The sequence below is a fragment of the Athene noctua genome, chromosome 5 (genome assembly GCF_965140245.1).
Source record: "Athene noctua chromosome 5, bAthNoc1.hap1.1, whole genome shotgun sequence".
In the NCBI taxonomy this organism is placed as follows: Eukaryota; Metazoa; Chordata; class Aves; order Strigiformes; family Strigidae; genus Athene; species Athene noctua.
Genome location: NC_134041.1, coordinates 62,113,736 through 62,235,631, shown reverse-complemented (window position 1 = coordinate 62,235,631; position 121,896 = coordinate 62,113,736). Strand labels below are relative to the sequence as shown.

General features: G+C 38.4%; 2 protein-coding genes across 20 annotated transcripts; both read left to right on the top strand.

The window, feature by feature from the left end:
* The first annotated feature begins 1,672 nt into the window (after positions 1-1,672).
* On the top strand, positions 1,673-12,203 carry NSMCE4A (NSE4A component of SMC5/6 complex). Of its 2 annotated transcripts, XM_074908478.1 has the most exons (11): positions 1,673-2,073; positions 3,213-3,293; positions 3,888-4,018; positions 5,174-5,325; positions 7,253-7,352; positions 8,670-8,760; positions 9,251-9,345; positions 10,108-10,156; positions 10,853-10,941; positions 11,500-11,591; positions 12,117-12,203. In XM_074908478.1, exons 1-10 carry the CDS (start codon positions 1,791-1,793, stop codon positions 11,581-11,583), a joined length of 1,155 nt encoding a protein of 384 aa, XP_074764579.1. In that variant the 5' UTR covers positions 1,673-1,790; the 3' UTR covers positions 11,584-11,591; positions 12,117-12,203. The 2 variants fall into 2 exon arrangements, 1 of the variants encoding a protein (XP_074764579.1); XR_012633772.1 differs by lacking the exon at positions 10,108-10,156.
* Positions 12,204-12,949: 746 nt separating this feature from the next.
* ATE1 (arginyltransferase 1) lies at positions 12,950-98,641 on the top strand. 18 transcript variants are annotated; one of them, XM_074907871.1, is made up of 13 exons: positions 12,950-13,071; positions 14,533-14,596; positions 15,478-15,540; positions 16,338-16,441; positions 17,240-17,512; positions 23,230-23,462; positions 25,159-25,287; positions 26,315-26,443; positions 37,157-37,189; positions 43,118-43,299; positions 47,955-48,054; positions 74,977-75,097; positions 95,477-98,641. In XM_074907871.1, exons 1-13 carry the CDS (start codon positions 12,954-12,956, stop codon positions 95,653-95,655), a joined length of 1,728 nt encoding a protein of 575 aa, XP_074763972.1. In that variant the 5' UTR covers positions 12,950-12,953; the 3' UTR covers positions 95,656-98,641. The 18 variants fall into 18 exon arrangements, with proteins under 18 accessions (XP_074763972.1, XP_074763979.1, XP_074763977.1 ...); XM_074907872.1 differs by lacking the exon at positions 12,950-13,071 and adding an exon at positions 13,268-13,450; XM_074907878.1 differs by lacking the exon at positions 25,159-25,287.
* Positions 98,642-121,896: the final 23,255 nt, after the last annotated feature.

Genomic DNA, 121,896 nt, shown 5'->3' with positions numbered 1-121,896 from the left:
GCTGGTTTAAAACTCAGTGAAGCTAATCATATAGAGACAGTTTTAACAAAGGATGATTAATTGACTAAACACAGCTGTTTTGCTAGATTTAGAGAATTTAGGATATAGAAACTGCTTGCTCTACCTAAGCTTTTACTAGAGCATCTTGAAGTTTCTCTTGGAATTGTGCGAGATGAAAACTGGTGGAAGAAAGATGAAGAAGATGATGAAGACCCGAAAGATGACCCTGAAACTAAAACTAGGATTGGAACCACAAGAGAATTTGTCTGAGACAGGGGATTGTAGTGAACTTTAATAAATGATGAGAATCAAGAACTAAAAGGTTGAGTGGAAACTTACAAAGACTTTGGATTTAAATAATAGATTTAGAAATAGTATATAAACTATGCGAGTCCTTTGGACATTTACCCCTCACCGTGGTGTTGGCCCAACTCTGAGTTGTTAATAAAGCAAACCTAGAGATACCCACATCTGGTCATTCTGTTTCTTCCTTGAACATAACATAAACCAAGAGTTTACTTCAAGCGACTCTTAAATTAGGATCATCAGGACGTCAGAAATAATCATTCAGCATAATTTCTAAATTACTGATATTTTTACAACAATTCTACTATTTATGAACTATGAGACAATAAGGGCAATGAGGGACATTACTTGGCCCACTGCTCCAAATTAGAGGCCAGATCCATCATTACACTAAACCCAACACTAATGATACTGGCACTGGGAAAGGAATAGAGAGGAGAAACTGTTCATTAATTTTTCTGTAATATAAAACGCTCATCATGAAATGACAATTTGAATGTTGCTGAATTTTCCAGATTTGTAAGGCTTGGTTGTGGATAATTTCAAAATACTGAAGATGTATTTCTTCCTAGTAAATTAACAATATGTATTCTTACATTTAACACAGCTTTGGTGCTTTTTGTAGAACACCACTGGTCACGATTAACTAATTTGGGAGTCTATTCCGCTTCGAAGTATACATCTGTCACTTCATTTGCCAGAGCAGATCCCTCAGTGATCAATCTTTTATATGGAAATAGAGGTATTAGAGATACTCAGGCAAGTACAGCATCCCTTTGCCTCCAGTTTTCACCTCCCCCACTCCTCTCATGTTAGAGAAGCTTAAAAAGTAGATGGAAGATTTGTTACCATCAGGTTTATCCGTACATTTCCACTCCTTAATAAAAGTGAACGTTCTAGGACTTTTCTGCTCAACTTTTCAAAAGCAGAAAACCTGCTTAATCCGAGTGGCGGTGAGTCACGTCTTCGCCTTGCGTGAGCGGACTTTGCGGGGTTACTCGCAAGGATTTACAGAGGCGCGACGGGTTTTGGAGCGAGCCAAGGAAAACCAACGCGGGGGGTGCGGGCGGCGGGAGGCCCGGCTGCCGCGGGGCCGCCGTTACCTCAGAGAGCGGCCGCCGATCCCCGCCGGCGGGTGTGCCCTCAGGGAGTGACCCCGCCCGTGGGACCGGGACCGGGACCGGGATCGGGATCGGGATCGGGATCGGGATCGGGATCGGGATCGGGATCGGGCATTGCGGGTCCCCGCCTCGGCAGCGACCTCCCCGGGTAGCGAAGATGGCGGCGCCCGCGCCGGAGCCGCTTGCGGCGCTCCTAGCCCCGCCCCCGCCCCCCCGCTGGTTTGGCCCTTCCGGGCCGCCGTCGCGACCGGTAACGGCGTCGCCGCGCCCCCGGCGCCTCCTGCGGGGCTGTGGCTGCCCGGGGCGGCGGCTTCCCGCGCCTTTTCCGCGGCGGCTCCTGAAGGCCCGGGGCGCCCAGCAGCCATGGCGGAGACGAGCAGAAGCAATGATTTCTCCTCCTCATGGAACGCGGGCGCGGAGCGCGGCCGCCTCTCGCTGCCGTCCACCTCGGAAGACGGCGCCGTGCTCCAGCACAAGCAGCGGGCGCCGAGGCGCCGCCGCCCGCCGGACTCCCGGGAGGAGGGAGAGGAACCGGAGGCGGCGGACGAGCAGGCCAGGCGGTCGGAGAGCGGGGCGAGCGCCGGCGATGAGCGCAGCAGGAGGATGATCCGGAACCAGTACCGGGAGCTCATCTACAACGTGCAGCGTAAGCCCGGGGTGCGGCTCCCCTCAGGAGCGGGCCAGCCCGCGGCGGGGAGTGGGGGGGGGCTGCCGGCCTGTGCCCGGCCCCGGGGCTTTCCGCCGGAGGGGATGCCTCTTTGGCCCCGGGAGATGGGGGCTGCGAGTGGGTCCCGGGGCAGTCGTTTAGGAACCAGGTTGGTAGCTTGATCTTCTTTTTTTTCTTCTGGAGGGACGCTTCAAGCTTTTGTTGGAACTGCAAGTTCCTTGGGCTGCCGAATTTTTTGGGCCTGTAGTTAGAGCGAAATTTGCATCCCTGGAAGCATTTGCAAGGCTATGAGGGATGTGTGTGGCTGCATTGCTGCAGGGGAACGATCAGTTTTAGACCCGGAGGTGTACTGGAAGCCTTTAATTTTGCGTTCATGGTGTTCGAGCTTTAATTTGTAACCGCAGGTACCATTATCTGCCAGGACCGGACAGTAGACTAGCAATAGTTGTTTGGGTAAGCACTGCCACATTTAGTAACATGTGGTGTTGGTCCTGTTCTGCATACTTGTTAAATTTGTAGAGTTAGTTATAATGCAGTTTAGGGATGATCCAGCCTGTGTTTATGGAGAAAAACAACAGTGGTATGTCAGTGCATTGAGTAGGGTGTGTGTCCTTAGAAGCCGTGCTGTGAGTAACTGTTCAGAATTGGACATCTGAAAGCTTTATTACATCATATGTAGACTGTTAAATATAACTGTGTTTGACGTGACGATCTTTGGAAATCACCAAGCATGTATTTTTGGTGGTTGGTTGACTTCATGAAAATCCTTAAGGGTAAGGCAAATCACATACAGACAACTATGGTAGCTGCTTCAACACAAATAGAGGTATTTTACTGGAACCAAGAGGAATCTGGCATCTGCTACCATAATTTCAACCATATAAATCTTTTTCCATTGAAGTAAATGGAAAATTTCTTATTCAAACTGACTTAATGCATAAGCATTAATAAAATGGAGCCTACATAATCTTGCAGTTGAGGTGCTATAAGTATATTCTGTATTTTTGTGTAGATGATGGGCTGTGAACCAGCCAGATTTGATTAAGGTCTAAGTATGTGTTTCTCGATGCTTCTGTATGTAAGTAATTTAGGATTTCATTTGTGTCCCTTCCCCCCAGAAAATCGTGAGGATATGCTGAGTTCAAAAAGCAACAGACTGACAGAAGCTTTAGAAGAAGCCAACAAACTGTTCAGTGGAGGTAAAACAAATTTTGTTGTCCTTATTAGAGGTGTTTGCTTGACAGCTGGCCAAATGTGAGGCAATGATGCCTTATAAACAAAAAAGGGCAAGAGAATGAAGTTGACATCCAAGTACTTTATCAGAATTATTAAAGTATAGCTTGAAACAGATATGTTTAGTTGAAGAGGAATTGTTTGAATAAGTTGATATGAGAAAATAAATATCGCTACTTTAGTGTTTATTTGCACTTAGAAACACTCCTTGCTGTTTCTTGACTCTGTACAACAATGCACTTAAGTAGTATATCTAAAAGGTATTAGTGTAAAGGGGGTTATTTCACTTGGAAAGATGGAAAACATGTCAATGAAAAATGCATCTTATTCTTTAAGATGTGTTATTCTTCCATGCTTGCCTTTGTCAGCATCATCTCCTTGTCTCTGCTTTTTTTAAAATGCAAATATTACTATAAGGATGATGGATGTAAGTGTGTTAGAGTAAAATGTGCAGTAAAATGATTTACAAAGCTTTACATCCAGAATAGTCTGTATGCTAGATTTTATTATTATATTTTTGACAATTTCATATTATTTTCATTAAAACTTTTCTGTAACAGTTTCCTGTGCACGAGAGGCTGCGTTGGATGCCCAGTTTCTTGTCTTAGCATCAAATCTAGGGAAGGAGAAGGCCAATGAGTTGCACTCTGAGATGGCAGCATTTGATTCACTAGTATTTGCAGAAGACTTGGTAAGTCTCAGACTTGGAATTTGCCGACATTTTTACTAGAGGTTTGTCCTATTTGTTACAGAATTTTAAAATAAAAGCCTCAGGTTGTCAGGCAATACATGACAGTTCTGATGGAATTTAACACTCTTCCTATGAATTTCTTTAATTAACTTTCTGGTTAGTGTTGTTTAATTATTTTAAACTGTGTATTAAGCATTTCCAATATGCACAGGGGGAAGTCTAACATCAAATGCAGGCATCCTCCCTTCATTGCTTTATCACAGCTCAGTCTGTGCTCTTAGGTCAGTATTGTGCACTTTTTTTTTATACCCACTGTGTTGTAGTTTCCCAGTAGCCAAGTAGCTTCTTTATCCTGTCCACTGCTTCATGTGTTTTTGGATGGAGTTCTCAAGGCCCTGCATCACTGACATGAAATGGGACTTTGGATTATTTGAATGCTTTTAGATTTGACGTGTTTGTCTCTTTGTACTCTGACTGAGTGGAAGAGTCAGTTCAGAATAGCTCTGAAGCAGGCTTCCTCCCCCCCCCCCCCCCCCCCCCCCCCCCCCCGCCCCGAAATTTCCTCTTATGTTACAGCCCCCCCCCCCCCCGCCCCGAAATTTCCTCTTATGTTACAGCCCCCCCCCCCCCCGCCCCGAAATTTCCTCTTATGTTACAGCAGATTAATAAGGAGTCTGAGTTTTTGGTCAAGTCTAGAGCTCTGCAATGTAAAACCCATCAAATTCATTTGTTTTATTGAAATTTTTTCTGGTGAAGTCTGAATTGGTGGATGCAGGGTTGGGCCAAATAAGTTGCTTTATGGTGTTTGAGGAGCTGAGCTTCCTGGAAGTGTGTGGTGCTCAGAAACTGTGAGACATCTTAGCTTTATAGTGCAATTTAAGTAATGCTTTGCTACTTCATACATCACTGAAATTCTGTTGGATTATAGGCAATTTTATTTTCCTATAGCTCTTTTTTTCATTGCTTGCTGAACACAAGTCTGTATGTTTTTCTGTTTTCACAGTATCTTCGGGAAAGTCAAGGCTGTTATGCAGCGATATTAAATATTGATCTAGCAGGACAAACACCATAATACAGTATTTCACCAGTATTGTATCTACCGATCTTTCTCTAAATGAATTTTCATTGCGGCTTTTCTTTTTTTTTCTTTTGTAGCTAACCTTCATGGGTATAAATCGCATAGAAGTAGAAGAAAATAACAATGATTCTGAGGGCATTTCAGCTGGATATTTACCTAGTAATGCCTGGCATAAACTGGGAGAAGAAACAGAAAAGTACTTCAGAAGAGCACCTTCTTTTCACTATATGTAAGTTTATTTAAGGAAATAGTATATACTGCAGCATAGGCTAATGGCCTTAATTGTTTCTTGTCTTTAATGCCCTGGGGTTGAGTAGAGTTTAATCTCAGGTCACAGAGTGTCAACAAGAACTTCTGCGTGGTCTCTGTTCATATGGTACAGTAAACTCCTTGTCTCCAAAATATTTTGTAATATTTCTCCCTCTGATTTTGATTTGGCTTGGCTAGAAAGTAATATCAGTTGTATCTAGTAGAGATTGCAGGGTATTCTTGATTTACCTGTTTCAGACCAAAACCAGTAGAAGTGATCCTCTTTCCTTTAGAAGCTGACTCTTCCCTCATCTTACTCCCTCTGTACAAGCTGTAGCCAGAATCATGAATAGAGGAATTTTTTTTCTTCTTAATCATTCCTGGACAGTTATGGGAAGTCAGGGTCTCTGTCTTTTACCTGATGGTTGTATTATCACGAAGAGGCCAGCAGTTCTTCTTGTACGTCTGTGTCAATGGGTTGTCTTTTAGAATCTTGCTTTCTAGCTCTGCCTTTAGAAGAAATCACCTGATTACTGGCAAATGGCTTTATGTAGAATCAGTGTCATCTCTCCTTATGGGTAGGCAACCCATTTAGTAGGAGCCTTTTAGCTGCTGTCAAATGACCCTTAATCACCTGGCTTGTAGCAAAGCTCTGATTTAAACCTCTCATAAAATCAGCCTACAATAGCTGGATCTAGTTCAATTGAATTATCAACGACAGAACTGATAAAATAATATTCAGTTGTCTATGATTTTGCACATGTTCCACCCCTCTAAATATCACTGTCATTGTAACAAAGTCGCTGAATATACTAATTTGATCCTACAATACCTGATACTTAATGTTGGATAGCTAATTGAGATATTTCAAACTTGTGTTTGCACTTTCAAGCTGTAAACTTGAAACAATAAGTTTATTTTTCCAGTCATTTTTATGATCTTAAGACGAAGCTGACTGCCAGAAAGATTATTTTTTTTTTCCTATTAGTTGCATTTTGACACCTTAGGTAATGATGGGCTTTTGATGGGAAATGTGTGAATATTCACAAAGTGTTAACTTTAAATAATAAAGTGTAGTTCTCAGTTTAGGAAAACAACTACTTATTTCTGACTCCATCTATTCTTATCTGAGGCCTGAGGGGGTTTTTAGTTTGTTTTTTTTTTTTTTTTCCATGTTTGGTCTGTGACTTCTGAAATTGAGCAGTTGGAGGTCACTAACTTGATTTGAGTCTCAATTCACACTCTCCTCTTTAGGCATCTTAACTTGGTGGAGACTCAAGGCAACCAAAGTTAGGAGCCTAAGTTCCTTATATAGTCAATGGAGAGAGGTAAGCACTTCAAGAAAGTGCCTAAATCTAGTACGTATATTACACTCACATTGCTTAATGAGAAACTTTTCTTAGTGTACTGAATGTTCTATTGATTGACTATATCTTAAAAATTTGTGGCTTTCTTTTATTTAAAAAACCCCACCTTGTTGCAAACCTGAACTTACAGAAACTCAACTATACGTGAAAAAGAGATAAATATTGTGTGGAGATTTTTCAGGCAGAAAAGTTTGTAATAAATTCAAACTGAGATATTGGAGGATATGAAGCATATACGCTGTTTCATTTCTTAGCTAGTTTTAAGAAAAATAGATTAAAACTTTTTGTTTTTTAAAAAAAGAAAGTTGGAATAATTGCATCAGATTTTGTACATCTGTTGATTAATTCTGGTTTGAGGCTGTCAATGTATATTGGGAGCAATTTTTGGGGATGGTTGTTTACAGAAATCTCTGAAGCTTTGTTTTTAGATATCAGTCATTACTTTACACTTTTATTGGGAGATCAACTCTCAGTACATAGGTTTCTTAGCATATAATGTAAAACATATTTCCATATATATGTTCTTTTTATTTTGGTTAGGTTGGGATCTTTCAAGTCTGATCCTCCTGTACCAAAGCAACGGATTGAGAGGCAGAAAAAGATGACAGGAGAAGAAGGAATACGAGCAATGCCTGCTCAGGTTTGTGAAGTGTTTTTTTTAAACAATTTTAACTTTATTAACAATTTGTTATGGCATAGTTACTGCACGTGACTTTAAAACCTCTCTAAAGGTTTCAGAGTTTGTTATTAGGCTTCTTAATTTGTTTTGTGTGGGCTGCAGTATTTCACTCAGTGGAAGGGAGTAAGATTTATTTTTTTCAAGTTCAGGTTAGTTTATTTGCTCTGATGCTTGCTGCTTTGAAAGGAAACAAATAAGAGACTTCTTTCCATTAGCATGTTTTCAATTTTTATTTAAAAGTGTCTAACTGCATTACATTTGCACTAAACAACAGCAAATTGATTAGCTGACTTAACCACTATTTTCTCTGCTTTCTGCTTCCCAATTTTTTCTGCCTTGCTCTGGCAGAAAGGCAAAACTGTGAGAATACTTAGGCTTACTTTTGAAACTTTAACAAAACAAACCATGTTGTTGCAGGGAACCTCCGGCTGATAATACCAGTACATAGAGGCAAAATGTTGAGTATGTCTTTTTAAATACAGCCTACTTCATAATATTCTAAATAGTGATATAAATTATTCTGATAGTTTGTACTGGGAAGAAGAGGAGCTGGGGTTTGGAAACAGTTGATTCCAGGAGTGCATGACTGCTCTTTGTGGTTTGCTTGGGTAAACACTGATCAGCATACATGTTAATCTGTGTTAGATACATGTTATGTGTGAAAGTTTCTGTAGCCTGTTTTATTGCAAGGTGATCAAAGGCAAAGTGTTCGCTAACAGGAACAGCAAACAAGTTACTGAAGACTGTACTTGGAAAATTAATTTGGTACTTTGCTGGTTACAGAACCTGAAGGACAGTTTGGAGCAACCTCCTTTACAGATAATGAACAAATTTGTAAAATCACAGTAATTGTGTCTTTTGACCATGTCAGACTTCATGCCATGATGTTTCTTACACATTATCTTAGGTGCCTTTTCTGAGGAAAAAGATCTTAATGAACTGCCCTTCTGCGCTTATAAATAAACTTCTTCAGTAACCTCACAGGCTGTGTACCACTAGGGCTAACCCGGTTCCACAGAACTATTGGAAAGTAAGCAAAGACCTGTAGATAGGCTCAAAACATACAAACTGTGGCCTTTAATCTTGATATTGTAAGATGGGAATTAGTTCATAAAGCACTTTGCAAGCTGTCTCATGTTTGCATAAGCGTGTCTGTAACCGTGCATGTGTGGTATAGAGAGAAAAATTTATCTTTTATGTTATGTGTTCATAAAAGGCCCTTTTCGTATTCTTGTCTTATAACAGTGGTTGGTTGAGGTGTAACTTTCTTTTTTCCAGTTAAAAAAAATGGAGGAGTCTCATCAGGAAGCTACAGAAAAAGAAGTAGAGAGGATTTTGGGATTATTGCAAACTCATTTTAAAAATGATCGTAAGTATGATTTGATTAAGCTTTTAAAGCATTTAATTCGAGAAAATGAACACTTTTAATCTGCTACAGTTAGAAGTGGTTAAATTATAGAAGCAAAATTAGGTGGAGTTTGCAAGTAGAAGTCTTTGTTGAAGGATATATACTGGCTGTTTTTATGTACGCTAATCAGTTGCTGTTTGATTGTAAAGTAACTTTAAATCCTACCCTCTCCCCCTTACAAGAGCATGCCATTTTTTGGAAGGCAGACAGATAGTCACTGTGTATGTATATGCATGTGGCAAAAGATGGAAGAAAATAATATTCTCTAGAAAACTTGTTACTTTTTGCAGTGGACTGAGAAATCAGCATTGTAACTAAATGACATAAACATTCATGAGCTTTTAAAAGGAGTACTGACATTCTGAAGTTTGTGTTTACATGTATTTGCTCGGTGTATACCATGTGTTTTGTGGTGGGTTTTTTTTTAACAAACTCATTTTTTCATCTCTAGCTGAAACACCTATTTCCTTTTTTGATCTTGTGATTGATCCAAACTCTTTTGCACGCACTGTGGAAAACATCTTTCATGTCTCCTTCATTATAAAGGTAAGGCATGGCACATTCTTGAAATCTTACTTTAAATATTGGAATTATCTGGAAATACCGATTTTTATTGTTTTTATGGCTTCAATATTGACAGATCAGGATTTAAATATTAGGAATCCTAATCCTAAAACAGTCTGTGGTATTTTGGTAACTGAATAAAAAAGAAAACAGTAGATAGACTTTTTTTGTTAATTAGATTTTTTTCTACAGTCAATTTACCAACAAAACACTAGTGAAATTTTTTGCTGTCAGTACACTTTTCAAAAAGGGATTCTAGCTCACATCACTTTAGATTATAGAACAGTAGCTGTAGCGTATAGAGGAGTTATTGAGGTTGTAGGAAAGTATGTCAGTGCAGTGTTTCACGTTCTTTTCAAATCTGTAGATTTACAATTCAAACTAGTTTGTTTAATAAATAAAATTAATTTGGGAAAAGAGAGAAACTTACAAATATATATTGACTAGGTTTATAGTGAATAGTGATGTGATTATGAAGGGTTAAAACAAGTATATTTAATGAATAATAATTTTTAAATAAACCAGATTTTTTAATAATCCAGCAGTTACCAACTGCCCTATATCAGCCACATTCTTTATGAATAAGTGCTATATTTAAATATTTTTTTCTTCTTTGGTATGCCAATTAAGATTCTTTATCAGTACATGTACCTGTTCATGTAATACATTAATTAAAAATGAAATCTTAGTGCATTATCCTAATTAGCTCTAATTTCTGAAACTTTAAATCCTACTGTCTTTTAGGATGGTCTTGCAAGATTAAAGCTGGATGACGATAAATTGCCAATAATAGGTAAAATCTAGCTTTAAAAGACTATAATTGGGTTTTGTACAGCATTGAAAAGTAGCTACATCTTATGTCTTCACAAAGTTTTAGGTGTGTTTTTAGTTGCAAGAGTAGAGATCTGGGGATATACAGTGAATTGAAGGAATAAAGAGATTTGAGAGGAACTGAAAGGAGTCTCTTCAAATATCAAAATATGGAAAACGGCCATTATGCTAATCTATAAAAATTAATTCTTTTAATAGAAATAAAAAGTTATTACCTTTTAAGTGGTATCTTTGCTAGTAAGTATATGAACATTGTTACGCTTTGCTGAGAAAAGATATTTTTGTGTGCAAGAAGTCTCCTTTGTCTATCTGAGTTGGGAAGTGATGTAACTTCAAAACAGTTGGAAAGGAAATGCCACCCTGTGTATGAAGTCTTTGGCTTTCTTCCCCACTGGATATCAACAGGATTAAGACTTTGGTGGGATTTCATAGAGGATTAAATACTTAGGTCCTTCTGGGACCCTGAGAAATACTAGCTCCTAAATTTTTAGGAGGTAAGACTATAGAAATCTGTTGAGAAGTATATGGTACAGGCTATTGATAGAGGTGAGCTTAGTGGAGCATGTGTAATTGATTCGCTTTTGGTGAAGATTTTGTGTTCCTGGAGGAAACTGACTTTACACTTGTGAAGTCTATGAAAATACTGTGTTTTGAACAGAGCCTTCAAAAGACGAAAGCAGGGAGGATGACCATGGTGCTGGAATACGGAACCAAGCTGTCATTTCTCTGTCCCATCAAGAATGGAAGGTATAATATATAGCACTTGATACTTTTGATTTTTTTTTTTCTTAAATGTAAGAATGCATCTGAGAGCTGTGCTGTTGGGTACTCTGCTGAGCATGGGTATTACTCTATTATATTATCAGTACATTTAATTTTATGGATTCCAGAACAATCAGAAATCTAACAAATGCTTTTTAAATGCAAGAAAACTGAGAATTGGGATAGCAGTTTCATCTTTGATTCTTGAAGCCTGGTCAGTTTAAGTGCTTTTAAGTTGTGCAGTGACTTGTCTTTTACTGTTTTATACGAGGGCTGCATAAGTATGCAATTTGTTTCTTCCCTTATATATGATACTTGCTTCTAGAGGGGAAGCTTTCTGTACAATTTCCTCACTGTTTGTAATAAATCTTATTCAGAAAGTAGTTTTTAGCATACAACTCTTGTCTGAATGTGCAGAAGAAACTTAGTAATTTCAAATAGTGCTTTAGTGTGAGAAATTTTATTACTTACCTGGGGGTAACTGCAATTAACTTGAAATGGGTCAGTTCTTGTAACTTACATGCTCTTGTCATCTCTAACTAGGAGATTGTAGAAACGTATGAAATAACAGAACCCATGATTAGCCATCCTTCTCACAGAAATGAAGATCAAATGGAGATAGCTTAATTCTTCACGTAAGTTCTTTTAATAAATCACAGCTAAATAAGGATACAGTGCATGAGTTCCTCATGCATGTGGAAGAACTGCAGGAAAACTACTTATTATTTAGCCTGCTTATAGTTCTTCTACATTTGTAACTGTATAACATCTGGGACACTTCTATATTCTTGATCTCTTTGTGGAAAAAAAATATGTAATCTAGTTTTCTATATGGTAATTAACTGAAAAAAAACATTTATTTTTACATTTGATGGGTCAGTTAAGTGCTATACTTGAGTTAATTTTTGGAACTCTATACTTGTACTTGGAATGCAATGCTATGAAGAATCATAGTTTATTTTTTCTACTATTTTAACCTACTGACAGCTTATGTTGTTAATAGTCTGAAGAAAGACTTAGGGAAGCAGGAAGGGAAGACAGTCTCATTCCCTCTAAAATCCGTTAAACGATAGGATTGAACTCTTTAATTGTTACAGTTGTTTGGTAAGTTGCAAATCTTAATATTGTCATTGTCTTTTTTTTTTTTTCTTTCCTCCTAGGTGCCTTAAAGAAAATATTTTTAAATGTTTCCTTCAGATAATATTTTATATGTATATATTGTAAAATTAAATTTATTTTTATCGGAACATCATGAAAGCTGCCTTGTTTATACTTGTCACAGGGTTATTACCATATACTTGTTATTTATTGTGGCTTAGTTTACTACTTTATGTAAGGTTTACTGCCACTTAAAAGCTTTCACAAAAAGGAAATGCTATCCCCCTTCTTTTATCCCTTGCCTCTCCTGAATAGCAACCTGCAAGTGGCATGGTTAACCATCTCTGCTGTGATAATCTTGTTATCTAGATGATCTTGGCTGCTGGAGGAGAAATTGATAGTCTTTCAGTTTTTACTCTTCTGGAAATCAAGGTCTGAATTTGGAAATTTGGTCTTAATTACAGATAAAAACATATCCTTTCTGTCTTTTCCCCTACACCCCAAAGTCCCTCATGTGTATTTGGTGTTGTAAGTTGAGCAGGACCCCTGTTTTAGGCCATGGTGTTATTTTCTTCAGAATAATTAAAGTCTAGCTGTATTTCCAGAAGATGCTCTTTGGAGGACCATTGGTTTTTTAGGGTTTTTAGGGTTTCTCCCTTCCTTTTATCGTGAGGCAGGGTTTCTGATCCAGCACCCGAGTAGCTCCCAGGCCAGCATGTTTCTGGGGGGGTTGATGAAGTGTGATCCGGCGCTGAGGGTATGCCAAAACATCGTTTGATCATCTTTGGTCATTACACACCGCCACTGCGGGCGGAGAGGCCCGGCCGGGGCCCAGCACTGCCCCTCCGGAGGCGGCAGCCTCCACCCCGCTTCGTCCGGGCGGGGCGCTGCGGGCGGCGATGCTGCAGCGAGCGGGGCGGCCGGGCGCCATGCCTGCCGCCGTGGTGGAGTACAAGGGCTGGAAGGAGGGCTACCGCTGCGGCTACTGCGCCTCGGAGCGGGGCAAGGTCTCCGCCGGTAAGCGGGAGGAGGAAGGCCGGGCCGGGGCTGCTGTGGCGCCCGGGGGCGGGGGGAGCGCGGCCGCCCTCACTAAAGATGGGGGCAGCCCGCCGGGGGCGTGTGGGGAAGCCGCGGCCGCCCGTGCTAAACATGGCGGGAGCGGCGTTTCCTGTGCGCGCTGCCCGCACTCTGCCCGTAGCAAAGATGGCGGCGGCGGCGGCCGTTTCCGGGCGTGCCGGGGTGCGGTGCGGGGCGGCGGGCAGGGAGCTGTCCTGAGCCCGGTCACCGGCGGACATGGCGGCGGCCGGCAGCTCCCCGAGCATCGTCGAGTACTTCGGCGGAGAGGATGGCTACCGCTGCGGCTACTGCAAAAACGAGACCGGCAACCTCTCCCATGGTGCGGCCCGGGGGCAGGGCGGGCTCGGAGGGCAACCGCGGGCGGGCCGGGCCGCGCCGCGCCGGGGCTGCCGGAGAAGGGGGCGGCTGGAGGCTGCGGCGCTGAGGGAGGCCTGCGAGCGGCGGGGGAAGGCGGCGGTTTGGCAGCCGCGGCTGGCCTGCCCTCCGGAGAGTGCCCCGAACCCCTGGGCACTTTGCTCGGGGCTTGCAGCGGGGCGAGCCGGGGCCGGTGCGGGGCGAGCCGGGGCCGCTGGAGGCCGCGGTCTCACCGGAAAACCTCCCCCATGGTCTAGTTTTACAGGAGTGCTTTAAGGGCAAACCATCAAAAATAACGGGAAAGCTTTGTAAAAGATGTTTTAATTGACCCTAACTAAGGGTTTAGTTAAGATCTCGCCCAAAGCGTTGTGCGGGAACAGCGTTACTTCTGAGGTGCAGCTGCCCTGCCTGACCCTCCAGCGACAGCTCGGCTTAACCCCTCCATAAGAGTGTGTCTGCCTGGCGAGGCTCGATGGCTCTAAAGCTGTGGTTAGACAAGTTTTCCTTAGGCCAGTCTAACGGGAAGCGGACTGTATTCTTTTGCCCGGTGAAGAGGTGACAGTCCCCGAGCTCCGCTCAGCTCGGCGGCCACCCGGGCAGCTGCTCTCTGAGGAGTCCCCGGGAATGGTCTGTGTCAGCTTCAGCGCTGCTTGGAAAACATCTTCTGGCCCAGTGCTTCCGACTGACTTTAACAAAATTAAGGAGCAATTTTTCGTTATTTTGTTGGTGTATTTTTGGGAAAAATAGCACATGGAGAGGTAAACTTTTAACGTGTACCGTCAGAGTGATGCAGTTGATTGCATCCCAAGAATTATGCTGGTTTGGGATTTTTTACACTTAATGTGCATGTTGAAATTGGTGATTTATGAATATGCCAAATCCTTGAAAGACATCTATTTGAAAGTTCCTGTTAGTTCCTCAGATTTACAGTAATATTTCTGTAGAACTTGTATTTTAAAGCATAACTGTGGTCAGTTTTCTGTAGAACTTTGTGTTTTAAAGCATAATTGTGGTCAGTTAAGTGTGTTACTGTATTGCTTATTCCAGGTATGTGGGCACATTCAATGACAGTTCAAGATTACCAGGATCTGATAGACAGAGGATGGCGAAGGTAAATTTAAAAAGAAAATACAAAGCTGTGTTGCCAGTTTAGATACAATTTAGAATCCAGATTTTAAATTTAGGTCTGTGAAAACAGCGGAGATGGAGTTAATTTCCCCCACAGCAGCCCCCGTAGTGCTGTGCTGTGTCTTGGTGGCTACAAAGGTGTTGGTAAGGCACCGCACTGGTGTGTTGGCTGCTCCTGAGCAGTGCTGGCACAGCACCAGGGCTCTCTCCAGCATCCCCCCCACCAGTAGGCTGGGGGGTGGGCAAGATCTGGGGAGGGGACAGAGCCAGGACAGCTGACCCCGACTGACCAAAGGGATAGTCCATAGCAGCAATAAGAGCTGAGAGAAAGCAGGAGAAAGTGGGGGGGGATTTGTTATTTACCTTTATCTTCTGGAGCAACTGCTACGCTTTCTGAAGCCCTGCTTCCTGGGAAGAGGCTGGACATCGCCTGCTGATGGGAAGTAGAGAATAAAATCTTCTGTTTTCCTTTGCTTTTGCTTTGTTAAGCTGTCCTTACCTTGACCCATGAGCCTTTCCTTATATTCTCTCTCCCCTGTCCAGCTGAGGAGCGGGACTGATAGACTGATAGTGGGCACCTGGCATCCAGCCAAGGTCAACCCACCACAACAGTTAACAAGTTTCTGTCAGTAATTGAAATAGAACTATTTATCCAATGCTCTGCAACTTTTTGTAACGCTGTGGACCAGGAAAGTAATAAGTTGTTTTAGAAGGATAGTAGTTTAGTATAGCAGCAAGAAGCTGAAGAACTTGCTCGGTTTTTGTTACTCATCATGTAATATTTTGGTGTTTTAAAGATTGGTTTTCCATTTATTTTGTAGTATAAGCAACAAAAAATCAATACATATCTATTATTATTTTTAGAAGTGGAAAATGTGTCTACAAGCCTATCATGAATCAGACATGTTGTCCTCAGTACACAATAAGGTAAGAAACTCAAAATCTACTACGGTGAATTATTTGACAGTAACACATTTGCGTTTAGTGCTTTAAATACATAACACTTGAAAAGTTTATCTGCTTTTAATGATGCTTTGAATGCTAAATGTACGCTGTTGGATTTGTGCATAGGCACGTCAGCAACTCTGTGACTTTCTCCTGTAAGCAATCTAAGTGTATACCCCTGCCTTTTGCCTCTGGGTTGCAATCCAAAGCAAGACTCCTATGATTGCTCTCTTGCTCACTGCTTGCAGGTGACCCAGTATGTCTGTATGCCACAAACACTGCTTTAGTAGCCTAAATAAGAGAGGCTGTCAGTTGATTAGGTGTGAATAATTCTAGATACACTTTTCCAGCATTAGTAGTAAGTATCAGTGCTGTATTTATAAGATGGATAAGTGAAAAATTCTAGTGTATCAACCTCCTAGGGAAGCTTTTTTATGCAGTGCTTGAGGTCACCATGGTGTATTTTAGTGATTACAGTGATATACATGCAAAACATGCCATAAAGTATGATATTATGCAGTACAAGGCAACATAATTTAATTTACAGAATCATCTAGGTTGGAAAAGACCTTGAAGATCACCTAGTCCAACCATTAACCTAACATTGATAATTCTCAACTACACCATAAAGTGTTGATAAAATATTTGACCACTTAATACAGAGAAACTTAACTGATTAGTAAGTACATATAGAGTGTAATGTTTTTAAGTGGTTCCTTAACGTTTTTTGCTGAAATAATCTCTCACAAAAGAAGTGGTCATAATTTTTTCTTTTTAAGGTGCCAGGCTTTGCGCTTCCAGCCTTCCAAATCTCACAAGAAAGTTCTGAAGAAAATGTTGAAATTTATTTCCAAAGGAGATGTTTCAAAAGCAGCGAGCGAAGGTAAGGAATTCTTAGTCTTTGTAAAGCAGGGCTGGTGTTTGAAAGGAGGATCAGGTACCTGTTTGAGTGATCAAATGGCTAATATGCTTTTGATTTTTGTATATAGACCCCTTTATAAAGGTGTGGGTAGGTTGTGTCTTTCCAGAGTGTTTTGAATCAAGGTGTAGCCCAGACACCGAATTGTGCAGCTGAGTTGCTTTGCTGAAGAATATGTTTCCTTACTTTTTGCACAGACCAGCTTATTTTCTTTTTCATCTCTGGGCATGTACTTACTTTCTAGCTGAGTGCCATAGAGAATTAGACCGTGTTTTACCTCTGTCATAAAAGTGATAATCTGGAGAGGACTAAGAGAAGAGGAAGAGCAAACAGGGAAAGGAGGGTTTTTCTTCAGGTGACTGAGCCGTCACACCCCGTTTATCCAGCACCAAAACCAGCTGTTCTCAGTCATGGTAGAATTTGTGTCGGTTTTGAATCGTTATAATTTTCCTGTTGTGTGTGTCTGTGTTAAGTTTTTTGGATCTTTTTTGTTGTTACTGTTTGTTTGAAGTTATGGCATGAGATGAGTTGGCTGCCCCGTTTTAGTGGAGAAAATAAAACTGTTCTCATAGGTGAGTTGGTGCCAGTAGTTCCGTGTCATAAAGCAAGCTTTCTGGTTCCAGACTATTGCAAACAGTCACTCGGTCTGTGGGAAAACAGTCATTGGAAATGAGTTCATGTAATATTAATGTTAATAGTGCAGGGTATGAGCTGTGGTTATACAGAGACAAATTAATTCGTGCAGTTTTTAATTACTGACAGATGAGCCTATGGATTCCCACATAGAGGATGCGGTCGCCTGCGATTTTGCATACAAAGGTGAATCTCACATCAGTCAGTCTGAACTGACTCCTCTGAGCGAGGATCACACAGAGAGGGTGGAGAGTGAAGAGAAGAACACAGGAGAAACAAAAGAAGAGGTGAATGTGCAGAAGGTGGAATCGGGTTGTCCTCAGATATGTACAGATAAAGACACACCAGTCCCTGGAGAACCGTCGCGTTCAACTAAAATTGTTCATGCGCCACCAAAACCAGGTAGTCAAATTTTTGGTAGTAATTGGAATATACTGTCATGATTTCGCCTGTTGAAGTTTTTCTTTTTATCTTGCCTAGTAAATCAATAATTGTTTCTTTTTATTTCCTATACTCATTTTATGAAATTATAGTGTATAAATTGAGAGGTGCTGCATGTTACTTGTTTTCTTAGTTTTTCCTGAAAAGTTTTAGTTTTCCTGAAAGTTGCATTGATTTTTGTTACTATTTTTTTTTTTTTTTTTTTTTTTTTTTTTTAGATATTGAAAATATGTATCAACAGCTGATAGTTTTCTGTAAGCTATTTAGATTAGTCAGATAGATCAAGGTGACTGAATCTCATCAGACACAGGGACCAGTTTCCATCTGGGATACTTTTGTGTGCAGAATAAGGTGTACACCCAGCCCTCCCTTTCTTCTGTAGGATGTGGTGACTCACACTTTATCTACCTTCAGGTTCATAGAATACCTCAAGTTGAAAGGGACCCATAAGGAGTTGGACTCCCTGGTTGTGCAAGGCTAAGAGCTGGGTACAGCTCTGGGTGGTGCTGCAGGACTGCTAGTTACTGAGTTAGGTTAAGGCTTAACCTGTTTTATGCAGCAGTGGGAAACTGGTTTAAGACCCAAGAAAAACACCTGAGTTACTGTTTTTACATTTCTTCCTTTCTGCAGGTCATTTTGTTGTAGTACAAATTGTGTTGTTTACACCCTGTGAATACAGACCTACGAATAACTGGTTTAAGGCTAAATTTCTTACACTCATAGACTGTTTGCCACAGATCTAACTGGCATTGGAAATACTTTCAGTATACCGTTGTGTTGTTATTTTGTAGGCTTAAAGAAAGCTGTATAGTTTTCTGCTGATTTAAAAAAAAAAAGTAGAGATTCTTCTGGTCCTCTATAAAGAATGACATTTTCTAGGTGAGCTTTTTAATCTGTTTGGGAGCTTTTCCTTGTTTTAGATTTTTGACTACCTTTAGCTTAGAAAAGCAGTGTCACGAGAGGATGTGAAATGATGTAGTAATTTCTCATTTTTGTCTTGCTGTGAACTCAATTTTACATTTCTCTAAGGAAGTGCAGTAAGTATGTACAAGAAGTAAGGCAATCTCCCTCATTTTAGTTCTGATGCATTTATACAATGCTATACCTTTTATGTGCCAAAAATTGAAGGTAAATGCTTATACATTTCTACAGTTTTGTGTGAAAGTACATGGAATATGGGTGGCATTTTTAATATAATATATTTTTAAGTATAATACCAATTTTAATAGTATGGTCACTCTTTTCGATATGGAAGTTATCCCTCAGTCAAGCTTTTGTATCATAATTGTAAAGATTTCTGAAATGCTGCCTTTGAGTTGCATTTGAATATGAAATCTTTACACTAAAAAGGATGATCTCATTGTCAGTCATCTGACTGTAATCTTTTTCGTGTGATAGCTGATATGGTACCCCTTGGTGTGGCACGAGAGCCTGGAATTTCCCATCTGCTTGCAGGGGTGGTAAGCTTTTCACGTAGCTTGTTGTGAGAGGGGAGATTGTGTGTCACAGCTGGTAGGTGAGCCTCTGCGGGGTGTGATCATGCAGAGGAGGCCTCGAGGGTCCCCGAGGGGAAAAAGAAATGTTGGAAAACTCTGCTACCAGGATGTGCCTGCAGAGTGCTGCTCTTACAGCTTATCTTGTGTCCTGGCTGCGTTCTTGTGGGACGTGGGTGTTTTCTGGGAGGAGGATGGTAAGGGGAGGATGGATTATTGCCAGAATAATTCATTTAACCTGCAGCCTGCACTGGCAAAGGTAGAATTGCTGACAGGCCTTTGTGGCCCAGAGGTTGCAGGTGGGGCAGCCTTGTCTTACAGATCATGTTTCCAGTTTTGCATAACCTCTACAATGGCCTGTTCAGAAAAATAAAGGGTATTTTGTGAATTGCAGGTAGCCAATACATGGTGGGTAATGTTAGTTAAAATCCTAGTGGAGACCAGATGCTTTAGAACTTCTGTGTGTGTTGGGATGTCATACTAATTCCTAATTTCCCTCGCTTGTTACATGTTGTGCCAGTATTTATGAGAATTCAAAGTACTTTTTCCTTCACAAAGATTTTTGTCTCCTTCTGTAGGCTAGCTAATTTCAAGTAAAATGATTTTTTTCCTTTAAGGAACACTCATTCCAATTGGGTTAGGTTTTTCACCAGCTTAACAAGCAATTTGCATCTAAACAAAAAGGAAAGTTTTCAGAAAAAAAGTAGTGCTGCATAGAAACAGTACTATTACATGTTCCTGGAAAACTATTCCAGAATTGTTAACACTGTATTTTAGATTTTGATTTTATAAAATGCAGTCAAAACTTTTATAGTCCTTATATAGTTTATATAACTTTTTTTGTTGTGCAAACTTTCAAAAACCTCATGTTTATTTTTGTTAAGATATTTATTTGTTAAGATCTTGTTTTGAAGATAATTGATGACAAACTTTGGGTTACGTAAACTTCATTTTGGAAACAAACTAAGTGGATATTGACAGCAGATGGCAGACTTGGGTAAATTATTAGTGTGAACATGCCATTGTTTTGAAAAAGGTAAGATACTTTTGAAAAAGGTCTTTGGTTATGTTAAAAATAACATTGGGTAAAACTTTGAAACTGTGGAAATGCAGATAAAGTCTGAAACATTGTATTTTATTTCAGTAAATGGGGATTTACTTTTATAGAGGAGAAATATGCATTACTGTGATTCTTTCTTTCTGGAGGCTTTAAATCAAATAGAAAATTGAATAATAAATGCATCAGAAAGCTTATTTAATAAGTCCTTAATTTTTTTTTTTTTTAAGGGTAGGTGGTGTCACAGGTCAAATTCAGTTTAAAACTTTCCAGATAGAAAGATGTTTAGTTTTCATCTTGGAAAATGTAGACGTATTCCATAATAAGATTGTTTAATTGCATTTTTAGTCCTTTATAAACAAAACAGGTCATTGTCCTATAGGAATAATGGGCTGTTTCTGCACAGTTTCAGATAGAAAAGAAGGTTTGCTTATGTCTGTATGCACATTCATTGTTTTAAGAAGTTTTTCTTGCTAACTTACAGCTTATAGAAGATAGGAGACGTGAAACAGATCCTGATACAGATGAAACAGTCATTCTTCACATGTATCATGAGTCTTTTAAATAAACTCTTCCTCTGACTTGTTTGCCCATGAACAGCTCACATGGTATCTGTAATTTTCTCATAGTATTATACTTGTCCTTTTCTGGTGAATAATTTTTGCTGTGTGAATGAAACAAATACTCAGAAACCTTAGCTGAGAGGTAAGAACACTTGATCATAACATCTGCTATAGGGCAACTGTAGGATGTCTGAAGAGTGCCAAAGTGGTATTAGCTCCTTTTCTAAGTCCCTGAGATTCTCTCAACATTTCAGTTGACATGGAGTCTATGTGGAGAAACCAGACTGGGACTTTTCAGGGTGAGCCATGAAGAGCTCGCTGCTAACTTGCCCCGGGAGTGCACTTACAAACTCTGTAAATTCTGTACGGTATGCACATTAAAAAGGATAGTTTACAGCTTTACTGATCCTTAAAAGTTTATCCCTATATAACATATTTTGCCAATTTCTATGATGTATCTATTGGTAAAGAAAGATGCAGGCAGCAAGTCTGAGAACTGCAATTCTTTGCAGGTGAAGTGAGTCTAAATGCATCACTGAGCTTTTAAAATACCAGTGCTCTCACCATTTCCAGTTTGCAGAAGGATACCACTGCTCTCATTGTCCATGGGAAGGTTTGAAGCGGGTGGAGGACAAGAAAGATGTTAGTTTTAGCTAATAAGTTATTGGTAAGGAGGAGGAAAGAAAGCTCTAACTGTGTTTTCATAGGAGTTCTGGAAAAAAACAATTTCCATATCATTTTCAGGCCTTCAAGAGAGTAAAATGGGATAAGCTGTAGTTAGTCTGGGGTTGGATTCTTCTTTACTTCTTATAAATAGAATCGGAAATGTGCCTTCTTCCTAATGCTGCAAAAAAAGCACCCCACTGTTCAGGGTATTTTCTCTTTTGAAAAAGTAAGTCTTTCAGAAGTTGCCCGTGTCTCTTGTAAATACATGGATTTCTGGAGAAAGCTAATGGTGTAAAAGACTTTTTCAGCAATTTGGCATAATATTTGTTACAGTCTTGGTTCTGTGCAAGATATATGACTACATTGGAGTAGTTTTTTCCACTCTTCATCTCTTCTTGAAACTTGTAGTATTATGACTTCTTTTTTTTTGTCTTCAACTCACCACTACACTAAAAAGTAATAAAAGATGCAGAATTATTTTATATCACATTAGTTGGCCACTGATGCAGTTTTGAGTGCAACTTTCCCTCTGTGTGGAACTTGCAACAGCAGTTGCTGAGACAGGTATTTCTTGAAAATTGATTATTTCTTCCACCACTGTTTCCAGCGGTGCAGGCAGATTCGTACAGCTTTTACACAGCTTCTGGAGCAAGGTATGGTGTTCAGTTCCTTGTGGGCACTACATGGAATAGCCAACAATCATGCACAAGTTCCAGGCAGAACTGAGAGTGTTAGGAAAACGTTTCTTGCTTTCTGTAAGTTTCACAAATTTGAATTTATGGATTTACAATCAATATCTATTAAAATCATACTGTCTAGGGAAATTGCTGCTTGGAAGTAGATTATTTGCTTGGTAACCGTACTTTTAGTGCATTTAGTGGGTAGCATGGGGACCAGCCCTCTTTTTTTTTTTTTTTTTTTTAAATTGGAGAAAATGCTGTATTAATTTTTGTACTACTGGCAATCTTTTATCTTGACTTTTTATCTTACATTAGTGTCCTAAGTATAAAATTAATCTGGCCCCTTCGTTGAGGGCTTTGGACCACGTGAATATTTATTTGTGCATGTTGTTGGTTGTGTTGCTTTAAAGCTAAGTTCTTGAAGTACAATGTACTATTTTCCATGCTGATCCATTTGTTTTCTAGGTTCGTCTTTCTCTTTTAAGTAAATAACATTTCACAAATTGAACGTTATAAATGGTTGATCTGTTAAAGATGGAGGTAAATTGGTAAAAGTGAAACAATTAGTAAAACCAGACAATCTGAATGTAATTTTAAACAAAGATGGAAGTTTATGTGGCCTTTTCCTCTTCTTCTACGTAACATTAGTAGCATTTGCACTAATGCTGCTGGCATTGGCAGCATTTCTATATAGTGTATAAGGATTCAGGTGACAAAAAATAAATGCTGCTTTTTTTGGTGTGTGTCTTCTACAGGATTCTGTTGTGTAGCTACCTGTTTTTTTTTAATGTGGTTGAACAATTCTCTGTGAATCTGGCTGCAATATTTTGTGGTTGTGCTTTTTTCCTTTTAGTATTTCAAGCTGATGCTGTAGCTGGTTGGATGTGGTACACCGTCATACCATACATTGAACAGGAGCTTCTCTTTGTTTCTGAGAGGCAGATGTGACAAAATGTTTTAAGGAAAATCTTAGCAGGAAGTCTTTTCATTTTAGTTTTTAAATATATCCTTGACTTTGGGGTGTAATAGAGGTCAAGGTGTTTCCATATTAAGGTGCTGCATTAAATAGCTGTAGAGGAGGAATTGCAACTTAGCTTGTTACATTCAGATCACAGTCTGCAATTAATGGTGGTTTTAACCATTTCTTTTCAGTCATTATGTAAGAACTACTTGTTTATTGCAAAATGTGGTGTTTAATTCTTTGTCTGTGCCCTTGTAGGGAAAGGGGCTGATCTGAGCAAGCCACCGTGTCGAAAAGCAAAGGACATACGGAAAGAAAGAAAACTGCAGAAACTCCTTCAGAACCAGATGTGCACACTGGGAGGCTCTCAACTTCAAACAGATGATCAAGTTTTCCTCTTGCAAAACTCTAAATCTAAGACAAACCAACCTAAAACCATTGAAGACTTTGTTTTTGTTTCTTTACCTGATGATGCACAACACAAATTAGAGGTAATGTCTTGTTCACTCCTGTTGGGAGACAAATTAAGGAAAAGTCTAGTTAAGGAGTTTTTGAAATGCTTAGATGGTTAGTATTTGTGACTTTATGGAATGGTTGTAGTTTAAATCCAGAAATATATGTGATACTGCATATAAAAATATATATATATATGGTGCAGCTGAGCTCTGTGTAACCACAAGAGGGTACTCTTGCACTTGCAGTGAATTGTAGCAGAGCCCAGGTACAATTACCAAAATAACTTTCGAATTGATTTCATACAGTGTGACTTGAAAATGAAAGACTTTGAATTAACTTGAGTGTTGAATGATGGGAGAGATTCAATATTTAGTTCTGCAGTATATAAATACTTAAACAATCTATGCTAATGAATCTTGACAAGAAAGCAGTAACTGTTCATAAAATTAGATAAGATAGCTGCTCTTTATAAATGTCATTGATGTGTGTTGATGTCTTTGGAAGCTGTAAAAGTGATGGTAGAAAATTTTGCTTAATATACTGGTTGCTGTTAAATCTTTTAGTAATATGGAGGCAGTTATCTGGGAGACTTTCAGACTTTTGTTAACATTTTTTAATCCTCAAACCATTTTTTTTTTTTCCTTTTTTCGGAAGCTGGAAAATCATTTGAATAGAAGTATTTACCTGTAGTTACTGATTATCAATGATGGTATTGGAAATTCATATTCTTTTGGTAGTTATTCAGAGGTAGTGATGATGACTTGACAGATTCACCCTGAATAACTGACAAGAAGCCATGAAATTGATCCCTCTCACTAACTCCTCCAGGTTGTCTGAGTTGTAAAACAGAAGTATGCTGGCTTTGTCTGAACATCTTTGTTTAGAAGATGCAGGGAGAATTAAAAGGAGGATGGTTCCAGCCCTGTTTTCCCAGATTGTCTTTGTGCTTCTTACTATGGCTGTCAAGTGTGGATTTTGGGTTTCTTTTAATAGATCAGTACCAGTGAATTTGTGAAAACAGAACCATACGGAAAATTAATGTTTTCCTGGGAATGAAACTGTCATTAAATATGCTTGAAAAGAAATGCACTGTTGCTCATGTGATACCATTCTTTTGGTTAGGAAGCAATCATTTTACTAAGAACATTTTTTACTATATATATTTTTATTTTTTTTAAATACTTCTATTTTTGTGTGTGTTAATGTTGGTGGAGAAGACGGGTAACTTCCTATTATAATTAACTTGTAATCGAATAGGGAAATACTGTTTTCTCTTCCGTTTTCAATTTGAAACATACCTAGAAATCCCCTTGGGATTACTGCAATAAAGACATAGTCTTTATCTAAAGAGCACAAATACCAGTTTTCCAAATGCGTGGGTCCTTCAAGTATTTTACAGTGTAGTGTGAAACTGCAAAATAAGATTTTAAAAAGAAAATATTTTTAAAAGTTGATCTGCATACCATTTGTTGGTATTATTTCCTGAAAACTCTTTGTGTAGATCTTCTATAAGCATTTTAGTTATTTTAACTTGTAGTTTGAAGACCTTTTATGTTATTCAGTGCAAATATAAAAGACTTCAGTAGCCTGAATTGAGCTGAGTCTAATATTAATTGTTAGGGCCCTTGTTCAGGAAGTCACAATTTCTCTCTCTTCTGATATTTGTGTATGTATAAACGTATAGTTATTGCATGATATTGTAATAACAAATGTGTTTAACTTCTTCTGAAGGTGAGGGTGGTGAGATCATCTCCACCAAGTTCACAGTTCAAAGCCACATTTCAGGAGTCTTACCAGGTCTATAAACGTTACCAGATGGTTATTCACAAGGACCCACCTGATAAACCAACTATAAATCAGGTCAGAAGGCCAAATGAATTTTATGCAAAGCTCAGCACATTTCATGTGTCTTGTTTCTAGGAGAAACAAATGTGGATTTTATATCCATTGTATATTCAGGAGCATGTAAAATACCATATCAAATAAAATCAACATCCTGAAAGTGCAAACTTACTTGATATCTCTTTCTGAGTGTCACAAATATTAAGTCTTAACTGCGGACAGGAAAGTTAAGGAAGTTACATGGGTATGCAGTTGGGTAAGAGATGGAGAGGATGAGGCTTTCGGATATAGATATTTTGGGCCTTATAAACACAATTATCATAAGAACTAAAACCAGCTGGACACTTACCCTGATAACTAGTCGCACTGGCTTTGGTTTGAATGTTTCCATAGGAGGAACTAGCATGATCAGGGCCAACATGTGAGTAAAAATTTATCACACATACAAATTGTTGGTTTAAGGACAGAAGTGGTATAAACCTTTTTGCTTTCAATTTAAGCCCCTCAGGAAGTAATGTGTGCACTCCATCTAAATTACACATCAGTACTGCTTCTTGTAATGACCAGTGTGTAATAGTTAGCTGTCATACATATTATCTCTCTAATACTGCGAAGAAAAAAAAAATTAGTAGTTTGGAGAAAAAGTATATGTAGCAAGAATATGCAATTGTTGAACTGGGAGAATGACTGATGTGCCATTAATAGTAATGTATTTTAAAAGTCCTTGAGACTGCACAGTGAAAATTTGTGGTTGATTTGTGAAATAATCTGGTCAAAAAATACACTGACTAAACTAGTGTTTTGGAGTGTCCTAGTGTTATGCAATTTTTATCTCGTAATGAAAGTGTCAACAGTCAGTTTAAGCTTAGTGTTGTCAGACTTCCCCTGTAGGGGGATTTTCTTGTTGCTACGTTTAAAGTAGAAAACTGTTTTCAGAGGCTTTGAAGTGGCTAGGAGGAGATCTTTCACTAGCCTTACCTTCAGAAGCATATTATCTGACTATATGCACTCAAAATAGCATGCTTGTATTTTCCTTGCTCTGAAGGTGAGGTTAGTACCTGTCTCCTTTGAGGATCCCCAGTTCAAATCATCCTTCAACCAATCAGCCGCTTTATTTGCCAAGTATCAGATGGCTATACACAAGGATACACCTTCTGACTGTGGCGAAAATGAGGTACAGTTCACTGCATGCACCTTTTATGAAAACATTTTTTTCAATACACAGTTAAATGATGAGAATTGTGTCTCTTTGAGTGATTCTAAATGTTAAAATATTGGAGTTTCTGTTTGGGAGAGTTTTCACTGTGGGTTTTTTTTAGCAAGCTTCTGTTGCAGGCTTCAGCCCAGGGAAAACTGAGGTGAAGAGAGAGGGATTATGGACCATCATAACTAAAAAACTAGTGTTAGTAATGAGTTAGGTACAGGTGCTGTTTCTACATGGTTTGTAAAGAGATCTGGGACTGAGATTTCCACTGGAAGTGGGATAATGGTATGGAAGTGCGTTTTTGATGGCAAAAGCATCTTCTGCTTTAAAGCTGTTTGGTACCTTTTCCACATTTCTCCTTTTTTTTTTTTTTTTTTTTTTGTGGTTTCATTTAATTTAACAGGTGAAGGTTTTAAAAATCTCAGTTTTAGCAATGAAATGTGGATAAGCATACCTCTCAATTAGAATTCACCTTTGCAGTAGAAATAGTGCAAAAATATTCCCACCAGCTGATTGTCTGAGATTCAATATTTGAGTCCATTGCATAAGAATAAAGCCTGCTTTTAAAATGGTGTTTAGAGAATGCTAATCCTCACCTAATAATTAGTGGAAGAAAAAAGTACTCATGGGGTTCTAAACAAGCAGCAATTCTCCATTTCTCTGGCAGGTGGCACAACATCTTCATTAGCAGAACTGATAAAACTGCTACCTCAGATCTGTCATTTCTAGCTACTGCAAATGTACGACTCCAATATCGATCAACTATCTAGTCAGACTTTTCTGTTCTAGAAAGCAATACTTCAGTACTTGCAGGAGTGATGCCTAGCAAGCTGTGGCTGTTTTCCAGGTAGAATAACAGAACCACATAATAATTTCTGGCTTTAGTTCAAAAGAGTGTAAGGAGAGCTTTTTTGTGAGATCTCTGTAATGCTACTGTGGAAAGCCATAAAATTTACTTCACTTTGTTTTGCAAAATAATAGGACTCATAACAATAAGTATTAGTCTCTGCCCTTTTTATTGTTGCTGACATAGATTTGGTTAATTATAATAATGTAAAAATTGGAAACATGCCAAGAAATATTGAGCTATTTACTAGATTTGTACCAGGAATTACCTGGCCTGATTAGGGACTTGATTTGTCTGTTATGATGAATGTGTATCAGCCCTAATGCTTAGATATAACATACATTTGCTCTGAAAATCTTGTTGCTGCAGAGAGGGTAATAAGAACTTCATATACTTTTTGTTTAAAATGATGGATTTTTTTCTTTTAATACATCATGAAGAATTGAGAGCAAAATCACGATGGCTGCTTGCAGTTCAGTTCTGAATAGCAGTTACCTCTCAATTAATTTAAACTCTGTTTGGGTCAGAGTACATGGTTTGGTGTAGACTTGGATTTGATGGCCTTAATCAGCCATGGAACTTTGTTTTTTAGCTGAAGGAGGAGTCTAGGAAAGAACAGATGTATTAAGAACAGTTCAGGTTTCCACCACCTTAAAGGTGTAAAGTCTGTCGTGGGAATTGCCCTTGAATAGGAAGGAGAAGGATTTCTGTTCATACTGTGAATAGTTTAATGGATTTTTATCCTCTTCTTTTTCCTTATTACTTGCCATAGGTATTTCCCTGCTCTGTCTTTTATCTTTTCTCTCTGGCATCATTTTTGTGCAGGCTTAGTATAATATTCCAGGGGAGACATAAGGCCTTCTCAGAAGTTTCTAGTAGATGTAAAAAGTCAGCCTGATGGCTTTAATGGGTTTTAATTTAGGTCCTTCTTTAGCACTAGTAAATTATCTTGTTTATGTGACTCTGGCTAAGAAAGTCTTTCTATTCACAGTTATTAGGTAGTAAAGCTCAGATACTTCAATCAAAAGCATTTTGTATTTGATCCATGCAGGACCTAAACTGAAGAACACTTTACACAAAATGTATTTTGATGTAGATTAGAAGCCTTTTTTCTTTCCTTTTTTTTTTTTTTTTTTAAATACTGAATCTGTGTGGGAGGAGAATCATCTGAGTCACTTTTAAGAACAGATACCAAGTAGGGTAAAGCTGATCCAAGTTATTTAGAGGAATATTGGAAAATGCTCTTTAAAAGACCTCAAACTTTTTCTTCTTCCTCTTTTTCAGACTTTTTAATATATCATACAGACATTATGGAGCCAAGCAGTTCTTTAAGTAAAGGTAGAATGAAATTCTGTTCTATACACAGGGCTTTTTATCAGGGTAGTAACAAGTCTGCTTTGGGCTTTAAACTGGCAAACATCCAGGAATTTTTTTGCATCTAAAAATTAAATTTAGCTTTTAGTCTGTGCAAGCTAATGTATCTGTGTATGGTGGATGAACCACCTTTTCAGGGAGTCCTGCACACTTTTGTGTTTGGAAAGTTTCTAGTTTAGGAAAAGTATTTAATTTTATATTTGGCTGAATACTTCATATTCAGAAACCTGCCTATATTTAAATTCAGAATCCAACAAAAACTGTTATGGGACATATTAACAACTTCTTTTTGGAATATATTCTTAGATTGTTGGCATTACGATATACTGTCTGCCTGTATTAGCTGCTAGAGTAGTTTAATATTAACCTTATTACATTAAAAGGCCATTTTAGGAAAAGATTTAGAATTTTGGTAATTATTTGAAAAATACCACTAATGTGGAAAGTTATAAAACAGTTCACAATATTAACAAAAGATATGCGAACCATGAAGCTGATTATTGCTCAAACAGTGTGAAAGAAGGCCCTCTTTTTGCATCTATGTAATGTATATACATCTTTTCATCAAGATTTTATATAAGAAGAGGGAATAGATGATTTCCAGGGCAGGGAATCTAGGGAATACTTGACAGCAAAAATTACTCTGAACTTCTAGGCACTGTCTGGTTAGTGCCACTTTGAGACCAGTGTTAACTGGTGTTTCAGTGCACTTCAAGACAGTCAGTCTTTCTTGTTTTTGCCTTTTCCTCTTTGCTTTCGCCTCTCCTTCTTCTGCATTTCTGATGGAGACTGCAATAGCATTAATGATAGTGTGTGTTCATTAAAAAGAATTTAGTCTGAGAATTTGCTTGGGAGTCCTGCAATGCATTTTGGTGATGCAGTACTGTTTCCTGATTGAGACAGTGACTTCTGTTTGTTCTAATAAAAAGCAAGGTAGAAATTTCATAGTGGAATAAATTTTTTTCAAGTCTTAGAGTTGGTGTTACCTTGTGGTGATGAAACTTGCAATTTTTGATGGAAGCATTATCAGTCTTCAGTGCCGCTCTCATTGACAAGTAGATGATTTGGTAAGGTGGTATATTTGCTATCTTCCAGATAAGTTAATATACTGGGAACAGTTTTGAGTATCTCCTTGTTCCTGGAATTAAAACCAGTTTAGTTTGCATGTGAAAATTTTTTAAATCTATTTTCATCTTGACGTAAAAGCTGCAATTATTTTCTGCATAGACTTTTAAGCTATTGCTTATCCCATTTTCTCTTAGTTTGGTATAAACTGAACTTCCCTTAGAAATCTTCTCAACACTCTCAAAAAGCTTTGGTTGGTAGCTACAGGAGTTCAGCTTTAAAAACTGACCCGGTTGTCTGTTATTCGGAGCACAGTCAAGTCCTGATGTTATTCTTTGGTGCCAACAGCTTTGCATATTTATGTCAGCATGTTTTTATTGAATTGAATTGGTGTCCTCAGGAAAAACATAGCAAATGATTTTCTAATTAAAGGTTGCTTCATAATGCTTACCCTTAAATAGTCTTGTGGAAGAATTGATTTTTCAGTTTTTCTCTGTGGGAACACAAAACCTTATTAAGGTGCTATGTAAGTGAATAGTCATCCACTGTTTTAGTGATAGATGTACTCTTATCTTAAAAAGAGCTGTTGGAAAAATATCAGAAGAATTAGGGAGAACCTCAACAGATTATTAAGTGGTAAAGTATATAGAGCTCCTGAATGAGGTGAGATACAATGATGGAGAATAGGTGTGTCGCTGCCTCTTGGAGAAGTTTATCCAAGGCTACTCTTGAATTAGCCAAGTCCCTGAACTGTTCGTTTTTGGAAGCTGTGAAAATGTGCAAGGGAAGAACCTGTTTGAGTGTTTGTCACATTCTATGCATTTCTTCTGGCCCTTTATGGAAGAATGGTATGTGGACCTTTATCTCAGGTTCAAGACTATAGTTGTCATGTACCGTTCCCAATATAATAGAGCTATAATTCACTAGCTTTTTGTTTGTTTTTTTTTTTTTTCTCTCCCGAAAGTAGTGGAAGACTGTAATCATGTTTAGTATGAGGCTTTGTGTCTGTAACATACGAAAAGCCACTAATTTAATCAAGTGCAAGGATTTATTTAACATGTTAACAAGTTACTTGTTCAGGTTTTTTTCTGCTTGGGTGGTGGCTATTTATTTTACAAAACCAGCCAAGCTATAATGAAAAAATTGAAATCATGGAAGCTTAGAAAAACTAAAAAAGGGAGACTTCTATAATGAACAGAGAGGAGGTAGTAGGCTGGGCATCCTTTCATTGAACAGGTGATGTTTCCCTATACTACCATTGAAAGATCAGTGGGAGCATGAATTATAGCGCTGATCAGCAGATCAAGAGTACCATAATTATGCAAACAAATTGTATGAATGGAGGTTTGTCCACCTTTTTTTCTTCATTTGTCCCAAGAAATATAATAAATAATAATATAGCTTTGTTGTAATAATTGATGCACAGAGGAATGGATAAACATGGGTTTGGAACCTGTATTTTTTTTGTTTTTTAATTGAGTAACTTTTAATAGCATTTAGTTATATTTCTGCGAGAAAAATGTGTAGATTAATGTATAGAAGGATGATCTGTGAATAAGACAGAAGAATGAACTTTCTATTTCTTGTGTAATCCCACGAGGCAGAAATACTTTGATAATTGAATCCAGTGCTGGTGCTAGCCACTGCAAGTGGAGGGAGCTTTCTCTTACAGATGTACTGCTGTCTGTTATTCTGGTTTTACTTCAAGAAACAGACAACTATTAATGTGACCAGGTAGTATTTTATGCTTTAGCTTTGTAGAATTACAGTACAAAAATCTGAAAACAAGGTAGAAACAGCAAGTAGGTCTGAGGGTATAGTCTGGCTCTTCATATGAGAACACTGGATTTAAGGAAGCTTAGTACTAGATCTGGCTCATCTTCTGCTTTGCTAAGAGCAATCCATATCTGCAAATGTTTTAACTCTTGCTCAACAGCAAAAATACCTGTGTTTCTGTGTAAGAAATGCAGGGAGGGCTTTGCAGAATACAAATCACCTGGAAGATGCTATGAGCCAACTCTACCCCAGCTTCAGGATGATTAACAAAGTATGTGGAAATACATACTTAAATGTTTCAGAACATTTTGACACCTGCATGTCTCTTGTGTTTTATATGAAGTGTCAGAGTGTATTTCTTGGTATTTAAATGATAGATACAGATGGGGAACTGTGTAGCTCTGGAAGCAAAGAATTTTAAATGAAATGAATACAGTGAAAACATTTCTTCTTGGCCTTTTCCTCCCAAGAAAGAGATTTTTTTGATCCCAGTGATATAATCAATGGCTAATTTTTAGGGAATAGGGGATATCTAGCAGTTCTTCTTAATGAAGTATCGTCTCACCAGAAGCATTTAATTTCTGACCTGATGTTGTCTTTTTTTAAAAATGCTTCTTGAAGTCAATTACAGAAGCTGTCAGCGTATTGTAGACACACACATACATATCCAACAGCTTTCAGTTTGTTTAGCGATACTCAGTTCTTCTGTGAAAAAAAATTAGTGCCCATCATTCTAAACTGAGTTTTACATAAAACATATTGTCATGCAGAAGTTTGAAATTAAGCATTTTTTTCTTCCTGCCTCTTCTCTAGAGAAGTTAATGATTGATTAGTGGTTTAAAACACCGAAACAATACATCTAGTCCATTAATGTGATTTTTAGGCTTTGTCTTTTTACAGTAGTCTTTGTCTTTAAGAAAGACAGCTGAAGTGTAACTGAAACAAGCTATGTGGCAGCTACACAAGTTAGAAAACATTTCCATAAAAGATCATAAAAATTCTACGGTAGTTTCCAGAAAGAGCAAGAGTGAACATTTTATTGCTGTTTAAACCTTCTGAAGCAAATGTTTTATTTAACTTTTCGTAAGTGTTTTATAATGACAAACTTGCAGAAAAATACTGTGTGTGTCTGTTCCTTCTGCAAAGCTAGCTGGACACTCTCTTTGCTTTGTGCTTAACTAAATATTTGTCTTGGAAGAAAAGAATTTCAAAACACACAAAAGATACACTGTTTGAAAAGGTGCAAAAAATTACTGAAATAGGTATAGTGGGTTTTTTCTTCCCCAGTTTTTTTTAATTGCCTCCCAGAAATCCACTTGAACTAATAGAGCAAACTGGGTGAGAGTAGTCTGGGAAATGCCAAGGAGCATGTCCTGATCAATTCGAAAGCTGATACCAGCAGCCAGTTAAAAACTTTTACGTCCCTCTAGCCTAGTTTCCTCTTTCTTTTTCTTTCATTTTATTTTTTAGTCACAGAGCGCTTAAAAAAATCAATGGCTTCTGTGGTTATTTTTAACCTTCTGTAGGTTGCCTCAGCAGCTGTATGTTTTTATAATGCTCTTGAATTAGTTCTTTTATCATTTCAGTTGATGGCAGTGCTAATCTGATTGGCTCTTCGTGGTCGGCTACTGCCGTGGCAGAACATCTCACTGCAGTGAGCTCATGTTTTGCATCTCTGATATTGTGAACTTAAAGACTTACAGCTAGTACTCTTCTATCAGCCTGATTCCTTCTGCTTCCTCGTGTGGCCCTTGTGACTGTAGTGCCATGGATTCATGGATTTTAGTCTTGACATGCCTATATGAGCCAAAGAATTTAGGCAACCAGGCAATTAAGTACCTTGTCCACAGTCATATCGTTTCAGTTCAGATTCTTTTTGCATCCCAGTTTACATTGTTCTTCCCGATTTTGACACCAAGTTTTCCATGTAAATCCAAAATTAAAAAAACTTTACTGTAAGACTGACAAATCTCCGTTGTTTTGAGAGTAAGTTTCTTAGCAGACAAAGCCACAGTGACTTTTTTTTCACTCCGTAAGGGAACTGAAATTTTGAAATGTTCCTTCTTTTCATGGCTTGTTTCTGTTAGTGGGTACACTAAGATTTGTCTGGCCACTTCTAGTTCCCAAGATGGGGAAGCATTCGTTATGTTGGCCTTGAAAACGGGGGAGGGAAAACAGAATAAATTTGCTTGATACACATGAAGGTGTTACACTGGAACTGTAGGTTGTATGACTTGTCTTCTGTACGGAAAGTCGTAACATTATTTCTTATTATGAGCCTGGCACCTTTATGAAAAACAAAGCCCAAAAGCAACCGACACCCTTGGTTTGTTTTAATTCTATTCAGGGATTGGATTTAAAAAAAAAAACAGGGCCCAAATCCCATATTCCTTGCTCACACCTTCTTTACTGAAAGGAAAAGGGCAAATACTCAGTTTTGCTTGACAGTGAATTGCAAATATGAGTGGAGTTGAGTCCTGTCAAAAGGAAAATTATAAATGAATGCCTTTATGTGATATCTTCGAACTGAAAATCTCAGATAATTTTACAAGTACTGATGTAAGAGCTTAAAGCTGTGTTTTCCTGAGAGACTTTGATGTCATTGTGTGACCTGGCTAGCCCCTGCTTTCAGAAAGTTACTGAGCCTACCGGGTGGAACCCATTTTGGTTTAGCATCCAAAGCATCTGAATATCTTCCTCCACCTATAAAAAGAAGCAGGTGTTAACACTCTAGTTTTATTACAGCTTTTTAAAGCTGTGCATGTGCTTTTACTTGAGCAAGTACCTTTGGGTTGAACCAAACCTTCCTTTTATTTCTTTGCCTTTCCCCTCCCTTTGATTTAATTCTCAGTGATGTGTTCCTCTCTTAGTTTTATTAATTATGTTTAAACTTCTTTCCTGTTGTTCTGTTGGTTCTTTCTGGCAGTTGTAAATAGTTTGTACCAAAGTAAAAATGTTGTGGATTTCATATACATTATATAGTTTTTAAAAGACTAAGGTTTATGTGATTCAGTTTGAACTTAAAATTAGAAAAGCGTGACTTTGTGAAACAAATTTGAATTTTGCTTGTGTGACAGATTGCATTATTGTACATGCAACACCAGCATTTGACTGTATTTCTTTCATGGTTTATTGGAACATTTCTGAATTGTGTTCATAATAATCTTGCAATATTAGGTGAGTTTGTTAATTTAGAAACTGAATCTTAAATTTACTTCTGTTTTTAAATAAATGTATTAGCTGTTATATAATAAATGTGTATTCCTAGGTTATGATGAAAGTGCTGTGGATTTAGGGGTGGGAGGGAAGAGTAAGTGTTGAGATGATAACAACAGAGGTTGGTGGATCTAAAATATTTATTAAATTTTCCAGCTCTATGTGTCAATTAAATTCTCCCTTAAAAAAAAAACCAACAAACCCATAACAAAAAAATTATTGGGCTTTTGGGAAATTGTTTCTTAATTGACTTCTAGAGAAGGTTCAGTCTTCTCAAGTTTTCTAGGACTTTATTAATTATCTAACCTGAGATCTTTAACAAGTATCAACAGGTGAAATAATATGTAACAAGACATGCAATGTTTTTTCCCCCATAAGTTTGTGATACAAATTGAAGTGCAGTTAAGATTTATTTTTTTTTTTTTTCCTAGCCAGTGGTACAGATATTTGTAACAGTATATACTGCCTAGCAAGCAGCAGTTATGCTCAGGTACACTTAAAAATTCCCCCCTCACTCCCAAAGCCAAGGGATTGTACAGCAGAGCCTGGAGAAGGGATAAAACTATTTGAAAAGTGTTGTTGGCTCAGTTTTCTCACCCATAGGGTTTAACTTGCACTATAAAGCTAAAGTTACAGATTAAGAACTATTGGGGGTCTTCTGACATAAAAATTAATAACACATGTTTTATTTTTTCTAAAGCCTGCACATACTAAAATCACTGGCTGTAAGGACTGATGCACTCGCAGTGTAGGAATTTGTAACTCACTGTTCTTTTTTTATGGGAACATAAGTCAACAATTCAAATTTTGAATGACTTTTTTTTCTCTTTAAGGTACTATCTGGGTTTTTTCCCCCCTCCTCTTGTTCTCTCCCTATCTGCCAAATAAAAAAAAATAAATTCTGGAATCTAATTAAAGGATCAGTCATTTGTTTTTCCAAATTTTGAGTAATTTAGAGCGGTAGTGACTAGATCTGAAATGGCTAATTGTAGGAAATGCATAATTCCCTGTCTTCGCCAGCACCTCATACAAATTCAGTGTGCGTTCATAAAGTCTGTGTCCAGAAGTTTACCACTCACCCATAGATCAGCTACTGCTACGCGTTTTGGGGCGAGAAGTCTGAAATACAACTTCTGCCAAAGTCCCGATTCTTTTAACGTCAACAGACGCACTTAGGGACACAACCTTAGAGAAGGTTAAGGTTGTGTTCACTCTGAGCTACAATGAGAATGGTCCAGTTAATGTTTGCAGATTGATCTATATCTACCAGATATTGCTAAAATCTGCTTCATAGCACCTTCTGAAGAGAGTTTTAATTACTTAACCTGTATATGGAACTCTGTCCTAGGTCAGTGATTCACTTCTTATTGTTGCCTGCCTTCTCCTCTCTTTCCCTGGGAAAAATGGGGAAACCGACAAGTTGTCAACCCATTTTTTGTATCCCCCTTTAAACAGAGTAATCTTTAATGTCAGAAATTCATAGAATTCTTGACAACGGTCAGGTTTTTATAGGAGGCCATGTATATTCTTTTTATCAAACTTTCAATTAAAAGTTCTTGTTTACTCTTAGTTTGCAGTTTGGGAACTGCTGACTTATTAAATCACCCAGCTATTAAAAGAGGGGATATTAAACCATGTATCACATACTTGGTTTTTAAGAAAGGAATGTTTTAGGGGTTAAATACATACCAGAACTTTGTAACATGTTTAATGTGGAATCTACCAATAAGGAAGTATTTGCATCAAATAAATGAATGATGGTAAATAAATAACTGTTACATTTTTATTACTCTCAGAATCTTGAACAAGTTCCAGCTCATTAAAACCTTGCCTTTTTGATTGATTATCTGCATCACATCATTTTGTATTGAGTAAAGAACTGCGTTTTGAAAATGCTTGCACTTTCAGGAAGTTGATTTTTTTTTTTTCTTCCTCCTTTTTAGACTTAAAACAGGCTTGCTTATGATTTTGCATGTAAATAGACTTAAATTATATTAAGAGATATGAGGCCCCTAACCCCCTTGCTTTAGTGATGGGGCAGGTAACAGTATAATGGTGGGAAAAGGCTCCCTCTTGCAGGCAGTCACACAGAAGGGTAATGTGTAATTTAAAATAAAGGACACCAGAAACAAATCTGTATTAGAAGATGATAATTCTTTTGCATCACATTTAAAATCTTCTATACAAGGGAAGTACTTTGGATAGTTAACAACGTAGACTGTGGGAATTTATGGAAACTTTATCATAAGTCTTAAAATCTAATGGTGTCTTTCAAAGATACGCTTTTGAAAGAGTGTATTTGACCCATTGTATCCTGAAGTACTGCTAATATTTTTCTTTTTCTGCTTTGCATATTTGGCCTGTCGTCTTGGGCACATATTTCTGATGAATCTATCTCAATGCAGTTCACACGATTCCTCTGTGATTCTCCTCTGGAGGTATGTATTCGTTCTAGATACAAGTTTTGAAATGAATGTATTCTTTCCTCTCTGCTTTCTGTAGGCAGCAAACCATTGTGGCATAGGTGGTATAGATGGGTGTCACAGTATTTGTATCATCACCCACTGGTAAGGAAGTTAGCACTGTGTTTTCAAAAGAGTCTGAGGACAATAAACTGGATAATAAGCTACCACTGAATTTCATATCCCTGTATTAAGAGACAGTAGCAGAAAGCGCTGTGTCTTTTTGGTTCTTGATTTATTTCTATGAAAGAAAATAATGTATTATTAAACTTGATCAACTTGTATTTGACTACAGTCCAAGTTAAAAGTTTAGGAGAGGCTGTCACTTCGTTTCAAGTAAGCAAACTGCTATGGATTTCTTCCACTGTCTCTCTTGTTAGTCTTAGAGTTAAGTACCACATGACTGTAATGAAATTGTCAGGTTATAGTAATTATGCTAGTAATTTGATATGTGGCAGTTTGAATGAATCCATGTGTGGAGAGTTTGTTGCTTTTCTCTGCTGAGTCCACTGGCCTTTACATTCCTGAAAGCTAAAGAGTAATAGAGCTCATTAGACTTTATAGGAAAAGGGCTTTTATCACCTCGTCAACTCAGGCAGCAGACTGCCATTATATTCTTAATTTTGTATGGCTACGTAGATGTTGATGCACACTTCCCTGCCAGGTTTATACCAGTATTGTTTCTTACAGACACTTTTTATTGACATTTCAGAGCTTGAATTAAATTTTGTGTGGCACCACTACAGATGTCTTCAATTAGATGAAGTTAAATAAAAGGGGTTGTATATCAGAGGCCAAGGGATTCTTGAAATTCTTTATTCTGAAACAGTTGCCACAAGCAAATCTAGTAGTGTGTAGTCTGTTTACTCTTTTGAACAAAAATAATTTCAAATAAAATCTAAACATTACATGATTTCAATTTGTTATTTTTTGAATTTTTAATGTTGTTATTAGCTGCAAATAGAATGAACACCCAAACTCTTCCTGTCTTTTTTTATTTCCTCCTTTTATTATTCTGTTTAGTTTCTGTTTTGACTATGGGCTCTGGCACAAAAAATAAATAGTTTTAAAAAAAAAAATGATACAGTATGTAGTAGCAGAAACCTAGGCAGTTTTCTAGCCATAAACAGGATAATGTGGAGAGAACTGTTTGGGGGGATTTCATTAATCTTTTTGTCTTAGAAGCTACATTTAAACATTTGCCATTTTGCCACTTAACATGGGGAAACTTGACCTTGTTTGGAGAGGTGCAGTTCAATACTGGAGAATGACTTAGCCAAAACCCTGGTACCATGGCCTGGTACCATGTTGTTGCCAAGATGAGAGTGTTTATGGCAGAGGGGCACAGGGAAAATCTGGACTCCTCAGGGTGATTCCTACCTCAGTTTGATGCAACAATTTTTGGTCTTAAGTGATTCACCTACCAGTGTCGGGAACAGAACAGATCCAGCACAATGGAACGTGAGCTGTTTTCCATTATGTAAATGATCATTTTCTCTTACTTTTTCCTCTCATCCATATTTGAGATGCTTTTGAATTCTAAAGAACTAAAAGATGTTTGCGAATCTAGATTTTTGCTCTTTGAAAAAGCATATCAGCTTCTGCTCTGCATGATTTTGTTTATGGATATGTGTTATTTTTTAGGAAATCTTGTAACAAATGATACCGTTAACAGGTCTGTAATTCCCAGGATCACCTTCTGTAGAATGTCATACTTTAGTCACATTCGATGCACTGCTCAGGACTAAATCAAAGCTCATTTCATTTAGAGATCTTGGCGCGTTGCTTTTTTTTTTTTTTTTTTTCTTATAGTAGTGTACACATCACCATGGTGTCTACATGGTGCTACTCAAAGTCTCTTGCTACTGAATTCCCTTCTATCTTCTCAGCTTCACTAATCTTTTTAGCATTTTAGGCTTACTATCACTGTCCTGATTAGATAGTTGAGAGGATAGCTCAAATACTATGCTTATCCACCAAGGTACAGCAGTTAGCTCTGTAGAGAGTGTCTTACATTTTGATGCAATGAGTTGATTTATTTTGTTTTGATATGGAATCACAAAATTGTTCAGGTTGGAAGGGACCTCTTCAGATCACCTAGTCCAACTGGTCAGCTAGAAGAGACTGTCCAGGACCATGGGTTTTGGATATCTCCAAGGCTCTCTGGCCAGCCTGTGCCGTTCTTTGACCACCACCTCAGTTGAATCCTGTTTCCTTCAGATTGAATTCCATCTGTTTTAAGTTGCATGCATTGCCTCTTGTCCTGTCACTGGTAACTACTGAGAAGAATCTGGTTCCCTTATCTTCATTCCCTCTCATCGGGTTGATAAATATTGATAAAACCTCCCCACGTCATCTGTTCTTGAGGCTGAAGCATCTGAGATCTCTCAAGCTCATCTTACACAGCAGATGCTCGAGCCCCTTGATTGTCTTTATGGCCATTACGGACTTGCCTCAGTAAGTCTGTGTTTCTCTTGTACTGGGGAGCCCAGCGCTGGACCTAGCACTGCTGATGCAGTCTCACCAGGTCTGAGCAGAGAGGAAAGCTCACCTCCCTCGACCTGCTGGCAGTGCTCTGCCTGGTACAGCCCAGGGTGCTTGTTGGCCTTTTTTTTTAATTTGAGAGTGCATTGCTGGCTTTTTTGTCATGAAAACATGCAGTGCTACCTCTCTGCTGACACAACCTATATTTGTAGGCTGCTTTCACAGCATCTCCGCTATTCCCTAATGAAAGGAGGACTTAGTACTGAAAAGGAAATATGTTGCTAACCATGAGATAGAAATCTCCTATATGGTATGTTGTGTGTGTGCCTTTGGGAAAGGAACTGCTGGAATTAATCACTTCGCTTATTCGGCAAATAATTTCCATTGGTGTATAGAAGTCAAGGGTTTCCTGGCTTTTTTTTCCTTTGTGTAAGGGATAGCATGGATTTCATATCTTCCTCCTCCCTCCATCCACAGCAGAGGGTAAAATGGAAAAGTTCAAAATAGGAAATTTCATGGAACCTTCCAGAGAAAAACAGTCATGCAGTTGGTAAGCTCAGGACCCATTTTTGGTAAGTGAGTGTACAGTGCTGTCTGCAGTTGCACACTGGTCTGGCACATGAGTTAACAAGAGCAATTTCCATAATAATAATAACAAAGTGGTGAAACAGCTCTTAAAAGAACAGAGAAAGACCAATGTGCTTTGAAGAAAATCAAGTGCTTTCACCATCAGTGAAGTTCAGTTATAAGCGGTTATTACATTGAGGTGTACTAATTAGGGCAAAATGTAATACCAGTTGTTATTAAATATTTAAATTCTAATAATGCGTTATGAAATATGAACAATCAGATGTGTTCATAGAATCATTAGCTAGCAGAATAGGAAGGCAGAATTAACATGTGATGGAATATATGGTATTTTGCTCTGCATTATAGTGTAAACATTGGAGAGGAAATTATTCATTTTAATTTTTGTCCTGGATTTAGTTCTTATTTTTTGATTGTTTCAATATCGTCAGGTTGTATTAATTAATTGTATTGGAGTTTGAGTATAAATTGTTCATTTTAAATAAATTGGTCCCTCTGGATTGGTTCCAGGGCTAAGGTATGATTTCAGATAGATAATGTAAGCCCTTTCTGGTGGGGCTTACTTGCCTGATGTCACTGGTATATTTTACATCACCTTTGGCAAACACGGTCCCGGGTGGACATGTCAGTAGTGTGAAATGGTATAACCTGCTTCAGGGAAATGTTTCATATTCTAGACCTGCTTCGTGTCAAATTGTCTGGATGGTGCATGAGAAATCAAGTTAAAGGAGCCAAGTATTCATTGAGAAATTGGAGAAAACAATACTTACAAGCATTACAAAGGATTACATTGTATGAAAACTTTTAAAGGAGGAGGAGAATGTTACTCTTTTAAAAAATGTTAGTTGCTTAATGTAGTGGAGATGCCTGAATACTTTGCCTGAGATCAGTGCCGTGCTTATTTTAGCTCTTTTATGTTCATGACATTTCATTGTAATTGCATTAGTTGAAAGAACTGTAGTTTATACTTTACTAGAAGTTCTTAACTGATGCTCTTACTTCAGTTTGCAGAGGTCTGGTGACCGAACCCGTGCAATGCTGTTTGGAGGTTTTGGGTCACACGTAGACATAGCATTCATTTAACTTCAGAAGACTTTGCTTTGAGTGAAAATCTTTTCCGTGTTGGCTTAGACTATCTTTTTTAACATTCATTAAATACTATATGATGAGTTATTGATAAAGAAAGAAAATCTGTTTTAACTGAAACTTATTTAAGCAAGTCTGTGTTATATTACCAATCACATTTCCCCTTGACTTGCAGGAGATGTTTCATTTTCTCTGTCACTGGCTGCACCCTGGTAGCTGAGAAGAGAACTTAACCTGTGCTGAGAAATCCTTAGAGGATTGTATGAAACCATAACTGTTGAATAAGTAGGCTTAACCAGAATGAGAAGAAACCCAGTTTAATAAATTAATATCCGAGCCTAATATCCTTGTATACTGCAGATTAAGCTCTCAAATGTTTGACTCTTTCACTTTTACAGTATCTGCAGCTCCATATCTAGTTTTATGCTATATAACTGTATAAAAATGCAAACAATTTACTATATGGCCTTTATTTTAGGACTTACTGGCTGGGTAAGTCAGTTGAAATGATTTTTTGTTCACGTGATTGATTTCTTTTGACACATGTGGTACCAATTAGAATAACTTCTACTGCCCATCATCTCTTCAGTCTGCGCTACTGTATCAAAATACTTGATTAAACTCACCTTCTGTTGTTGTAATGCAAACCAGTTGGTAATAGTAGGCAATATTGTCAGATTTATTGAGTGAGAAGCAGCTTTCTGAAGATCTGGCAATGCAGTGAAAAACATGACTAGATGGATAATTAAGTTGAGCACAGTGGAATTCAGGATTAAAGTAAGCTTGACGTGGGAGAAAATGGCATGCCAAAGTTGGTTGTGTAATACAGTTTAAATTAGGAGATCATTTTCTTTATTTGAAGCATCAGTTTCTGGCTCTAGGTGCTTTAGCCCATCCGGAGACATACTTCACTGCACATCCAAAACCACAGTGCACAACAATAGCGAGTTCCTCAGTGTTTTTGCAGAAGATGCTCTGATGTGGGCTGACAAAGAAATTCCATGGGTTTTGTTGCAACACAGAGTTCCAGGTTCTTAGATAAAAGATGTTTAGTTGGTCATAAAGAGTAAGCCTCACGTAAAGAGTAAACCTCACATAAAGAGTACGTTGTTCAGTTCGTCTTGTAAATGCTCTTCTCAAGCAACTTTAATGGCTGCTCTGAGAAACTGAATTTCTGTGGCCAGAGTGCTTCCGGTACTTGGGGGCATGGGGGAGAGAAACAGGAGGGTCCTCGCTGTGACAGAAAGTGTTGGAGGAACTGGGCAGTGGCAGCTTGCTTTGGGAAGCACCAGCGTAGTGAAACGTCTGCGTTTCACCCGTCTGCCTTTGGGCTTCGTCTCTTGTTGAAGAGTAAATAGGTCGGATTAAAAGAGTATCTGCAGAATTTGTCTGCATGTAATACGGCATTAACAACTTGATGAATCATGTTGTTTTGTCATGTCAGTACTATAAATGCTAGATGGCAGAGGCTTTTTGCAGATTTGTGTTTGGGATGCTTGATATGTAAAGCTTATCGATCTCGAGTACAGCAAAGGTCACAAATGATACAGTGAACTGACATTGTTTTCCCTGCTTCTCAAATTCTTTTTTTTTTTTTTCTTTTTCAAAACATGAATAACAGGAGTAATTTCTCACGGTATTTACTTTTTTGTTAAAATTATTTCTAAAACTGTTTCTACACCAGAAGTTTTCCTATCAGACAATTACATCCCTCTTTTTTTTTTTTTTTTTTTTTTTTTTGGTTAGGCAGAGAATGCACCAAATGGACCAGAATGTGGCTATGGCTCTTTTCACCAGCAGTATTGGCTGGATGGGAAGATAATTGCTGTTGGTGTAATTGATATCCTGCCCTACTGCGTGTCCTCTGTCTATCTGTACTATGATCCAGACTATTCTTTTTTATCTTTGGGAGTCTACTCTGCATTACGGTAAGAGGACATTTTCGTTATCTGGTTAGACGTAATAGTAAGAATTGATACTTGTTGCTAAACTCAATCTTTTATTTCCAGTCTAAACATATACTGGTAAAATTATCACTCGCAAAAGGGTTGTTTTTTTTTTTTTTTAAAATTCTCTAGGGTTGGTTGCATTCCAAATAAAGTTTTAATTGTCATCCTTGAATAGGGGTGTATCTTTTTAGTTAGCTAAAATCTTTTAAAGATTAAAAAAACACTCAGAAATGAAATACCTAGCTTTTATTGCCCCTGAAAATAATTTAGTCTTGCTTGATTTCAGCAGGAAAGGCCCCTTTTTGTTTGAATAGAAATAATTTTTCCTTTGACCTTTTTCTTAACTCAGTCACTAAATGAAATTAATCACTTTTATAGTTTTTATGCACATTGAGATCATAAATAATAGAATACCTAAAAACAGTTGTCTTCTGAATTAGTAGTCTCCTGGTGTACTAGCACCAAGTATATTTTTCAGGCATGTTAATCTCATTATCTTTTTCTTTAGAAAGCCTGATGGAGCAAGTAATCCTATGAATTCTAAAGCCTTATATTAACTATCAACCTAGTCTTGTAAGACATTAGGAATAGTGAGTAATGCTTTACTGTGAACAAGACTTGTATGCTAAATTACAAGTTACTGTTTTTCTTCCATAATCAGTTTTATGATTCCATTATTACTATAAGGAAAAAACCCCGAAACAAGTGGAAATATTTGTGCATCTCACTTTTTTCTTAATTTATTTTCTTCTCTGTTTACATGAATTAAACTGGTCACAGACATGTGGTGTTCCTAGGTTCTCGTGAAGCAACTGGGTTTGAACCTCGTGCCAGACATGTCTATTTTCAAGTTTCCCTGGGTCTGAGAAGTTCTAGTAAAAGTCTTTACCTGTTGAGATTTGTGATACGCTCTTTCAGGCGTGAAAGAAGCACCAGAACTGAGAGATCCAGCTTCTTTCTCCGAGACATCATCTCTATAGGTGGAGCTTCTTAGCTATTGTTTGGTGTTACCCACCAGGATGGGTAAAAGGATGGGACTTTTGAAATACGTAAAGCACAAACATTATTTTTAGGAAAACTCTTCTTACCACAGTTACTTCATATACTTTTGTGATAACTAATAAGATGTGCAATTTAATCCCTTGGAAGCCTAATCACTCATAATTTGTTTAGATCTTGATTAGGATCTTTTGATTTCCTAAGAATCTTTTTTTTTAATTCCCCTTTTGGGTGTATTCTTTGTAATGGTGAATTTTGTGATTTCTGAATAATCTTTACATGAGTTGTTCCAATGTGTATGTCAAATGGGTTTTCCCACAAGATTCACTGTTAAGTTTCTGACATCAGTCTAATGGTTTATTGCTGCTGAAATGAGGTGCTGCAATCACTCCATCTTTGCTCTATGCTGGGCTTCTAGCAACCATATATTTAGCCAGTTTAATTTACTGAGCAGAAGACTGTTTGCTTTAGCAACCTGGTTAGTGAGCTGAGTTGGCTCAGTGAAGAACCTGTTAACAGCAGAGCTGGTGCAAGAGTTGTGATGGAGCCACAGTGTGTAGCTCAGGGTGGCTGAGGAAGGAGAGAGCGGGAGCTCCCCTCACTCTCTGGTAAGATCTTAGGTCAGTTGAGTCCTAAAGTGCAATTTCTCTGAGTATGTCACCTTTAATAAGAGCTGATAACATTGCTTTTCTGTTGGCTCTCCCCACCTTGTTCTAGAATGGTCCTTTACGAAGGAGAAACTAGAATCATAGAAGAGTTTAGTCAGAAGGGACCTCTGGAAGTCATTTGGTCTAGTTCCAGTGCAAATCAGGGCTAACTTCAAAGTCATTCTGAGCATTAATGATGCTGTTGCTGTAGCATCTCCAATGGTCTATGTCTAAAAATGTGAATTGTCATTTTTGAGGCATTCGGTGGCACTGGTGATTTTTATAAAATTAATCAGAACTAACAAATATAGAATAAAATTTTGAATTCCTATGATTTAGAATTTATTTTTTTCCCTGTCTGTTAGTGGTCTAGATTTTTAGAAGTATTATATATGCTACGTACTTGAAATTAGACTGATTATTTTTTTCCATGCAAGGTGACCATATAACATAAAATACTAAGTCCTCCTAAGAGTTGTTTTTCAGTATTTGTGCATATCACATTACTTTCTGTAATACTAGACTGACATAATCCATGCTTATGAATTCTTGAAATGATTTTAAATTTTCTACATAATAAATTTAAAACTTTGTCGGCGCAACATGCGTGCATGGCTCAACTAGTGAAAAAGCAGCTTATAAATTCTGCAGCATTTAAGGCAATAAAAATGATTTCCCAACAGTCTTGGAGGAAGCCAACCTTGTTCTTCTTTCAAAAAGGGAAAAAAACCTTGAGAGTTAGGATTTAGGAAGTTGCAAAGGAATCTGATACCTTCAAAGCTGTTGCCAATTTTACTCCAAGGAGGTTAAACTGCATTGCAGTGCTGTCACTTCCACTTCATGCTACTTTGAGAATTTTTGCTGCTGAGTCGTAGAAAGGATGGGATTTGAAGATCATTTGAAATATGTAGGCGTTTAAGTAAAGAATGAGGGGAGAAGCAGCTACTTGTGAAATGCCAGTTTTACCAAAGGAAAAAAAAAATCATCAAGAAATATTGAGTGATTCTTATTTACAGGAAAGAGTCAAACCTTCCCGTGCTACCTAAAATTGTGAACAGTAGACAAGCATAGCATTCATAATCTCTATTTAGTAGGACAAATACTTGAACTTCTTTTGGAATTGGGTTATGTAGCACTGAAATACTAAGTCTGAATTTTGCATTCATGAAATGAGTATGTCTTCCCCACTAGTTGACTACTCTTGCCAAGCACTGACAGGCATCATAACTCTTTAAATGTGTACCATAGCTGAAAGCTTTGTCTAAAGGTTATTGCAAGTCTTCTGCTCCCTTTTCCACAGGAAAGATTTAGGCTGAATGAATGCAGGTAGATGTGTCTTATGCCATACAGTGACATCTCATTGCTGCTCCTGGTGTAAAATGATGGAGTTGAAAGACTCTTTTGTGTTGGATCACAGCACACACTCCTGAAAATTGGAAAGAGAAGGATGTTTTACCATCCCCTCAATAAAGCTTTGCCTAGAGTGGGGTTGACCGAATAGATAAATGAAAGATAGAGAAAGAACTTGAGTTAATGTTCCTTGTTTAAGGAATGTCACTGAGACCGCAGTAGATGCGAAGGCACTGGCAGTAGTTCTAAGCAAGCTAGCTTTGGCATCACATACACTTTGCTTGCACGAAGCTTTCTTGCCCATGGTAAGACTTGCTGCTGGAGCCCAATTTTTACCTCATTACAGTATGGTCTATTTGCTTCACTTTCTTTTTCACTTTGAGTCGTCTTGTTTTATTAGATCAGATAGTGTAGCCCAGTTGGAAAGAGTGTTTAAGAGATTTTGAAATGCAAAGATAATATATTTCCCTGTAGTGTTCCAGCTCTTTGAATTGCAGAAATGTATTTCTTTAATTAGGTCCAGGATGATCAGCATGGAATGGTAAGATTCATGCCATGTCTTAAAAAGTATGTATATGAAGTGCATGCTTATACGTTTTTGGTAGTTTGTAAATCTCATTTCGGGAATCTGTTGTGTGTACCTGGATTTTCAGATAGGGAGTAACTTATTTCTAGACATTCTCCTTTTTGAAAGGATGTATATAGATAGAGTTCTAATGAACTCGTGATGGTCTCTGCAAACTACATGCAGCTGAAATGTTGGGTTTTCAGTACATTTAAACATCCTTATTACTAACTTCATATTAAGTGATTAAAAACCCCAGTATTTATACGTGCCTCCTAAATGCATGTGCTCATACTTTCAATGTGGAAGGGATAAGAAGGTAAGAACCAACATCCATGTTTTGTCAAATTTGTTACAAAAGTGAACTGTAAAGTTACAAATGTTGTTATAATGAGCCTTATAGTGGAAATAGTGGCTGAAACTTTGTAATAGTACTACTTTCTTTGTGCCAATAAAATAAAAAGCCAACTTACTTTGGAATATGTTGACACTGCTCTTTCAGAATAAATGAGATGATCATACAGTCAAACATGGAATGGGTGAAAAATACCTTTTGTTGCATAAAGAGGGATGTTTTTACGTGTAAATTGCTAGAACACAAATAATAAAACAAAGAAGCGGCATATCCCTGTTTTTAAAAATACTCTGATGTTTTCCTGAGCCACATTAGCTAGTCTGTGTACAATAGCTGGGCCAGATATCTGTAGAATTCCAATGTACATGAATATGAAGAAACCGCCTGTTAAATAGAGGCTCTTAGTCAGTTTTTGAATTTCAAGTCAGTTAATTGACAGGACAAAACACAAAAATGAAAGTATTTTTAAACCTGACGTGGTGTTTTGTATTTTGGTGATTTGTTTGGTTGGTTTTAAACATTTATTGTCAGTTTATTATCTTTGGGGTTTTTTTTTAAGCATTAGTTTTGAGTTTATTCTTTTTTTTTTTATTTGATAGAAGTCTAGTCCTTTAAATAGGTCAAGAGCCAGGTAGCTGTAAAATATTTCAATATGAAGAGGTAAAATGAATGTAAGAATTGTATTCAAAAATAATTAGTCTTTTCTTTCCTTTCACAGGGAAATTGCTTTTACTAGGCAACTCCATGAAAAAGCTCCTGATCTCTGTTTTTATTATATGGGTTTCTACATTCATTCATGCCCCAAAATGAGATACAAGGTAAAGTGTGTTTTTACTTATTTCCTTAGTGTGCTATTATTCAAAGCATTTGACAGTGTTCATAGTAATATAATATTTTGTAATTGTCATTTTGGATTTTAATGTAGACTTTATATAGTTAAATTTGAACGTTGGTTACTATTTAACTTGGCTTATGATTTTTTTTTTTAAATATAGCTGCATGTGGTATTTATTACAAGTTGGCTTAAAAGCAGTTCACATGGAGAGGCTTTCAAGGCTGTCAGATAATAGTTTGTCATTTGGTTACCTGGCTATCTCATGTTTACAGTCTATCTTCCAATAGACTAAAATTTTCTCTTTTTTTTTAGGTTTGCATATTTATGGAACTGTTGCTTAGTGACTCTAGGCAGTGATAACATGCCCTCGTGGGCTTGGTTGTACTTGGGTTTTTCCTCTTTGTTTTTTGTTAGAGGTAGGGGACCTGCACTGCCAATGAAACCAGTGAGAAGCTAGGTTAGGAGTGATTTTGAGCCAGGTGGCAGATTTTTGTTGAAAGGCTCAGGAGAATCCACAGGACGTTTAGAATAACCATTCTGTCACCAAACCTCCTTTGTAACCCCTCTTAGCTTCAACTTTGTTTAGACCTGAGTGCCTAAGGGTGTCTCTTATGTGTTCTTTAGGTCTTGTGAACGTGGTATCTTTTCTTTGTAGATGTATCGCTGCTTTTTGAATCTTATGATACTATTTCAGAGTACAGAACACTGGTAGATATTTGCTGAATATTTACATGTAACCAAATATATCTGTTAATGATGTGGAAAGATACAAAGCTTGTAAAATCTAGAGTAAGAGATGTAGTGTTTTTTTTCTTTTTTTTTCCCTCAAATGTGCTAAAAACTGCAGTGTTTTCAGCTAGTTTTCAAATAGCCAAAAAATTGTGAGACTCATTGAAGTGATGCTTGTGAAGGAAAAAACATTTCTGCTTTATTGTGGCCTACTCTACAGGTGACGATGATGGTTCAGTCTTCTGGACATAACAAATACCAAATCCCTCCTCCTCCTCCTTTTGTTAGAAGATGTTTGTCTCTCCTTCCCCACCCCACCCTCCCTTTGCCAGCTTGAGTTTGTCATCTACATCTGCCGGCCAAAGAGAATATTAACTTTGAGGGAAGCAAATGGATGAGTTGGAAAACACTGCCTCTGTCATTTAAATCATCTTAAAGGCAATCACATCACCAGCTTGAGCCATAGGTTCTGATTACCTGCTCTACTCATTGGAAACATTTAAAGTTTGGGAAGATTTGTTCGTGTTGAGACACTGAAATTTAACATCCCTTGTCTATTCTACAACCTGCATAGTTCAAGACTTGTAAAAAGAATGCATTTAGTTTACTAGGCCAAAAAAGAAAAAAAGAAAAAAATCTGACTGTAATGGCAAAAAGTGTCCCAGTTCTGTAAGATATCATTGCTAAGAAGCTCTGGGTTGCGCTGCTTGTAGTAAATTTTAATAAAAATGTGAACTTTGTATACATGGCTTAAGCAAAGCTCATACATGAGTCAATATATAAATAGCAAACTATTTAAATATGAAGATTAAATGCTGTAAAATGGAGCTAACCTCAGTAGTCACTATACATTTGTATTATTTGCTATTAATGTATCTATTCTGTTAGGTCTGGGCTGTTATTTGAAAGTGATTGCATCAAGAATATAAGATTCTTATGATGCTTCTAGTTTTCATTCACAAATAATGGAAATTGAATAAATTATAGTGGGAGTATTTATACTTTCTAATTTTTTTTTTTCCCACAAAACCTTCTTTTCTTCCCTTGCTTAGACTTAATGAGCATTTTTTATGACTATGATTTGGTAGAAGATATATTTTAGTCTTCCAGAAACGTATCCATGTTGATGTGCTTAGGTAATTAAGTGTGGTCCAGTATGAGAATTACTGGGGCAGGGGATGGAGAGAAGAAAGCCTATACATATATATTTAGAACACACAGAGTTGCAGGTAAGTAACGCTCTGTGTTGGGAGAGGAATAATTTAATACCTGAATTGCAAGGGGTTTTATTTTATATTTCTTTTCCTGTGTATATTTGTTTTAGAAGTGGCTAAATGTAATGCAATTGAAAATCAGGTTGACATTAATTCTGTTGTTCCAATTCACCCTCGCTGAAATAGTATACTGGAAACAAATTTTAAAACTAAGCTCTTGAATGCATCTGGATAATGCTGCTACTCTTGTGAAGTGATTGGTAGTGGTAAAGTGGTGGGTGGGTGAGTACTGACTTTGTGGATTAAATAATTTCAGTAATGCCTGGTTGATTTAGAGGCATTACACATTGAAGACTTTGCTTTATTACAGTGTAATATGGATGTTAGAGGCTCCCTTAATGATATTAGTGTAGAAGAATGGCAGGTTGTAAGTCAGTGTTGCTAAACTGATGTCAGGTAAGCAAGTTAAGGGAAGAAAAGGAACGAGCTGAAAAGCTACCTACTGTTTTTTATCCTCTGCTTGTAATTTTTTTCTGCAAATTATTTGTCCTAGGATGTTTAGAATTGGAGGCTGGGCACAGTACCACTTCTTCATATAAACAGTGTCTTATGAAGAACATGTGCATGCTAGACTTACTTACAGTGAAGTCACAAGATTTTGGAAATCTGAAAATTTTCCTTCTAGTCACAGATTGTGATCGGTGGAAATGCCGAAGCTGATGTTTGCATTTGATTTTGGATGGAAACACAGTACTAGACCACTTGTAGCAAAGATGCCTGAGCTTGACTACTGGTTTGTAGCAAAGAGCTGTCTCCCGGCCGATTGGATTGGGATGTATAGGGAACAGTGACTTTATGACATTGATTTAAGGAGTTTGACAGTGTTTCATTTTGCATGGAGCACAGCTCAGTGTTCTGTACAAGATGTGGTCAGAGTAATTGGGGATCTGTCCAATGAACTGTTGTACTCGTATTACAATCCAAGACTGATGCACTAATGTTCTGCACATGAGAGCATAGCTGGATTTTCTGGTTTTAAATATACATGGCTCCTAGATTGGAGGTATAGATATCCAACAGCAAGCATTAAATCCTTGTTCTGCATGGGTGCTTTCTTGGAATGCAAATTTTAGACTTCTCTTCTGAATTCTAACTTTTTGTGCATGCAAAGTAATAGTCTTAACATCATTTTTTAAAGCATTAGTAATAGGTGATCATATATAGTAGTGGCCAGGTTGTATATAGTAACAGCTTCTCCCCTCTGCTTCCGATTGTCTCAGTTATGTTGTGTGCTCAAAGGAGGTCCAAGGCATTGTTAAGATATTTTGTTGAACTATTTATTTTTTAATAAGGCTGCTAATATGCTTGTTCTGTTTTTTATACAGTTCTTAAAATGCTGTCTGTATTTTCACTCAAGAAAATTTCTTTGAGCAATCACCTGTGATACAGCCAGAATGTCAGACCAGTTGCTCACAGCACAACTGCAGCTGCTGAGTATTTTTAGCCACCACTGAGCAGGTCAGGGGATGAAGTGGCAGAAAATACATTATTGGGGGTCACTGTGTGGCCTTTTAATCTGAAAAATTCTCTTTCCACCAATGGTACAGTTTTGGGCACAGTGTGTAATCAGGTGGAGGCCTGAGTGTCCTGGAAGAGGGTCCCCAAGTCAGGATTCCTGTGGCTCAGTAACAGAGTTGGAGAATTCTGGTTTATCAGGCAGGAAGATAAATGGTTAAAGAGTATCATGCCCTGCGGATCAAACGTAATTACAGAAGTTTTTTAAAATAAAGCTCCTTTTTGAATCACTGTTCCCTTTCCTTTTGTTCCCAAACATCTTGCATTTGATTGCAATGTGATTTTAAAACAGTGGAGTACTGGTGAAATTACTTAAGATAGGGGAAGGGAATATATTGCAATATCAGGCTATTTTTTTAATTCCCAGCTTTGCTTAGATTTGTTCCCATGTATGGGTTGATATTTATGACTTGGTAAAATAAAATCTACATTAAATTGAGACAAAAGGATTTCTGTAGTCCTATTAACTATGTTAATATGGAAAAATCCTATGAAAAACCTTAAGCAATGGTTTTGTTCCATTTTTTTCTGGGTAGGTTAGGGTAATACAAGATTAAAATGATTCTCTGATGAAATTCACGACCTTGTGGTAAAACTTTTCAGGCTCTGTTAGATGTGGTAGTTCTTATGTTGGAAAATGGTCTCCTGGAAAATTTTCCAGGGCTCATAAGATGCAAAGTCTTTTTCCTAATGCATTTTGGAGTCTGTGATTAAAATTTTAAGTTTAAGAAAGTATTTTGCTGTAGGATAATGTTGGTCTTAGGCTTGCTTCTCATGTGTTTAAATACTGTATCTGTACTTGTTAATGCTTTTCAGTTAAAGACATTTGTTTACAAACATAGTTACAGAAATAACCACCTTCAGCGAACAGCTGTATCAGAGATGCTTGAGAGGATCTTGGATTTTTTTTTTATTTTCCTATACTGATATTCTGTCTGTTTTATCCTGCATCTTTCCAAGTGAAAAATTGTTCTACAGGGCTCTGTTACTAAATTCACATTTTCAAGTCACTGCTGAACTCTGTGAGATCTTTTCTGTTCTTTCCATTACAGGTCTTTGATACTGATTTTGAGTTTTGTGGTGGGTGACACTAAATAGATTTTGGGTTTGTGCTTCTGATGTGAAGAGTAAGTGTACTTGCTGCTGTGCATTTGCCATTCAGACCTCAGTTGGTCTTAAATCAAGTTCTCCTCTAAGTTCTTGTATTGGTGATGTTTTCTATATGAGTTTCCTTAGTTCTGGGTTTTCTGAAGTTTTGTCAGTGTCAATATTTGCATGCAAATACTGCAGTTGGAGCACGTATTGTTCCTTGTTTTGGTCAATGATCTGCTTTCCCTGAAGCCCTCTGCTAAGATTGTAAATAACTATCAGCATACTTTGAAGTGAGTAACAGATTTAATGTCTTCTTGCTGTGTTTTCTCTGTGTACCATTTTAAGACCATTCTATGATGTGAAGAGGTGTTTTGACTGAAACCTTTATCCAGACTTGTATGCAGGCCAAAGTAAATGGAATTATTTCAAACAGTCTCCTTCGGTATCAAGGCATGGCCAGACTTCAGATAGATGGAACACTAGAAAGGGTTCTGAAATGTCAGAAAAGAAACAAAAGGCTGATTCAACTGTGATTAATCATTCTTAAACTAAATACCTCGGACTGGCTGTGGTTGTAAGCGGTGCCCCTGGAATTTTATGGCACTCGAGAGCCAATTTCTTTGGCTGCTTTCAGGAATTTCAGCATCACTCCTGCAGCAGTGAAATGCACCCAGTGGTAGCCTGGACTTCCACGTCCACGAGATCCACAGAGGTCTGTCTCGTCCTCACTTGTCTTGACTCTTTCACTGTTTCTGACCATGGAATTTAGTTAACCTTTTCAATAAGCTTGTGTTTGCTGTGTTAGCTGAAATATGTGAGGGTACGAGACTTAATGTGATGTGACTTAACGTGATCCTCTGTGATTTTGGGGATGTGAGCACACGCTGTTATGGTTCTGCCACTGAGCAGCAAACAGCTTTGCAAAATGTGTCACTGGTTCCACACAATAAGAGCTGGCATTTTTATACCTCTGTGCATGATCTTTTTATTCAGCATGTATTGAACTTGCCACCAGCCGTCAGCCTGCTTTTCTGACTGGTGTTACTATTTACCTCGATAATGAGAAAAAACAATAAGCTGAGAGTTGTTTGGAGAACTGGAGTTGCTGTAAGCACTTGTACCTAGTGGTTTTTTCAGAATTAATTTTGCCAGTTTATAGGAATAAATATGCATTCAAATTAGTACAAAACTTTTTTTTTTTGTATAAATGGGTCAAAAATAGTCGAGAAGTCGAGAATATTCTGAGAAGTCAGTACTTGTTATAGGGTGCCAAGCTGTTGCTTGCAATACCATTTGATAATAACTGAAATATCTGGGTTGAAAAACCATTATCTACTCTAGGAAAGCAATACAAATTTTGACAACACAGTGGTTTAGCTTTTTCTGCAAGACTGTTGAAAACAGACAGCAAAATAGTAAAGACAAAACAATATAATAATGATGATGATGTCCTGAAAATTATAAGTTACAGAAGTGGGGGGAAAATCTCCGTTCTTCTGTGTGTCTTGTTAAATCACTTTTAACTGCCTCCCTTCATACTTCCTTCCGTTTCTTCACCGGACTTCCCCTGTGGCCAGGATACTCCTCTGCATTGGCATCAGCAGCTGAAATTGAACATTCATTTATTCAAAGCTCTGAACTTACCCCATGTGGTCGCTCTAATGGTTTGGGTTAGTGGCTGAGGGGAAGAAACTACTCTGAATTACACCGGAATTTTGGCATTAAAACCCAAAGGGATTCTGAGAAGCCTTTTAAAGGGGCTGACCAAGACTTCCAAGAGTATTTTGGATGATTGACTCAGTGTACATGTGTTAAATATTTCTGAAAATCAAGTTGCTTTAATATTCCCTCAAGTTATAACTAGCGCAAAAATTCCTCATTTCTCAACATATGTTTTATCAAATGGGTTTCGACTAGGTTGGCTCTCTGTTTTTTGGATCTGATAAGCCATATGCCATATTCAGGATTGCTGGGTCCCTTGTCCCTTTTTTTTTTTCCTCTTTTTTTCTTTTGTTCCTTTCTTCCATAAAAGCTTTCTCCTTCCACCTTTCCTTATCTGGAAGACTTTTACTAACTACTTAGAGCCCACACTCAACTAAACCTGTTGGAATAAAGAACTATGAGGGAGAATAAAAAATACCATGGGTCAAAAATTATTAGTTCTTTAGTTCTTGATGTAGTGCTACTGATTAAATATTTAAAATTATTTCTTATTTACTTGGAACAGCATCTTACAAAGCGTTTGAAGCCACTTTCTAGGTTGCTTTTTTCTGTAAGACATTTCTAGTCAGGTTGTGAAAATACATAATGATGAGCATTAGAATGCAGGAATAAGGACATGTGCTGTTCTGGATAGCAACAGCCGTTACTGAATCCTGGCAGTGGATTTCCACGGAAAATATGATTATTATTAAAAGCAGAATATCAGTTTCCATATTGTTTTCATAGCAGGTAAAGATAGTGAATGTAATTACTTCATTTTTTTTCCTGAGATGCTGTTTTATACTGCGTGTAATTGGTAAATTATGGTAGTTCTTCCTTGGTGCAAAGGTTGAAGCTGTGTTGGATTTCACATAGCATTTGCAGAGTAAAAACCAGTTGAAGTCCCACTTTTCTACTAGAAACATGAACAGATCCCAGCCATATCTATTTTCTTAACTTTATTTTGACTTTTAAAATATTTGCCATCAGGACTTTTTTTTTTGTCAGTTAGAACTCCCTTGGGAAAAATGTGAACATGTCCCTGGGGCTTTATTTTTCTAATTTTGAAAATGTGGATTTCTTTTCAGTTGTTTACTTGAAGTTTAAGATGACTGAAGTGTAGCAGAACTGAAGTGAAAATAATATGTATATTTATGCCTGATTGTATTATATGTAGGCTTTTATCAGGGCAGAAAGAAATGTCTGTTGTATAGGTCTCAGCTGACCTCTGAAGTGAACAAGTCTCTTTCTCATTAATGTACTGCCCCTTGAGAAAATAAACATGTGTCAAAAAGCAGAAATATTGGGGTGTATGTTGTACAAGCTTCAGAGGAATTGTATCTAAAAGTAATTTTCAGAGTGAAGTTGTATTTGTGAGACATGGCCTTTCTACAGTTTCAGCTGTATACTTGTAACTTCTTATTTAATGGGTCTTTGATTACAAACCAAATTTCCTTAAACTGAGTAAACTGTTTTTTGGTGCTTTGCTTCTCTATGCTGGAGGAATAAATGTTATTAATTAGGAGTAGGTCCTCTTAAAACAATCCATTTGTTATCTTCTATATGTGGCTTGGATCAGGTTATGTTATTTTCATTAAGTTTTTAAAAAAATCAAAAACATTCCTCCACCCAAAACCACCCAAACAAAAAAATCCAGAAGAACCAGTTCCCATATCGGTTATTTCAGAGAAATGTTCAAAGTCATACACTTTAAAGTAATTTGAAATATGAGGTGGCTTAAACATCAGCTTGAATATGGATGATTTACTGATTTTGATGATGATAATTTTGATGCTACTCATGATTTTAATAACTACCCATAAAGATTCTTTGTTTTGCATACAACAGGGATATATTTGTACGTAAGGAGATAAATATTGAGGATTCATGGTTCAGATGTTCTGAAGAATAAACATAAAAATGTGATAGAGATGGTATTACCTACATATGCACATCAGTAGGGATAAGTTCTACACCTTTTACTTGTTACAGGAATTTTCTTAACTTGGGCCACGTTCTCTATCGTTTCTTTAATATAATAGTTTCTTTTTTTTGTTAATTTGTGTGAGGCTTAAACTAAAGTCTAACCTCATTTTCATAAAAGCTCAAGAATAAGAGGGATGATTTGTTAAATTTTAGGCCAGTTCTGTAGAATGGATTTTTTCAGAGTTGTTAGAGGTAACTTGCCTGTCTCTGTCAAGACGCTAAAAAGATTTATTCAGGATCATGTTAATAAACCTGAGGCAAACCATCTTGTGAATGATAATAGGTGGTTGAAATTTATCATGTCTAATTCATGACTCTGCATAGTCATAAATTCACTGCTTATTGCTGACTTATACTAAATCTTATTTGAAGGCTTATTTGGGGATTCCATGGCAACCATTAGCAATTAAAGTGAGAACTGTAAACTGTGAAATACATAGACAAAAGAGGTGTGGGATTTGTTTGTTTGTTATTTGAGGGGGAATAATATACTTCACAATTCATGTATCTTTAATTTTTCTTTATCTGAGGAATGAAATCATAATTCACGTTTCAGAATATTCCAATTATAGTTCTATAAATCCATTAGTCCTTACAAGTAAATATAAGAATGCATGGAATTGACTGTATTTTTAAAGTTTCTAAGAAGCAAACAAATTAATATAGTGCTGCTTTGTGAGCTTCACTTCAGTTTCTGTTGATTTGATCATTTTTGGATGGTCCTCAAACTCTCGCTAACATTCTTTACCTCTGAATTTTGTGTCTCTACCGGTCTCTTTGTGGATATTCCTGAAAGTGAATGAATTTGAATATGGAGAGATGGACATCTTACAAAACCGTGATGTAAAAAGTCAAAATATATTTATGAAGATAATGCTCTTCATTTTTCCTAATGCAGTCTCTGTTTGAAGTTGTTCATAGCCATGCCAGTTTTCAAGTGTTGGGCAGAATATCAAAGTTCTTGTGTCCTGGAGAAAAATCAGCCCTTTAAATCTGTCACTGAAGTGTAAGTCGTTGATACGCTGGTTAGTTTTATCTATGCATCACACTTATTGAATCTGGCAACACTTGGGCGTATTGGATCTCTCATTTAACTTCAAATCTGATTGCTCGTACTGTATTCTTTCTTATTTTTGCTATTTTGCTGATTATATTAGCTCTAATTAGGCAATATTGTCAAGTGGAATTTATTGGGTCTGAAAGCCGGGAACTTCGGCTTTTTCCTGGCTCTGCCATATTTCACCTTGTGGTCTTTACAGTAGGAGCTGGCTGACAAGTCAGTTAATCTACACAAGAGATGTTTTTTCTCCAATTTTCCAGGAAAGATTTAATGGTAGATACTTTAATGAGGTCTGGTTTTACTAAGACCTCATTAATTTTACAGAGGTATCGCAGTACACTTCTCTGAAGTGTTACATTTAATCTAGATGACAGTTCATTATTTTGAATGATTATTTTCTTTGTCTGAGTTTGTTTAGCTGCTGACTGTACTGAGTCTCCAAGTAAAAATATATTAATGAGGTTCTATTATTTATCCTCAATCCTGATATTAAATGCAATGCTTCTAACAGTGTAGTTTGCAAAAGAGTTCGTCATCAGTGTTTGAATGGGAAGAAGATTCCTGTAGCGGGGAATGATTTGGGGCCAGGAGGGAAAAGTGGAATCATAGAAAAGTAATGGGGGATTATGTAGTCCATCCCTTTACTCCAACGCAGGTTCAACTATATTTGTGTTACCTTCTAAGACCCGATGGCCGTATGTGTGCCCTTTAAAAGCTCATACATACCTCTCTGTGTTAGTGGTTATATACTTATATATTCTTGTGCCTTATTAGTCTTCCCATTGAAATTCTTTTTTCTTAATATCTGATCCAAACTTTTGTTCCTAAAGAATATAACGTTTTGCCCTACCTATCATACACATAAAAATGTGTTGATTTTTTTTTTTTGTTCTTAGGAACACACTTCTTTATAAATGTGTTGGTTACCATCATGTCTCTTCTTGGGCTTCTCTAATTTTTGCCAAAAAACTCAGCCAACCACCCGCTGAAGCCCCCTCAATTCCTTCTTCAAGTCTCATTTTTTTAAGCTTCTTACCATTCTTTATGCAGTCTAGTGGATTTTCATCAACTGATGCGTTTCTGTCCTAGAGAATAGTGTCTAAAATTAGGCCTTCTAAGGCCCTCATGCTGAGGTCAGCTTCTACCATTTGCTGTATATAACATGAGTTAATGCTTTCATTGTACTAAAGAAGATAGTAGACTCTGGAGGCAGGGAGAAAGGATGGAAAAGAGAAAAAAAAAATTGGAATTGGGTGTCTACAAAGTTTTCAGAATGGGCTAAATTGAGACATGGGCTGAGTTATTTTTAGTGTCTATGTTTGTGACTGACTATGAAAGCACATGTTGTATATGCTCTTGAATCTCTCTGCTGTTCCTTCTGGTTTAGCTAAGTCTCTGTTGAAGGTTGCATTTTTCTTCAGGAGAGAATATAGCATTAAAAGAGGTGACAAAATGTCGAGGGTTTTATGGTCGTTCCTTACAGTGCCTAAGGAGTTCTGAATGAGTTTTATCCACCTTATTATAGTAAATTACTATTTATAGTAATATAGTAAATTCTGGAAGTGGCAGCCCAAAGAAAATAACAAATTAAGAATAAACAAAACCCAGAGCGAAGCTGCATTAGTACTGGATTGCAGATGATGGTAATTTTATTGTGTTTTCACACCACCAGCCTATCACTAGTAGAGGAGGAGCTTACTTCATGTTACCCTGTGGTAGCCACGGACATTACTCAGATGTAAGTAATTTAAAAACAGATTTATACTCTCTTTAGTTGGTGTTAGAGGCAGTAGTCAGAGTTTGTGGAGCCTAGCTTACTCTTGGATGGTGCTGTGTTTTCACAGACGATAAGGGCACTGGAGCTCTGAGATATTGCACAGAGCAGGGTCAGTGGGGAAGTGAAATATTTTTGTTACAGCTTCTTTAAAGCTTTTTCTTAATCTAATAAAATCAATTCCCAAAGGCTTTCGAAGGTTACCTTATTGGGGAGGCCTAGTGAGACCTGGGAGCTTGGTGAACTGTTGTCTTTTGAGTGCAAAGTGAAAAAAAAAAAAAAAAAAGGGCACAAAAAAAATGCCAGCACAAAAACCCCTTGCTGTTTCCAGAAGCTGCCCCAAGGTTTCTGCTTATCGTGTGAGAGAGTTAACCACTGCAGAAAACTTTATTTAGTTGAGTTGTTTTCAAATGAATAACTGAACTGTTCTAAAAGGAATGACCAGAACTGTTAAGAGGAGTTATTTACTGTGTTAGATGTGTAGGATAATTTGTGGTTTCTTACTAGAAATATTTCAAGGGAGTAGATCTTATTTTTTTTTATTAGAATACTATCCTGTTTGCTTCCTTCCCCTTTCTTGTTTGGGAAAAAAAAATGTTTTCACAAAGAACAGTGAGCTAAAAATGAGGAAAAAAAGGGTATGAAAATGACCCCATTGTCAACTAATTGAAGAAGAATGGGTTTATGGAGCAAAAGCACACAGGAACCAAATTCTCTGTTGGTCTCAACACAAATGCGCTGTTGTTCTGTGAATGGACAGAAGGCAAGATGAGATTTTTATTCCATTGATCTATTGATTTTATTTATTTAAAGATATTAAGGCGAGTGTCTTGAAGGGCTACTTTAGTGCTAAGATTGTCAATAAGGTTGATCTATGTTTGCTTTTATTAATTTATTTTTTCTACATTCTTTCCATTTTAGTCTTTACCGGTTGGCATTGTGTGGCTTGCTATTAATTGTTTTTAATTATCTTCCGTTCAGGGGGAAGGGGAGGAAGGTGGAGAGATGTTACAGTATATTTCAGGGAGGCTTGCTACTCTTTGCATCCTTCATTTCTGTCCTACAGTGGCAGTGAAGGGGACTGAGTAAAATGCTGTAGTGCTGGCTGAGAGCCAGAGAGCCCATCCCAAGTTCTGCCCTTGCTTATCAGTTTGGGCAATCTGAGGATGCTGTGCAGGAGGATCAGGTGGGAAGATCTCCATAACAAGAAGCTTAGTGGGTGCTTCATCACAATTCCTGTGAAATTTGGTATAGCACTGAGAAAGGATTGAAAGAACAGCACCTGTGCAGCCTAAATTATTGCAAGATGATGTTTTATGTGTTTCTCATGAATCGTTGAGTGCTTCTAATGGAGCTCAGTTTCTAAGCCCTGATTGAAAATTTATTTTAGAGAATAAATGGGTTTCTTTCTCAGAACTGTATCTGTTTTGCTGTTTGTTGCTGATGATGGTTTAGTGGATTTAAAAGCACAAAATGACACACAATCAGTGGGGGATGTTAAAAAAGTTGTGTACCTTAAATGTGGTCTTGATTGCATTGATGACTAAATTGTTAGTCCTCAAATACCTGTACTAACAGCCCCTCCTTCTGATGAAGTTGTAAATTATAGCACATTTACCTCCTTTACTTGTGATGTGGGAAGAAGTTTGTGTGATGATCCAAGAAAAAAGATGCTATTATTTCACAAGCCAATACACATTAAGTGGGAAAAGTTGCAAACTGCCACAGAAACGTCTAAAATCTAGTAAGCTACGAGCTAAATTCTGGGTAAGATGGGTTTTCTTTAATCTTCTTGCCTCTGTGGTGGTTGCATGTCTTCAGAGCTGAGCGTGAATCTTCCCCCAAGAGTCTCTTAAAACTGCAGATATTGTTCCTTCCCTGAGATTTATGACTCTTTATAGATGTACAGCCAAATCTTTGGCTCCTGGCTGCGTTAGGTTGCTTGGACAGTACAACACCAACAGAAACCTTCCGTGAAGGGGCAGTTGGACACCTTCTGCAGGGGGTGGTGGTGGAGCTGGAATGTGCCGTGCTTCTGCCAAGCCTCCTCAGCACGACAGCTTCCCAGGGCGCACTGCCACTGCCGTGCCTTGGAACAGCTTTAGATGCCACCAAGGCTGAAGAGGAGGCAGAAAAATTTAGAAACATTTTTGGCCACTGCCCTTTAGCGCTGTAGATCTGGATTAAACTATTGGGTCAATATTTATTGGCATATGATGGCAAGCATTGAAGTATTTATCATACTTTGCTCTCTGTTTTAGAAATGTGTTAAAAATGCATGGGAGTGCATGAATACAGTGTAGAGCTTTATTGGTTTTAAAATAACAAGGTGATTGGGCAATTTTTAGTTATTTTAACTCTTAAAAAATGAGGACTATAAGCTGTTGGAATGTCAACAAAATGCTTGATTTTTGTAAGTGCATTTCTAATTTTAATACTCCCCTAATCCTGTATTTGGATGCATGTTTAAATATACCCTCGAATTATCAGGTTTTGGTATGATCAGGACTTAACGTAGTTTATGGTATAGTTACTGATTCCAGCCCATTTGCCTTCAAACTTGTTTTCTTCTGGGAAGGTAATTACAAAGAAGACAGTTTCCAAACATCTGGCATTAAGCGAAAACTGAAGTGTTGATGTTTCAGCTCAAACACTTTGAGGATACATAATGTTAAACAGTGTTTTCTCCTAAACATTCAAGTAGACATTTGTGTACCTTTTAATGATAATAATTCAAATGAAAGCATAATAGTGAATCTGTTCTCACCATCTGTGAGAATAGTGTTGAACTTGGGCAGTTTTACAGAGCTACAAATATGCACGTGTACATTTACATTGCTAATAGATGCAAAGTCTGCATGGAGAATTACTGCTACAGAATTTGCTACTATGATTTCATTTTGTTCCGTTTTGTATAAAAAAAAAAATAAAATGGATTGACTTGACAAGAATTCCAGTTCTATAAGTTTAATATTTTGTTTATAATTAAGGAGACAGAATTCATTAACATAAGGAGGAGTTTGAAAACAAGTCAATGTCAGAAAGAACATGTTGAAAGGATACAATTATTTTTAATGTAGTGTGTCCTCAGGCGATTATCATTCCCTGCAAAATAGCTTGACAAAAATTCAATACATGTCTCTAGCCATATTTTCTGTGTCTTATTCCTACATTTGTTTAGTGTTCCTATATTTGGATTCTTTCCCCACTTATATTTAGCATGGTCCCAGAGGGACTCAAATGCATTGAAGCTTAGAAACTCTGGGGCTCTCCCAGTTTAGTATTCTGGTAACTAATACAGCTACAGCCTGCTTTTTAGTTTTGAGTCTTAAGGCGGAGAAGATGAACAGAAGCTGGAACAGGCTGTGGTGGCAGTTTAGATCCTGCTTTCTGCAGTGTTTGGGGCTTTTTTGCTCTTATAGTTGAAGTTTGGGTGTGCTGCAGAGGAGGGATGCGATGCCTGGGTGCTTTGCTTTGCACAATGCCAGTTTTGGAGACCACGTGGCATCTTTTCTATGGTGACAAAACTTACACGTTTTTGCAGTAGAGATTTTTGTCTGCTTTTGAGACTGTTGCAGTGAGAGCAATACTGGCTTGGGTTCAGATGTGTGGTTTGTGAGCTCCACATGCTGAAGTGGTCCCAAGGTGAAGTAGAATGGTCTCCTGCTGAGAAGGGGCTCCTCAGAGAGCACAGAGAGGCTTTGTTTACAAATTCTCCTTTCCCAACAAACAAAGCGAGCTTGTTATGCAAACACTTGACAAACAAAATGGACCTAAAATTAGAATGCTTATTTCATGAATGAAAATTTACTATGAAAATAAACATATTTAGGAACAATAGAAGAAACTTCTTTTAAAGTGTGCTTTTGTTGATCCGGAATTCTTGTACAGATACTTGTTGATACTTTGTACAGATAGCTGTTGATTTACTTGCTCTTAGGGTTTAAGTTCTAACACATGCTTGGAATACTGTGGTAAAGTGAGCCTTTTTATTTGTTTTTTGTTTGTTTGTTTTTTTTTTTTAATCCGCAGATGTAAGGGAGACAAGTAGGGTTTAGCTTTTTTGGCAGAGGTGTGTTACTCTATCCTGATAATATAAACTGTAGACACTTGAACACTGAGTTTTATCTTTGCCTTATTTTCTCCTTCAGATTTTTAGTCTGAGTAACATATTTTTGTGAGCGTTAAGGATGTGTTAACTTGAATTTTGCAATATTATTAAATCAAGATCCTGTAGAAATGAAGTTTTTACTAATAAGGTTTCCTGTGCTGTTTTCTCTACTTTGTTCTACAACTGTACTCTTTTCTGCTATCCTAAGGTTACTATTAACACCTATTTGTGTTTATGTACCACTGTTGTTGCAGTTTTCTTCAATACTGGGTTGTGTATATTACAATTTTTGAATGACTAAGGTTAAAGGATTTGGCTTTTCCTAGTTTTTTTTTTATTGTTGGATCTGAAACAAACATATCAAGTGTACCATATATTGGTAGAAAGCTTTAAAGATAAAAGTCTTGTACTGTTTTGAATTAACAATTCAGAATATTATTTCTTGTTCTTAGATGTATGAAAGCAAGTAGAAATGAAAAAAGCTTGAGTGGCAGTTTAAAAAGTGATGTTGTTGTTCAAGATGATTTAGTTGCATAAATACTATAAATGCTTTTGAAAATCCACATAGCATATCTTACTGTAAAGCCAACATCTCACATCTCAGTTCTTAATTAGGAATATATTTCAACTTGTGAATATCAGTGTTTCACAATTTGAGAAGCTGTCAATTAATCCAGTATTTATTATGTCTTCAAATATTCCACGGACTGACTCAGTAGCTGGGCATGAAGGTGAAGTATGAAATTATTTATTCAGTATAAGACTACCATCAGCCCAGACTTTCCTGGGTAGGTCTTATTTTCTTGCCCTCAGATTCTTGTCTGGATAGATTTTTGGCAAGTTCACTGTATTTCTGTCTGAGTTCTTGGAAACCCCATTAGAGGCAGAAGCAGGACTTTGGGAAAGTCTAGTACAGAGGTAGTTTTCCCCGTGGTGGTGCGATGGATATAGGTGGTAATGCAGAGATAGATCTGACACGTAATGCTGAGCACAGGAAGGGGCACTGAGTAGCAAGTTCTAGTCTCTGCTCTGAGCAGCCCCAGGATGAAGGGTTGACTTTTGGAACTGGGAGAAGGGAAGGTTTGGTGCCGCAGGGTAAACTCTGCGGAAAGTCGTTGGAGAGATGCTAAGGTAGAGAAAACTTGGCCACTGATGAGCACTGATGCTTGCTGGGGAAAATGGCACAAGGTCTTGGAGGTAACCACAGAACACAACAGCTGTAATGGGGAGTTTGATTTCAAAATAGACATACAGGCAAAAAATTGTCAAAAGCATTAAGAATACAGAGTAAGTCATGGACAGAAAGAAACACAGGTTTCTGTGCATCCTGTTGGCGCACAAGAACGAACAGTTTTACCCAGAATCCAATTATGTTGGATTAAGCTGCGAGAGCAATGCATGTGTTTAAAGGGTGAACTGGAGACTTCATAGATATCTGAAAAGTAAATACTATATCTTGCTGTAAAATATATCTGCTTTTCTCTTGCGTCGTCGTTTAGAATTATTGCTTTAAAAGTGCGAAAAAACAGATTTGAAACGAGTCATATGAGTAAGGGTAGCAGGTTTAGTCTGTTATTTTCTAGTTATCACAAAGGATTAAAAAGTTAATTTGCATCGGTTTACTTTTTGGTACCTCATAATTGTGATCAATGTTTTTAAAAAATCAAAAAATTTTGCGCACTGCCCTCATGCCCGTTTCTGTTGTGCTGGTGGTTTAGTTCTGGTGAATGTTAATTTTCTGGTTCCCCGTGTAGCTGTGCAGAAAAATATTTTAAAACATGCTCACTTTTCTTTACATTCTATTAATTTAAAATGGCTTTTTTTTTTTTTTCCCTATTAAATAAACATGGTCCGGAGTGTTTTTACTTTGATAACTAGATAATAGAAGCCTTTTTGACAGGGCATTAATTTAGCTTTCCTGTGGAGTATGTCTGTAAGCTGCTTAGATGAATGCTGTTCTTTTAGATACGACTCCAGCTAGTGAGGCATTAATGAATGTTTAAAGCTATTTGATAGCAATATGACAATTTTGTGCGTGTAAGTGTAAAGCGTGTGATATATTAAGTTGTGCATATTTTCCCTGTGATAATTTCACTTTATGTTAAATATAAGAAAATAAACTTTAATACTTAACTTCATACATTCAATTTAATGAACTAAAAAAATACTGTCAATTTATGGCAAGTCTTCAAGAGCAAGATATGGGATCCACATGATTGAAACTTTTTTTTTTTTCTTCTTCTCACAGCTGCCAAAATAAACTCCTTTTGAGATAGACCTAAGTCAACATAGTTGGTGTGTCTCTAATGAAGCATTCCTCTTGAGGCCCCTACTCGGGTTTTATCTTTTTGTCATAGTTTTTTTTAATCTCTCTTTCCAAGTTTAACACTAGAGCCTCCTTAAGAATTTCTGCTGCAAATTTAAAGTAAACAAGTTCCATTTCAGTAATCATATGATTTTCATTCCCCAGACCTTTGTTTTTTGAAGTAAAAAGGCAATGCGTCTTACATATTATTTTTTAAGTTCTTGAAAAAGATGGCTAAAATTGAGAAGCTAATATCTGTATTCCACTCAAACTTTCTCAAACTGTGATACTTTTATTTTTTATAGGATTCTTGAGTAGGTTCATTATGGGCAAGATGGATACTTGCTTTCAGTTTCAGATGTATATCTGTGGGGTATCATGTTTAATTTGGTTATTCACAACTGGATTTTTAATGGCAATTTCCAGTAAATGTTAGCTGGCTTTACATATTTAAAATCAAAAAATCATGTTTTTTCCTGTAAAATTTTTGAATATACAGCTGTTCTAAATTCATAGGGGGTCTCAGTCTCTTCATGTGTACAAATACATCTTGAAGCAGAAACATTCTTTGGAATTTCAATCTTGTGTTGATGTCACTATTCTGCCAGTTTAGTCTCCCTGATAGTAAATGAGAGAGAGGAAATGGCAATATTTGAAGCCATGCAATGTTTTAATATTCTTGGTGGCAGTCTATGGAATTCCAGCCAGGAATGTACAGTAGAGTTTTCCTCTAAGTACCATCCCATATCAGCATCTCTTATTTTTGTATGCCAAACACAAAGTTTATGTAGCAACACTGAAAGCTAAACTTAGTTTCCCTAGTCTTTATTTTAATAAAATGCCATTGTGTACAGCACAGATTAACAGATATCAAAAATAATTTTTTAAAAAAAGGAACCTTGGGTAATACGAAAAGGCAAAATAGATACGTCAATAGTTGGATGAGGGAAAAGTACTTAGAAAACATACTTAAAAAGTGACCCTAATTTTATGTAAGCTTTTTTGAGTAACTACATACTTGTAACACATACTTCTCTTTGTCTCTGAGTTTCAGGAGTTGTCTTCAGACTTGTCTATCATTTAGATATTATTTTTTCAGCTTTGGATAAACAGGTAGCCTACTTAGGGCAGTTCAGAATCCATAAACTTGCTGTTTCCGTCATCAGAAATCTGGAACCAGAGTACAAAATAGGGTAAATAGTTTGCCTTATTGGTCTTGAAGGGACCATTTTGTAATGTTTTGTACTATTGTCTCTACAGTGTGAAACACCGTATACATGGCAAATTCAGCCTAGTAACATGCACTGTTTAGATTAAGTTTAGTGAAATTGAAGAACAGCAAATGTAGAACGTGTGTGTATGTACGTTTCCATCTTTCTTACTCAGAAAAAAAAAAAGAGTGAGCACAGATATGGGGTGGGAATAGGCACAGATGTTTAATGGCTTGTGTCCAAGTTCAGAAATGTTACTGTATACTAAGACACCCACTGGCTTGAGTAAATCTCAAAATGCAAAGAATATGAACATAAAAGACTGACAATTGTCCCCCTGCAAAAGTTATCTTTAAATTATCTTTTTATAAGTATTCACTGAAGTGTGTGTCTATCTAGTCATCAAGGAGATGTTAAAAATATAGTTTTTATGATGCAATTCCTGAATATACAGGGGTTCTTTCCTCTTTTATGCAAGCCTAATCATTTGATTATTCCAGGTATAGTGACTTTAATATGGTGACTTCAGATAGAGTGGCTTTAGTTGCTCAGAACAAGCAATGGAAAACTCTCACTTACTGGTCTTTATAAATGAAAAAGAACAAACTTTTGGCAAGAAGTCTTGGAGAGGAAAGAACAACGCTAGAAAGTGGTTAACGGAGTATGCCCAGAGCTGTGCATTATCTTTAGCTCTGGACCATTGCATCCCAAGTTGATAAAACAGAGTTGATAAACACCCGCCATGCACACATCACTTCTGCAGCAGCTCTCCACCACAGCGAAGCGAAAGTCTCTTGAGCATACTAATTACTGTTAAGTTTCACATTTGAAACCAGAATTATCTGATTGATTAATACGGTGGTGTTAGAGAGGATAATGGGGTCTGTGAGAGTACGGTCATGGATACCCATTATCTCAAGCAGCACTTTGTTGGCTTCATGGATCTTGCTGATGGCACATTTGTATATTAATGTGCAGCAGTTCATTGTTTGGGTCTTGTGACATAAACATCTGCAGCCTCCCTTAGCATGTTATACTTGGTGAGTGGAGGGAAAGATAATACTGCATATAAAAGGAGGATAAAGAGCTGGACAGAGTTGGAGACTAAAGGGGAAAAAAAAAAAAAGTCCCAAATTTTCCCTTTTTTCCTCAATGGAAAGCAATTTTTTCTGTAGCCATCCATAAGCCTTTTCAGATACCTGCTTGCCATTTTCAAGTATCAAAAGCAAGCTAGAAAGTGTTAAATATTTCAGATTATTTTCATGAAAGAGGACAAGGTGAAAGCAGCTATTTGGAGTTTATATTGAGTTATGTAGATAGCAGACTCCAAACAATTAGGAGATTCCTAGAAATAGCATGTGTGGGGAAAACAAAGAAATGCTAATACTTTATGAAAGTATTTTGAGGGAGAAGGGGATGTATTTGTTTGTAAGTGCTTCTGTGCAGACCACCATAGGCAAGTAAAATGCTGAGATTTACCTTAAGTCTGAGTGAAATTTAGGATAAATTTTATTCCATTTTTGTGGTGGGTTAAGAGCATGTAGACAGTTAATGGCCAAATAATGGCATGATGGTTGTTGGATATTGAAGATGAATCTTGGCTGTGTTCTTTTTTGTCTTTTACTCAGGATCTTTATCTGTTTTACACTTACCCAAGATATTTTATTTACCTGAGGGACACTATGAAAACCTTCTGAGACACTGAATTTTTTTTTATATTTAGTGATGAACAGCTAAGTATGGATATGTAGTCAATATTTGTTTCCTACTAGTTGTAAGACAAGTACCATGACTATTTGCTGCTTGGAAACAGTTAACATTAGTTACTTAATACTTTAAATTGAGTTGGGAAATAAACAGAAAAGAGGTGAAAGATGGCAAATTATACCATTGCTTTAAACAGTCAGTTTAAAGATTGTTGGGCACATTTAAAAAGAAAATAGCAAAAAAGTAATGCCATGATAAATTAACTGACCTCAGTAAGCGTTGGTATACTTCTGTTGCAAATACAACTTCAAATGAAGTTTACATTTCACTTATGGGAAACCAAACAAAACAGGAGAAGGTGGGTATTTGCTCTGAGTTTCTGTGTTTGAGATGCATTGGAAAGTGCCTCCCTGGCTGGCCTGTAAAATTCCCGTTACACCGGTTTTGTGCCTATGATGATGTAACTGAAAGAATGAGAATCAGCACAGCTTTTTGAAGAGGAAGGAGTAGCACTTCGTATACTTCTCTAAAGTAATTTGAGCTCCGAGCTCCAAAATGAAGTTTGGTTATTATTCAGAACATCTTTGAAGGATTACAATGCATTATTCTTTAATAAAACAGAAAGGTGGTTAAGCTCTCAAGAATGCAGCTCTGGGGTCCTAAAAATACTGATAGTGTAATTAATTCAAAGTTTGTGGTTTGGATAAAATCAGCTTGTTTGATACTGGCACTGGAGTATCAGGCAGTCTGTTTGCACGTGTAACTGTGGACCCCATGGTTAGTTCCAACTTGTTACTTATTTGTAGTTACCCACAGAGTATACATTGGCTGATTTCATTCCTCTTTGGTATAGACTCTCTTGTATGCTGAATACTTTTTGATGATAAATCTGAAGTCTCCAGCCACCTCTTATTGATAAATAAAGCTGCTTGCTTTATTCTATATCTGTTAATCTTACGGATTTTTTTTTTTGTTTAAAAAAAAAAAATATTAAAAAGTGACTATGAGGTGGGAGAATTTGTGTAGGTTGTTTTGTGGTGGGTGGGGGGTTTTTTTGTTGTTTTTCTTAAGCCTTTCAGGCCTTTCACAGATGGATCCCGTGTGGGCGACTGCGGCCGGTTGGAAGCACAAACGGATTCAGATGTTCAGGTCTTTGTCCCCGCCGGTGCTGGCTCATCGCGCGGGCGCAGCGTGGCACGGTCCAGCCTCCGCCTGTGAAAACACGGCAAGTTAGAGTTACTTGCAAAGGACTCTCCTGGGGATGGATAAAGTCTATTTCTGTTTATGTAATGAAATCAGGGAGCAAGGGTCTGCTGTAGTACTTTGCTGATGGGATTCCAGAGGGGTTGTCTTTCAATGAGAGGACTGAATTTAATAAACCTCTCGTCTGGCATGCTCTTTCTCAGGTAGTGCTGCCTCGCTCTAATGGGTTGCTGTTGATAATTTGGGGTTACTTTGTTTACGTAGTCCAAGAGCTTCTTTTTAAGCAGCTGGTTGGAAATGAAGATGAAGGCATTCTTAATTCACTTTTATTAAAAGATCAATGGCTTTATTGTAAAAAATAGAATACAGATGTAAACTGTTCCTGATAAAAGAATTAAATGTGTGTTTAACCTTCCCATTTTGCTTTTTCAGTGCTACTGGTGCTTGACCTTCTTTTGTTTTTGAGACTATTCTGTTTCTTGGTAGTTCAACATTTTAAATTTTACTTAGACTACAAAAACAAACGCTGCTGATGTTTTTCATCTCAAGTGCTTACCAAATCCCTCAGATTTTCCAAAATATTTAAAAAGTAATCTTCAGACTAAAGTCTCATTAAAACCTTTGCCCTTCCTGTTGAACAAAAGTTCAGAGAAGTTCTGGTTCATTCTGATTTGGAAACTGTAAAACAAAAAATATCATGGTGTGAAGTGTTAATTTAAGCTTGGCAGCCTCACTGCAAAATTTACTTCCAGAAGCTTCCAATTAAAATGCAGCATGTCTAATAGCATAAGGGAAAGCACCTTAAAGGCTCTTTCTTTTATATTATATAGGAGGAAAAATGCCCCAAACATTAATGAAAATAAGACGTCTTGGAGGCATTTTTTATTAAACAAACAGTCATATTTGTATTGCAATGAATTGACTGGGTAGAAGAAACCAAATACTCAGGAATTTCTTAGCTATACTGATTTCTAGTATTTTTTTTAATCAAGCCATTTGATAAATATCAGATAATTATAAAGATGCAGCTTTTTCTCTTGGTTTTCTTTATATATCTTTATTACACCTTGTGTTCTGCTCCTTGAACAATGCAGTTTGGATGTTTTCCTCCTGTGGCCTTTTCCCCCTGTTTCAGAGGAGAGAAAGCAAAATTGGAAAGAGGACAGACTGCCTAGAATGGTTAAAGGCATAGAATACCTTATATAAGAGGATGCAGTAGAGAATTTAGGTCCCTTCAGGCTGACGGAGGTACCACATTTGTCTGTAGAATCATGAGTGGCATGGTGATAAGGTGATTGTTCACTGCATTTCTGTAATAGAGGTAGCAGTGGTCATCAAACAGAACTGTGGTTTGCAGATTGAAGTAAATCAAAGCAGTTGTTTAGCATTATTGAATGGCAAAATTATTCCTGAAGTTACCTGGTTGTGGAGGGATCTGTGTTGCAAACTACTGGAGGTCAAGAGAGTATTTATTGGCAGAGTAGGACTATATGCTTATCGTGTTCTTTTAGTCTTCCCTGAGTGTTTTCTATTGATGGCTGTCAGAGATGGGATATTTGACTTACCATGGACATCTGGTATGACCTGCACTGGTTGTTATAACAGCTCAAAATGGGTTAATGTTCTGTCTCAGGAAGGGTATTTCTGGATGTCCATGAAAACACCATTAAAAATAATGAAATTTTAAGCAAATGTGGTTTTGTTTTTTTTAATTTCCAAACTCATTACAAAATAGCACGTTTTACATCTTGCTGGATATTTCTACACAAAATGCAGATGCACAGGCAGAAATACGTGCAGTTGTTGTGCGTTGGCAGAACGCGTTTCATCAGCAGGTGGTACTGGATTTAAGAAGCTGAAACATAAGACAAGTGCTTAGAGATGGTTGGTAAGATGATACTTTTTGTTGAAAGTCTTGTAGGCAAGTATTCCCAAGACGGTCTGGACAGCATAAACAGTGCTACCGTGCAAGAGCTTTTATATTATGAGATAAAAGAAAGCAAAATGTTTTCAGTTGCGGATTTTTACCACAGAGTGAATTGCTTCTGAAATGTATGCTAATGTAATCTGAGGCCAAAGAGAAATGATTTTCAAAAACAGTTCTTTGTGTGATAAATAGCTCTGCAGCAGTTCTCTTCAAGAGATCTCCTTTCTATTTTGGATTTATGTTGGGTGTATACTACAGATCAGCAATATTAAGAATAAGAAGGAGCATAAATAGTATGCTTAGAAGCAATTTTTTTAGATGATGTAATAATGTTACGAGTGAGTAATGAAGTCTGAACATTTTTCTTGAAGTACAGGTGCTTCTGTATTTGAGGCAGAATCTGGCTGAGTTCTCTGGTTCAAATTTTTTCCACAATCCAGAAATAAGGTGAGAGGGGAAAAAAACCCCATGAGGTAGATTCATAGTTGTTTATTTTCATATTGAGGTTTTAAAGAAAGTAAATTGAAAGTAAGTACTTGGGGGGGTGAGGTAGAAAAGGCAAAAGCCCTTAGAAATTATTGCATTTAATTTAACAAATTCAGTGGATTTCCTTTTTAATTCTATGAGTATAGAAACAGTGCCAGTGCTGCTCATTGAGGAACTCACCTTGGTATATCTCTGTGTTCCCACTTCCTCCGTGGAATGAGTCATGGGATGTGGGTTTAACCAGTAGTGTAAATAAAATGCCTTCATGGGAGAAATATCTTATGTCTAGTATGTCTGGGAATACTTTTAGAAAGGGAGTATATTGAAGAGCATCAATGGCTTGTTTAATTTTTACCTCTAATTACACTGTGTGTCACTAGTCATCACCTCAGCCTCACATATCTTCAGGGAAGTTTATTAACAAGATTCTAAATTTTGAGGAAGAAAACATCTAAAGGAAGTCACCTCGGAATTATTTATTTCTTTGTTCCTCTCAAGCAGTGTATTTTGATGCCCAAAATAAATACTGAATCTACAGTGATGGATTGGATAATCAATTTTTCCCATTACTGGTTTGCTCTGTTCTAAAGAGGATCTTTTTTGTTAGAACCAAACCAGGAATGCTGCAATGCAGTTAATTTTGTACATCCCATTTTATGACAGAATATGATATTACAGAAGTAATTGGGAAATTGAGAATAGGGCTGCATAGTGATGGCATTTACGTGTGGGATTCACAAATGGGATCTATTTCAAGATGTAGGGGTAGTATCTTCTAGGAAGACTTAAATGACTGAGCGATCTTTGCTTACAGCCATGACTATACCCATGCTACTAGGAAAGACTAAATTGCCAGCTTGTATTTTCTGTGCTTATTTCTGCCTTCTTGGCCAGTTGAGAAAATGTCTTTAAGTCAACACGTAATTATGTTCCTTTTTTTTAAAAAAAAAAAAAAAAACAACACAAAAAACCCCAAAAAAACAACCCGCAACTGACTGAAAAGGCATGTTTTTTTTCCCCAAGTTCTTAAATTGTTTCATCTGAAAGTGTTCTTTAAGCATTACCTTCACATACCTTTCAACTATTTCTGTTTAGATAGCGTAACATTTCAAAGTGGTTTATTTAATAATGTCATTTCTATTCTCTGGCTTTAGAGGATTTTCTAAGGCCTTGAGGTTTAAGCTTCTGCACAGAATTGGAGAAATATTGTTTTTAATTTAATATTAAAATTTATGTTTAATTAAAAAAAAACACCCAAACCACCAATGGTAGTTGCAAGTCAATCCTGAATGTTCTTCAAATGAGAAAGTAAGTGTCATACAGTCTCGTTTTGGAAAGATATATCAGGTATTTGACAAGGTTTAGCATGAAGCTTAGGGATTATTTTTTTTTCCTCGTGGACAGTTATGACTTTGTTTTTATCAGAGATAACTTTTGCATTTCTTATTCAACAATTTACCGTTGGTAGGAAATACGTAATAAAAAAAAGCTCTACTGTTAAATATTGTGAAGAGTTGAATAGTAAGAGAATAAAAAGAATTGGGAATCTCTGCAAACATTCACAAAATGGTGGTTCTGATTTCCAAAATTGAGTGTTGCTGCATAAGGATATGTCTAAAGGCAGATTAGCAGAGCTTGTGAATGTGACTTAAAAATATATTTTTATCACCAGACTGTAGTCACAGTAATTATCTGTGTCCCTTCCCAAACGTTGCTCAGCTTCATTCAAGACGACTTTGCATTGTTTCATAGTAGATGTTGGAAGAAAAATCAACTTCATAACGAGATGATCATCTTCATTACCTGTTTAAAGTAATTGCTATGAAGAGCTCTTAATTGTATCAACTGCAACGTGACTTCTTATAATGCCCAGACTTTTAACGGTTGCCTCAAGACCTGTATAATTGAGATCCTTAAACTTTTTAATTCTATTTGTTCTGTGTCTGTTTCTTAAACTGATATGTGAAATGAATTTTCAGTTTAAAAAAATCTGATATTGCTACCATATGGCTCTGAATGTTGAGAGGTTATGGATGAAATGAATAATGACCTAAAGATAGATTTTTTTTGACTTAAGTTATAGGCCAATGAATAATCTTATTTTAAATCAAATGAAGATCTGATTAGAGGAGGTTATTATTGCTGAGGTGGTGATTTTCTGTGTAGCTAAAGGGAAAATAATTATGGCTATTTAGTTTCTGGGAATGTCTGCAAAGAATATCTTCTTAATAAATCAATAAAAAAATTGTAGAATTTCACTAGTCATTACCTGTAAACTATTCCAGGATAAACTCCATGAATTAAAAAGAAAATGTGGGTATTTAAGTAGCAATGAACAAAATGCTTCATCAGTAATGCAGTAAAAATAGCATTGTGCTTACTGTTAAGCATGGGGTTTTTCTGTTAGATTTTTTTTTTTTTTTTTTTGTCTCCATTATTTGCTAGAATTACCAACACTTGAGACCAGCTGCTTTTGGAGGTGCTGAGTTTTTTAGTGTCAGCACCAGCTCAGTAGAACTCTAGAGGATAACTTAAATACAGAATTTCAGTAAGCAAAGCCAAAATTTTTCTAGTTCATCTTGGATACCGTAAGAATGTGTTATGTTAATTTTATATTCTCTTCAGGTGCCAAGGTTAAGTTTGTATTCCTGAGGTGGTGCTGAAATTACTAAAGAACTAAGCCTGTGATTTCAGTGAAGCTGTTTCTGACTCATTTGGTGTAGATTAGATTAAAATTATTCCTTGTTCATAGGAAAATCTGGAATGTTGTAGCCAGATTCTTGTGCAACTGATTTTTTTTTTTTTTTCTTTTTCCGCTTTGTAGGGTCAGTACAGGCCCTCTGACTTGTTGTGTCCAGAGACGTATGTGTGGACGCCTATTGAGCGATGTCTGCCCCTGCTTGAGCACTCAAAATACTGTCGATTCAACCAGGACATGAAAGCAGGTAAGTTTACGAGTTATGATAGGTCTATAAATTGTCTGTCTTGTTTTTATAATGTATCAGTATCGTCTGCTGCTGAAGCATTATGGAAATCTTATCTGTGAAGGATAAGAAGTATAAAATTCACAACTCCTCCAGCAGACATTAGCAAATAGAGAGTTTTATCTTTTAAAATAAAATAAGCAATACAAATTTTTAGTACCTTGTTTTACAAGCTCTATGTAAATGGAAGTTAGTACATATTGCTGCCTTTCAGATAATTATATTTGTTATTCTGTGCATGAAAAATCTGGTCAAATAATTGTTCCTCCCTTACATTTCAGTCAGATGAATGCATAAAGAAAGGACGTTAGAATCAATACAGGAAAGTGAAAGGGCTGGAGAAGCTTAAAGGCATCCAGTGCTTTTTGTGAAGAAACAAAGTGGCAGATTTAGTTTAACAATCTGTCAGTGAATTTGAAGAATACATTGAGCAGCAGAGACACCTTAAATATCTTGAATAGATGCGACATAGATGTTTATATTCTGTAAAATAGGTACTTAGCAATTTGCCAGCATAGAATGGTCAAAAATATTACCCACCAGAAGATAATACAGTAATGCTACTGTAAAACAATGCAAACAAACTGAAAAAACCCCACGTGTACTTGCTTTAGCTACTGACTCTGTGGGCTGTTCGCAGGCCCCAAGGCAGCTGTGGTAGAGAAGGCTTGGTGTGGTGCTCGGGTGGGAAGGAAAAACTGATTCACTTTTTTATTAATTGAAAATTGCTGAATATCCTCCACTGAACAACAAATGAGAAAAGTTGTCAGTGATTAAGCTCAAGAGTACATAACGCCATGGTCTGTTTTTAGCCATCAAAATGCAGATTTACCTGTCTGTGAGCACTCTTAAACAGCTGCTTCTTTCTTTTTGCTTTTCATGGCTGTAGCTTAATACAATTTTCATTCACTAGCTGGTTAACAGTTAACTGTTGGAAGGGTAAGGTGTAGATAAATGAAAGGAATTTGAAGAGAGATGACCACCTAAGCAGGATTGTGAACTGGAAAAGCTGCTTGAGTTCCTTGCTTTCCCTCATCCTGTGCATGTTACCATTTATGCTGTGACTTGGTTCCTCAACTGGAACGCTAAGGTAATAATTATAGTAACTACCATAATGAGGTTCAAATATTTCTAGACATAGGTACCTATTAGAAAGTTTTAGGAGCAGAATTACCTGAAGTGTTCTGTGCAAACAGGGAATGTTCTTTAGAGATTGTGCTGGTAGCTGTGTGATGTGGTGGGAAAGAGACTGAGGAGCATGCTTGGATGCTCTTTAAAAGACTATTTATCACCATGGGAAAAGCTCTTTTGAACGGGCAGCACATCATGTCTTTAGCAACTAAAATCATCATTAGATTGGTGAGAGGAAATTGGAAAAAATTACAAAGGTAGTAGGAAGCAGGGAAATGGTTTCGGAGGCCAGTGGTGTTCAAGGTACTCTTATTCAAAAAGAAAGGAGTGAGTGTCATTTAAGCCCAAAAATGACAACTAAACTACTGCCTTTGAAGGTGTTAACCCCATATGAGCAAAGGGGCACCATCTTCTCGATTCTGTGAAATTCCTGTGGCATACCATGCATTTGGAAACATTATCAGCACAGAATATCTCACTCCAGACACTACTGGAACTGTGACTTACGTCCTGTGGTTTAAGGAAATTAAAACATAGCTACACGTTGAAACGCACTGGACCTGCTGTGAGCTTATAGTTATTTGAGGCTTAAGTAGTTGCTAGCCCTAAGGAAGATATTTCTCAACAATAAAATCAGTTTAGTTTCCTTCTTTACTCTCTACAACAGTGAGTAATATGAGTTTCATGAAGTTACAGAGAATTTTAAAAAAGGGATTAGAAATGATCTGGTCTTTCATGCCTCTTGAATCAGCTTTCTATAACGCTGCCCATAATTATGTCAGTTAAGTAGGTCATGATTTATCAGGAGTGGCATTTCTGACGTAGAAACTGAGGGCAATAACCAGATCCAGTCAACAGCTGGGAGAAATAGTGCGACTTGCATTGCTGCCTGGGGCAATAAAGCAGTCACTGGAAATGGTCATCTTTTAATATTGTCTATAATGTCAGAAAATTTCTGAAACGTTACCTCACACTAGTTTGTTCATCATGTTTGGCAATTTTTGAACTTCTTTTCCCTTCCTTTAAAAAAAATTTTACATAATAAGTTTATCAGTTGCAGGTTGTGAAAATGCATTATAGAGCAGCAGCAACTGCTACTTCAGGAGAGGGTGCTATGTGCTCTGACCTTCCAAGTCTCTGCAGTATAAAAAGGATTTCTGAGTATTCATACACATTATATTGCAGGAGTCCTTCCTATAATTAAATTTAGTTTTTCTATTCTGGGGAAAAAAAAAAAAGAAAAAAAAGAGATGCTGACAAAGTAGCAAAATTTTTCTAAAGTATCAGAAAATAATTAATTGATATTTGCAGAGGATTTTTGCCTGGTTTGCATTATGTGGTTGTCCTCAGCATGAGCATTTTCAAATGGTTTTAAAATGTGGTGTTTTCCATCCCCTTCTCCTCTAATATTTAATACTTTTGTTAACATTTGGAGAATGAAGAAGAGAGGACAGACAAACTAAACAAAGTTCTTAACTCTTTATACCACAGAGATAAGTCTAAAGAAGTGTCTAACAGTTAATAAATTTAAAAAGCGATCACAGGAACCACAATAACTTTTTATTGTTTAGGATGGCAAATAGGGGTGGTTGAAATAGGTCCAACTCTTTACTACTTCTGGCCAGTGTAATGAGATTCAGCCTTACTTAACCTCAAAACACTGCGATCATACAGAGACAACGGTGAGGTCCTGTGCCAGCAAACGCTCAAATTTGATACTTAAATAAACTGCTGGTAGGCTCTTTATGTGCAGTTCCTAACATGTATTGAAAAACATCAGTTCAGAAGAAAAAATTGCATAGCAACAGTCAGCATTCATGGATGAAAGGTCATGTTTGTCAAGTATTCTTGCTTTTATAAATAACCAGTTTTGCCTAAATTACTCATGCCTCGGAACAGATTTTTCATTTTTGTTGCCTGTTCAATTTGAAAAATTCAGAAGACCTGGCATGATCTTATAAATGAGAGAGGTTTACTAAGATTCTGTTGTGTTTATTATTAACCTGTGACTGGTCACTTACTTTCAAGTAAATAAGCAGTTGGTGAGGTGGGGCAGTAGTGAGAGGCTTTGGATACTGATACATTCTGAAAATTGAGATAGTGCCAAACTTCATTTAACAGACCATTAGCTATGTCTGCACAAAAGACAGATGGAGTTACGGTAAAGAAAAAAAGTTAGTTAAAAGATTGCTGTCAGTGACTTTGTCAACATATCAAAACCGATGAGCAAAATTCAGTCACATGGTAGCATCTGCTGAAATATTTCTGGGCATGGATCTGTCTGTCATACTAGTTAACTTTCTCCTCTCAGAACTGGCTGTCAGGGTTTAGCTTCGTTGGTACTTTCACTAACGGCTTTGCCAATGGTACAAATGCACTATGAAGAGAATTACAAATAATTCGCTTGGTATCCTGGCAATACTTTTATCCTTCTGCTTTCCGTTTTTCTGAGACTAACCCAATGACATCTCTTTTTCTAACATCTTTTGAGATTTTCAGTTTGTTGCTCCTGAGAAAAGCCTGTGAAAAAATTTATAAAAAAATCTACTTTTGGGGATGTTAATTAAATTAGTGGGAAACTTCAGATCTTTCTTCCCGTTAGCACTGGACTGTCAACACCTTTAAGAAGCAACTTCAGCTAAGAGCAGATACAATCCTAATCTGAAGTGGTGGTCTAAAGCCTTCACAGTTTTATAGCCTCCTGACTGTGTCGAGTCATGTGGGGTGAATATTGTGCCTACCAGGGTGAACAGGGTGCTGTTACCCAAGTGAAAAAGCTGTGCTTGATCCAAATTGCTAGGCACAGCCCTCAGCAATCCCAGTGGTGGAAGCTGCTTCCCACCTTCCTGTGTCCGCTGCTTTGAGTAGCGCAGATCAAAAAGGACTTTAATGCTTTTTTTTCTTGACTGATTTGTTTGCTGAGGTTGATAAATTGGCTGAGCTAATACACATCTGTTCAGCTTCCTGTATATCTAATAATAGAGTGAAATCAAAATGGAATCGAATGGAATACATTAATTAAAATGAAAGTACTTTCTCCAGTGTTGAAAAATACACATAACAAAGGCAAACATAGACTCCTCTGTCTTGGCTTTGTGTGTTCTGTAAGACAAGACGCTCTTTGCTCCAGAGAGTATAGTCTAACACAAACCACGGTGGATGCAAAAGGATGGTATAAAGGAACAGAGGAGCACTTCTGGTTTATCTGGTCAATTATAGTAATAGATTCTAGTCTATTAATAGACTTAACGGTAAGAGATTAAAGTGACTAAACTGTATGAAGTTTTTCATAAACATCACAGTGAGGAGGGAGAGTTTTGAAGAGGGATCTAAGGAAGTACATTAGTTATCTTTTAGAGTTTATGGAAAAATCTTTTGCAGCATGAGAGGTGTAGGAGAAGTGAAGAATATGGGGAGGCACAAAGGAGTTTTCTTCAAAAACAGATAAACTGGTCTGAGATATCAGATCCCGTAGTCAGAGGTAGAACTTGCATTATTGCCTGTAGGTGCTAGGAGTGAAGATGGGGGTGAAACAGGCTGTGGAAAGCTTTGGAAGTGAGGTCGGTCTGATGTGATCAGGATGTGGGTAGCTGGTAGACACATGCATGGAAAGACAGGGAAGCAAATTTTGCAGTAGTTCACATAGGTAGAACAATGAGAAGGACTTGACAAGAACAGAAAACTTCAAATTTCAAGAAAACTTGAAATAAATAATGGTGGATTAAAACTTGAAAATCTAGATAGATAGTTCTAGTGATGAGTAAGAGAGGCTGGTTTTTAAATATACTATGTAGAAAGAAATTCGATGTGAAAACCTGAAGAGATTATGAAGCCAAAGTCATATGCCAGCAGAAATTTGCCAGTGCCTAACAATTCAGCAACCACCTTCCTCTCATTGTTCTTGATGCAGACCAGACTCTGCATCTGCCATCTCCACACAGCAATAACGACCTTGTTTCTTCCAGCAGAGGAATGGAAGTCCTTAGAAGAATTTAGGCTTTAGACTATTTCCAGATGGTCTGAGCCACGATAGGCATTGGAATCAAGAGAAAATAATTTCTCTTTTCTGTGCTTTTCAGTGATCTGCCTGCAGCCACCCAGGAACTGGTGAGGCTATGTCTACACAAAAGACAGATGTTGAAATCCAGAAGGTCTTATAAATTGCCTCATGTGCACATACAAGTCTTAACCATCTGAAAAAAACCCCCACCCTGAAACAACACTAAAATCAGTGCTTAAACTCTCCATTCCAGAATTATTAATGATTTTTTTCAATGTTTAATTCAGTGATCAGTGCCGGAGTCGTAGGACACTATACACATCTATGTAGAGGTCAGAATTTGAAGTGAGAGGTCTTACTTCAGGCTCACAAGAACAACTCTAAAAAAAACCCCCATTCAATATATTACCTTATGAACAGAGTTGATACCAGATCACTAGTTTTTGGGTTATTAAACTAAAAATTGCTTAAGATTTCCAGTCTTTTTCTGTAGCAGTCTTGTAGCTTTTATTGCAAGTTTTTACCAGATTTTTGAAACTTCTGGGAATACAAGCTGAAAAAACGTTTTTTTTTTTTCTTCAAAAATACATCTTTTTCACGTATTACAGAGTAACTCCTTTGTTGCATACAAAATGAAAATTTTCACAGCTTTGCAGCATTGTTATTTTGCTGCACATAGTAAGCTAGAGTAGTAAAAAGCAAACAACTTCCCCAGTATTTAATAACTGAATCCTCTTATTAGTGACTTGATTATGCATCTTAATGCTTCTTGCAAGAAACTGAGTGTTATTAGTTATAGTAAACTGTTGTGAGTTGACACTGGCTGAATGCTGGTTGCCCACCAAAGCCACTGTATCACTTTTCTCCTTAGTTGTAGCGGGGAGTGAAAATACAATGGAAGGCTGTGGGTCAAGATAAGGACAGGGAGATCGCTCAGCAGTTACGGTCACAGGCAGAATGGACTCGACTTGGGGAAGTTAGTTTAATTTATTACTGATCAAATCGGAGTGGGATAATGAGAAATAACACCACTTCTTAAAAATACCTTCCCCCCATCCCTCCTTCCTCCTTGGGCTCAACTTAACTCCCAATTTCTCTCCCTCCTCCCCCCCAGCAGCCCAGGGGATGGGCAATGGGGGCTGTGGTCGGTTCATCACCCGTTGTCTCTGCTGCTCCTTCCTCCTCAGGGGAGGACTCCTCACACTCCTCCCCTGCTCCAGCGTGGGGTCCCTCCCACAGGAGACAGTCCTCCATGAACATCTCCAACACGAGTCCTCCCCACGGGCTGCAGCTCTTCACAAACTGCTCCAGCGTGGGTCCCCCCCGGGGTCACCAGTCCCGCCAGCAAACCTGCCCCAGCCTGGGCTCCTCTCTCCACGGGGCCACAGGCCCTGCCAGGAGCCTGCTCCAGCGGGGGCTCCCCACGGGGTCGCAGCCTCCTTCGGGCACATCCCCCTGCTCCGGCGTGGGGTCCCCCATGGGTGCGGGTGGGTTCTGCTCCCCCGTGGGCCCCCATGGGTGCAGGGCACAGCTGCCCCACCATGGGCTGCACCACGGGCTGCCGGGAATCTCTGCTCCTCTCCCTCCTTCCTCACTGACCTGGGTGGCCGCAGAGCTGTTGCACTCACATTCTCACTCCTCGCTTCGTCTGCTGCTGTGCAGTTGTCTTTTTCCCCCTTCTTAAATACGTTATCCCAGAGGCGCGACCGCTGACGCTGATGGGCTTGGCCTTGGCCAGCGGTGGGTCCATTCTGGAGCTGGCTGGAGTTGGATTTATTGGACTTGGGGGAAGATTCTAGCAGCTTCTTACAGAAGCTGCCCCTGTAGCTCCCCACTACTAGAACTTCGCCATGCAAATGCATAAATAAAACTTAGAATTCTTATCCAGAAATCAACAGGCTTGGGCAGTTATACAAAACTTATTTATTTTAAAAATAGATTTGTGTGCGTAGTGCTTTCACTAGAAAAAGAATTTGTCACAACTATTTCATTAACCTTGATTTCTAGTGTTGTGTTTTTCATATTTAATTTTATGTACTATTTAGATACTATTCTTTGCTAATAAAAAAGGCATATTTCAAACATGTTTTACATTTATTATGTATGTGAATGCAAGTATTTTGTTGATTTTTTTTTTTTTTTTTTTTTTTCCCACCAAGTACGGAGTTTAATTTTAAGATAGATTTTTAAAAGTATAGTGTAGTAGCATGATACTGGCCTTATTCCTCCTCTCTCTTAGTGGAAAAGCCATGATCACATATTTGTATCCATAAAGTGAACTGTGGTTGCCATTGGGTCATGTCTGAGGGTTTAGATCCCTGGCAGAGTGATGTTACACGTGTAGTGTTGCATCTTTGAATCTAGTCAGATGGATTAATGCAAAAGATGGTGCACGTTAACGTAAGGGTAGTGTGAGGCAGATTAATGTTTATCAGAGTAAATGTGCTGAAGTTCTCGAGACGATGAAAATGTAGTCGCAAAAGTATGACAGATGGAAAACATTAAACAAATTGTTTAGAACTGTGCAATCATCTGATTAGGGAGAAATTGCTGGTCTGCTCTAAACAAACTGTTTATAATTTTTTTTAAAGATACAGTGTTGTGTAGTTTGGAGAGTTAGGAAAGAGTTTTAAGTAATTTTTGATGGATCATGAACTAAATTATTTGAAAGAACTCACTTTCCACTATCTTACCAAAGCTATAGGTAATTAATTTGAATTCTGTAACCCAGAAGAAGACAGACATATCAAATTCTTTCTCACAGCTCCTCTGGAAGAGACACATTTTACAAGTTTCTATCTGTTTCTGATTAAGCTTATAAACACTTAGAATCATCAGAATGCATATTTCTAAATCCAGTGTGATCCCTGAGCATACAAGATATTTAAACAAAAATAGTGCCAGTAAGGTGTAGCCAGGCAAATTTTTCCCTCGTTCTTTAGTATATTTAGATTAAATTGAAATGATTGGTGTGGGATTTTACCCTCATGATGCAAAAATATGCTCAAATATTCCATTGCTTCTGTAATAAAAATTTAATGTTTCTAACTTAATTTGTGGGTCCTAAACAACTGACACTGTGTAAATTGTCTGCGGGCTGGAAATTACACTGAACCATCAGCTCTGCAGTGGAGTTTCCCAAAACAATTAATTGCAAAGACAGAAAGGTCTTTGAAATACGATTTGAAGTACGGTCATAATATGAACTCCATTTTGCATTGTTAATAGCGAATCTCAAACTTTGCTAAATATTTATGATTTTAAAGTCTGAATATATTGATATTCTAAATATATCTGCTTCTGACATATGTGTAGCAGAGTAAACTAATGCCCCTCAACACGCACCATCATCTGACTTAGTGTAGTTCATGTAACATTTGGCTTGGACTGCAAAATTCCCCAAAATATGTTTTAATCCAAAATGACTTATCATAGAGATTGTGAAATGAATAGATGTATTTTGAAATGACATAATTTTTTGAGACCCTTAACTTGAAAAATAAAGATGTCCTGGTGTACTTCTTGCATTGAAGAGATAAATCTTAGGTGGTTCTGTGCTCAAGATACTCCTTCACCATTTGAATGTTGTGACATATGATTCTCTAGCAGAATAATTCTGGGGTTTTTTTTGTGACTGGACCAGAAGTGAACTCATTAGTTGCTGAAGATTCAGGGGAATGTGGGCAAGGGCCAAGACTGCCAAATCTTGGAGGAATTATTTTCCATACGCAAAAGGTGTTAGAAACACAAGAACAGAAATTAAAAATTAAATAATGTGGGATAAGTAAGAGAGATCATGCAGATTTATTTCATGCCGAGCATAACGAGCATATGGGATTAGTTTCAAAATGTGATAAAAGTTAAAAGCTGTAATTGGGTGCAGATACAGAGCAGCTGTGGAAGCAACACCACAGGCATGTGCCGAGTCCCAGCGCAGCCACACTCTACCAGTCACCACAGCAAACTTTTTTTCAGGGTCAGACCTTTTGTAACAATCCTTGGTGCCTCAGAACATGTTTACTCTCTGCTCTGGTGACATCATCCCAACTTTTCACATGGAATATAATTTGATTCCATGTTTTAATTAATTTAGCCAGTAAATTGATTGCGGTAATCTGATTTATTTAGCTGATAAGCTACTGCCAATTGCTTCAGTTTTCCTATTTCATGGAAACGATTGCATTTGTACTTCTCAGCTTGACTCTTGTATTTGGTTTTTTTCCTCCTTCTCATATATCAGTCTTAATGAGGACTTTGCTTTTTTTTTCTAAGATCATCTTAATGCTTCCTGCCATTTTCACTTCTGTACAGTTCAAATATTGGAATAAATGGTATTTAGCTCTTTTATTCTGTCAGATTTTTTTCCTGTTTCCATCCCATTTTTTGGAGCTGTGACTCTGTAAAGCATAACCCTGTAACTTTTGTCTTTCATACTATGTTTTATTCCATTGGTTTTACTGCCATTGTAAGCTTGGGGCTCAGTACGGCGTTTTGCTGTCGGCTTGAAGTGTCATTAAAAAAGTCCCTGGAAGTCTGGTTGAAAGTGGAACTGTCTCCTGGGAAGACTTCTTGGGAAAGTCTGAAGTCCTTGTTAGTACCCCCTTGCTATCAGCTGGCTTGGGGTCAGTCCCATGGGAAGACTTGGCTTCAGAAAAAGAAACAAGACTGCCAACATTTTTAATTCTTGCATAAATGTGATGGAAATAAGTATATGGAAATATACTTATGAAATAGAATTTTTTAAAATCCAGAATTGCTAAAATTCCCTTTGTTTTAATTAATATGTCTATCTCAGCCACAATTTTTTTTTTTTTTAATTCTCTGGAAGCAAGGTTATAATCCAGAGGGTGACAATGGCCTATTAAAGTTACAAAGTGTGTTGTCTCTTAATTTGTTTGTGCAATGCAAAATGATTCTAAAATATACAAAATGAGGCAATAACAGTATTCCTTTATGGTTAGCCCTTGTAAAATTAATTTGACATGAAAAGTGAAGTCAGAAACACTTTTCCATGTCATAAACGTCAGCTTTGCAATCAGTGGAAGTTGCAGAAATTCAGATACTGGGCAGGACAGTTGTGCTTTGCTCTCAAACAGACATGAAGGTCAGTACGTCATCGTAGGCACTGTTTGTGCTACAAAACTTTTGGCTCATTAGTGTCACTTTGTAGTTGGAAAATGACAGATTTTAGTGGAGCTGAGTATTTGGCTTCTTGGGTAAATCTTACTGACTTACAAGATATTTTAGCTACCAGCTGAAACGAAAATGCAGTTTATATAGTGTTTCTGTTTTTTTCTTAGGCAAAATATGTTCAGGAAACAGGTGAAATAAGCTGTTCTGTTTGAGATGGCCGTGTAGGTACTAGTGTTAAGGTTCTGCTAGAGTTAGTAATGAGGTAAGCATTCTGTGTTTAAGAAAAATATTTATTCATGTTTTTCATGAGAAATGAATGAAATATTTAATTCAGCCCTAATAGGAAGTGTTTGTGTGGCAGTTGCTTTCCATCCCTCATCTTTTCTATTTCAGATGCATCTCTAATTTAGTATTCCTAACCTTTAATTCACATATTTAATGGCATGTTTAATGTGTCTCTCCCAACAGTAACTGAGTCACTTTTGATGATATTCTTGAGATGACAGGTACCTTGCTAAACTCTCTGGAAAGATACATGTGGAGTTTTAATTCCATGTTAGCAAGGGAATTAAAGAGTTGCTTTCACGTGCTGTTTTTCCAAGTGCTTATTGGATTTTGACCATGACTTTCCCTTCCGTCTCTAAAACGAGCAGCTCAAAATACTGAACTGTATTGGTATGAATAACTCGGATACTTTGAGGAATGGAAAAACTCAGCTAACAAAGGTTCTGAGAAGCACAGGGGGGATGGATCTGGTGCAGGATAAAGCTTGCTCAGGCTCGTCGGTGCTGACCCAGATTAAATAAACCTTCCCAGAACCCAGCATGATCAGAATCAGGCATTAGAAACACCTGCAGAGCCCAGCAAAAATGAGTTGGGGCAGGAATGAGCTTGTAAAACTTTGACCTAGTTAGTTTGGATCTGCAAAACTACCTTGTGCAGGCTGCTGATTGCCGGGGCACTGCGGTTGCAGAACCTGGCTTAGGGAGATGGTGTGCAGGGCCATGCACAGAACTGGTGTCTCACTGTGCTCGTGCATTTAAAACTGAGCTGTGCCTGCTGTGCTTCTGGTCCTTGTATGCATGGTGTGTTTAAACTGAAGGCATAACTGAAAGTTGACTAGATGACCAAAAAGGGTATTTAAAACAAACAAACAAAAAAACAACAGGAAAGCCTCATGGATATGCAGTTAATGTTCCTCATGGGCAGTTCACTTTCTCATTTGTTGTATCTGAAGTCATCAAGGATAGCGTCCGAGATACAACTTGAAAATAATTGACTAGTGCATTTTGTCTTCTGAAAGAGCATCTAAAAGTGAAATAGTTATCTCTGTCAACTTGCTATCTACTAGGTTATACTGCCTTTGTTTTTCTGTTTTGTTTTGTTTTGTTTTGTTTTTGTTTTTTTGTATTAATGTCTTTAATTTGCAGGCACTAGATACTGTTTTCAGCTAGGAAGTTGTTCAGTCTCATTTAAGTTAACATTTTCCCAGGTACTATTAGAGGTTTTTTTATATAGTGCATCCCTGAAAAGGAAGTCCTCGGAGAAATATCACTATCATTTAAATCTAGCCCTTTAGTATCCATTTCTTAGTCACCATACTTCAGGATAATAAACAGAGGTAGGTTAGAATAATTGTATTATATGAGAGCTCCTCATAAATAAAACGGGATTTTTATACCTACTGTTTTATGTGCATCTCTTTCAAATGTCTCCAAACCAGTGGGCCATACTTGGATTTTAGTGATAGGCAATGCAGTCAAAGGTTTGTATTTGCAGGTAAGCCCGAAGCCTTTGCAGGTTGCTGTGAATTACAGCTGAAAACGAGAACTGCCATGAATCGCTGTATTCACAGGAAATGTTTTCCATTGGCCCCTACTCATGTTTACTACTAGAATAATAAGAGTCAAAACACAATGAGTTATTGTTTCCGTGTGGCACGGCAGGGTTAGCGGATTTTTGAATGCGTTTTGTCAAGTGATTAGTCTGTGCTTGCTTCTCAAGATTGAATTGCAAATCATAAACCAGTTGTATGATTTCAGGCACAAAGCCCAAAAATTTTGTTCGGAAGATCTCTAGGATTTACCCTTGTTGTAACTTCCTGTCTTTACCCATTTTAAGGTTCCCTATAAGTTATACTTTTAAAACTGTAATTCTTCTGTCTGCCCGTTTTAAGGATCGTTGATAATATTTTGACAAAGTGCGGTTTTTTCCCCTTAGGAACGTTCTCTTTTTGAACAGTGATTTCGAAAGTTCCTATTTATTTCTTATTGGAGTAACTGCAGAGAGTTACTGTGCTTCCTTTGTGACTTCTGCTTTCTGGCTTTAATCGAGAATTATTTTATTTGCATTTTTTTATTGTTGTTTGTGCTTCATTTTAACGGTACTCTTACGTTGGTTCGAGTTTTTATACCCCAAGACATAATGGTCTTTCATATTTCCTAATGTATGAATCTAGTATGAATGAAGGAATATGAGGAAAAAATGCATTTCAACTCACTGTTTTATATAAATATTACTACTAACAGGTGTTGCTTATCATGTCGCTCTCTATTGTCTATTTTGGTTTTGAGGATGACTTCCAGTGCTTTGCTGATGAATGCAAAGAAATAATGCTTTAAATTGAGTAAGAAACTAGCTTCAATTCAAAGGTCAGATGCATTAGACTGCTGACTGAGGTGGAAACATTTTCTATTTCCAGTAATTAATATCTCCAATATTTCAGTTATAAAATTTGCAAAGTTAATCTGTTTCTTGCATTTAAAGTTTCTTTGTTTTAAAATCATTGATCATTAACTGTGACAAGGTCGTGTAAACCAGATGTAGCTTTTCTTTAAAAAAAATTTGATGAGGCTGTAGTATTTCTCAAATAAATTAACACTGCTGTGGTGTAACCAGCAAGGGATGGGTGCTTCTTTTATCATTTTAACACCTAGTTTGGAAGGTCAGGTATGATGAAACTTTAAAGCTCCTTGTAAATTGAATTTTAAACCTGTTGTTTTTCTTTGATTTGGAAAATGTGGACACTGTGCTCATCTTTAAAAATGAGGTAAGTTGTAACTGCTTCAAAATTGAAAATTAAAAACCAAGAATGACTTTAAAAAAACCCAAAACCCAAGCATCCCCTTTGGGCTGTCGGTTTGAAAATACAGCAGTTGTCAAGTGCTAATCTCCCTGCATTTTTTTTTTTTTCTTCTGTGGATTTAATGCTTAGAGGTAAAAATAGTTTTTCTGAGATTCCATTTCTAAGCAAAATGAAATCTTATTTATAATGTTAGTTATGTGGGAGTTTCCTTCAAGGATTACTTTAAAAGTGAATCGCAAGTTTCACTTAATGGCACAGTTTTAAATATTTTAAATTTTGAAATAGGACTGGTTCTTTGCCTGTTTCCATTCTTTCTTCCACTGTTTCATCCTACTATGGAGAAAATAAAATCCAGTTTCTCTGTGTAGCATGGATGCAGAAGCACGCAGTGAAGATGACCAAATACTTTCTTTGTTCCAGGGGGTTTAAGCAGCATTTAAGGAAACTGAAACTTAGGATCAGAAACAGCGTCATTTCTGAGTTTAGCAAGGAGTGCAACATTTCTTTTTTGCATTAGAAATACCAGACCTCAGTAAGGCGTCTTAGTAATTCTGAATCCATTCTGTACAGAAAACGTAAGAAATATTTTCCTGTGACTAATGTTGGGTGTTTTTAAAAGAAATTGGCAGTTGTCCTTTTTCCTATTTAAAAAATAAGCAAGTCAATAAATTTGTCACTTATTTTTAATTTTTTCTTCACTTACTTCCCTGTAAATGGGAAAATGTACTTTAACAAGAAACTAGCTTGCTTGCATCTCTCGGTTATACCCCTGATAAATTAAAAACTGGCTTGTGAGGAGTATATTAAAGGGGATGAGGGAGGAGGTTACCATTGACTCGACACCCATCACGCACGGCTCTGAAGAGCAGTACAGAGCACTGCCGCTGCAGGCTGTCTTTCCAAATCAGTATTGATCAAAACCAGCTTGACCCAAATCAGCCACCACAAAAAAGCTGGCTTAGTAATAGTTTGCTACAAAAACCTTTGAACCATCACACTTTTTTCAACGTGGTGTTGGCTCCAAGCCTGTGTAGAGTTGCAGCAGGCTGTTGCAGAGCTCGCTCACCGCTCTCTGAGTCTCAAGTTGTCGGGCTTTGCACGTGCTTACCCGGCTTTTTGACCAGATGTAGCTGTTTTTCACTTCAGCTTATATTAAGTAATAATAATAATAAAGGTTAATGTAGTTGGAGAATAAAAATATTTGGATATCGGCTTCCCAAAATAATTTTATAAAAATGCTAATCGATTCCTACGCTGTAAGAAAAAAACATCACAACACAGAACTTTGAATTTCTGTGTGAAAGCACACTGATGCCCTTTTGCTGTGAATAAAAATGGTAAAATAATTCCTCCTTATTTTACGTTGGTATTTCAGCAGGAATGCATATCAGCATTTGAAAATCACATTTTGGTTTCGGGAGGGAGCTTGCAGTTTCGGGGGAAAGTTGGTTTGGGTTGGGCAAAGAAAAATAAAACCTGGATTGTACAGGAGTATGTCAGACTTCCTGCTCTTCACATTCCTCCTAGTCCCTTGAGTATCAAAGCATTTCTGGGGCCAACTGCTGGATGAGGCTGACTTTGAAGACCACTGCTGTTACTTTTAGCTTAATACTCAGTGTCGCTCATCAACGTTGCCCGTGTTTTTGATGAAGGTGAATGTGTGTACCTGGGTGAAGAAATCAAACCAATATCTGCCTGGCATCTGCCAAGACAAACCCATTGCGTAGAGGGTCTTTAGGTCACTTTTAGTTTTTTCTTTGTATTTTACCAGTACGTAGCATTGTATCTTCTATGCTTTGTTTTTTTTCAGAAAATAAATCCTCCAGGTATTAATTGTATTTAATAGAGATATGGGGGTGGGAACAAAGAATTTTAACACCTCTTTGCAATCTTTGCAATATTTTTATGGGATCGTAGTGGCAAGGTTGAATTATATACAAAATCTCTTCTATATTCAAATTTCAGTAGATGAATGCTATGCAAATAATTTGGTGTTTTAGAAGTACAGGGGAGAAGAGAACGAAGGGACAGTTAATTTACTCAACAGGAATTCAGCTGTATTTTTAGCTTTGAGACTTAGAGGATGATATTTATGTATAGACAGACAGTTGGCATACACAATTGCTCAGTTTCCTAAAATGACACAAACTTTCAATCTACAGAATTGATTTTTCTGAAGTTTATTTTTTCTATGTATCTACCATCCAAACTACTTGATAGATGTAACTGAATTAAGGGACAAAACCTTGTATGTTTTGTATGCCAAGTGACAGTGCCTTTTCTGTAGACAACAATTAATTAACAGTTCCATGATAATCTTCACAAAGGCAAAGTCCCAGGAATCCAAATGAACATTAGCAGTACTATACTTCCTTCTAGTGCTATTGCTTATTTATAATGCCTTGTTAATAAAACTACTTCCACCAAATCCAGTAATTTCAAGTGGTAAAGATGGAGTGTTTCCAGAGGTGTCAGGAGAGAATGCACAGAAATAGATAAATTATAAAAAACTGTATTAAAAAAAAAAAACAAAAAAAAAACAAAAAAACCCGTTCCAAGACCCAGTGATATTTGCTTAGATGAACAAAATTGGACTTGGAGGAGGATGGTTTCTACAGTATTCTTAAGAAACTTAGCATGTGTGAAGCCATGGTGTACAAGCTCTTATCTTAGTCATTGAGGGCTGGACTGGGGTGATGGCTAAAGAAGTAAGCCTTAGAAAATTAACAGACTATAAATTATAACTTGATGAGGCATCCAATAATTATGCACTTGCAAAAGAAATTTTGTCTTCCAACAATTCAAATGTTTTAGCTTTTTGAGGGTTTTATAAATTAATGTGCCAAATACTTGTGAGGCAGTGCAGAGGTTAGTGGGAGACTCAGGAGGTATAAAATGAGAAAGTGTGAAGAGGGAAAAAACCAAGCTTTTTCCAGCTTTTTAATGGTAACAATACTGCATTCGGTAATTACAGTAATGATTAAAGTTACCCTAACATATTGTTCCCACTATCTGATCAGTGTGAGTCTTTCTAGAAATGCAAGTCACTAACTGAAATTTCTTTAATAAAGCATAGAAACAGTACTTATTGATAGAGATGTTTTTCTTATTCTCAACAATTAATTTTATTTAATACAGCGTATGATCTCATTTTGAATTGGGATTGCTCCTATATCCCAGCATCAGTCACACAGAGAAGGCCTGTTAGAATTCATTGGTATTTTCTTAAATATAAACCAGATTTTATCATGTGCCATTCAGCAGTGCCACTCAGCAGGAGCAGATATTTAATTTTTCTTTTGGGGAGGGTAATTTATTTTTTAAACAATGCTGGAGCCCAGTCTGCTTTTATCTTCAATTAAATTATCTTAAATCTATTCTGCTTAGGTTTAAATTGTGAATAAAGGGAGTACGTTCCTGAATTCATGTGGTGTTGCCTCCAGAGCAGGAGCAATTGAAAGGTGGCTGAATTTTAACTTACAGATTTGTTATTATGGTTACACAAGTTCCTATTCACCTTGTCTAAAAGCTTAACTATGTACCTTAGATTATTTTACTGATACTTAACATTTCAGTAAAAAGTTTCTTTTTCAGATGGAGTTTAAATAATATATATTTAAGTACTTTTACAGAAGGTTATTTTTATCATTAAAGTTTCTATTTTGAGGGAGTCAATGGAAAAATGTTCACTAAAACAGGTAATCTTTGTAGACATTTGGACTATTATTGTTCTGCCTTTCAAACCTTATTTGAAGAATCTGGAATCAACTTTAATGTCTAGAACAAATGTAAATACAGTCAATCAAATGTAAGTATGTAAGACCAAACATATCTGGCTTTAAACTTTTCCTGATGATAAACTCGTTACCAAGTCTTTATATGTATAGTTTACTGTCAGTGTTAAGCTTAAAACATGTCTGAAGTATTCATATTACAGTGGTTTTTTTCCAAGATATTGGTATTTTCTCAATTGCTTTGGGAGAGCCTTCTCCTGCCTGAGGGTTGTGTTATAAACCTGCGCCACAAACCTGTCCAAGAAAGGGCTGATCTACAGCATGGTTTGGCAAGCCTTACTTCTCCCCAGAAAATGCTTGGCTGCAGTGCTTAACAAATTTGCTAGAATGCTGGGTCATAATAAGTTTCATATGGCTGTAGAGCAAGAGCTAGCGTGGGCTTGATTGCGAGGAGGATAATGCACTGACTGCGCTTGATGTAATAAGTAAAAGTAGAATAAGGATATAAATGCTGAGCAACAAGAACTGGGTTCAGCTGAGCCAGTAAGGCTGTAGGGAAACTGAAGGTACGGTAGCTTTAGTTACTGTAAGAAATTGAATCTGGGGCCAGGAACACTACAGTCCAAAAGATGAACTCATCCAGAGTATCAGGCTTCAGTATTATTTGAAAGCAAAGAGTATCAAACAGTGAGTAGTGAGCAGCTTTGAAAGTGCTTTTGGCATGAGACTATGAAGGCTAGGCTTGGCGTAAATCCATTTCAAGACACAAACTTACAGTCAGCCTAGAGGTGCAGTAAATATAAACTTTCCAATTTAAGAACTTAAAATAACTTTACACTTGTGTCACCCCCAGACGCCAAACTTGCAAATTTTTCCTTGGTGAACTTTCAGAAAGGAGGAGGATGTAATAGAATAGGCAGTAGGGCTGGTAGTAAAAACAACCTATTGGGATATCAGGAAGGTGTTGGCCACACATCAAAAACCCAATGGATTTCAAAGAGGGAGAGAAAGCCATAAAGTGTTTTTGACTTGGTGTTTATCTAAAGCAATTGCCAACAATAATTAGTGGAGAATGCAATGTTAGCAAGTACTATTCAGATTTTCTTCCTTCAAACCACGTTTTCCTAGTTAAGTCTTAAGAAATAGGTTGTGCTTTCATGTTAGGAATCAAAACACAGATAAAAGTAATGAAGTCACTCTAAATTTTTTAAAGTGGGCTTCGTTAAGTTTCACATACTAAATTCAGGCCATCAGCAGAAAAATGTTTATGAACCATTTTTGTGGATGGATAGGGGCAAGTTCTTAAGAATGTCTTGCAAAGAACTTCATAGAATCACAGAACGGTTTGGGTTGGAAGGGACTTTAAAGACCATCCAGTCCCAGCCCCCTGCCATGGGCAGGGCCACCTTCCACTAGCCCAGGTTGCCCAAAGCCTCGTCCAACCTGGCCTTGAACCCTTCCAGGGAGGGGAGTGTTCATGACCTCTACAAAAGACAAACTTTATTAAAGCACAAAGAGGGACTGAAAGGGAGTATTGAGCCTTTTCATAGTAAGGGCTACATTTAAATAGAGATTTGTCTTATAAATCTCTTCAGATTCTTCCAAACAAGTTGTTCAGCTTACCCGTGGCACGTTTAGTGAGCAGATATGTGGAAAAAAAAAAAAAAAGTAAGGCAGGACTTGGTGACCATTTTGCTTCCCAGAGCTGATGTCATATCCTCTGCACTTTGGATCTACTGCCATTTGTGAAACTTGTTGAGAAAGTTCTACCTCTGTTTATTCTCTTAAAAATAAAACCTATTTTTGAGTTATCTGGTTTTCCCCAGCAGTTGGTTTGATTTTGAGTCAACCGACGTTCAGCAAAAGGCGTCATTGTGGGTGTTGTAAGCAGGGAACGGCGTAGAGTGGATACCATCCAGATCCTGTTCAGTGAGCCTTAAATGTTCTAACCTAAGTGAAGCAAGTACCTAAACATATAAAATATTTTAATTCGGGGCAGATTGATGCAGTACTTAAAGCTAAGCAATTATACTTACCTGTGCTGTCTCTTCAGTCAGAATAATGTCCTGATGCTGAAAAAAGATTGTCTTTACATAGTTGATGTCCCCAATTGTTGATGCTCTAGTAAGCATCTCTTCTCTGTTACTATTTGAATTTACATGGTTCTGTTCTCAAACTCGTAGTTCAGATTCTGTGTTTAAGTTGACTCTTGCATTGGGGCTTTTAAAAACTGAAGTTCAGAAAAGTCCAAGATGTCTTTTACCAGTATTTTGTAATAATTTTATTAATTTATCCTGCAATGGCCTCAAGTGTGTGGCATGTTCTCTGACATTCTTTGAAGAGTTTTCTAGCACTGTAGAGCCAATTTTTCTGGCACGCAGCAGCTATATAACATTATTATACAGCAGTAGTAGCATCAACTGGATTCATAAAAACAAGGAAGTTTTAACTTGTTCAACGATGCTCTTATGTGTATGATTCTGGTTAAATTAAGTCACAAGGGGTCTGTAGATGAGGTTAATAAGATTCAACTATGGTGTGTGTATCTTTGAAAGCCTGAGGAATTAGGTCGTGCCCACCCAGCTAGTGCTTGCACTGCTAACCCTGCTGGTCTGCAGAGCTCGGGGATCAGACTTGAAGGAAGGGCATGTGTTTGATGTCATTCTAGTGGAGAGTGAGGACTAAAAGATGGGAGCTGGAGGGCCAGGGAGTTTCACCTGGGAAGGCAGTTTATTGCCTGATGCTTACCTAAGGCAAACAGTATAGAGGCTTCTTGCTGGTTTTAATACGCTTTTCCCAGCTGGGGAAGGGGGAGTGCTCTGTGCTGGTGGATTTTGCGAGCACTGTAGTAATTAAGTGCAGTATGGCAATAACAGCAAGTCTCCTCTGGTCGGTTGTGTTTGAAAGTATTTCCCAGATAGTTTCACTTCTGGCAGTGGGCTCCAGCGAGCATTAAATGAATGCGAGCTAGAGGTATTTTCAGAAATGCTATATATCACCATCAGAAATGTGTGCTGCATGGTTTATTTTTTTCACACACCACATATACAGTTAATTTGCAAGATAGGTTTTGTTTTCAACCATGATTCAAGAAGACTGCTCTGTAAATCAGCTCTGCTTTCATCTGCTCTTCATCTGCAGATTAGTTTTATTACTTTATACAGTTTTCATTATGCATATTGAAGTTAGTTGCATAAATTAAGATCACGTGGACAGTATAGATAACCATTTTTTGTGTTTTCTGACTCTCTTTGCAGTTGATGAAGGTCGTATTAAGGACCTGGGCAGAGTGAGAGTACTTCACAAGAGAACCATCATGCCTTACAGTGTGTATAAGAAAGGAAGGAAGGGGCCAAGCGACGAAGCCAGCGTTCAGCAATATGCAAGTTTGGTTGGACAGACCTGTTCAGAAAGAATGTTGCTATTTAGAAGTTGAAAAATCATTAAATGGCATTTTGATGGCGCTACATTTTATTGCACTGCCACTGGATGATATGTACTATAGTTTTGTGTTGGTATGCCTACTCAACTAGCAGTATGAAATACAGGTATATATCTAGGCTTGTGTGAATACATGGTACTGTGTTTAAAGGTCAACTCCAATAAAACTTACAATACAGCAAGGCTTTAGCAATATAAGTTTAGAAAAACATGCTTGCAATATATTTTAATTAAGTAGTTCTAGCTTTTCTATGCATTTTGAATAATTCTGAGTATCTAAGCAAAATGAGAAACAGGTGTCTTTCTTGTACAGACAAAGGTCGACTAAATCTAGATTAACAATAATTAAATTACAAATGTTTTCAAATAGCACCTTGATTATCTGTTGTTAAAAATTGCCGTGAAATTTATGCTTGCATTTGTATGCTCCAAAACTCTTGCAAGAGAATTGTAAACTTGCTGTTATTTTCTAATGTGAAGTCTGGTGTGGTTTTAATTTTATTTCAGTAGTATATTTAAAAATAAGAAGTTGTTATTTTCGCTGCACATTCTTCATTTGTTGAAAGCAGTAGGTTAGTGTCAGGTCCTAGTGAATGTAGGAGTTCATAGTAGATTCTCAGTGGCAGGGGATGCAGTGCTTTGGAAAACTTTCCTCTTTGGAGATGAAACAGAATAGTTGCACTATAAATATACCAAAGATATGCAGCCAAGCGGCACAGTGGGTTTTTGGTATAAGCCTTATCCTTTGCCTAAAAAGAGTGGATATTTTAATGCATATCACTAATGTGAAATAGAGCTTGGAAGGTTTATCCTATAGCTCTTCAGTGCACATTTCACAACTATACTAAAAAAAGACATGAGGTACCACTGCTGGGTTCCGTTGCAGTTTTTTTCTGCAGAATTTTATGGGGAGACTTCAGTATCATATTCCTGCACTTTTACAGACTGTTTTGTTTATGGTGCAGCAGCTCACAGGTTAACATCTTTAATAACATTTTACTAAATAATTCTGTTGGAAACAAGAAAGTTGTGATGCTTTATGAAAGCACTTTATTATCTGATATATGAGCGTTGTCAGTAGTAGTCTGTGTCCCCGTCAAGTCGTACAAGTTATAGGAAATTTGGGAAATAACATGGTTGTATAATTCAGTAATGTATTACAAAATCCTAACATTACCAATGCGTTCGTGTTTCTTATCTTCTTGGATAACAGGAGCTCGTATTTGCCTTGAATCAACTTGAAGTTTCCTGTTAAACTTTGAAGAAAGATTTTTGTTCAAGAATATCTGTCTAGGTGAGGTGTTTTTCCCCAGAAAGGAACCAAATTCAGTTTTACCCTCTGAGAGGTGCATCTCCTACCGTTCATGGGCTTGGTTTAATTTTAAATGGCCAGTCTTATTAATGACTGATTTTTATGTGGAAGAGACATGAGAATTTTGGGATTCAAGCGCATTGCAGATTTCACTTTTTTTTCCTATCTGTTTGATCATTGTAATATTATTGATATAGAGTACATCTTCAACAGTAATTTTTAAAAATAATTTTATGTTTTATTAATTGGGATGTATTGTATTTATCTGCTCCCAATCTGCAATAAAATAGATTATTTCTGTTAGCATTATATCTAGTATGTATTTATCTGTTGCCCGGTACCAAGAAGTTTCTGTATACTATACAATCTATTTTGTCCATGTCTTATCTAAGGCTATTGCCACAGGAGAACCACTAAATGCTCCTTATGAACATTATTATCAACAGTTCCTTTCTGTGGAGAAAATACTCTCACCGGTCAGTGAAATGTCAAATAGCATAACATTTTCTGCCTGCACAATATGTTGAAAATCAGCAATGCCCATACGGCTTAAAACCAAAATAAATGAGAAAACCTTTTTATATGATATAAAATCAGTTTGTGGACACAGAGGAATTCCAGCATGACTTGCAAAATCTTAAAGATTATCAAAACCACTTAATGATGGCCTCGCAGTGCTCCTGGAGAAGTTAGTTTCTGTTAAATTGCAAGAGAGCAGACTTACTGTCACCACTGAGATTTCTTAAAGAGCTCCATCTTCTTGTGCCCACTATTTGTTACTGATTTGCCTTCTAGATATGTATTAGACTTTTATCTGATGCTCTGTTTCTCATGGGGAGCTTTTAAGGACTGCAGTTAAGGAAAAGTGAGATAAGTATAAAATTGAAAATAGAGTACAGCTTGATGTTGTGGTTAGTGTGACCACTAAAAGTCAATGACCATTTCCTGTGAATTCTGAAATGGTGCTTTCACCTTCTGACCTCCACTAGAACTGCAGCACCACGGCATGCTGGGCTTCTGACTCTTACTGAACTCAAATATATATATATACACACATATATATATATATATATATATATATTTATCTTAAAAAAAGACGACATTGAGATTAACTCAGAAATTGAGTTCATCTGATGTAGTATGCTGAGATCTGACTCGCTTCTCTAGTGCTATTTAGAGGAAATTGTGCAGTATTTTTCAGGACTGATACCTCTATCCCTGGTTTAAAAGTGGAATAGAGTCTGAGGATGAAGTTCTGTAAATTTTGCCATTGACTTCAGTGGAGGTGAAAATTCACCACTACTACAATTTTATTTAATGAGATGTTGTAATGGAGAATTGTTGAATTTCAGGAGACATGATTTAGTACAAACTATTTTATAAGAATTTTTTTAGTGTAGTTTGTGAGACTTAATCCCTAAAGCAAGGTTGCCTTGTTCTATCATCTGTTGATAAATGAGTGTAAAATGGTGGTAAGAAAATGCAGAGCTGTAACCAATGCTAAAAAATACCATTCTTTGTTTTAATTGGAAATAAATGGGGAGCTTACTCATTTCCAGCATCAACACATTTCAGTAAATGCAAAAAACCACACATGTTGAGTTTGTAATTGCTTTTCAGCAGGCCTGTTTGACTTGTAAGTATAGAAAATAAAGTTATTTCTAGTCTCCGTGAATTATTATAGGTAATAGCTCCAATTGTGACTTCTATATTACTTCGTAGGAAATAATTTTCTTGGAGGTTGACTAAGTAAGTGTCCAGTGAACAGCAAAATCAGGGCAGTCAAAGAGTAGCAGTGATTAGAATGGATACCTATCAGTTCAAAATACATGACCATATTTTAGAAATAAATTTCAGTTCTGGTTAGACTGATTAATGAAGAGTTTATGCTTTGAAACAGAATTTATAATTCTCTTGTGAATGGGATGGAAAGGAATGACCGGAACAGGACGAACGAACAGAATGGAACAGAACGACCAGAACAGAACAGAATCGGACGAACAGAACAGAATAGAATGACCAGAACAGAATAGAATGGGACAAAGTAGTACAAATAGAATAGAAGGGAAGAGGCTTTTCACAAATGGAGACTAGATAGGACTGGCTATTTATTTTAGTTAGGCTATACCATTTCTAGTTGGTTGAAAAAAACCCTTTCTCTGAAGTAAGCAGCCAAACAAGCAACGCAGAAGCCATAATTATGTGCACAAATATAACCAAGCCCTGATTTGATTTCCTGCTGAATGAAGCAGAATTCCAGCTAATTCTGGATTCCTGAATGAGACTTTTGTTGAAGCCCGGTGCCACCGTGGCTTGAAATGTTGGTGTGTCAAGGTGATCCGGTGCACAAGGCACATCAAAACTTCTGGGAGTGTTTATTTTTTCTGTTTCATTGCTCCTTTGGAGTCTACATCCATTGCTCTTCTGGAAGTGCTGTTAATATCTTTGCCAGGTGATCATTCTGAAGCTACCAGCCTGATCAGACATCTATTTATGAATTCCCTCTCGTTCTGGTTGTCCCAGATAATCCTTCAGACATGTATGATGTGCTCTCCTCATCAGCCTTTCCATCTTCATCCAGGGTTTAATGACTCTTCTTGCTTGTTCTACCCCAGTCCTGCTACAGGAACAGTCTGCATTTGGAAAGGTGTAGACAATACTTAGGGCAGAAATCATCACCACGTTTCAGGGAGATCATCAGCGTTTCCATGAGCATCTCAGGCACATATCATACCCAATATATTTATAAAACTACACCTTCAAAACCTCTTGCATATATGATCTCACGTACTGAGCTTAAAAAAAGCCAGATTACGTTTCCGTTTGCCAAATGATTTAAGTTTGTCAAAGTGATGGAGAGTTTCCAAGCCCTGACTCTGTGGCTGTCCTTAGGAGGGTGGTGAGCTGTGTCCCTCCGTCAGGCTTGAGCATCAGCTGAGTAAGGTGCTACAGAGAAGACACCGAGGAAGGGCTGGCGATGACCCTGCGTGACAGAGAGGAGCTGAAGGCGGCTGCTGGTCAGGGGAGCATTAACAGGTAAGTAGCCACGTCATTTGCCTTTAGTTATGAGACAGATATTAGTCTCGCTGGTGAAATAAAAATGCACTGTGGAAAACAAATTGTATAAATAACACCATTTATACGTAGTGTTAACCATAGCTGTTAATAAAATCAGTATACCAGCTAGGTTGATTATAATAAGCTCTTTTTATATGGATTTTTTTGAAAAGCACAGTGACTAAGTTGCCAAGTATACGAGCACTCACTAAACAGAACGTTTTGTGAATAGAACTGCTTAAGTGCAAAGATAATGGAAAGTGTTGAAATATGTTGTATAAACCAACACAGATTTGCAGGAACGGACGTACAGTAGTAACTCATGCTAAGTATAGTATCCAGGTGCTAGCTGTGGTCAGTGGATTCCTAAATGAAATAGTATTCTATAACTGAATCTGCTATATGCATTTTATAGCACATTTAAAGCTCATCTTGTGAGAGATGTGTTTTATAACTGCATTAAATAAACAGGAATATAAATAGATGAAATTAGCATATAAACCTAAGTATAGCAGATGTTAATGCTATCTATATTAATAGGAAACACTTTAACTGAAAACAGTGGCTCTTTCTAATCATTTTAGACGAGTAACAGCTCAGAAGCTTTCTGGCTCTATCTCTTCATGGTTATGTTTTACTGTTTTGATGTTTGTTTATTCATTTCCTTATTATAACTATTCCCATCAGATTTTTTGTGCTTCCCATCAGTTATTTCCACTTTGCTTTTGACACATAATACATGTGTCTGCCAAAAGTCCTGCTGAGAGATTGCTATCAGGACAAAAGAAAGTGTTAGAAAGTCTGTTAAGCAGTGAGAAGAGAACAGAGTCCACAGGGACAGTCAGTCTGCAACCTTTGTGCTGTAGAAAAAGCAGGATTTATTTACAGTTTAGTCTGCTGCAGGCTTTAAAATAAATGTGTCAGATTTCATTCATTTCCCTTTGTCTGTGACATCTGATTGTTGTTGTCCAGGAAGAATCAATGGAGCATTGTAGAATATTTAAAAAAAAAAAAAAAAAAAAAAAAAAGTAGTTAAGGTCAGTATACTGCATTTATGGCAAAAAGCATGAGTTAAGGAATGAATTCTGTGGAAATTCTCACTTGATGTCTACATAGGAGCCAAAATGTGTAGGCTGGATGGGACTTTGAAAAACTGTTGCTTCTCCCCAGTCTTCTCCAGGCTGAGAACTGAGAGTTATCCACCATCCCTCACGGGGCTGAACCTCACTGTTTGCATTAATCTCTAGCAAAGGCAGTTCAGTAAGCTCCTCACAGTGATTTTCTTCAAAAAACAGGATCCTTGTTATTGAAGCTTTTCAATATCTGATATCTAATTTTCATACTTTTGGTTGCAAGTGAACCTGGTTTGGTTTGTCCTACCTGAACATGGAGAGCGATCACTGAGGTTCCTCTTTTTAACAGCTCTAGACATTTTTGAAGACTGTTGCCAAGTCATTCTGCTATTTGGTTTGGGTTTTTTTCTAAGCTAACCGATCCCAATTGCCTTCCCAATTAGGCATGTTTTTAAGATATTTTATTGAGCTTTCTTAAGCATTCCCCCATCGGTCTGCTTTTTTTAGTGTGGTGCCCTAGTGCCAGCTGCTCCAGTAATCAAAGTAATAATTATTCCAGTGTTTTACATCAGTAAATAAATATTGCCTTTTCCAAATAATAATTGTCACTATCCTAACTGATTTTTCTGTTTCACATAAATCCATATTTTCTTTTTATCTACCACACTTCAGTAAAATACAGTGAAGAACCGACCCTTACTATACCAGCAAACATAATTTTTCTCTTCTTAAATGCTCTCAACCTGCAGCCACCAGAGGGCATGTTCCAGCTTGCCAAATTCATCAAAGCATTCCTCTTACTTCTTGTCCGAGTAGTCACATTTTCTGGGTCTTTTATTAGCATCTCATTCTGAGTTTTAATTTTTTTACTCCGCTCTTAATTGCGGTATATCAGAAAAAAAAAATAAAATATTGTCGGGTGGGGTTGACAAAGTTCTCTGCTTGATTAGTTGAATGCAGCACAGATTTGTTGAAAATCAGGATTAAAAGCTATTTCAAGAGAAATATTCTAGATTTTATAACACTAGATTTATTAGATACATTATACTACCAGTATATTACTGAAATGAAAATCCATAGAGCACTTAAGAAGAGGTCAGACAGCAGAGTTACCTGTCTCAAAATGCTTTTGATGCTATTTTTTTCCACGTTCCTATCAAACTGTGCAGTGGGAGCATTAATAATGTCTAATAGACTGTTTATTATGTGGATTTTGACAGATGCTCTATATTTCTCACTGGGATTGCAACAACTAAATCGGTGCATCTCAAAATGAGATCTCAGAAAACGAAGAAAATGTGCTTTCATCTTCTGGTGCAAGAGAGGTGTGTATTGTGCTCTCTGACAATTAACTTAGTAGTTGCGCTACTAAGTAGTTGCACTTTCAGTTTGCAACTGATCTTTAAACCAAACACAAAATTTTCTTTAAAAACCTCAGTGTTCATTTCACACCTGCCCCAAAACCAAAGGAAAAATCTCTTGTCCATAGATGTCTTGGCGAGGCATCTAGTGCATTGATTGTGAAAGTTTAAAAAAAAAAAATCAAAAGCACATTATTTGCTTTCTTCTTATCTGTCTTTTGTTTTCAAGCTAAGTTGTTTTAATACCAGGATTTCTTTCTCAACTACGCAGGGAATAAAATTATATTGAAATAAAGCTTCGAATAGTGAACTTAGTCAGGAGAGTGCAATGCTTTTCTCTATTGCCAAGGGCATTGCAACCCATTTGTTTTATGAATATATTAGTCTCTATCGCTCAAGATGAAAGCAGTCAAAGACAGTTGAAAAAAACGGGATTCCCGATTTTAAATTATTTTTTTCATACAAATATATTATCGCAGTGCCTAGAAACCTGGAAGAGGCTTTGCTGTGACAGCTGCTGCATGTGTCCTCAAATTGAGATTATTCTCATCCCTGAAATTATTGCAGTCCATAAAATCCCAGATGTCTTGTAAATACTGAGAACAACTGCTTTCCAGGAACAAGGTGGAAGGCTGCGAGGAGCTGGGCTTCAGAGGAAGGTTCCTGCTCCAGTTACTCTGCCTCTTCCCAGGGGACTGTGGTACCTTAAGGCTCACCCTGGCCACTGGGGAGAGGAGACTTTCCCCCTGCTGGCCTTTCAGATCAGGATATTTGATTTCCTGCTTATTGTATAATATTATTCTATAATATTACGGTATATTGTATTTTTATACTCTTCTGGCTATGTTAGCATCCTTGAGAGTTCGTATACTTCATGCTAACTCTTATAGATTGTTCCCTCCATCTCCTAAAAATACTTCTATGGAGAGGCATTGTCATTCTTACGTGAAATGGGGATGTTCCATGGCACTATGATTATTCCTGTCGCTTCCTTCTTTCATTTGGAGACTGCCAGCACATTTCAACCAGGAATAAATTAGCACATTCTTCCGGAATTGTGATAAGAGGATATGTCAGACTGTGCCTTCTCAGTGAAAAGGAACAGGGCAAGCAGCCTGACAAAACTCTTCAGGAGTTGAAGTATTCAGTTGGGATGAGAAGGGCATTTGTGTAGATAAAAGGGTGTGAGCCCTGGTGGGACCTGGCAGCAAAGGTGCTGGAATAGTGCTGCACCTCACTAACATAATGTTTTTAATTTCATGCTGACCAGCTTCAGCTTCTGGCATCATGCACCTCCCCGTCTCTTGACTGACACCCTTCACTCCAAATCAGTGCCAGCCTCAGGTGGTGATCCTCTGAAACCTCCTGTATTCATGGGCCTGTTTAACAGGATAGAGATATTCTAGGAATCCCAGTGTGGTGTAATGAAATTGGAGCGCATGTATCTTCTTTTGGCCTGCTTTTAGTGTATTTAAACCTATATTTTTATTTCATTGCTTTGTATTGTGAAATTAATAATTATTTTTTACATAATGGGAAAAAGCAGAAATAGAAAATGAGACTAAATGCTAAAATTAAAAATGGATGTTCCTGAAAAGGCAGAACTCTCCTGACAGAAACCCACTCAGTCCCAAGGAATGAAGTTGTCAAAATACATCTCCTATTTACAAAGAGGAAAACACTTTGTATGCCTGAGGGTTTTGATGCTTTTAAACAGCTGATTTTTCATTCACATTTCTTTTGTTGTTTTTTTGTTGTTGTTGTGTCAGTTTTTCTTTTGCACGTACGAGAATCTTTTAGTTCTTTAGACCGTTTAGAAATTGAGACATTTATCCATAGCTAGTAATTCAAAAGCATATTTAGTCAAGCGATGTGTGTTCTTCGTTATTACCTTGCAGAGTGACCTCCTAGGAAACAACGAACACGTTGACATTTACAGTGGATAATCTATTGATTCATAGTAGAAAGCAAAGGCAATCAACGGGAGGGCTGTAATTGTTTCATTAAGTCCTATGAACAGCACATTATACATTGATCCAAAACGCCTTGGAGCTACAGCTTCACAATGTCATGACTCTCCCCATGGGCACCTTATTTTTCAATTTGCTGGTGGTTGAAAGTGCTTTGACAGTCTCACAAAATCCCATCATTGTGAATCGCTCTTACTGACTGCGACTGTGTGGCAGGTAAACGAAAATCCAGACAGCTGAATGCAGAATGGTTTCCTACCCTTACACAGTTGTTGAGGCCTTTAGAAGTGACTCTACTTTTCTCAAAAGTAAGGTCAAGGAAATCAAATACTCTGGTATCTGGCCTTCAGCGAGCCTGAGCTCTCTTCTGAACAGGCTCCATGGAGCGTAATAATTTTTTCTCACTGCATCGAGCAGAAATGATAATGTGGTTTTAAAAGCCAGCAGTCTGTCCTCATTAGAAGTCCTGCGATTGCTAGTGATGTGTATAGTAATAGTTGGATGTTTAATAAAAAGTTTGATTCTGACATAACAAGGAAGAGGTTTCCCAGCTCCTGTTCCAGCCAGCATCTGGGATCCTTTTCAAACCTCTCTATACCGTTGTTTGTTAGTGTATTATCGTAGTAAGTAAAACCAGGTTTACAACCTCCTGAACCTTCTGATAGTACTACAAATGCAATGAATAATTGTCTATGCATTTTGTTTTTACTGGAGATAGAAATCCTCTGGATCAGGAAATAACCACGTACTCTAGCAAAGATGTAAACACTTGTCCTTCTTAAAAAGGTTGAAGTTAGGGTGTAACAAGAATTTATAAGCTCAATGATTTGTCTTGATTGTGACGCCTCTGACGCCTGGAGCTGAGCAGAATAACCACACATGTTGTGATTTCATCCCTTTTCTGAAAGTTTTCACACGTGGCCTTGTTGCCTTTCACTGCTGCTCGCAGGCAGTAGTAACTTTGGTGTGTTTAGCCCCTAAAGGTCTCCTGCTTGTCATACTTGTCAACAATTTTACCTATAGAAATGTGTGTAGAAAGGTGATGTCTGGTCGTTAGGTGCATTATCTGAGATTTCTCAATGTTCTTGATGAGTTATTCCTCCTGTTTTTCAAGGATTGTACTAATAAGAAAGGCCGTAAATTACCTGCAGTATGTTGTTGAACCAAGAAAAAAGAAAGGATTTTTATGCACCAACTATTTGCTTAGTTGCCTGCAGTTTTAAGTAAGGGCCTCCTGTTTTGGATGATGAGGCTTTCCACAAGCATGGTCATATTCGAAATAGAAAAGCCTTCCTGAAAGCCTTCACCAAAATGGCCAGAGCAGTTACAGCTCTTCTCGTGATGATGGTACAAACCTTCACCAAACTTCTAATGATTCTGATGTTTATAGCCTGAAATATTTTGCACACATGTTCCAACTTTGCATTCACAACATTTGTTAAACCAACATGTCTGTAGCAGACATGATAGCTACCATCAGGAAACTTGTTTGACAGTTTAAACAGACAGCATCTGTGTTTCCTACATTTCATAGTACACAAAAAGAACGAGGATTGCCCGTAGCTCAATTAATTCAAGATGCTGTCGCATGATGGAACTCTGTTTCGGAGATGTTAAAAACAGATAATTGAAAAAAGGGATTTTACTCTTGTATTTGGCTAAGTTTCACCTCCTCAGTCGAATATTAATGCGAGCAGTTGGCTTGAGTTTGGGCAATTAAGATAAATTGGTGTACACTGGGGCTGTCCTCCTGTGCTTCCGGCTATGTCTTTGTTAAAAATGAATTTAGGATTTTCAAATTTCAAAGCAGTGCAAGAGACTTGAATTGGGTACCACTTAAAGCACCTTTGAAAACAACACCGAAGTCGCCACTATTGTCAACAAAAAGGCAATCAAAAAGGAAGAGAAACCCCAAATGCAGCAAAGACAAAATGCTGGGATGTTACTGCTGTGAAATCAGGGCGGTGGCAGGAAAGCAGAAGTGAGTTCTCTAGTTGCGTGACGAGAGGCACCCTGCGTTTGCATCCTTTATACCGTGTAATGACAGTCATTGCCTTAATGATAAGTCAAAATTGGCATTCTCTGTGTCAGTGAAGTAAAAACCGGAACAAAACCAAATACAAAGCACTGCACCTCGAAATGCTCTACAGCAGTACCACCAGCTGCTGTAGATTAGCGTGGCTCCATTGATAAAGGACACTTCTGGTGGGGAGCAGTTGCATTGCATGGCTCGGGCTCAGCAGACCACATAAACAGATGCTTAAGGCTGAGCCCGTGAGGAATGTTTTGATGAGGTGGACTCTATGAGAGCCAGGACACCACAGTGTGGTCCAGCGTTGAGATTTGCTACAGAGGACTGAAAATGTTACAATATTTTGATTATAATTAATTAGAGCACATTTTGGCACCTGCCTCGGGTTCTTCCAGATTTATGTTGCTATAAAGAACTAAGATAAAATAAAAATTTGCTCTTCGATGACTAAATCCCTTCAATTCGTCTAAAAATTGGGTGGAGGGAAGAAGTGGGAACATTTTCTCAGAAGCTGTAATCGTGGATCAAATTGCGATAGCCGCGTTGAATGGTATCTGAGCCCATGATTTCATCTGTTGGCTTCAGCAAGGCTCTTTGCAGGGTAAGATATTATTCAATGTGTTATGTCTGAGCCTCTGACTCTTGCCTCTGGTAACATGAGGTACTTCTGTCTACAGAAGCAGGTTTTTATACAGACTGTTGATCTGCGCCATGGCGTGTGCTGTACAATGGCTGGTGAAATAGTCCACAAATATACCCGTTCTGTGTTCGGGTCTTTATTGGATGTCTGCTCACACAACTTTCTGGCTTTTTTAATAGAAGACATGAAGCGAAAATCATGCACACTTAGTTGAAAATTTATGGGCTGACCTGAGTACTATCTCTGGGGAGGACTCCTTGGGTCAGTCAGTGAATTAAAACCAAATGTGTCTGTTTTTCATGTTTACTCTTTCCATAAACATAGCACATATGCAGTGTGCAGCTGCTATCCTGAAAGGGCTTTTTTCCCCTGGTATTTGGGGGATCTGTACTTTAAGAGCATGTTCTATTGATAGCACTGTAGAAAGAACAAGTGATGCTGGACCACTTCACAATTCATTTATCAAACTCTCTGGAAGAATTTCAAGTAAGGTAAGACAACAACGAACTCGGAGCTAAGGCAGTCAGTATGCAGCGCATGTGAGTAAATAAAAAGTAACAAAAAGTCAATGCCTTTCCCCTCTGCTTCTATCAACTCCAGAATAAATGAGATTAAAAGGTACAGAACATTTCCTTGGGGGAAGATTACTGTTTATTTTTATTGATTAGGGCCCTCAGGCTGTGACCTCAGACACTCCTGGCAGTTTCTCCCCCTTCGTTTAGTCACTCCTCGCTGCTGATGTTTGCTTTGATGAAGTGGTTTGTAGCCCCCTTCGGCAGTGAAGGCTCCTCGGAGCCAGAGCTGCCGCGATGCTCCGTTTCACTGCGGTACGACTGGCTGGGCATGTTGCTGTTGCGTGGGGCAAAGCCCGAGTCATTTAATCCTTTGAAGGCACCGTTCTTCCTTCTGTAAAACAAGGGATGGTATTTAATCAGCCCCACCAGGAACTTGGACATCCCCAGGCAAGGGACTATAAATGCAGAGAGCTCCTATGAGCACTGTGGGAAGGTGAGAGTCCACCAAGCAGTTGCTCTGTCAAGAAAATGACAGATAAGGTGAAGCTGAAGGACAGACTACAAGAGAATTTTTACAAATTTAAAAAAAATAGCTGAATGGAAATGTTTGGATAACAGGGAGCTGGACCAGGTGCCCTCTAAATTTTCTTCCTTCCCACCTATACTATTTTCCATTTCTATGATTGAGAACTGAAATTAGATCCCCATGGGGACAGTGGGAGCAGATGAGGAACACAGGATTGTGTGACTAACCCAGTCAGTGGGGAAGAAGCCAATAGCTTGGATCAGGGTTTGCAGAGGATGACTGAAGTCCTTGATGAGTTCATGCAAGACTTTAAGACTTCTGTTCTTATGGCAAGTTAATGGCAATTTTTGAATCGAGAGTGGAGTATTTTGCCACCTGGGTGCAAGGTTCTCCAGTGAAGACAAAAGCCCAGTATAAGAACTTGCACCAGCAACGTAATATCCACCAGCCTAAATGCTCCATTTCTGGTGGTTCATTCCCAGTTCATTCCCTCCAGAGTGTAAAGGAGGATGCCTTCTGGGGTTTTTTATTTGGTATCATTAACCAAGTCTCTGGGTGGTGGGTTCTATAGAAGATGACAGCGATCAATAGAAAAGAGCACTGAAGTTTTAAGAGAAAGACATCATATAATACAGCCATAGCAGCTGGAGGACCCAGGCGGTGTGCGTGGCTTTTCAGTTGGCAAAAAGCATAACTCTTGTTGTTAAGCTGCAGTCTCCACGCCAGGTATCTTGTAGCTCTGGGTATGCAGTTCGCTGAAGCAGCTGATGAAGCAGAACTTAATCTTTGCCTGAGCTAGTGGGAAGCCTCAAGCTGGCTTTGACCTGGTGTTTTTCTTTCCTTGTATTTTTTTTTTTTCCCCCCAACAGTTTCAGCAAGTAGCAATTAACCATGTCCTTCTCCCTCCTTTTAGCAGGAAGGTTTCCTTTCAGAACCCCACCATTTTAGGGGTCTGGATGAGCTCTCTTTTTCCTGCTGTCTTCTTGTGCCATCCCTGACAGTGGACTGGGGGGCGAACACGTGATGGGACCCATCAACCTGGGGGAAGTGTGCATAATGAAACCCTTTCCTGGTTGAATAGGCTTGCAGAATGTCAACCAATTTCCCCAGCCAGCCAGGACCTTTTGGAGTCATTCTATGTCCTTTTATTGCCGTTGCCATAGTGAAAGACACTAATTCACCTTTGTGTGAAACTTAATAAAAATCAGCCCATCATTCACTTGTCCATAGACCATTAGAAATGCTTGTGTTGAATTTTAGAGACGGGCTTTTCTCAATCTATTAATCCACTTGCTAAAGAGTTGGTTATCTCATTCTCTTGTGCGGGATCCTTACAGGGCACCGAGGAGCCGTTGCACTTGCTTTGACTACAGTTGTCTGGAAATAGGCAAAAAGGCACACAGTTACTCCGGTTTAATTTAAACGCCTAAATTACACTTGGGATGAGCATTCTTTGCTCTACAGAGGAAAACGGAGCTGTCTAGGAAACCCCTGCAAAGTACTGAGAACAGTAAATTTACGGGCTAAATTAAAGGGGTTGTTGTACAGATAACTGAGGTTTGTGTTTGGGCTGTTGGGCAAGTTAACAGGGCAGTGTATTGTGCAGAGCCAGATTGCAAGTGACACTGTGCTGTCGGTCAGTCTACCTGGGTTGCATGTTACTGGAAGACAAAATGCACTAATTTACCCTTTAAACTTTTGGTTTGAAGGTGTATGGACACCATGGCTCCTGTCAGAAGCCACTGACTGTAAAGCCTTGGTTTTTGTTCTCTAAAATTAAGCTAAAAAGACAGGAGGAAGCAAACAGGCAGAAACAAAGTATCAGCACTGGGGTGTGAATTCAATCATTTTTTTGGTGTTTGATTTCACAGTGAAAATTTTTGCAGAAAATTGAGCGTAGTCTCACTTATTGGAGCGCCCGAACAGTCGTGCAAGAAATTAATGTTTCCCACGTTCGAGCTAACACAGCGGCTCCACCGTGCTACAGCCAGACTTGGATCACTGCGAAGAGTCTCATCCTACCCCCCAAAAACCCAGATCCAAAAACTGTGGCGGGGGATCCCCCTGGCACGGGGCGGCTGAGCTGCGGCCAGTCCCCGGCCCGCGGCAGGGATCCCCGCATTGTGCTCCGGGCATAAATGCTCTCAATGGGATTAGCGTGGAGAAGGGGCGAAAGGCTGTGGGAAAACCTGCGTGTGTCATATTTCTCTCGTCTGCTGTCGCAGCTGAACGTCGCCACTCAGCCGACAATAGGGTTAAAAAAGTTAAGAGCAACTGTTGTGGTAGCTTGATTTTGAATTATGTATTCACGAATCTGCATAACAGCCTTTCAGCTGCGGTATTGTTGTTTAAAGCACAATCTGGGAATTGTGGGAGGGGACTGGGCAGGGGGGAATAGAGGGATGGAGAAGCACGAAGGGTGAAAATGTGGAAAACTAAGACTTAATCAAAGGAGAGTGACAAATTATATGAAATTAGATTTTCTTCCCTGCTTACACCGTGTTTATGACACATGTTTTCATGTGGCAATGCTGACTCCTCTCCCAACCGTATAATACTTGTATTTTCTCTCTTGGCCTAAGCACTTAAAGCCCTAAGAGGGAATGGAGCAGCAAAGCTATAAATGCAGACACCTGCCCTGCTGATCCTTGCTCGCCCAGGTACTACTGGATTTTCCTGTCTCTTATGCAGGTTAGACGAGCAGTGAGCTACCCTGGTTTGTGTAACACTAGGCGGTGGCAATTAGGTGTCCGGGAGAGGAAGAGAAATCTCGGGAAAGGGGTGAAGATGGGAAGTGGCCAACAGGGCCAGTTTTAAGGAGAGCACTAATATGCAGCTCCCGATGCAGTCTTGTTGACATTTGCCTTTTATCCTGTGTTTGAGGACTTACCTCCTACAGCAATAGCTGCCAGCCCCAAGGAACACGCGGCCGCGATGAGCAGGAGCGGTTGGAGGTCGCGGCAGCATCAGCCCTGCCCGCGGTCCCGCTGCACCCAGGGGCCGAGCCAGGGCTCAGCCCGAGACAAAGCACACCAGAAGCCCTCCCTCTCCTGCTTGCTTAATTGACACAACACAACATTAGGCACCAAATTTATTTTCTGGTCAGCAAAACTGATTTTCTATTGTTTACCTTTTTTTTTTTTTTTTTCCTCCTAGATTACATAGAAAATATAAAAGGAGAAAAATATTTTCTCCCCCTCCCCCAAAATGCATTCCAAAAGCCAGGAGCCTCTAATCATGCTGTGGTAGACCCTCCTCAAAGCCTTCAAGACCCTTGTTCGGTGTGCCAAATGTGCTCCTCGACTCGGAGAACACATCTCCTTTATTCCATAGTGCTGGAAAGTTGAAGAATGTTCTTTCTGCTCCAAGCTGATGTACAATTTGCATGAATGTGCCCAAATAAACTAGCTGATTTGGCACAGCTAGCATAAAATTCATTAGTAAAACATACATTATAAAGTCCCCAATCAGCTAGATGTGGCCTGCATTGCTGCTTAACAAACGTGCACATTGTCAGTTGTGACAGCCTTTGGAATTTGGCCCAAAGCTGCAAGGGCTTAAAGTACAGGGATTTTCCATAGCATCTATTTTTAGTAATTATATAGACTCTGCTTAGAGTAATACCTGGACTCCTCTTGATGTTCAATGTATTTATTCTCCCTGTGAGGTCGGAAGGAATGAACACAAGCCAGTCTAGCCATGTTGCAAGCTGGAAACTGGTAAGGTTTGTGCTGCTTCTCTGTAAGTGAAGGCACAACCACAGTATGGAGCAAGTTGGAGGCCTTTTGAATGCATTAGGTGCAATTAAATGTATTTCCAGAAATGTTAGGTGTCTGTCTGCAATAGGTGGGGTTCAGACAATGTGCTGTGTTTTTCTCACTCCGTCATATTTTTCTTGACGTTTTCTATGTAAAATATCACGCTTTGTATGGATTTAAACATAGTCCATTTTGCATAATGACATTATTTTCATTTGCAGGAATTTATGAGCCAAGAAGAAGATGCACTTGCTTTAACTGAGTTGTAAAGTGACTTTTTGGAAGCGGATCGAAAGCAACTTTATTTTTTGGTTCTTTGTCCTATGTCTGGAGCATCAGCTGCTGAGCCGATCCCGCCTGGGCTGTCTGGTTTTGCTCCATGGATCTTGCTCCCATCGTGTAGGTACACTCACTGTGAGAGGCTTTTCCTGTGAGCCCACCTGTGGCTCTTCTCCATGGAGCCACAGCTGGCCCTGTGCCTTCTATCTTCTTCCTTTCATGCCATCTGGGCTGAGTTTTTATCTCCTGCCACTCATTTATCTTTTGTTTGGCTTTGACTGGGCTTTTTTGAGTTAGTACCTGTCTCCTGTGACTTATGTTTTGCTGTTTGCTTGTTACCATATGCCATCACCTTGAGTTGCTCGTGGATGTATAGGCTCCATCCAAACAAGCAGGTTTTTCCTTGGGCTGGATTTTTTAAAGCTGCACAGACTCATCCTCCTGCGAGTCATGGTACCCTGTGCACATCTTTCTGCTCCCTGTACACTGGACCAGCAAATACATCCTCTGGCTTCCCTCAGATTTGAGTGGTGTCTCTGCATCATGGTGTCAGCTCTTTCAGCTACAGAGATTGCTGGAAAATTCCTTCAAATAAAATCTGGGCTTGTATGTACAGCTGCTCTCTCACCTTGCCTCTTATGGCACTTGATGAATTTTGGCCAGTTCCAGAAAATGAATGGTTTTACTGTTTTATTCACTCAGTGTGAAGCTCTGTTGGGTTGTCTGGAACCTCCCTCTGAGATGTGCAGGTACTGGAAATAGGTGGCCAGGCTCTGCAAGGCTGTTTGCATGGCATGCCGCTCCCTGCAAATGACTTTCTTAAGCACAACTATGTCTTCCTCCTCCACCGCTGCAGCCTCAGAGATCTGTCTCCTGTTTATTTTGGCTGCGTCCTGCGTGTTTTCTTCATGATACTCTGAACCGCTTGGGACCAGCCTGCTTTTCCTCACTGATGCTTCCCCCTCCTTTCCTTCCCCCCCAGCACAAGTCTGCGGTGGCATTTGCTCTGCCATGGAACTGCTATTTAGTGTTGCTCACCTGCAACTGGATTGCTTCGTGTTCCAAGCACGCCAGTGAATTAGCTGTTAGTCATTTTCAGGGCAGGCACATAAAGGGTCTTCACGTCCGTTCAAGTTCTGCCGTTGATGTTCTCCTCAGTAGGGTTGTCTAACTCTTCAGTGCTGCTTTTTCCATGAATTGGCTCTTTTTCGGACAGTCCTTCACCAGACATCTGTGAGCTGGGTACCCTTTTCTCTGGCTTTAAAAGTGCTTTTTGTATTGGAACATGATACTCATGCCCCATCTGTCTCCATCCCACGAAGCCTCTATCCCAAGTTATGATACATGGTTCAGCTCTAGTGGCTTTCACCATTCCCTTGTCCTTCTGGGTTGTCCAGCTGCCACTGCAGTGTGGAGGCGTTTCTCTAAGCCTAGAACAGTTTCTCTTAAAAATGTCTTCTGCTGAAGAAAGTTTATTCATGTATCCTACAAATGATCCCACCCCTATTTGGCAAGATGTTTTGTCTTCCAAATTAAACACAGAGCCCCAGACGGTTTTGCTTTGTGATGCAAGTATGCTTCCCTTCTTTTTTCTTCATGACTTTTCTGTGGGATATGTGTAAAAAGAGTGATATCTCTCTACAGCCTCTTTCTGTTTGAGATCACAGGAGTCGCTGAACACTTTATTAGGTGTCCTAGAGTTCATTATTCCTGGCAATGGCACATCACCCACTTCTTGCCTCTTTTCCCTCATGAGATAGAAAGAAACTTTACTTTCATTTTCTTCTCTTTATTTCCCTCCTGGTAAGCTCTGAAGTCAGAGTCAGTTCTTGCTTCCATTGCTTGCACAAGTGTTTTTACTCTGGAAACTCAAGTTGCTTGGCAGCCTGAGTTCGTGTGGCTGAGTCTGAACTTGTTTTCTTTGTTAATCATATCTGAGGTTCAATAGTTAGAGCCTTTGCTATCCTCGTATGTCTATTTGTCACCCCTCGGATGTGTGACAGATGTGTATGCGAGAAGTCCATGTTCATAGACTATAAACTGGTTCACATGACAGCTGGTGCTCTGACACAAAATCGTATTTCCCTGTGTTAGCGAGATTAGGAACAAGCCTTGTGTGTGCTCCGGACCTTTTGTAGAAGTGATGCATTTCATTTTAATGTAATCTGCAGGAGAGAATGTTTTGTTAATTCTCATTGTTTTGCTAAAAGCCTGCATGGAGTGAGCTGTAATGCCTCAGCTGATGGGTAGTAGCTTTCTGATCATGTACCAAAGTCCTGCGAGATGTCCTACTGCAGAATTCCCGTGAGATGTCCTACTGCAGAATTCCCGTGAGATGTCCTACTGCAGAATTCCCGTGAGATGTCCTGCTGCAGAATTCCCGTGAGATGTCCTGCTGCAGAATTCCCGTGAGATGTCCTGCTGCAGAAGTCCCGTGAGATGTCCTGCTGCAGAAGTCCCGTGAGATGTCCTGCTGCAGAAGTCCCGTGAGATGTCCTGCTGCAGAAGTCCCGTGAGATGTCCTGCTGCAGAAGTCCCGTGAGATGTCCTGCTGCAGAATTCCCGTGAGATGTCCTGCTGCAGAAGTCTCGTGAGATGTCCTGCTGCAGAATTCCTGTGAGATGTCCTGCTGCAGAAGTCCCGTGAGATGTCCTGCTGCAGAATTCCCGTGAGATGTCCTGCTGCAGAAGTCCCGTGAGATGTCCTGCTGCAGAAGTCCCGTGAGATGTCCTGCTGCAGAAGTCCCGTGAGATGTCCTGCTGCAGAATTCCCGTGAGATGTCCTGCTGCAGAATTCCCGTGAGATGTCCTGCTGCAGAAGTCTCGTGAGATGTCCTGCTGCAGAATTCCTGTGAGATGTCCTGCTGCAGAAGTCCCGTGAGATGTCCTGCTGCAGAAGTCCCGTGAGATGTCCTGCTGCAGAAGTCCCGTGAGATGTCCTGCTGCAGAAGTCCCGTGAGATGTCCTGCTGCAGAAGTCCCGTGAGATGTCCTGCTGCAGAAGTCCCGTGAGATGTCCTGCTGCAGAAGTCCCGTGAGATGTCCTGCTGCAGAAGTCCCGTGAGATGTCCTGCTGCAGAATTCCCGTGAGATGTCCTGCTGCAGAAGTCTCGTGAGATGTCCTGCTGCAGAATTCCTGTGAGATGTCCTGCTGCAGAAGTCCCGTGAGATGTCCTGCTGCAGAAGTCCCGTGAGATGTCCTGCTGCAGAAGTCCCGTGAGAAGTCCTGCTGCAGAAGTCCCGTGAGATGTCCTGCTGCAGAAGTCCCGTGAGATGTCCTGCTGCAGAAGTCCCGTGAGATGTCCTGCTGCAGAAGTCCCGTGAGATGTCCTGCTGCAGAAGTCCCGTGAGATGTCCTGCTGCAGAAGTCCCGTGAGATGTCCTGCTGCAGAAGTCCCGTGAGATGTCCTGCTGCAGAAGTCCCGTGAGATGTCCTGCTGCAGAAGTCCCGTGAGATGTCCTGCTGCAGAAGTCCCGTGAGATGTCCTGCTGCAGAAGTCCCGTGAGATGTCCTGCTGCAGAAGTCCCGTGAGATGTCCTGCTGCAGAATTCCCGTGAGAAGTCCTGCTGCAGAATTCCCGTGAGATGTCCTGCTGCAGAAGTCTCGTGAGATGTCCTGCTGCAGAATTCCTGTGAGATGTCCTGCTGCAGAAGTCCCGTGAGATGTCCTGCTGCAGAATTCCCGTGAGATGTCCTGCTGCAGAAGTCCCGTGAGATGTCTTGCTGCAGAAGTCCCGTGAGATGTCTTGCTGCAGAAGTCCCGTGAGATGTCCTGCTGCAGAAGTCCCGTGAGATGTCCTGCTGCAGAATTCCCGTGAGATGTTCTGCTGCAGAATTCCTGTGAGATGTCCTGCTGCAGAAGTCCCGTGAGATGTCCTGCTGCAGAATTCCTGTGAGATGTCCTGCTGCAGAAGTCCCGTGAGATGTCCTGCTGCAGAATTCCTGTGAGATGTCCTGCTGCAGAATTCCCGTGAGATGTCCTGCTGCAGAATTCCCGTGAGATGTCCTGCTGCAGAATTCCCGTGAGATGTCCTGCTGCAGAAGTCTCGTGAGATGTCCTGCTGCAGAATTCCTGTGAGATGTCCTGCTGCAGAAGTCCCGTGAGATGTCCTGCTGCAGAAGTCCCGTGAGATGTCCTGCTGCAGAAGTCCCGTGAGATGTCCTGCTGCAGAAGTCCCGTGAGATGTCTTGCTGCAGAATTCCCGTGAGATGTCCTGCTGCAGAAGTCCCGTGAGATGTCCTGCTGCAGAATTCCCGTGAGATGTTCTGCTGCAGAATTCCTGTGAGATGTCCTGCTGCAGAAGTCCCGTGAGATGTCCTGCTGCAGAATTCCTGTGAGATGTCCTGCTGCAGAATTCCTGTGAGATGTCCTGCTGCAGAATTCCTGTGAGATGTCCTGCTGCAGAATTCCTGTGAGATGTCCTGCTGCAGAAGTCCCGTGAGATGTCCTGCTGCAGAAGTCCCGTGAGATGTCCTGCTGCAGAATTCCTGTGAGATGTCCTGCTGCAGAATTCCTGTGAGATGTCCTGCTGCAGAATTCCCGCGAGATGTCCTGCTGCAGACAGTGCTGACCAGAAGCGGCAGTTGAGGAGGTTGGCTGCTGCAGGACCACGGTAGCCACCTTGCTCGTACCAGCTGGTAGCCGTACCGGGAGGTGATTCACCTCCCTAAAGGGCAGGGACTATCCTTTACTAGAGGTTTGTGCAGGGCCCTGTGAGTTGCAGGCTCAGTTGTAGCCCTCAGGTGATACTTTGAGTCAACAACTATAATACCTGTATTCAGGTAACCCGGCAAATTATGGCCTTGATGACTCCTTGCTATTGACTCCCACTCCAGACCAGTGGTTATGATGGATTATGGGGCACTGTGATTTTCAAAGACCGGTTTGAATTATTCTCTCTTGTTTGCCTTTCTATGGACAGACCACCTAATCCCCTGCAGATCCCAATCAGCGCGAACAAAGAGTTCTAGGTTTTATGGAAAATGCTTGGTGCATGGGGGATTTACTGCTGTGAGATGATTAACATTCTTGAGGTAATTTTAAATTAAATGAAGGAAACCATAGCATCAAACTGTAGCATTTCCAAGTAACTTCTGTAATGGAATATCATGTCTAGATGTCTGTGACATGTTTGATTTCTTTTAGGCTGAATTTCTCACTTTATTTAACCAGCACATGAAACCTTACAACCCAAGATGTGCTTTTATGGGAAAGTATGAATACCTCCTTGGCAATACTTGAGAGGAAAAATTTAGGTAGGTTGCAGGGCATAGGCTAACAAGCTTGTCACTCTGGATGTAGAAAATGAGATCACAATGAATTTTTTTTTCTGCTGTTTTTAAACAGATTGATGGATAAAATATTTTGCAGAATAGGAAGTTGGTTGTGTAATCTGTATTTTCTGTTTATTGAATCTTGACCCACTTCTGATTGATTTAAGGGAATGAAGGAAAAAAATAAGAAATGAGGAGAATATGCTACCAAATACTTGGTTTGCAGTGCTTTTTCTAGGCACTGTTACCATAGACAATATGTTTTACATGAAGACTATGGTACATACACGAAATTTTTGAATGTTGCCTTCCTGGTATGCAATAGCATATGAATAAAGTAGTCAAATCGTGTTGATTTTAGTTTATGTTGTATTTCTCCTGAAAGGCAGTCATAACAAAGAATTTACATTTCAACTACTTTGGAAAACAGTACTTGATTGCTTTCAACTGAAAGAATCTAGTCTGCATTAGAAAAGCAACACTTCAAAGAAAATGGTAATTTTCCCAAGAAATTCCTAGAGTTGTGAATTATTGAAGGAAAATACAACAAGGGATTTTATTCTAAATCATATGTAAGAAAGTAGTAATAAAGTTGTCTTTCTGAAGCAATCTTTTTTCATGCAGTTATAGACTTGGGTTTGTTCATGGCCCTGGGTATGGTGTAATAAGCCGTGGAGAGCAGGAGAAGCTTCTTAAAACTCTGGTTTAAAATGGCATGTTGAGAGTTAAAAGTATAAACCCACTTGGATGTAGATAAGACTCTGGGGATCTTCAGTACTAAAGAAATTAGTTAGACAGGAAAAGTAAATACTTGCTCATATAAGAGTGCTAATGCATGTTTAAAAGCCCAAACTCTGAAACCCTTATAAAACTGAACAAATACTTTTGGGGTTTTTTGGTAAGTAAATTGCCTCTTGCTATAGTTTTGCTTCGTGTTGACTTAACGCCACCTCTTGTGTTTGGCACCCGTGGCTCTCCCCTCGCTGCCACTCCAGGCAGTGACAGATCCCCCCCCAGGTTTCGGTAGAACGGGCACCAGCCCCTCGATGAAAAACCCTCTGCAGGGCATTTCAGAACTGAGTCAATAGTCAATAAACAGAAAATACAGATTACACTTTTTTTTTTTTTCATTGAACTCAAATCAGAAAAGCCAAAATCAGGTCTCCTCACCTGTCATATTTTTCCTTCCAAAGACTGTGCTTACCCTAAACCTGAATTTGTCCTCTTTGTAGGTAGCATAATGCTGACTTTCATACTTCTGACCTCCTACATAAGGCCTCATCTGTCCTGCGATGCCATATTATACATGGCTGGAGAAGTAACTTAAAAGACCACATCGTAGAAACTGGCTAACAATCCTATGAGGTTTTTTTTCCCCCAGTTTCCTGACTGGTTAATAAGGAAGTTGCCTTTACATATTCCTTAAACTCTATTTTGTAAACCTCTGTGGCATTTAAGAAAATATCAGCATTTGCTACCGTTCCCCTGATCCTTTGTATTAGCTCTTTTGAAGGTGGAATGAATCCCACAGGCAGTTTGTTTTCTTCTTGAAAATGTTTATAAGACGGGATGCCCAAATGTGATTCTTAGAGTGAATGTGTTCTTTTAATTAATTGAACACGTTGTTTCAGGATATATTATTAACTGTTAGAACCGCACTAAAAGTAAGCAAAAAGCTGTTAGAAATGGTAATTGAATAATTTGTACAAAGGAGTAAGAGAGCGCTGCTGGGTGAATACTAGTTTAATCAGACCTGATCGCGATGTAGAATTGCTGCTGATCCTAATTCCAGTTGGGACCTTTCATCTGGTACAGCCACGTCTCTGAATCCCTACAGATACAGTATTTGCAAACTTAATCAGGAGCAACAGGTTTTTCTCATGACCTATTGTATAGTGTCCCCTCTGAATGGGCTGTTGTGCCGTTGCATCTGCAAGCGGCTCCGGCTGCAACATAAAGAGCTCTGGTCTGCCCTTATGCCCCTCTGTATTTCACACTGGTGCGTAGAAATGGCACTACACATCTCTGCTTTCAAGTGACACCGAATGGTTCATTTTCCTCTCTATTCATTGAGGATTTAATTGCCCTGCACATCAAAAGCGGAATATCCCCCAATTACCATCCTCCTTCCTAGAAAATAGCTAACTGCCTATCTCAGGAAATTTGCCAAGAGATCCAGGCACCCGGAGGAGAATGGAAGTGTCCAAATACAGACTAGAGGAGCAGGGGAAAAAAGAAGCTGGCACAGACGAGCAGGTGTTAAAGCCCTCTTTTTTTTTTTTTTTTTTTTTTTTCTGTGCATTTCCATCTGCGAATGTCTGCAGACCATTTCATCTCCTGGAGCATGGTGCCTTTTACCGGCAGAAAGGGGAGATATCCATCTGCCTTCTGACAATTTGCAGGGTTTATGCCCTTCCATCTCAAATGAAGATGCACGGTATTACAACTCTAATGCTGTTTTAGCAGTCTTTTTGTCAAGGTGCTAGATGCTCTGGCCTTAAAAATACTTCTCTCCACCTCCTGCAGCTTAACCTGTTCGTGTTATAAAGAATTATTCGAGAAAAAAAAATCGGGTCAGATCCAAATCACATCAAGAACTAGGATTTTTGTGAAAAACTAGTCTTCAGGCTGCTATAGGGTTGTTGACTATGATCTTACAGACAGTTAAAACTGATTTTTTCATTGAAAGGCAGTAATCCCCTAATGACGTTACCACCAACCCTGGAAATTCAAACTCTCAAAATCTCAGGAGACTGTTTCTATGTTGCTTCTTCCTCTTCACCCCTTTTCCTACCTGGGTTTCTTATGTACCCGTTTTACACACCTGCTAGGAGATAAAGCTCTGTTTTTTTTGGCACTGGTAGGGTTTTTCTAATACAAAAAAAAAGGTGACTTCTACTGTGTGGGAAGCTTGCTGTATGTTTGTAAAGATTTTCCCTTCCAGCTTTGCTGCAATGTAGATCTCAGCCAGAAACGTTGGCTTAAAAAGTTTGTCATCTCATACAGGAGTCAGGAAACTTTCTAGGCTGATTATAGAGATATGTCTTCAAAGGAAACTAGGAATTTAGAGAAGACTTCACTGGAGCTGCATATCAAGGTAAAGAATGCCTTTGAATTGGTAAGCGATGAAAAAATTATTCAAACCCCCTAGAGGTTGCCTAGATAGGACAGTCTGGGAAAAAACTGGTGACTTGAAACCTTTCCAAAGAGACTTCCAGACATGAAAATTGACTTCTGCTCACGTCCTGTATTCAAACCCTTTCCAGGATGCCTAGGAAATGCTTTGCCTGGCCAGTGCCACTAACTCTCCAGGGAACTGGCAAAGTGCAGGGGTAGCTAAGTAAATGCAGAAGTGATGATTTGCACCATCGCATGGCTGGGGCTTGTGATGGTTCTGACTGGGGTAGAGTTAATTTTCTTCACAGTGGCTGCCATGGGGCTATGGTTTGGCTTTGTGCTGGAAGCAGTGTTGATAACTGAGGGATGTTTTCATCACTGCCCAGCAGTGCTTACACAGAGTCAGGGCCTCTTCTGCTCCTCACCCACCCCACCAGCGAGGAGGCTGCGGGTGCACAAGGACCTGGGGGGGGACACAGCCCGGACAGCTGACCCCAACTGCCCCAAGGGAGGTCTCAGACCATATGGTGTCACGGGCAGCATGTAGAGCTGGGGGAAGGTTGGCTGGAGGGCTGCTGCTTGGGGACTGGCTGGGCATCGGTTGGTTGGTGGTGAGCAATTGTTTTCATTTGCATTACTTGTCTTTCTTGGGTTTTATTTCTCTCTTTGTTATTTTCCTTTTCGTTACAATTTTTTCTTCATTTATGTCAATTATTAAATTGTTCTTATCTCAACCCATGAGTTTTCACACTTTTAGCCTTTCAATTCACTCCCCCATTCTGCTGGAGTGGGGAGTGAGCGAGCGGCTGTGGTGGTGCTTAAGTTGCTGACTGGGGTTAAACCACAACAGGCTCTCAACCATTTTAGATTTAGCCCAACTAAGACCCAGTCTTGACCTGTGTTGCTTCTTCCTTACACCCTGCTTTGCTATGCTACAACACTGCCACCTGGACTACAACATTTTTTGAGTAACAGTTCAGAAATATCTTTTATGTGTGTGTATCAAAGCCTGTGCACAAGGTGCACCTTCTGGCCCTGATCCTGCAGATACTTCATCACGTTCTTGAACACACAAATATTGTCCTCAGGGAAATGGTGCTGTTTACTTGCTTCAAGTTAAGCACAGGCACAAAGATATTCGCTCTTAGGGCTTCTGATGATTTCCTTGTACATGTATGTTAGTGTGGCTATTTCAAGTGTCTGTCTGTAGATTAAAAGATTACACAGTGAAGAAAATGGAGAGGGACAGAAGTGTTTTCAAGTTTTCTCCCGGATGGAGGCAAGCATGAGGAGACAGTGCTTTTGTGAAGACTGTTTAAGCAGC

Bases quoted from the DNA above. Each gene is read 5' to 3' on its own strand.
- NSMCE4A (XM_074908478.1), top strand. From the start codon at position 1,791: ATGGCGGAGACGAGCAGAAGCAATGATTTCTCCTCCTCATGGAACGCG. The intron at 4,019-5,173 runs GTAAGTCTCAGA...TTTCTTTTGTAG, and splicing joins TAGTATTTGCAGAAGACTTG to CTAACCTTCATGGGTATAAA. The intron at 7,353-8,669 runs GTTTGTGAAGTG...TCTTTTTTCCAG, and splicing joins TACGAGCAATGCCTGCTCAG to TTAAAAAAAATGGAGGAGTC.
- ATE1 (XM_074907871.1), top strand. From the start codon at position 12,954: ATGCTGCAGCGAGCGGGGCGGCCGGGCGCCATGCCTGCCGCCGTGGTG. The intron at 13,072-14,532 runs GTAAGCGGGAGG...TGCTTATTCCAG, and splicing joins GCGGGGCAAGGTCTCCGCCG to GTATGTGGGCACATTCAATG. The intron at 14,597-15,477 runs GTAAATTTAAAA...TATTATTTTTAG, and splicing joins ATAGACAGAGGATGGCGAAG to AAGTGGAAAATGTGTCTACA.